Source organism: Larimichthys crocea, chromosome XXI (assembly GCF_000972845.2).
Source record: "Larimichthys crocea isolate SSNF chromosome XXI, L_crocea_2.0, whole genome shotgun sequence".
NCBI classification, from domain to species: Eukaryota; Metazoa; Chordata; class Actinopteri; family Sciaenidae; genus Larimichthys; species Larimichthys crocea.
The window spans coordinates 17,667,589-17,811,767 of record NC_040031.1 but is presented as its reverse complement, the minus strand read 5'-3'; the positions used below and the strand labels follow the sequence as shown (position 1 = coordinate 17,811,767).

At 40.1% G+C, this 144,179-nt stretch overlaps 5 protein-coding genes across 9 annotated transcripts; 2 read left to right on the top strand and 3 right to left on the bottom strand.

Moving 5' to 3' along the window:
- The first annotated feature begins 41,936 nt into the window (after positions 1-41,936).
- rgma (repulsive guidance molecule BMP co-receptor a) lies at positions 41,937-54,124 on the top strand. 2 transcript variants are annotated; one of them, XM_010734307.3, is made up of 4 exons: positions 41,937-42,644; positions 47,753-47,868; positions 49,465-49,979; positions 51,994-54,124. In XM_010734307.3, exons 1-4 carry the CDS (start codon positions 42,631-42,633, stop codon positions 52,696-52,698), a joined length of 1,350 nt encoding a protein of 449 aa, XP_010732609.1. In that variant the 5' UTR covers positions 41,937-42,630; the 3' UTR covers positions 52,699-54,124. The 2 variants fall into 2 exon arrangements, with proteins under 2 accessions (XP_010732609.1, XP_027128785.1); XM_027272984.1 differs by lacking the exon at positions 41,937-42,644 and adding an exon at positions 47,310-47,539.
- A 2,871-nt stretch (positions 54,125-56,995) lies between these two features.
- On the bottom strand, positions 56,996-82,796 carry chd2 (chromodomain helicase DNA binding protein 2). Of its 4 annotated transcripts, none has more exons than XM_019253548.2 (42): positions 82,423-82,796; positions 80,944-81,009; positions 80,747-80,815; positions 78,178-78,234; positions 74,836-76,830; positions 70,758-70,992; positions 69,376-69,462; positions 69,100-69,161; positions 68,572-68,700; positions 68,145-68,324; positions 67,887-68,026; positions 67,576-67,801; positions 67,382-67,482; positions 67,262-67,303; positions 66,983-67,167; positions 66,763-66,887; positions 66,456-66,672; positions 66,266-66,355; positions 65,985-66,175; positions 65,699-65,887; positions 65,411-65,573; positions 64,796-64,948; positions 64,058-64,129; positions 63,592-63,741; positions 63,355-63,503; positions 63,160-63,256; positions 62,972-63,064; positions 62,700-62,873; positions 62,437-62,606; positions 62,309-62,350; positions 62,059-62,198; positions 61,843-61,981; positions 61,593-61,743; positions 61,360-61,482; positions 61,122-61,244; positions 60,691-60,831; positions 60,408-60,524; positions 60,141-60,319; positions 59,950-60,049; positions 59,663-59,852; positions 59,162-59,408; positions 56,996-59,070 (listed from the first exon to the last, which is right to left on the bottom strand). In XM_019253548.2, exons 5-42 carry the CDS (start codon positions 74,895-74,897, stop codon positions 58,782-58,784), a joined length of 5,463 nt encoding a protein of 1,820 aa, XP_019109093.2. In that variant the 5' UTR covers positions 74,898-76,830; positions 78,178-78,234; positions 80,747-80,815; positions 80,944-81,009; positions 82,423-82,796; the 3' UTR covers positions 56,996-58,781. The 4 variants fall into 4 exon arrangements, with proteins under 4 accessions (XP_019109093.2, XP_019109095.2, XP_019109096.2 ...); XM_010734308.3 differs by having other exon boundaries at positions 58,782-59,070; positions 66,989-67,167; positions 82,423-82,795; XM_019253550.2 differs by lacking the exon at positions 69,376-69,462.
- Positions 82,797-86,292: 3,496 nt separating this feature from the next.
- fam174b (family with sequence similarity 174 member B) lies at positions 86,293-91,100 on the top strand. Its single transcript, XM_010734310.3, has 3 exons — positions 86,293-86,947; positions 87,553-87,684; positions 88,376-91,100. The coding sequence occupies exons 1-3, from the start codon at positions 86,673-86,675 to the stop codon at positions 88,377-88,379; spliced, it is 411 nt and encodes a 136-aa protein (XP_010732612.3). The 5' UTR covers positions 86,293-86,672; the 3' UTR covers positions 88,380-91,100.
- A 1,335-nt stretch (positions 91,101-92,435) lies between these two features.
- Positions 92,436-103,747, bottom strand: st8sia2 (ST8 alpha-N-acetyl-neuraminide alpha-2,8-sialyltransferase 2). Its single transcript, XM_010734311.3, has 6 exons — positions 103,099-103,747; positions 101,683-101,739; positions 100,180-100,320; positions 99,831-100,088; positions 96,678-96,971; positions 92,436-93,975 (listed from the first exon to the last, which is right to left on the bottom strand). The coding sequence occupies exons 1-6, from the start codon at positions 103,194-103,196 to the stop codon at positions 93,663-93,665; spliced, it is 1,161 nt and encodes a 386-aa protein (XP_010732613.3). The 5' UTR covers positions 103,197-103,747; the 3' UTR covers positions 92,436-93,662.
- Positions 103,748-110,094: 6,347 nt separating this feature from the next.
- On the bottom strand, positions 110,095-143,158 carry slco3a1a (solute carrier organic anion transporter family member 3A1a). Its single transcript, XM_019253568.2, has 10 exons — positions 142,385-143,158; positions 136,741-137,188; positions 117,925-118,023; positions 117,579-117,845; positions 116,570-116,734; positions 116,289-116,487; positions 114,026-114,188; positions 113,383-113,555; positions 113,208-113,272; positions 110,095-111,845 (listed from the first exon to the last, which is right to left on the bottom strand). The coding sequence occupies exons 1-10, from the start codon at positions 142,541-142,543 to the stop codon at positions 111,496-111,498; spliced, it is 2,088 nt and encodes a 695-aa protein (XP_019109113.1). The 5' UTR covers positions 142,544-143,158; the 3' UTR covers positions 110,095-111,495.
- Positions 143,159-144,179: the final 1,021 nt, after the last annotated feature.

The following is a 144,179-nucleotide window of genomic DNA, read 5'->3' as shown; positions in this document are numbered from 1 at the left end:
AACGGTAACTGACTAGCCTACAAACAAGCATTTTCCCAAGTGTGTTTTAATAAGCTGCTTAAAGACTATACACCCTAATAATATAATAGAGTTAGGTAGAGTTATCTCTGTCAAATAAAGCTTGAAAAAGTGGAAATAATACTTTTAAAAGAAATTCTGATTTTAAAAATGTTTATTTCATTGCCGCCCTTAATAGAACAGTTTTGTTTCTGTGTCATGAAAGAGTTCCCTTCTCCTTTGTCACTCGCCTTTGCATATACACCAACTGGACACTTCATTATTTATCAACTCTGTCATAAATTCAACTTTTACGAAGTGTATCATTTTCAGAGAAGTAATAATTCTACTTATGGCAGAGTTGTTGTATTGGATCACATTCATTTGTACATGAGTGCATCTAATGAAATGGTCAGTCGGTGTTTACCTACATTGTACAAAATGATGCTTTAGACCTTGCAGTCCAAGGTGTAACTTTATATAAAGAAGTAGCAAAGGTGTTGGCATTCTTTCCTCAGCGTCTTTCAGTGAAATCATATAGTTCAACCTGCAAACAGCTCAACATCATGACAGCAGTCAAATTCCCCATCCAGCATGTGTAAGAAAGAATGAATGACACCTCAGTGTGATTATCTATTCCCGACACAGCTGCAGTATCTTATTCTGCTGTATTGTCACATGGTTAAAGTAAAGCTGTTTTCTTCTACAGCCACAATTGTTGGTGTGGATTCTTACTCCTGTTAAGCCATCATCATTTGGTGAATTAAATCAAACTCATAAAGGCAGTGCTGAAGCCACAAACACTGAAGAGGCTGAATTTATTAACATGGTTGAGCAGTGCAACACTAGTCTGGAAGGCTCTGCTCGCTGGTATTAATTAGGTCACAGCTAAGCTGACAAGCTCCACTGAAAGTGAGAGTTTATTTCTCACAATAATGATGTGAGGGCAGATGAGTTATGGTTCAGACTTAATTTTAATCCTCTGCTCTTTGATTGGATGCAGTTTGGATATGATGATACACTCATCAGTGCGTAATAAATTCAAATCCTGTTGTCTTTGTTGGTTAATTTCCAAGCTTCAGTTATAGACGCTCACTCAAACCTCTGTATGATCATCTGTCATCAGGTTGCCATAGAGGTTGCTATGGAGATGGCCACAGATTTGTCAATGTCACCGCACGTGAAGCGGCGAAACTATTTCAATTTATATTAAAAAACACATTTTGAACCTTGTCACTCAAAGTAGTTTTTAACCATATCACATTTCTTTAAATCGCGGCACTCTCGTGACATAAACCATGCCATTTCCAACAGGACAAACAGGTTGTGGATGTGTGGGAATATGCACCCGAAGCCCATGAAGTATTCATGTAACCCGTTTCCCTCTGTCAAATGTCTCACCAGAGACACAGTATCGGCCTCATTGCCTTCTCTGTGCCCGTCAATAGAGTGAAATTAATACCACTTTAAGTATCTTTAGGGCAATCTTTCTTTCTCAGACGCAATGAGATTACATGTATCTCTATTGACTTGGTGTTATACAGTATGTAAGCGATCTATTTTAATAGGATTAAGGCATGTTGTATGAGTAGCAGGACTCTTAATGTGTGAGCAGCAGTGCGTCCACTGAACCTTTGGCTCAAGAGCTAATGTTGTCTACTGGTGATTACCTGAGCTTCACAGCAGTGCCAGGCAGCCAATCGAATCATACCGCACTAATTAACTTTCAGGACTATGCAGTCGTTTCTATGAGGAGTTATTTCATTACAAAAGTTGTTTCCCTTCATCATATCTCTTCTGCTGTGTTTCAGCAATCAGTCTCCAGATTGAAAACTAAATTGAGTTTTGTATGTAATGCACTTCAGCCGTCAGCAAATGCTAATTTTGCTGTCAGGGAGTGAAACGACACCATGAGGCTGTGCAGCAGCGCTGATATGAATATCTTTTTCATGCAGAGGGCACCAACGCTGCAGATCAGATCACTGCTTTATTTATTAATTTTTTTTTTTATCTCTATAATCAACCCTGTCTGCTCAAAATTGAATTGATAGACACATTTGCAGCAAATGTGTTTAGCCCCGGGAGAAATGTACCCAATTTTGTTTTTCATCAACATATTTAACAAGTCTGGAAATGTTCATGCTGAAGTGTTTTCTCTAATATCCGCTCGGATCAACTACACACCGTGATTAATAATTTTTATGGCTTAGTTCAGACACTCACAGGACTTCAAGACAGGTTGAGGACAGGTAGTCAATCTGACTGAACCGACTGGCAACCTCTATGGCTGTGAAATGAAGCCGAAAAAACTGCAGTTCCTCAAACGTCCACTTGAGGCTGGCTACAGAACGAGTCAATCTCCATAAGCCCTCATGTTAAACATGTTTACAGCCTGGTTCACAAAACAGGCTACACTACAACTGTAGTGAGTCAGATTTTTTATTTAACTCACCTGTTCAAATTATATTAAGGCTTAAAGTTAAAGTAATGCAAAATTCAAAGCTTCTTCCAAGGCTTCTTAGATTGGCAAGTGGGTGCTGTTACAGGTGGCTTGTTTGAGCAACCAGCTTTCATTCAGGTCCACTGATGATCCACGTCTTAGCCAGGAGGTGGAAGAGGCAGCTCTACCAACATGGTGGCAGCCAGAGCCACTACACTCTGAGCTTCAAAACAGCTCTTACTACTGTCAATTAATTAAACACATGAGACAGGAAGCATTTAGTTTTCAAATATTATTTATATATATTTAATCGCTGTTCACTATTGTCAGCTGATGGTTTAAAAATAAACAGTGCTTCTATTTTTGTACTGGACTGCAAGTTACAGTATTGAGGACAGAATCAAACATTGCAGCAGTATGCAGGTGATATTCCTGCTCCATCTGAATGATGATGTGGTTACTTGGCTTAGCTTGGGGGGGAAAAAAATGAACTACCTTGTCAGTGACTATGAATCTTTTAAACAAGATGATTTAAATCAGCGGATTCGTAATTTACCCCTTGAGAAAAGTCATTGCCAGTGAACAAAACCCAGGCAGCGTCTTTTTAAAACTAATTTGTCCAGATAAATTAGTGTAATAGAAATGTCATTTCTAGGACACAGAAATCCAGTGTGCATTCATATACAGTAGAGACACAGAGCCTTGTGATCCTCTGCAGTAAACACTGGTTTTGTGTCCTGTTAAAGCTGCAGGACGGTGTGACTGAGCATCCTGACCGCTGGTCAAGTAGCTGAGTCTGATGACTTAATTAAGGTCACAGGCTGAGGGCACAGTTTGCCCATCCTGTGCCTCATTAACATATCTCTTTGTTCAATAGACGTGAGGCAATGACTCACAGCATCACACCTCTGATTAAACCAGAGTGTGTTGAAACAGGCTTTGGATATGTTTGGTTTACAATGTGACTTATTTGCCATCTATAACATTTTACCCAGACACTCTCACAATCAGCTTACACTCTCCATCGCCGCTGTGTTGAGCTCATTTACCCAGCACTGAGAGAAAGGTGATAGCTGACAGTGTGAAGTAATCTGCTCTATTGATCATGCTGTCAGAGAGTGACTTCAGTAACTGCAACAGCAAACACAGCGAACATTAACCCTTTACTGGGAGGCAGACAAACAAAGCAACAAGGTTATACTGATGATACCGAAACATGAAAGTGTTGTACGATTGGCTTTCATAACATAACACTTCCCCTCTCTCTCTTTTTCTCTCTGTGAAATTTTGGGCTGGTCCTGCAGCGTGCTTTTACCTGTAAGGAGAGGAGTGTGCTGCAGGGATCATTTACTGACACTGGCGTCTTCGGTTTTGGAGATCAGAGGGTGAATCCCGAGGGGGTGTTGATGCAGACTCGCGCTTTGGTTTGAGGATCTGTATTACGTTGCTCCGTCAAGCCGCTCTTCCATCAAGTTCAGGGAAACAGAGCCCGTTGTTACCCATAAGCCCATGTGTCATTGAATATTTATCATGTATCTGATTTGAGGGGGAGAGATTCCTGAGATGTGGCAGACCCCCCTGAGGCCTGCAACTCAACACCCTGTAATAGAAGCCTGAAAATGTGGCTGTCATTTTCTGCCTCTGGGACATGGTTAATTAATTACATGTTGGCCTCTACACTTAACTCTTTGAGCAAACCTCTCCACATTATTTCACAAGATTACCCCAACTCTGCCAGTGTGGTACTGTGGTATAATACTGTATGTTTTCATCCGAGAGAAGTTGAAACACTGCCCAAATCCTGAGAAAGACGCACAGCAGCCTGCAGATTTCCTTTGACTGTCAGCCAGCGTACAGTATCTCTCTCTGCGGCATTATTAATGTAAACAAATCTGTGAGATAACAGAGAATTCACAACGCAAACACAGTGAATTTGTTAATGGTGTTTGGAGTCAGTCGGATATTAATCAGCTCCACCATTGTAACTAAAGGCCTGTTTGTTTAACAGGTAAACACTGTTACATGGCAAAAAACGAATGCAATAGATGTGTATAGACAATCTAGCTCAAACTATTTTGCAGCCTCTGTCCCTCGCTAGGCTTTTAAATTCAGGAAATCATTAAACAAACAAATGGATAAATTTAGTATAACAAGACAAAGCCCAGCACAAAGCAGAAAATGACCAATAAAATAACTGGTCTAAAGCCAGAGGCACAATATAACGCACCTATGATTCATAAAGAAACTAAATACAGACTTACTTTGCACCCAGGAAGCAAAAGTGGAGTAGGACAAACCCTAAATGCATCTGTGCTGTGTATGTTAGAACATGCATGTGCTATAGATGGTTTAAATAAGGATAGACTATACAGTCGCTGTTTGAGGCTGTACAGCAGTGACTCAGCAGTGCTTTGAGCTAATGCTGATGACAATGACACATGTTTATAGACTTATAATCTAAGTACAGTGATGATTTACCATGTTAGCCATGTTAGTTTAACCTTTATATGCTAACATTTGCTTGTACAGCTGAGGCTGATGGGAATGTAATGGACAATTAAATGATAAATGTGACACGTTTCAGTCAAAATCAAAGAAGACAGTTACGAGACAATGAAAGCCGCCAGGGTTTAGTATCTGGGAATGCCTGCATAAAATGTGCTAATCCATCCACCAGATGTTGAGCTATTTGAATAGTTTGGACTGCTGCTGCTGCTGCTAGAAGAAAACTCAGAGGTCACCAAAGTCATCAGGTCCTCAGGAGACCATGACTGTTGAGACATGTTAGTCAAGACCAAAGTGGGCAACATGGCTAGATACAAAATGTGTCTGCTTATGTTTTCTATGCAATAACAGGTGCAACTGTGACTGTCTGTGTGTGTATGGATGTAAGGATATACAGTACAGTATGTAGCTGTACCAGTGGATCTGTTCAAACTTAATAAATATTAACATCGCAGTTCTTGAATCCACTGTTTGGATTATGTAAAACTAAAGCTGCTCCTCTACAATGACAGAAGTGTTTAACATACCAAAGATTCTTTGTTCAGTGTATTATTTTGAATTTTATACACCATGACTACCAAAAAGACACTAAATATTCAGTGTGTGCGGCGCGCATGTGTGTGTGTGTGTGTGTGTGTGTGTTAGTGTAGTTTAGGTTGCATGCTGACGTCGCACTGCATGTGTAGCACACTGTTAGCTCTGCATGTGTTTGATGCACTTTCACTCCTCGCTGCTCTGTGCGTTTCAGTTAGAGACGCTCTGATGTGGAGGAGATCGATTTTCTGCAACAGGAACATTAGTGATTCTCGAGCCAAGGGTATTAAACTCAAATCATTGTGTTCTATTGTTTGGCATGTCATATTGATTATCTCCTGGGTTTCACTGGCGAGAGTGAAATATTGTAGCCTCAACAGTCTTGCACACAAAGAATTGGATCCATTTGAAAACAAATAACTTGTGCAAAGTGATAACAAAATATCTGTTTAGATTTAATCTTTTCATTTGTTGGTGAATAAACAGAAAATGTAAGCGGCAGAACCTGAAACAGCATGTAATACCAGGTTTATAGGTGAGGCGGCTATCGACTGCATTGAATGGCAGTGTAGTCCTCCTCTGTGCTGCTGCTGCCCTGTGGTTAGGTTTACAGTGGAACAAACTGACAGCAGCATCACTACTACGTGTTAATACAGCAACGTTTTGCAGTCAGACTATGACAGAACAAAGGTGAAAAAAACTGTTCAATTATTGATCAGCTGGCTGAAATCCCTTATTATTTCATAGCACCTGTTAGAGACCGGTGGCGGCAGAGTTTTCATTCACAGTAGACTGGCTCACGCAGACGTGTCGTGCATGATAACAATGATGAAACCCCGTTCAGCTAAAATCAATATTCTGATCCATGAGTCACTTTTGCCATTCTCTTTCTTGAATTAGACACAGCAGGTGCAGAGAGAAAATGTCCTTTTTTTTCTCTGACGTGCAATCAGTCTCACTGAGAACAAAGATTTCTTTTTTTTCCAAATATCATGCCGTTGCATCATCTCGGTGAGTCTGATGTAATTGACTTTTGTCCTAAATACAAATTAGACGAAAACACACTTTACTATTTCAAATTGTCACCTCCTTAAAAATACTGTAATTTGTGTAGTTATCTTACATCTAATTATGCAGATTTTTTATTGCAGCAAACAGCAGTTTTGTCTATTGTTGCTGAACTCATCAGCAGTTAATTGTTTTTTAATGAATTTTAAATGCAGACCTGTCAATACTCTGTGAATCTTCTGGGAGAAAAGATAAGCACAAAAAGCTCGGTCCCTATTGTAGCACAAACAAAGCAAAAGAACCCATTATTTAACACAAAAGTTAGAAACAATAAACTTTATATGCAATGTACATTTTGGTGGGCTTTTTCTTGACTCTATTCACCTAATGTGCTTTGTTTTTCTATCAGTGTGACATTTACTGTACAGGCCTCATTGAATGTGTCACTCAGAGAGACATTGTCTCAGTGACTGATGAATTTCGAGTCAAGAACGAAGCGTGAATTCATTATAACGGAGCAAACTACACGCACATTTGACAGTCCACGCTGGATCTTCTTGGGTAGATCTGAGCCAGAGGGAGTGCGGTGCGGAAAATATGGTTATTTGCCCCTCAATACAAATGCATCACTAAGCCTTGTTTTGTTTATGCCCGTTAGATTCTGCATTGAATACTGAAACCTACCATTATCCTCTGTTTCCCCCGGCTGAGTTATTCATCTAGGTCTCCTGTTGTCTCCTAAATAAAAAGCCTGCAGCGCCTCACCAACCTCCCACTCTTCAAGCACCACAGGGTCTCTCACAAAGCTAATGGTCACACCGGGGCCTGTCAGCCCACTCCAAAGCCCATCCTTTGTATGCGCTCTGCTTCAGTCTCACCCCTGCTGCCCTGCACCTTACTACAAATGTCAACGAATATTGATTTGGCTTCAGAATGACAAAGTCTTTACTGAGATAGCTGCCTTTGTACTACTGCAATAAAGGAACAAGTCCTGACCTTCATACATGGTCCAGATAAACATTACCATTTCATCTTAAAGTGCAAATTTCACGTTGAATTTGTGTTTGTATTTTATGAATAATATCAAGAACGAAATCCAACTGCCAGCTGAAACGTCACGGTGGTGAAGTAATTGCTAAAACGCTGCCAGGTTTTGAGCAAGCCTCATAAATGTTGCTCCTCTGATGAACACGCTCGTCTCTCTTTTAGAAACAAGCTTCCGAAGCAGCGCAAGTATTCCTACGAGACGTTTAGTCTCTTAACCACGGCTGATGAAAACAGCAGTGGAAGATATTATTTAAATTTCTGACTGATATCAGCTTCAAACGGGCATCAGAGGAACCTGACAGATGTACAAAACAAAAGAAATCAAGAGGACAACAAGTGGGTGGGATTTGAAAATGCACACATGGACCGCGACTTTTATTTTCAGAAGACTTGTGACATATTTCAGCATCAAACCGGCGGGGGAAAAAAAAGCTATGATCTCATAAACAACATCTATTATTTGAACACCGCCGTGTCACAGATGCAAAAATGCGACATACTGTCAGATAAACTGTCTCATTATTTGCGTGAAAAAAAAGAATGACATTTATCAGAAATGTAATGACTACGGATTGTTGCACTGAATCAATGTGGCATGATGCCCAGTTTTTTTATGTCTTGCATGGCTGATGTCTAATTGTTTCTGCAGAAAACTCATTAGGAGTCAGTTGACTGGAAATTCTCGCAGGAGAATCACGGCAGTCATCTGATAACCTCCACGTTCCCTTTCAGAGGAGTTTATTTGAAATCCTCTTACAGAGACAGCGAGAACAAAAAGCCTCTGATTTCCCCGAGGTGTAATGATATTAGTACACCTGATTATTTTGTAGGAAGTCACATACAAAATACACTCTATGTACAGTAAGTACATGTATGTTCTGTGACATCTAGATGACTTTCCAGTGAGAGTAATGTAGTGCGAAGTAGTGCAAACAATGACTGATCCTTTACTAATTTACTCAGATAGATCATGTAGTAAGTGCGTGTGGAGAATTAAAAATCACATACATCTTCTCCGGACATGGTTTCGGTTGTCTCTGATGACTGTGAACGCCTAAATGCCTCATCAGGTTTTTCCTGCAGTCATCAGTCTGAGTTCAGGGGCAGTTTGCCCTCTGCCTGTACTTGTACATGTCCTAGTCCCTCTCCTCTTGCCCTGCTCGCTCAGGGGAGCACTTCTCTGTAACGCTAGATGCATCCGTTGCATCTTCATCCCTCATTATTTTACCCCTCAAAGACCTTTGCTGGAAACAGGAGATGCTGCAATCTGAAAGAACTTTTAACTCTTTGTTGTGTCACACTGTGAGCTGTGTTGTCTAATTTTCTGTCTAGACACGTCTTTGATAAACTCGCCCGATGCTCGACAAAGGAAATGCACTCAAAATCTTTAAATGGGGAAAACAGATGTTGTTGTTGCACAGGAAATGAAACACAAACCCTCTCTACAGCAGAGCTATTGAGATGCTCAGCGACACAGCAAATGAATTTCTTAATTTCTTCTCGTTAAAGCAGCTCTAATCAATATTTTCATATAAAAACAATGGATCACACGATTTGTATCACCCGGTTGCAGTTCTCCTCAGCTATATGGAGCGTGTTCAGTCATTGTTTTGGTTTCCGTCAACAACTTCATTGTTTCGGTTCACATTATTTCCAGATGCAGCGGCAGATGTTTTCAGCGAAAAAGCTCTGAGAACTTACTGCACACCTCTTTCCCAGCACCACACATAAGAAACAGACAGTGTTATCAACTAGCTAGATAGTTCCCTCAGCTGTCTGTAGAACCACCGTGGCTGTGAAGTGAAGTCAATGCAGAAAACTGCAGTTCCTCGAAATGGCCACTTGAGATTGGCTCCATAAGTTCCCATGTTAAAATGTCCAACAGAAATAATCATGTTTACACCCTGGTACAAAAATAGTTTTGGTCTCTTTACCACCACGCAGCTTTTCAGAAACCTACGGGTGACATAATGGATACACTGTTATTGGACTTAATTTACCCCAAAGCAGCCAAAAAATAACAGATTTAATATTGACAAAAGGATTTTTAACAAACACTGCAGTTCTTTCCAAATATCTGAACCAACAAGACAGACAGGATGCACTTTACTTTTTTATTAGCTCCCCTTGTGGCCCAATTTATACAATGTTTTTATCCACTCTGAATCATTTTTCACATATTTAATCAAAATATTGTTTGATGTTCCAGTTTTTGGTCTTCCTGTGAACATTTCCTTTCATTTATTCTCATTCTAAATACAAGATGTGACCACGGAGAGTTAAAAAAAAAGAACTCTTAAAGAAATCGATCGCAGATGCAGTAGAAGTTGCCTTGCTTACATCTGATTGAATAAATCCGTCTAAATGTACCACTAACAGCTAAAACCCAATTGCCCGGCCGATGGTTTCTCTCTGTACTTTGCTGCCTGATCTATTTCACTTTTCAAAGACTCGGCTTGCTTGTCCCCCAGAGGGTTTCACCCTGATGATTGATTGCCATTTCTATTTCATTTAGGCGTCAGGCCATACAGGTAAATGAATTGTGGGTGTGTGCATCTATTCTATGAGTGGGGTGTTGAATACTGTGTATAAATTATCACAGTATGAGTGACATTTAATACCCAGACATTATTTTACCTGACAGAGCAGAATTATTAATGTTCGCTCCTGAACAGTTCAGCTCAGTTTGATTCTGACACATATGACAGAAATAGATATCTAAATTCCTTAAAAATAATAATTTATGTCATTTTTCATGTATTTTTTCTATTTCAGGGGCGAAGGCCTAGGATTTCTTTCAAGGGAATGAAACATCAACAATCAAGCAGCGATCTGCATAATATACAAGAGAAGGTGAAGAGCGGTTTACCTCTGTTTGCTTCGACTGTGGTGTTGCAAGATTACAGGTCACACCTGGTCACCGCAACCGAATGACCTGAAATCCATCAAACAATTATGGTGTGAGGGGAAAAATCAATGGTGTGTTAAATAAATGATGTTGTTAAATCAAAGGTGCATTAAATAAATGATGTTGTTAAATCAAAGGTGCATTAAATAAATGTTGAAATTAGTTCTAATCTGAATCGACAAGGTGCCACTGTTGCTGCCGGCGTTGCTCTAAACTGATTCTGAGCCAAGCTTTGAGTTTTTATTTGCGGCTGAATGTCGGAAACGCATATTTCATGTTAAAAACACAAAACATTCAATCATTCATGAGGTTTTTTTTGTGTAATTAAATACAAAATAAAGTGCTTGAACATGCTGATGAGACAGGAGCACAGATTATCGACCAACTGAAATAAATTTAAATGTATTAAACCTCAGTCAAGTGGTAAAAATCTCCTGTGAAGTTGCAGGTTGGTGACTCTCTTGTGTGTAGAAAGGAGATGTGCCGTCTGTAGGAGGAAGTCAGCGAGGAAATAAAAACTGCAGTCATTATTAATTGTCAGAGTCCGTTGCACTGAGTGATCAGTCTGTTGTTGAAGTTGGATCGGTGGGAGGTTGGTAATGGACTTGGCCATTCTGAGTTTTAGACTGACTCTCTGCAGCCTGACTCACATATTAATGGGCAACAGACCGTAGAGTAACTTTACTCACTGCAGATTGAAGGATTATTCTGGTTTATTACAACTTTGTGCTCACAGATTGGATTATTATCTGCATCTATACTGTATATGTTTTATATACAGTTTTATATGTATTTGTAGCTGTATGTTTTTGTTGAAAGCTACAGAGAAAAGGGGTAAAATTACATGTATACACATTGATATTTATGGTGAGTATAAATAATACATCTAATAGCAATGAAGGTCAAACAGTGTACCCGTTTTGTACCTGTAGATACAAGGAATCAGGTTATATCAAGGAATAAGAGGGTAACAGTCTGGGGACTAATTGTTCCTGTTGATATTTTACACCCAGTTTTCAATTTTTTAACACAACTGCTGCATTTGTCAATGTGTCCTAGAATATGGAAAGTAAACCTTTTTTTTTCAGAGACAGATTTAATAAATGCTGAAACAGGATAGACTGAATGTGAAGTCATGACTTTAGTGCTCTATTCTATATCTTTGTTATTATTATTATTATTATCAGCACACCTTAAAATACCAAAAGCAACTCTGTGTCAGTGCATCTCTCATTACAGAAGACAGATGTTTTGTTTTTTTTATAGACATACTTGTTAGTGAAATAAATTCATTGTTGGTTTTGGTGTTTTTGTGTAAAAAGCATACTTTGAAACATGCTATAACATGTCTGTTATGTGAAACAAAAATGGATGCTGCAACACAACAGCATCCTCAATTTTGGACTCGCCAACCCTCTTCTTTTTTTTTTTTTTAAAGGTCAGCACTGTCAAGACAGTTCGCAGCTGGTTAACAGGACAAATTAGCATGTTAAAGTTCACCAAAGTTCAAATCTATAACAAAACCTCTGCACTGTCCATTGTATCACATCAAAAATGTACTAGTTTTGTTCTGAAATTCTGAATGAAAATGGCAATAAAGACAAAAACAACAAATATTTTTACGTTCATACACAAACAATCACACATGATCTTGATTTTGGATCGACATGGTGCAATCCACGTCACACATACATGAACTTACATTATGCAGGATGCTGATTATCTCGGTGTCAGGGGAATAAAGAAGCAGGAAACAGGTGGTTCTCCCTCTCCCTGACCAAATGAGAATACTTTGGTCGTCTGCCCTGGACCGAGCTAAAGTTGGCCTGCTCTGGTTGGCTTCTGGGCTTAGTTCCGCTAGGCGCTGTGTCAGCGTACCACAGTGCCATAATTACATTTGGCTCCCAGTCCCACAACAGGATTAGGTGATTTGTGGCCAAGAGTCCTTTATAATTGCCCCTGATTACCAGTTGCCAGTGCAGCATAGAGAAAGGTCAGTTGGTCTGCTGTTCAGACACCCTTTAGACCCATAATCCCTCACCACCCTGTGTCTGTGTCGTCCCCTCCCCCCTCTACACCTCTGAGCACTGAGTGCGATTTGGATCATCACTTTTGTCTGTTTTTTGTCTAAATCCTAATTGTTAATCTTTTGCCTTCATCGTTCAGTGGATAGAAAACGGAAAACTACCGCAGCTGATGTCTGAGCATTACCTCCATGTATGTGGTCTATGTTTCTATGTCTTTTAGAGAACAGAGCCATGAGTAGCTTATTATCTGTGGCTGAAAATATGTGACCTTGTTTCATACCACAAAAAAATAGACATAGCAGTGGTGCATTGTGTGAATGCCATTGTGTATTTCTAATTTTCGCCTCTCGTTAAGCTTCGTAAGGGCTTTGAAAAATTCCCTCAAGCCTCCTCTGTGTTTTTTCCCTCCGCAATGTAGGGATTCCTCTCCCTTTTTTAATCCCGGCTTTTGTTTGCTGCTGAAAAGGAGCCGCTTGTACAGAAATAATTAGCTGTATTATACGTGGAGATACAGGCATCTCCCTAGTGAGGTTAAAAATCTTCCTATTTATCTTACTTCATGAAAGTCCGATGTATCTCTATGCTTTAACATGCTCATCTGCACTGAAGGATTTATGACACAGAGGGTGAATTCAGTGAGAGTCAAAAATAATGTAATATTATTCCACTGGGTTTATTCAAGACATGTTGCAGATGTGCTATCTGCTGTATTTCTGCAAAATATCATGGAAGTATTGTGGAGCTGTGCAAAAGATCTTTGACAAAAAACTTGAAATGTGACCCTGTGTGTGTCTATTTTTCCTTTCCTTTCTTGTTATTTACCCATTAGAAATACTGTATGTGGCAGAGGGTATCACACAAAAGATTGTCATATTGGGTTTTTAACATGCTGTATCTCTACAAACCCTGTGATGAGCTGCCGTATTGTCCAGGATGTACCCAATTTTTGCCCAATGTCAGCTGGGATAGGCTCCAGCCCCCGACGACCCTGATAAAGATAAGTGGTTACGGATGGATGGATGTACTTCTACTTCTACTACACTCACCGGAGTCAGCTACAAAGACTGTGAATGAGCTGCCCAAAATGCGGTATCAGGTATCAGCGTTACCCTATCCTGTTCAGTGATCCAGTACCACGTAATTTATCAGTCCTGAAATGGGGTAGTGTCCCGTTCTGCTTTTTTTTTTCCCAGGATGGTAAAGTCATGACCCAACTTATCCCGAATCTAATTGGCTTACCCTCATATTCTCACCCTAACCATATGTAACCAACCCGATCTAAAGGCAATGACAGAGGCAGGGTCGTGTGCTGTGCTGCCACTGGGTGCTGGAAGCTACTGTTTAAGAGCGGCAAAGAAGACTTGACTTCTGGTTGTGATGTCTGACATTCATTGTCTGTATGCATTTGTTCATGTTTTAAATTTGGTTTAGCGTGAGCCAGGCCTACAACAACGTTAGCATTCATACAGAGTTAGTAGCATACAGCCAATAAAAATAATAAAATGTATTGGATTGATCCAGAAAGTTAGCTTTAATCAAGTCTTATTATCTAATTCAAGGATTTACACAAATTCATTGTCCGCCATGCAAGGTTCCAACTGCTCTTTTGGGAGCTAACCATTCTGGAGCAGTTTAGGGTTTAGTATCTTTAACATGCATCAGGTATCGGACTGAAATGTCTAAGAGATAGTATCACAGATATAATTACTTATTGTGGATTTGTTCAGAGACTATAATCACCGACCCAGGTGGGACTTGAACCCACAATCCCCAGAGGCTGATGCCTTATCCATTAGGCCACTGGGCCACAATAAGAATGCCAACTTGTCTATGTGTAACTCTAAGCCTTAATATGAATTTGAAAAAATGTAGCCCCCCCTTACAGTAAATTTAGCTATAGAGTCCAAAACTGTTGTCTGAACCAGTAAACATGTTTATTTCTGCTGTGGAACTCAAGTGGCCACTCGAGGTATTACAGGTTTTAGCACTTCTGCATTGGGTTCATTTCCCAGCAGCAGAGGTTGCCGCTTGGTCTTGTATGAATTCACGTGTAACGCAGTGAAATAGTACTCAACAATTCAATGAAGGCTAGCCCATCTATCGGAGGTGTAAGACAAAAAGGTACCTGAGCCGGTCTCATCTGGTTGTGGAGGTACGTTAGAAAAAAAAAGTTTTTTAAAGCACAGCCAAAGACGTTTGGAACGTGTCCTCTGCCGTCAATGAGGCAGCGCTAATATTTGCAGTCTGGACACAAAGCCTTTTGACTTGTCTTTGATGACGACTTTGTCCCCTGTAAAACCATTTTAGCTGCCTCTTGGATGGAGGGCTTAAAAAAAGATTTATGTGAGAAATACCACTTTAAAAAGTGTCAGCGAAGTATCACAACATGTGTGTTATTGTTCATTGTTGGGTGCAGGCAGCCCACCTCCTGAGGTCCGAGGCTTTTCAGATAAAGGATGATGTGAATGACCCAGTGTGACTGTTTGTTCTCCAATTTGTTCTGCAGTTTTTCTGGATCCTGAAAGGTGCCTTTGGCTTGAAGCTGTGCTGCCTCTGAGGGCGACTGAATTGCTTAACTGGGTGAGAAATGAAGATTTATCTGCACATCTGTGAGGCGCTCTGGGTTCTCAGTCACACGGTGTATCCGAACTTCTCACTCACTCACAGCAAATGAAGAGAAATTACATTTTCAGATTTTTGTTCAAGCATGAGTTAATTTCTATGAAGATGTTTTTATCCATAAATCCTCGTGGCTTTAAGTGTTATATATACTGGCAGTATAAAGTAGTGACTCAACTTATTCTGTGCTTATTTGGACTATTTTATTTATTCAGGCTCCAGCCCCACACTATCACCCAAACTGCCACTCCACCTTCATTTCCTGCCAGGCCCCAGAGCTGGCTCTCCCTCATCTGACCTCTCACACAGTGAACCCCATGAATGGACAATAGTGCCCTTCAGAGGGGCCCCATGACCATAGCAAAAGCCTGCAGCTGGAGCACATAGCAAGGCTGCCCTGGCCTGAGGGTATGCTAACAGCTGAGAAAGATCACTAAACTGCCAAGGGGATTTTTTTGGAAATGCTTGGGGAAATCACAGATGTGAAGGATGAAAAGTGGCCTTGACGGCATACAAGAGGATCAAGAGTTGGAGCTGTTTATTAGATGCAGTGGAGAAGTGGCCTTTAACAGGTGCTCAGGGGCTGGATGGTGGATCGGGAGTTGAACTGCACAAGGATGAACCTCTGGAAAGCCCCTAGGCCATTTTTCATCAAACAAAGGAAGCAGGCAATTGCTACAAAATCCATCGGATTTCTTTAAGATTCAAAAATAATAAAAGAATATTATGATTTTGGTCGAAACAATAAAAAACTAATTCAGTTTTTACCAGTCACATGACTTAATACAATCGTGGGAAGTACATTTACTCAAATACTGGTAGATTAAATGTGACGCTGCATTACACTACAAATTCACTTCATTTCACATTTGACAAGGTAATAATGGAGTTAGAGGGAGTAGCAAGCTTTATTTCGATATTTTAGTCCTGTCTTTACTAACATAACATGAAATATTCATGATAAAATAAGCAAAAAAACTGAGTTTAACACTGAGAAACTAAGCAAACATAAGCCCAACAACTGCCCTGAAATTTGTGGCACCTTTTTCCAACTTCAAACAGTAAGAAAAGCCAAATCACATGATTTCCAATGTGATTTTTCCAAATTTCCCCGGCTTTTAGGACATTTAAAAAAGTCATATACTGCCATCATGCCAGTTCTTTTTATTTTTTATGTTCCATGTGGTTCACAAAGAGCTGGTTGTGGGTTTAATGGTGTTATGGAGCTCACTGATGGAGTATTGACCTTTACATTTCTTGTGTAATGAACGATCAATGTCTCTTAGTGAACACGTGTCAGCGCAGCACAAGCTTCTTCTGACATCTTTGTATCGAAACTTACTGGCACCAAAGCAATCAGCTGCTTGGTGTGTTTAGGTTTAGGTGCCTCCTTCTTTCCCCTGAAGGGTTTCTAATTAGATGAGAAAATCAATTATGACTTTAAAAAAAAAAACACCAAACGCTTCTTATCTTCGCTTGCCAGTGAAGATTTAGGTAGTTTTCCGCCACCGGGCAAGTGCAGGCACAAAAATATATATGCTAATGAGAAGCAGAGAGGGGAAAAAGTCAGTGTGGGAACAAATCCATCACTGTAGTTTTTGGACAAGATAAACACGATTTAAATTCTGCCATCATCATCATCACAAGGCGTCCTTCTCTTCCAGTCATCTAATGATATTCTGTCCAAGAAGCCATTTACTCCAGCCAGCCGTGCTGCACAGTAAAGTCGTCCAAATACTTGCCAGCGCCCCCGCTCTGCCTCTCCAAATGAGTTTTCATTAGCATAATGGTGTGTGCTGCTGCTTGGTGATTTCTTTTAATCAACCCCGGAGTCACTGGTAATTAGTAACAGACGACTAATGGATTCTGATGGACACTCTTGGCATCCTTTCACTTATCGTCGGCTGATTTGATACTAAAAGGAATGTCACTGCCGGCTGTGACTGACAAATGTATTCATATCATGGGATTGTAGGCGAATTAAAATCATTTGACATTGATTTTAAAACAGCTGTCCCGTGGTGAATTCGTCACATTGTGATCTTACTCAGCACAGGACGTCTTCAACACATTTTAGCTCAGTGAATCGGAGATTTTACATCAATCTAATCTTCAGCTGCAGGGAAAAAAAAAAGCCTCCTCTGAGCCGACTGGAGGAAATTGACATTCCTTCCACCGTTTCCATCTTTGTCTGTGTCTCGCAGCTTTGTTTCTCCACAGGACATGTGGCGATTGGTGTCCTGAAAGGTAATAGGAGGAATAATATCTTGCAGTGCAGAGACACATGAGTGAAAGACTCAATGCTTCAGCACAGAGGAGGAGGGGAGGGAAAAAAAAGTTGTTAAAATTCATAGGACGAAAAAAAGGAATCAACTGCAGAATACATTACACAGCATCAACTGTTCCAAGGACAGGAAAGGTCAGACTGCTCGTCTGGCACGCTGTCTAGCAGTCAATGGGGCTGGTGGGACTACATTGTACAAGAAAAAATGGGGATTAAAGCTTCAGAATGGCAAGCTCCCGATCCATACGGGCCAATCTGTGGTGGCTTCTCTGCATCACTGTCCACATATAGTACATGTATCCCCTGACAGCATGTGTGGGCTTGTATTTGTGTCACAAGCGAGGCCATACACAGTAACCACTGACCCATCTCTTTTTTTCAATTTTACCAGCAACGCAATGCCCCGATGCTCGTCTCCACTCCTCTGCTCTGACCTTTGATAGAGAAGACTTAGAGACCCCGCAGACAGAGAGCTTGTCTCCAACCTAATCTGTCCTGAGGCTGAGATTGATGCCGTCCAGAGGCTTAGAGAAGTTCAATACAGGCATGTTCTTTCAACAGAAATTCACTAGGATGTGTTATAGCAGGATTGCAAATTACCAAAGTTGTTTAATCACGGATTGATAAGAACAATAGTTTCCCTGGAGACCAGACTACCACGCATTTAGCTCGCAGACATGCAACCTCTCAAACGTCATTCTTTGTCATTCTGTTTGCTTATGGCCCTACTGTTTCTTAAATATACACAGATCACTCACGCCTACACACATAGAAACACACATAGAAACGCGTTGTGTGTCCATACTTGAGTGAACATTTCAAAAACCTTCACTCTCTCTTCCTTTTCTCACAATTGTCCCTCCTATCGCCTAAACCTAATCCTCAGGTTCACACATAAACTCTTTTCTTCCTTCCTTGTTCAAAGTTATGGCAACGTGAGATTAAATTTACGCAGTAACCCCACCCAGCCCGCCTCTCCCTCCTTCCCAGAGATTCAGTATTTCAACACAGGCCGGGAGGCTGGGTGTATATATATATACGATTGTGAGCCACACCCCGCAGCTGTGCACCTGGAACTGCTCCCATTCCAGCATGGCAGTGAACCCACACACCTGTTCACACCTGAGGCCTGTGCCTCTGGACCGCCACCTCCTCGCCTGCCTTTGTTTCATCCATCAACTCATGTGACTGACACAAGCTGAGAGAGCAGACGGTTAACAAAAAAAAAAATAGTGTGAGGACAATCCGTTCTCATCACAGTAATGTCAGGTATGTAACAGTCAGAGTGCAGCCAACCAAACCATATACGAGACTGTTGATGTCGTGTTTGATTAGACATTATTTCACATCTCTGTGTAATCTCACCCAGCCAGTTCAACCAGCACCTAGCACGATACGTTAGCATGATGAATTCCAGGCAGATGGTTGACCCATTTTCTTACTCGGAGAGGAGATCAGCAACGAAGAGGCCGTGTTAGTGTCAATACCTTTAACAAGGAAAGCAACAGGTGCTGCGTGATCTTTTGCAGCTGTGTTATCACATCGCTGATCCATGCATGCATGCATGTACTATGCATCTGTGTGCTGTTTGTTATTTGCAAGAAAAGATCTGAGGTCGAGGCTGGAGTCGGGCCACGGGAACTGTGTCGACTTCAGAGGAGAAATGTTGAACTAGATTTCAGAATTTCCAGCATAATTTCCACCGATCATGAGCTCATCATCACTCATCATAGATTCCCAGAATAATGCCTCTTCTTCCAATCCTCATTATATTATAATGATTAGATAAAGCAGGCCATTGTAGTGAGCTGAACTGATCTATTTAGACATAAACCCTTCATAATGCTTGAAAAGTCTAAATTTATTTTTCATCTTAGGAACATTTTCTCAAGTCAAAGTTCACTTACTTTCAAGTCGATTAATTAAATTAGATTCAACTTTGTCATTGCACAAAGTACAAGCACTGAGACAACGAAATACAGTTTAGCATCTAACCAGAGGTGCAGTTAAGTGCAGAGTATGTACATATGTATAAGAATATATAAATAATACTGCAGATATAAATATGTATTATGTTAAAAGATATATAGTATTAACAGTATGGACAGATTGAAGTAAATACACTAAGATATTGCAGCTTGTATAGCAGCACAAATGCAGTATAAATGTAATTGTTGATGTAATTATACAGTACGAGTAAAATAAGCTGATATATACTGTTTCAGTATGAAATATAATATATATAAATATGTATATTTACAGTGTTACCAGTAAAAGTGCAGTTGTGAATTTAAGTGACGATCTTGCAGAGTTTGCTTCAGCTCAGGTGTCATCAGTCGAAAAGTAAAGAAAACTTTGAGTTGACAACATTGACCGCAGGTTTGTTTTCCTTCATGTAACATTTATAATAAATATGAGCAATAATTAGATTCAATTAATAAAGAAAACATAAGCTGTGTGTGTTAAAAACCCGGTTAATCGGCTTCATCAGGAGGACTGTGTGGGTGTGGTTTGATTAAATGTGACTGACAGCGTCTTCTCCCTGCCAACAAAAACAAACAGCCCAACAACTGTCATCGCATTATGATTTAGATTCTTGTTGCTTAAAAATACACCCAACACAGACGCACCTACTTTAAACAGGAGAGAGAGAGAGAGACTTGGTACAAATACAGACCTGCCTCGTTTGAAAATACGTTATCGTGCATCATTGACTGTTGGCCTGCGTTCCTAAAAATATAAATAATGTGTAAACTAATGTTCTCTGGAACAAAACAAACATTTAAAAAAAAAAGGTTAAATAACAGAGATTTTGTATCTGTTTGTTTTGAATCGTCCTTTTCGACCAGCTGTCAGTGTCCCACATGTGTGACTGTGTCACTTTGCAGAAATAGCACAAACACTCTTTGCTAATGACTTCACCACTCCAAACAAATGTGGGAGGTCTGAGCGCGCTCAGTTGCTCCACAGCAGGGCTCCCCCTGCTCTCCCTCATGCCTGCTGACAGGTATGGTATTAGACCATCTGTTGTGCTTTCTTACTGGGGTTTTACCTCCACAAAGTGAACGTATTCAAACAAGGGAATCATCATAAGCATCTTTGAAGGATGACCACCAGCCTACACTTAGAAAACAAACGGATTCAACTGTGGAAACTCACATGCCATCAACCTGTGTTGAAGGAAACGTTAACTCCTTTTCTGTTGAAACCAACGAGGCAGGTTGAAGGAAACAAAAAGCTTGTTTCCTTCAACCTCTCTCGTTGGTTTCAACAGAAAAGAGGAGTGAACGTTTCCTGTAAATCTGGGCTTATATGTCACGATTACCTTGAATACTGATATTGAATATTTTGTGTTGAGTTTCTCAAAAACTGCAGCGAGTGGTGGTTGTATATTTTTATTCCTTCACTATTAATCATTTATAATCAGATCTATGGTGGAAAAGTTAATTATCTATTCAAAAATATATTTTAGGTAATAACATTTGGTATTTGGTTATATGGTAATTAGGTGTGACTAACACAGTAATTATAATGATTTCATCGATAATGGTTAGGAAACTATTTCCACATGCAGCTGAGGTGGTAAGCCTCTCAGATCATGACCAAAGCAAAGACATGGATCATGGGCAGACATGAGGTGGGCTGAATGACGCCTGGGTGCTCAGACAAACCATCTATAACAACACCTACCTGTCAATCAAAGCGGCCACACTGTTAATTCTGCATAACTTTGAACCTTAATATAATTTTAATAACGGGTGAGTAAAAAAAAAAAAAAATTCAGACTCATTACAGTTGTAAGGAAAGGAGAAATTAGAGACCAAATATAATGAACAATATAAAGACCAAAACAGTTTTTTGTACCGGGCTGTAAACACAGACATTTTAACATGGGGGGCTTATGGAGACTGACTCGTTCTGTAACCAGCCTCAAGTGGTTGTTTGAGAAACTGCAGTTTTTGGCACTTCTACATTGGCTTCACTTCACAGACTCGTGGGTTTCCTCTTGATCCTGTCATATCTTGTCTTATGATAAAATAATTAGAAGATGATAGTCTTGCTATAACATATTATAGTCTCGATATTACATCCTTAGAAACAGTAAAATATTTTTATGATGTCAGCAAAGATTAATTCTGCAAACCCTGAATTTTACAAAGGTACATCATAATAACATGATTGACTGAATAATGAGGCCACATACTTGCGTTGTAGCGTTGTGTTTAATTCGGGCCGTACACTTTTATGAACATAATCTTCTTCCTGGTTATTCTTTTCTGTGAATCTCAATTGTAGCTGCCATCAGCAGTGACACACACACACAAACAATTACTGATCCAAGATCTGAAGGTACATCGTCAAAATCTGTTTTTATTTATTGTCTAATTTTCCAAGGACATATTGGTTTCATTATTATCTTGTTCTAAGTTTATTAGAGAACAAAGCAGCGTGCCTGAGAAAACAAAAAATGGCAACAGCACTGGAATGTCTTAACAATGAGCGCTGTTGTCACTTTGAATGTCAGCCATGCATCTCTGCTGGGAACGGATGTATCTTTCCAGTTTGGCACGAATCCTATTGAGGTACCTCCAGAAAGAGGCTACCTTTCATTCTCCTCAGTGTCTAAGAATAATAAACTTTCTCCCTCCTCTCTATTTGTATGTGACCAATGCTCAGTATTAGTCCAGGCTGTCACTGGTGAGAGCCCAATTAGAGGGCTAAGACCGCCCTGGGGGCTTATTTTCTGCTCTGTGTTTTGGGGACTCAGTTGCCAAGCACTGCCATGTGCACTGAAGTCATTAGCAGCTCTCTGGCACGTCACCCGGGGACTCTAAATACTTTAATTCTCTATGGTTGTCTCTGAATTGATTAATTGGTCGTCCACGAATAACACGGGCTTCGGCTATCGGAACAAGCATCCAGTGTGTTGATATCAAGCTCAGTTTTACTCTCATGTGAAAACTTCAGCTGCTCACATCTAATTGGAAAAAAAACATTATTTTTTATAAGTCATTTTATTTTTATTTGTCACTTTATAAGCTGCCATCAAAGAGAAAATGTAACCTTCATTTGCTTATACTGAATACAGAAACTTAACCAGATGTGGTTACAACTTGAAATGTTTATATTGTCATGCAATGTATTTAAGAATGACTTTCAAATCCACATTAGGTTCAGCTTCAACAAAGCTGCTAGTCATTGACAGAGGAGACATTTTGTTTTTGTTTGTTTCACACTTTTTCATTATCTGGCACAAATAACATCAACGTCTAGTAACACAGATTGTATAATAAATCAAGACACGTACAAAATAAGAGCAATAGAAACTACCAAAAAAATAAAATGCCAACTGGAGATGGCTACCTCAGTATATATTTAAGTCATCTAAAGACAGCTGGATGGTTCAAAACAGACAAAAACACTTGTGGTCTCCTGCAGCAAGTGTTAATGGTGCAAGACCACCCACATAGTCAACACACCTTTTTTATCATTTCACTTAGCCTAAAAAGTTACGAAATGCCATCTGAAGCCTTCATCTGCGACAAGATATATGAACATTTGCAACACAGTCTCAAGCCTGAATTGATTAGTGATTGGAATATTTTGGTTTCCGTGGTCAGAATTTATGATGAATGTTGACAGTATTATACTAACCCTAGCTAAAAAATAGGAATTCACAACAATATCACAGCTACTTGTAAAGTGAAGTTGCTATGGCCACAAAACTGTAATTATTGTAGCAGCAAAATTATATTCATACATACTTTTCAACACCACAACTTTATCCAAAATAACAATACGTGCAAGAGAGGATGCATTTCTGTTGAACTAAACTTTAGCTACAGCTACTTATTTACACTGGCTTCTGCTAGAGCTATTAGCTATATATTTGTACCTGTAGATTTGAAGCAAACTTCCTCACACTCACCTACAAGGTGTGCTGCACCTTATGGACTTGCATAAAAACCTGAAACATAAAGAGGACGTGGTATTAAACACTCCTTACATCATTTACATCTTACGTTAAAAGCTTATCTCTTTAGTCATGAGTTTTGTTGCATTATGCAGTTGCAAAAATGTTGCTGGTGACAATATTTACTCATGATGCCATGATGATGATAGTGGTTGTGAGTGATGAAGAGGTATTAGAGGAATTATTCATCCACTTCATGGTGCTACATCTCTTTTTTCATGCTAGACATTGTTTTAGCTGTCCAATGGACAATCCAATAATATATAATTAACATGTGAGGATGTGCAAATTCTATGTAAAATTGTATTATAGAAATACAATATTTATATGTGTGTTAATGGCATTTAACACATGAACAACATGGAGGTCTTCCAAGTGCAAATGTACCATATGGCCTGAGCAACAAAACCACACAGTCAGAGAGGAGGGGGGGCGGAAGAAAAGCCGTGACCTTTGGTTGTCTACAAAGCATTCCCCAGACTATGGACCCATTGAACTGAGGTTCTTCAGAGGTTTTATATAAAGAGCATCTCTAACGTGACCTCAATGCGCAACTCACCGCAAATACTAATATCACCCGAGAAACCAATTCTCTGTGCAACTGCCAATGAGCTGTCATTACTCTCCAACCAGAATACAGGATGAGCCTGCTGCATTCAGGGTCTTGTTGTTTAGGTGCTTTGTTCATATGTAAAACATGTTCTCTGCATTTTCTCTCCTTGTCTCACACACGCACACGAAAGTGTCATCAAATGTCCATCAGCATACTTTTTTAAATCCAGTTGGTATTCTTGGCTTACTTCGCTGGGGATAGCTGCCTTCAATTCAACATCTGTTTAGCAGTCCTGTCAGCTGGAACAGTGGATAATCTCTAATTCTTCCGAAACGTGGCACGAGTCCTGCATAATGCTGGCTTCCAGTCAGGGAATATAAGGATATAAATGCACATCCAAGCAGCTCTGCCAGGATATAGATTAAGCGCAACTGGCTCTCATTTATGCATTCGGTTGGTCCTACTAGAATTTTACAGGAGTCCAAAATATAAACTCATATAAAATGTATTTTTAGGTTAGGCTATACTTTTATTCTTCTATTCTTTTAAAGCCATTAGTTACTTCAGATGTTGTAGAAACGGCTGTTAGAAACGCTGAAAAACTCTTATCTTCTCATTGTGTTTGCTCAGCCTGTATACTCCATCTAACTTCTTGGATTTGGTTTGTGTTGTTTTTATGATGCTTATCGGGTGTGACAGCTCTTTGTCGTGACGATCTTCATGCTTCATAATGTCTTCAGAGTTATCTACCGCAGACCCCGTAAAAAAAAAAAAAGGAAAAAGAAAAAGACAAATAGATGAAAGGGAACATATCTGCGAAAATAAGCGGGAACACAGAATGATATGTCATCCATGCCTCTCGCTAACAGCTCGATTAAGATCTAGCAACAGCAGCGCATTTCCGCACTTTCAGCCAGGACTTATGTTGTTATTCCTTCGCTCCACTGGGAAGGCAGAGGAGGGCTTGGTGTAAACACCTACAGACGGGCTTTCACTCTCTTTCTGTGCAGGTGAGAAGCAGCGGCAGCGCAGGCTCCACAATGCCCCTCTGCAGTGTGAGCCCCCCGCACTGCAGCTATCTTTTCACCGGGTTCGGGGGGTCACTATTTTCCCACCAGGGAAACTTTTTTTTTTTTTTAAAAAAGCTCATATGCGATGGATGCATTATGGCCTCTGAATGAAAATCGTAGCTTTCAATGTGCATTCCTCTGGGTTTCTGTTCTTACAGAGGGCCAGAGTGAATAAGTAATCAGCATCTCTATAAAAACGCTCACAGTCACCCCCTCCCTCCCTCCTAACTCCATCTACCCCTGACTTCCCTCCCCCGCTGCCATTCTGTTGAAGTTAGGAATCCATAGGAGGTTTATTTGAGATGCAAGCACGAGTGTGAGAACACTGGGCTTGGGAAAAAACCCTTCCTTTGGCCTGAATGGGGGCGTTTGAAAAACCGGACGTTTTTTCAGGAACTCCTTCAGCAACAGGCTTCGTCCTCTGTCAGCTGAACAAAACACTGCTGCCATTCAGGAGAAGTAAAGCTTCATTACTTGCTTATTTGATTGAGCTTCATTTAAAGTATCCCCCCTCCCCACTCTCCTCTCCTCTGTTGTTTCTCTGTGTGTTATTATATCGAGATAATAATTGTAACAACCCCATCTAGTAGATATGTTAGAGGCCGGAGAAACGTTTTGAGGGCACGGATCAGATGCTTTATCCATAGCTGAGGCTCTGCTTAGCTACTGGTGTTCAGAAATGAAAAGAGAAATCAGTCACACAGTGATACCCAGCCGCTTCATTCAACCCTGCTCCCATTTACACTTTCTGAAAACATCAAAGTCGGTCGCTGTTGGAGTTGAATCACAGAAAGGGGGACACAGAAGAGAAGTCCCTTTAAACTCAACATCAAATTGGCTTTCATGAGGACCAGTTCAACTGTCACAGACATGAATAATGCATTGCATTCAGGGGTTATTGGGTTAATTTGTACCTCTAATTTAAAACACAAATCATTTATGGGTTTTTTTTTTCTTTTCCCGAACATACTTTATTCTATAAATCTCTAATGCAACCTCACATGCATCCTCTCTGCATCTGATTTGCACATATTTTCATAAACAATTGAACAACTGTACTGCTGGTATTGGTGCTCGTACTTCTCTTGCTAAAAAACCTGCACACATTCATCATAAAAGATAAAAAAATAAAGTATGTTCTGCTGACACCCCAGTTGTAGTTTCAGTATAGAATTAGCATGATAGGAAATGGATCAAAGGCATGATATTTGCAGAGGCATTGCCGGTGCAGCATAATGAAGTGAATCCAAGTACATCGTTGGAAAAACCATCCATAATGTCAACTAATGCAACGATACAGACGACTGTAGGAGGCTGGCTTTGAATACAAACTCAATCTTGGCTCTCTTGTCGCCTCATTCTCTGTTTCTTTTCCTTCCTCCTGCTGGCTTTTGCACGATTTTGTTCTGCATCCAAATTTAAAAAGACCTCTAATGGCACCATTCAGGCTTATTCTGTGATGGCAAAGAGGCTTTTAGTAACCCTGTTGCATAATCACCCACAGACTTTATTATTGTTGCTGAAAAAGAGTACTGCAGCTATTTTTATTCTCTGCAAAATAGTTTAATACTCTTTAATTTAAGAGGTATTTTGACAAATTCACCAGCACAAACATTTATTTTGCTGCCTGCCCAGACTTCGTGAGATTATGTTGAGTAGCAAAGTGATTTTGATCTACAAAAAAAACAAAAAAAGTGTTTGTGTTTATGTCCAAATGTGTCTCTAGTGCCTGGATGGATTGGATCAATTCTTTGTAACTGACATTGTCTCATTGTGCCGAATATTACAGCTTTCTGGGAACAAAATTCCCTGGAGATGAAGTTGACACAAATCCAATCGTGCAGGGATGCTGCACATTTGTGTTTCATTCAGTCTGCTATGGTTGATTTGTGTCTGTACGACTGGAGCTTCAACATGTTGGACAAATGTCATGTGAGCTCTGAAGGGAAAGCGTGTGAAAGGAAGTCCTTACTCTGTCCAAAATTTTTTTTCAAAGTTTGATTATTTCCAATATCAGTTAATCAGGTGATTATCTCCAAGGTGGCCAAAGTGACATGTTTAAAGCACTGACATCTTGGCAGTCCTACGCTGTTTGGTGTTTGAGCTTGATAAACGGTTGAAATGAAAAATTATAAAACTATTTTCAGTTTGTTGTTTTTTTTAGCTCTAAAATCTTTTCACACATATCTCAACAACTGAGTTAACTTCAATGCATTGCTGTCTACTGAGGACACACTGTCTGATGTCATTAAAAGTCAACTGGAGGCCCATAAACACATCACATCAGACAATATATAATAGTATCTGGTCCTCATACTTTGCTGTAATAGGTTTGGCCTAAAAAAAAACACAGAGCTGTTGGAGTAAACAGCTTTTTGGGAGGTCTATCACTTTAATTAACGCTGAGGGTGAGCCCGACAGCTGTGATGGCAATAGGCGAGCCAATCGCAGGTGCTGTGTGGGGCACAGGGAGGAATGTGAGGGAGTGTTTGACAGAAGAGGCCATGTGCAGAAATAAGATGACAGGTGGTTGGGCTGATCCAACGCCAGGCTGCCAAAATGAGTTTGCCTTTGGGAGCTCCGGAGAAACATGACAGTGTTAATGAAAATGGCAGCGTCTAAATGTGTTACGCGCCACAACAGCACATCTCAAGGTTAGAATAGTTCTTTCACATTCCCTAAAATAGAAAATCATGAATGACATGAATAGAAGGTTTTTCCAGTTGACTTGTGGACTGAGTTGAACTTTTTCTTCATACAATTTTTAGTTAACGTCTCTAACGTCTACAGTTTTGTCTGTGATCTATTTCTGAGCACGATGTCAAATAATGTCACACGCTGAGAATGATTAAACTGAATCTAAGGTCAGGACAGGAGACGTACATGTTAGATTCACTTTGATGTTTGGAGATGAACAAAATCTGAATTTTCTCAGTGTTGCTCTGTCGCTGAAAATTAAACATTCAAGTTTACTCTGAGTATTTAGGTAACACATTGTTATAAGCGTACCAATCATACCTAGTATATATGAGTAAGTTAATTCATTAAGGTGGATGTATCATAAATTCCTGTTGCTCACCATCAATAAAGGAATAATTAAGAATGTTCATTTACACAATACATTAATTGATATGTGCCAAATTAGCTAGATTCCAGCTACATAAACATTTATTTATATTTATTATGTAAATTATATACATTTAAATTATGTTAAGATTAGAAGTAATAGCTCTCTATTAATAAAAGAAAAGGCATTGTTCTGATCTTAGAGAGCCTGTGTGTATAGTGTGTAGTGTATGTGGGTTTGTTTTGTTGTAACTGTAATCCAGCTAATTTTGTGATTTGATCAATTATTATTGGTTCAAGAATTCATGATACATCCTACAATAAATCATCACGAGTCATGCATTAGTTAAGCATATAAGTATATAATTGGAACCCTTACAATAGGGTATAAGTGTTACTGGTTTTTGATACCTGGCGTCCTCTGTATGTTTTTGGGTCTCTGTGGGAACTGCTCTAAATACTTCATAGTTTCCAGGAAGTAAAAGCAAACACCCTGAGGTGTAGTAGAAGACTGACACACATGCGAGCTGAATTGTAAAAATGCAATGCAATGTTTTTCTTTTAAAGGAAAGGCTTTTTCGTAGGTGTCTGCAAGTGTGGAACCATTTGTCACTCAGCATACTACAGTATATTGTATTAGTCTTTTACCCAACAAAATGCTCCCTACAACGGAGTGGTGAAAGAAGTAGTCATCTTTACTTAAATACAAAGTAAATAAACATAAACAACATTTTTCTTTTACAATCTTTATTCATAAATGTAGAAAAATTGATATGTTACTAAGTATTACATTATTAGATTGTTCATATTGATGCATCAGGGCATAAACACCGGGGGTCAGGAGATGGTTAATGATGAAAGAAAACTCAATACATTTGATTTTTTTTTCCAGTTCTCTTTCTATCTGACAGATATTATAACGTTTGGCCTCAGACAGTCTGTTTAAATGAAACTGAGGTTTCTCTTTTGATGGAAACATGACTACACAATGTTTTTTGATGAGGGGTCTCAAGTAATTTTCTAATGTCAAAACTTATTCTGAGAAGCAGCCATAGTCTGATAAATGTGGTTAAGCCGCTGTAGGAAATAATACAAATGGAAATACCGAAATACAAATACCCATGTAGGATTTAGTGGCATCTAGCAGTGTAGTTGCTGATTGTTATCCCTGTCACGGTCACCTCATCCTCTCCTTGTATGAATGAAACACCAAATCCACAGAAAATCTAAATACATAGAGCCGGTGTTTGTTAGTTTGTCCGTTCTGGGCTGCAGTAGTAACTTGGCGGTCCAACATGGGACGAGTCTTATAAGGTAACAAAAACATCACAATTGATTAAAACTCTGATGATACATACATAGTTTAAAACATAGTTTAAAACATTGTATTCTGTAAATTGAGCCCCCTAAATCTTGGATCTTTAAATGTAATTAGTTACTGGGTTGGCAGTGTTAAGTACATTGTGACTTGGCTTGGGTCCATCTCCCCACCATCTCTCCACATTTCCATGTGTGTGAGCCGTGTGTGATTGTATGTAGGGTAAATATATATATGTATGTGGGGAAAGAAATATATGATAAAGTCAATCTACACCAGCCAAACTTGTTTTTTTCTTTGCTGTACTCGACCAACCCAGACACATTCCAAGCTCCGTGTCTGTGCTGAATTTGGTCAGCATTTTGTGATCGCGGATCAAATTATGCCAGCAGATACCTGCAGGATAGTGCTGGATGAGAAAACTGCTAGGCATGTACACAAAAATATTCACAGCCTTAAGCAGACAGTATGTATTTGTCTTGCGGGTCTATTCTTTTGTGTACATATGGATGTGTCCTCATCCCTGCCAGCGTTATTCCACCAAATCACGAGAGATGTTCTCAGTGTCAGCTAAGTTTCCACCGTGTTGCTGCTGCGCGAGGAGCCATGCATGCCGGGGCCTGTTTCTTAAGCCTGCCATTCTGACAAACACAAAGTGCTGCTCATCCAGGCTTTGTGTCGAAGATTAGGAGAGCAGATACGCTGCAGCCACAGAGAGACACATTCAAAATTGCTGCTTCCGTTTTCTCACATAACCCTCGCATTGAAACGGCTGGCAAATTCCTGAGAATACGACACAGGATTGTCCCAGCAGCAACAGGATGATGTCAGAGTGTAAAAAGTGAAATCTAAACGACAGTACGAGGAATTAGTGCGTCGCCATGAGGGAAAACGGTTAAACCGATAATCTGGAGTGTTATTAGCAAACAAAGTAGGCTGTCGTGAAATAATTTAACTAGCCTGACAAGTTAAGGGTTTTATCACTGAGCTCACAGCACAGTACAAAGGGCGTCCAGTTGTTTCTAAATGGTTTTCGACCAAAGAACAGCACAAGCCATCAAGTCCAATTAGTGTTGCACTCTTATGTCACAACCCAGAGGTTCAGAGCGCCGCACTGAGAGCAGCAGGAAAGGATTAATGGCCTCTGAAGCGTGTTGAGCTGGTTAGAAAAATACAGTAGAAATGGGTTAAATTGGGAGGCTCTTTATCCATGATCCAAACATCTTTTGGAGCTAAATGGTGTTTGCAATCTCGGTCGTTCTCAAAGCTTATATTTGCTCACTTAATAAACAGTTTGTAATTGTTCTCACAGTTTTCTGGACGACACATCACTCTCTCTGCTTGATCGTATGTCAATCTCTGATGTGTGGTTGCAAAAGAAGCTTGACAGAAAGAACTCGACGTTAAAAAATAAAAGAGTTTAAACATGGCATGAAAGCACTGATTAAGCAAGAAGAAAGGCTGATGTTGCCACTGCATGCATGGCTGTCAACATAATGGATGATTTTTAATGTCTACGCCAAATAAACCTTTCTCTCCAACATATTTGCTTTGCTTTCAGTTCGTGTTGATAAAAGCAAGAATCCAGCTGCATGGATGTCAGTCGGGTTGTAGATTGCTGTGAGGCCTGTCTATGCTCATCTCTGGATCCTCCAGCTCCCTTTTCATGCACCCTTCATGCTTTTTGTATCTGTCTAATGCACCTCTGTCTGGTTGTATTTGAGCCGTTTGACTGTGTGGTTCCAATTGGGTGTCTTAGAAGAGTTTTTTTTTGTGTGTTAAAACTATCCTGGCTGACAGTTGCTTCTGTGAAACCAAGGCTTCAGTTCTTTGTCAGCCAACTGCACTGTGACAGAAGTTTCACAGGTGCAAAAAGAAGTACTTGGTAAATGAGTAGAAAAATATTGTGGGAAAGGTTTGTGAGTGCATGGTAAGAGAAAGACAGATTGTCTGAGGCAGAGAGAGGAAGCAGGGGCAACTGAAATACCCAGCTTAGAGTAATATAGTCTTGTGGGTGTACATAAATGTATGCATGTTCTGTCTGTTTTGGTCATAGGTGAGGATTTTTAGAAATATGAGGGTATTTTATACAGATAAAAAGAGTCAACAATGACGGAGAGATCAGCGTCTTGAACAGCTCTCCTACCACTGCTTTAAATCTACTTGGAAAAGCAGTCGATACTGTCAATCAATACTCTTAAAATGCAACAGAGGACAAGTATGGGCAGATTCTCTGGGTTTTGCGCGGCAGAATTCTTGGCTGTAGGATCTGACAGAAAATTGAGTTTCTTATCTAAAATGGCAGAGTGATTTCAGATTTCCACTGCACAGGCTGCATTGACTTTGAGTTTTTTTCCAGTTCTCCACATACCAACGGTGAAGCCGATGTGTCAGAAAATCACCCTAAAGTAGACTATATTTAAAGATACTACAGGTAAGATCAAATAAAATCTATCCTTGCATTTTGTCTCATCTTGTCATGATTGTATATTTTGGATTCACTCACATCTATCTGCCCCCACACACTGTTTTATTCTCTCGTGTGTCTGGGGTGTGGTAGTGTTTTCCAAATGGGGTAAAGTTGGGTCAAGAGACGCTGAGCACTTCACTGCTGATACCCTGGAATTCGCTGCAAAGATACAGCTGGGATCACGAGTGCAGATCACCTTACTGTGAAAAAGAGACTGATAGCAGCTGGAAAGCAAATGAGCATGTGTCAGCCATCTGGAAAAGTCACCCAAAACACTATGCATCCTCTGTGCTGAGACAAAGGAGTCATTTTACTTTATGAAAAGACTTGTTCCCACTTTTTCCATTGCAGATGAAGCAGAAAACTGGTTCGTTTTTAGTCAAATACAACAAATCCAGGCTTTAGCGCTCCCTGAAGTCTCTTACAAATCACCTCTCACATTCGACAGAATTACAACATTCCCACATTTGATGTGTATAAGCTAAAAACCTTTCCTACAGACTATTTCACTGTGACTGCTCTGCAGTCTAAACCTGTTTTAAGTGAGCTGCACCTGCTGCTGTTAAGGTCAAAAGCTGTTAGCTAAATTTGGCAGGTGACAAGAACTAGCTAGTAGAAGTTGATGTGTGTTTGTCCAGGCCGAGCTCTTCCACAGGACCGACTGCTAGGCTCTGAGCACAACCACGAACAGCAAACCTTAAGATGTGGTTCTCAGTCTGCTGACATCTTAGTTTGAGTCATTAGACTCAAAGGACGAAGAGAAAATAGTTTGTATGAGGTGTCGTCTAAAGTGGCTTTTCTGAAAGGCTGTGCTCAAAGGTAAGGCGTGAGACGGCGTACATTTTCAGACAGTCTCTCGTCAGAGACAATCACTGTGTTGCACTTGTAATTGGGTAAAAAAAGAAAGCTTGAAGTAGAAGTTGAAACCATGCTTACTTTCTTATTTCCACACATCTGGCCAGTTGTAACATGAACTGGACATTGCTTGATGGATGATCGCTTTCAGAAAGTTACCAAAATTGTTGGATGCAGCCCTTCCTAATACGAAAAAGATGTGGACGGATAGAAAGTCTTTCACACACCGTCAGACCATCCAACAAGCACTTCAGTTGATACATTATTGTGAACAGCTAGCTAAATGCCTCACATCACCAACACCTGCTTATCAAAATGAGCATGTTTGATGTTTGTCCAGTACAGGCTGGTTTCGGCTTCAAACTCACCCCTGAATTGACCACTTGGTCATGACCACGACACGAATCTCCAGAGAGACCTAAACAACTTATTTCAATGAGCTTCTGCTGCATTCATAATATATATTTCAGATGAGCACAGAAATAAACCAAACCTCCCCCATTTAAGAAAGAAACTACTACAAGTGCCAACATATTCTCGCAACATGGCTGTAAAGTCTCCATCACTGACTCACAATCCAACACAACACAATTAATTGAGCTAATTTAAAAGGAGCTAAACATTGTTTGTTTGTATCTGGGTGCACTTGTTAAACAGTAACAGCAAAAGAAGCTAACACTAAAAAGCTGGTACTGGGGTGACCGTTTTGGAAGTCGGAATAAGGGGCGTTTTTGTCATGGTGCGAAACAAAACAGAGTGAAATGCAGAGGTGAAGTGAAGAAAAGTAATGACTAATGACTTACTGAAAACAAAAGCGGCTGGTGAGTCCAGGCAAAACAAACTAGGTCTATAAATCCAACAGAAGTCCAAAAAACAGATTCAGGAACACGAGGAACAGGAACATATGCAGGACGGGCAAAGAGACCTGGTATGATCTGACCAAGACACAACACACAACACAGGGACAAAATACACAAGGCAGGACAAGTTGACACAGGTGAAACTAACGAGGGAGAGGTGAACCCAATCAGGATGAAACAGAATCAAATCTGTCGGGAAAACACAACAAAGACAGGAAGTAAAGATACACAAGACACAGAGAGGGGAGGAAAAAAAACACAAATCAACAAACTCAAAACCATGACGGTTTTTCTGGTGTTCCCGTTCCACTGATGATTTATTTCAGTTATGAGGCGAAAGAGGTTGAACACTCACTTCCTCTGTGATGAGACGACTCAAGGTGCTGCATTGGTGTTGGCGTGTTGCTGCAGGGTACAGGCAGAAGCTGAAATCTGAACCCACAAGTCAAGATTAAAGGTCTTTCAAAAGACTGCAGAAGAGTTTATATCCTTTAGCAGCCAGCCTGTATAACTTGGGAAAGCTAATCATATCAGCTAAACTGTACCCCGCAATCATGATTTGATCAGTCAGTGAAGACCCTGCATTGTTCCACTAAACTCTTTAAGCTTCTTAGCTATGCCATGTTGGGTTCTGAACATGAACTCCCGTTGTGCCAAAGCAGTGGTCTCGTAAAACGAATGAGGAAGCCGACGTTTTTTCACCGCAGTGTTATTGTCAGAGTGAAAAGGGGCCCTGAGGCTGTGGAAAGCATCCAGCTTGGACTGGCCCTTGAGCTCATCCAGGTGCGGTTTGAAATTCAGAGGAAACAGGAAGGCCGTGTATTTTCCTCATTCGCAGGAATGTACTCTAATCTGTCACCAATTTAGGAACTTTAGGTCTCCTCACCTCTGCTTGTTTGTTCAATCTGTGCCAAGTGGAAACCCTCACCACGTGAGAGCACACAAACATTATCTCCTGCTCAACATAAAGCATTATTAATGTGATATCTCTTGCAACTGATTCATAGGGCAAAGATATTTTATCACATGAATCCAGGAAGTTTGGATCCATCCACAGAAAACAACTTGCTTGCTTTCGAATGTGCAGCTCAGAAGTACAAAGAGGCAATTTTCAGACTGTCCCTGGCTCCTCACACCTAAAGTAAAGCTAAAGTGGCAACTCCAGCTCCTATCTGGGTGCTGGACATAATAGCCATGTGCTAAGTGGACGGCTCGGTGCTTTCAGCTGACTAACAAGAGGCAGCAGCACAGCCTTGGGCTTTCCCACTAGCAAAGACCTGTTGACCGTGGCTTCAAGCAAAATTTTACTTCCTTCCTTGGGGTGGCGTTTAGTTGGTAGAGCATCCGCCCCATGTGCTGAAGGCTCAGTCCTTGCTGTGGAAGCCCAGGGTTCGAATCCGACCTGTGGCTCTTTGTCGCATGTCACTCCCCGTGTCTCTCTTCCCGAATTCCTATCACTCTTCAGTTGTCTCTATCAAATAAAGCTTGAAAAGGCCAAAAAATAAATTACTTTTTAAAAAGCAATCATTTAATTCAATATATTTTTTCCTGCTAATGACACAAACACCATTTAATGTGGCCACGCTGCTTTTTTTTCAAGCAGTGTACCTTTAACCGACGTTGCAAGGCCTGTGATATCATAGTTTCCTGTCATGGATATTCTCAGTTACTGTACCTACATGCCTTTTTGGACTCTTCTTCTACCCTCAAAGTCTCAAATTTGGCAGCTCCACATCTCAGTGGTTGCACAGGTCAAAAACAGTGCATACTGTTTAAGATGTGCATGGGGCTTTTTGATAGTACATATCTATACAGGTGCTGCACAGTATATCACACGCTTCTAAAATATATATATATATATAGGTTTTAAAGTGCTTTCCATTGACAGTCTTCTTTCTTCTTTCTTTTTCGCAGTCAAAGGCTTAGGTGATTTACAAGCCCTGACAGTTACAGTAAATGTCTGTCAGGACACGTGATAGTTCTTCATAAAAGGTAACCTATTTTATCTAATATGTCATTTGTCATATCATTGAATTTTCATCAGCCAAAAGGTATGTTTCGTCCTTGGGTTTGCTTTGATTGGCACAAACGAGAGGAAATATAGACAATACATGGGCAAGTAGAGGCATACAGACCGATCCAGACTTTTCCTATATTAGTCATGAAAACCACCATTCACTTTTCACTACAAAATGCAACTTAACATCCACGTGACAAGGAGAGGCTGCAAATCATTTCCTAAAATGTTTTCAGTTGTATTACACAATGGTGGCACCTAAACTGAGTATAGTATTCAACACATAAATCAGTCACATTCATCTAAATCTTGACTAACACAATTTGAACAAACTGGGCTCAGATCACAAAGGAAATCCACGTCTTTTTACAGACATCTTACGATGAGGTTAAATATCTGGCGACTTCAACTCTATCTTTAATTAAAGTTACTGGTGAGAGGACCAGCCTGCGTGTTGAGACAGAGGAGATAAAGTCAACGTGGCCTCAAGGCAACTATGACTCACTGATGTTATTTTGGCTTTGGCATTGGGATTTTTTTTTTTTTTTTTCTGAGGGGGGCTCCAGTCTCCTCCTGTTTCACAACTTTTCAGGAGAGCCACGCTGTGTGAGGCGCTCGCCACGAAAAGAGCCGTCAGTAAGACATCAACAGCCTCCGTCGTCATTCAGCAAAACACCTGACCAAACACAAGACAGCAACATCGCTTCTCTGTTGTAGGAGCTATATGAGGGCTAGGCCAGATTGCGGAGCTCCAAAAACCCCTCAACTAACTGCTAATTAACCTCATTGCATATTAAGCACGAACCTCGGAGCTAAAGCTACATAACAAATCAAACCTTTATAGCTTGTTCAGCCCCAATGTTTTTCTTTTTTCCCCTTTGCAGGGTCTGATCCAATTAACCTGCTTCTATATTGCAACAGGCGAGACAGAGAAATTACAGTATCGTTTTACATATAACGATCAATAACAGCATCATTTAGCCCAGGGGAAACATCCACCGTCTCAGAGGGCTGGGGATATCTGTAAGTCTTTTTCCTGTAATTAGACGTCCGTGGTCTCTTCAATTAATCTGAACCCAGAGTGCTGACATTTCTACAGCTCATTAATGAACAACAGCACACTTCACGAAGATGGAGTGGACTACAAGGCTGCACGGGGGATATGAACACGGATGACATATAGTAGCGCTGTCCTTGCTTTCTTCAGTAACAATGCAAGAAGCATTTCAACATGTATGGAAGCATGTCATAGGAAATACCTCCTCTTTGGTCTATAAGGAGATAGCGTACATCTTAATGAGTTTCAAATTAATCTGTTCAGCCACCACTGAATTCCACTCTTCAACAGATTTAAGGAGACTATAAATATTTCAGCATGGAAATGATCTTTTTCTGCTGCCCTAGAATTGCAAATTCATTTCTCTCCGTTGGCTGAGGCTAAAATTACCGCTGTTGAACGGATTGCTCTAAAATGTTATCGAGCAACTGGCCCGCGATAATGGTTTAAAACTTAAATAGGATTGCCAATTTAGATTTTAAATGAAATGTACTTTACTGCACAGATATTGGAAGGAATGACTTCGAGACATCCAATAATGGTCATATTTGCTTGAAATAATGACAATTTGAATGGGATCAGGAGTACTAAAATGTGAAATGGAACGAGTTGTGGTGTTCGTATGAGCAGTTTTCCTATCCAGGGAACTTAAAAAGACAATGTGTGTGGTCAAAGTAATAACGAGAGAGGGCTAGAGGGTGAACAATAGTAAACTTGTGAGCCAACTGTGCCATAATTCTGAAGATTTATTGTCTCGATTGGTTAGGAATTAATTTAAGATTGAGTCTTATTGGATTTTGGTCTTGTGATGTTTTCTAAAAGCAAAAAAGTGTTTAGTTTGTAGGAGGCATCGGCAAGCACTACATGCATCAGATTCCCTGTGCAGCTTAAAAAATCAGCCTGATTCCTGTTTCTCACTATCGGCAGACCACGAAAGCTGCAAAGTGATTTTGGGGCGGTGAATAATTTGCTTGCACTTGAAAAAACTTGAGCTTTTTCACTGCAGCTATTGAGGAAAGATGGGACAAAAGGAAAGGCAGGATGTAGCCTCTGCAGCTGTGCATACAGGACAACATTGCAGAACACTCAAAGTTTAACAAGAGAGCAAAAAGAATCCAAGAAAAAAAAGAGCTGTGAAAAGTTCAGACTGGTTCCTTATTGTCCAACGCCTAGACATTGGCAGCGTTCACCTTGATAGAAGTAGACATTTTGCGTCGGCTGGTATTCCTATGAGTGTTACCTTCACTCTGCATTTACACAGGTCAAGGATGGATAACCAGAGCGTAGATGGAGGGAACATATCGCTTCTGATAAGAAGATATTCACAGTTGTCTTCTGTTGCGGCATACTAAACTGAGTGCTAGCTTGTGTTAGTTTAAATATTATTATATGAATCCATGCAGACAGAAGAATACATTTTATAGTTTGCTTAGAGTCAAAATGGATGAACATAATTCCACTGTTTGTGTAAAATGCAAAGCAAAAAAATGCATTGATTGTTTTTAGACAAATAAAGGCATAAAGCCAAAATCTCTTTTTCTCTGGCTGATTAGTCGTGAATTACTATAAATTAAATAGCTTTTCTCTGGCTGATTAGTCGTGAATTACTATAAATTAAATAGCTGGAAAGGCATTTCACACCGTGTGGAGAAAAGCCTTATCTAATTCTATATTCTTAAACTGAATATTTAGATAGTCCTTCAATTTTTGCCTCGGAATATCACAAGCAGGAAATTAAAAAAGGCAGCTGTTTTATTGAGATAAGCCTCAGTCTCCTTGCATGCATTTATAGCATCTCGCATGCTAATGGAGTCATGGCTGCCAACTGATGTGTGTGTGTGTGTGTGTTTTTTAAACCCCATCAGGTGCAAAATTATGATGATCGTTCATGGTCTAAAACAGTTATTCATTCACTAATGTTCCTCTGTAAAATCTGGCTCACTGTGTTGTGTCTTCCATTGAGATCAGTTCTGTTTAGCGGCGGAGCTAATTATTTGTCTTGCAGCTTGTACACACTCTGTCTAGTCCTGTCCATGTCTGGAATTAAACAGTGTGAATAATTCTTGCCATATGGCTTTAGAAACAAAGAAAAAGCAGAGGTGGGGGGAAAAAAGAAGAAGATGAAATTCACCTTCTCTGCTTAAAATAAGAAAGGAGGTTCTGTAATGAGGGTTTGTACATTCATGCCCATTCCTCTGTGTGCACGGACGCCCAATTTGCAAGCTTCCTGCATTCATATTGTTACTGACTGTGGCAGTAATTCCACACAGCGTCTGAACCCCACATATCATCTCTTAATAGAATTCTTTGAATTCATGCTCACACCTTATTACCAAAGACAGTGCTGCCGAATGAACCCTCTCTGTCTTTAAATGTCAATCATGCACAAGCAACATACATCTTAGTCTATTTGTGTGAATCACTGAATGCTAAGGTTGACTGTGGAACATTTTTCTCATTCAGTCGCCTTCCAGAGGAAGAGGTCATTTTTAAACACTTTAACACATATTTGATGCATTCAGTGACGTTTTTTTCAGTGTGCACCACAATAGCTGACATTGAGGAATATGAATATATTCAAGGATTTAAGGATTCAAGGATTCAAGGAGTTTTATTGTCATTGCAGCACATGTAAAACATGGGATGAATATATGGTATATCTGTGGCTTAGATGGATATACTTCACATTGAGTCTTACAATGGGTGGAGAATAAATCCATGGTCATTTCTCTGATAAATCATGCACACAGAAGTAGATAAGCTGCAGTATGATAAGGTAGAGTATATATGGTGGAGTATATATTGCATGGTGCATATCCTGTGTGGTAGAATTTGTAAAAAATCAAATCAAATCAAATCATGTTTATTAAAAAGCTTTATTAAATATCCTTTTAAAGCGGATTAACTTTTGTTCTATAAAGACATATATTTGAAGAAAATAACTTCAAATGTTGTCACCTGTTATTATTGCGGGGTATATCTGCATTTATCATTTATTATTGCTACATATTATTTCAATCAAACATCCAAAACCTAAAAATATTTAGGTTATTATCACCAAATGCAAAACAAAGCAGTCAATCCTCACAGCTGAGAAGAAGTAGTCAGGGAATGTTTGGTATTTTTGTTGAGTTCGACGATTAATTAAAAAACAATTGCCATAATTGATTATTCAGCTCTATTACAGGTTGAGCTCATGAATTTTTGATTAACTTCACATGACATGGGGTAATGTTATTGTGTTTAAGAAGCGTGCAATAAGCAGAACACATATTTCTTTCGGGCGATACAATGATCACCGGAGGATGAGTCTGCATGTATCAAAGAACTTCAACGCAGTGTGATAGCTCAGAAATACGATACACAACGCGCTGTGAAGAGCTAATTGCTATGGTGCACGAGTTCAAAAGGCAACTGGAAGGTCAGTGAGAGCAAACGGGCTGACTCAGAAACACTGCAACCACTGACGAGTGTTCCCGCTTGTCTTCTTATATCATCCACTCCCAACATGTGGAGAGACAACAACAACTGACCACATGAATGTAACTCAACCTCAATTACTCATAATCATGATTTTATCTGAAATAACAGACAGAGGGAGTTTGGATTGAGAAACAAAAGGGGTAGTGAAGCTGAGTCTGTCATCTGTAAACTGGATATATGATGAACTGAAGATTGGGATCTGAAATCATGACGGCCATTTAACCAGAAGACGTCAATAAACTTTTGACCCTACAGTAGGGAAGTGTAGCATGTGATGAGCTGAAGAAATCACCAGAAACATTTGAATGACCGTTCTTTACTTATTAAACTTACAGTACGTGGTTTCTGACTTATGGCGAAGATATGCCCTATAACTGCGTGTGTCAGGAAAGTCTGAGCGATCAGTCAGCTAGTTTATTTATTTTTTTGCAGGATATGTATTCTTTTCATATCGCAAGGTTTGAAAAATAAATGTTCCTCCCAGGACGGAGTAGCTTGTAATCTTTTTTGCATTGGTCTCGCAGGAATTTTCTTCTCTTTGGTAGGTTTTTCTTCAGCATCTCTCCAGCTACTGTTTTATTTGCTGAGGCAGGCTGAGCTTAACAGAATTTTTATAAAGGGACTAAATCACAGGCCACTAAAGTAAATCACAGAGACCGTTACTGAATGCTTTCTTTAATAGTTGCATGGCTGGCTGACACTGATTTGTCCTGTAAAATGCAACACGCACACACACACAGAGACACACACACACACACACACACAGTGTCTTATTAATCCAATGATATGTAAAGCAGATCTGTTGTGTTAACTCTCCATAATATCTCAGCAAGGCAGCGTGTACACCAGCTGTGTTTGAGATGGGGCCGGCATCCGGCACCTCTAAAACCATTCTTTTCACACCGGGGTGTCACTCTTTCATGTTCTTATGTTACATCAATGTAAAATATGCTGCCTCTCAGTGACCATCTGGAGAGGGCAGGTCTGGGCTGTGATAGTTAAACGAGTGGATTACCGAGGTCAGTTTCTTGCTGGATGCACAAAGGGATGATGTAATGTGTGACAGCTCTGTGTCCGGTAGCTGCATGCAAATAACATTTTCCCCGCAGTAGAAGGTGAACGTTCTAACTATCAGCTCAACATTTTTAGGCGAGTCAGTCATATAACCCTGAAGTGGTCATTGTGCTGCTTGAGTCATACCGTTAAGTCTCTGCACTCCCCTTGGTGTGGCGGATTTTCCTGATCAGAGGGGAAACTGGAGCAGAGAAAACCAGTTATGGTGTAAGGAGTGAAGGCTTGAAAAAAGCTTGAAGAGGAAAGGGGGGGGGGAGCTGGAGGAGGGAGAGGAGGGGGGTAGGATTGTGGTGGTATTTTCCCCCTGCATGCAGTCTGATCCTAAAACACAGGTGCAGCCTCTATGCAGTCCTCTTCTGCCTTTGAGCATAACCCCCAACCTCCCCCTCTCCTCCACCCGGGCTGCAAAGTGTTTGTCCATCTGATCCTCCATTAAATCCTGATTATTATGGATTTGTCTTTTTTTTTTTCCCAACCTGTGATTTGCAGAGATGAGGTACAGCTAAAGGTGATATGGTGAGGGTGCACGTCTAAACCTTGGGTGCATTTATTGGAAATCAGTTAATAAAACAATGTGTGCATGAAGTAAAAACTCTTTCTGGTGGTGGGCACATATCCTCACTGTCTATCATGAGAATGACATTTAACAATACATGCATATAGTTCCACTTGATTTGACACTGCACAACTAGATTTAAGAAGAAAAAAAGAAAAAAGGCTTGTTTTTTTTTTAATGCAGCTGCGAACTAATGTGAGGACTCCTGTCTCCTCTGAGTGGAAGGGGGTTCACACAGCACAGCTGAGATGTGGGGGGCTCCCAGCGGCGTCATGCAGAGGCGATCATTGTCTCTCTCACACTTTCTAACTAGCCATTTCACAACATCCAGACAGCGGATCGGGCCGTACGCAGCGGCAGCAGCAGCTTTGCCCTCAGGGCTTATTTTTTTCCCCCCCTCAACTACGCCGTCGACCATAACTAACAATCCGGATTCACCGCGCGGATGAGGGCAATTACTGGACTTGATCTATCATAATGTCTCCTTTCCGATCGACTTGATAATCAAATGAGTTAAGCAATGGCTGAAGAGATCTGAGTCCTCACTCCTCTCCTCCTCCTCCTCCTTCTTCTTCTCCTTCCCTTCGGCTGTTTAAATGAATCCAAACTTAAAAAAATAAAGGGCACTTTGATTTCACTCAGATCGGAGGACATCATGCACGCATCGGCGGATTTTACGCTCAGAAAGCGGCTGAGTGGGTTTGATTTGGGGATTACTGTGACAACACGGGACGAGTTGTTTTAAAGAAGAAGAAGAAGAGAAAGAAGAAGAAGAAGAAGAAGAAGAAGAAGGGGGGAGATATTTTTTAGGCTTCCCTCTTTGCTCCTGTTCGCTGTCCTCCTCCTCCTCCTCCTCCACCACCTCCTCCTCCGGGTTCCTGCAGAACTCCAGAGTCGCGGAGAGCTCGATGCAGTCGCCAAGGTCGGTTTGTGGAGACTTATTTTGAATTTTGTTTTTTTTTTTATGAACATTGTGTGAGTTTATTTCACGCAGGGCAGGGCGACTTGTCAGTTTCAGCTTTGCTTTGCTGGGTTTGTGTCTGTTTTCCAACCATCTATCACAAACATGATCCATTCCTTGCTGCTAAAAAAATTGAAGATTAGTGTGTGACATCCTGCAGCAGCGCTGTTTTTATTTCTCATAATTATCAGCGTTTATTAGGGCAGAGCTACTTCTATATGACATGGGATATAAAGGATGATCTTCTCCAGAGCGGTGCAACAGGACAAATGCGCCTGCTGGCTGCAGATTGTCACCTTTAAAAAAAAAAAAAAAGAAAAGAAAAATCCTAATTGCATGACAGCTGTAATTACACCAATAGCTGAGCTGTCCATAAAGCTCAGATGTAATGACAGGTTTGGTTGTCCTCGTAATGCCATGTGCGTTTGTGTGTCATGATTTGAGGTTTCATATCAGAGCTCATAACAAGCGCCATCTGTTGGATGAGAGGATCAGACCTCTCTCTATCTATCTATCTGTGAAGAAATGTAGGTTTACTACACATATTGTGACACTGCACAAAAGAGGTGTAATGATTACTGACTTTGTGGCATATTTAGGAGGTGAAAATGTCAAAACTGTGTCCGCCTGGATGGGATTTTTTATGACAGGTTGGACAGGTGATGCCAGAGGCTTAACACCCATAAAACATGATGGAATATAAGCTGGATTTATGGAGATGTTTTATTGTCATATTATGTCACCTTTACCTGTCACAGCACGTGGAGCACACGATCTGTCTGATGTCTCCATGTGGAGGTGTTTTCCTAATTTATAGATGCTTTGACATGTCTGCATGGAGATGTTAAACCTGTTAAACTCAATCCGCTGATTAATCACTAAAACTATTGAAAACACAGCCGATGGTCAAATGTAACCAATGGCGAACACTTGATGAGAGGTAGGACTGTTGAAGGGAGGCGGTTGTAATCTAATTTTGACTGGTGGCGCAGTCAGACTGATAAAAAACGAGCTTTTGTGATGACAATTAGAGCTGCAGCTCATGAATTTCACTCTGATTTAAGAGTCATGTCTTTAAAATGTCAGATAATTGTAACGAAAAATGGTGATTACAATTATTGATGTCTTCAGATTGCAACAAACAGCCCAAAGACTTTCATTTTGCAGTGATATAAGACAGTGAATCTTTAAATCCGAGAAGCTGCCACTGTTTAATAAGAGGCCAAACCATATTTTTCTCCGTTGACTGATCTATTAATTGACTAATCATTTCTACGCTAATTTGAATAATTCGATATTTCTGATTCAGAATGAGGAAACTCAACAGACGGATTGCCACGTAGCAGATGCACACAGTCACACACTATCTCTAAATATCTGTTATTAAAGACCAGATCTTTTAATGACTATTAGCATATTGTTCCTAAAAGGCAATTAAAAAATTATAATCAGATAAGGATTTCTCAGTCAGTCAAGACACTAATGAATAATTAATAGACTGATTATATGAGCAGGGGCAGACCGTGTCAAAACATAGCATATATTAACATGATAATAGATAATATGCAAACATGTTGCGCCCACCTTTGTCTGCAACAGGTGAACATTTTGAACGTGCACCATTATTTTTAATATGCGATGCACAGATGGAGTCGCACTTATATCGACAGTGTTATAGGGCAGTTTCATGCAGGGTGATTGCTTCTTCATCCACATTGTCACCGCTAAAAAAAAAATTCCACAATCTATCTAAACATATCACTTATACCTTTCATCTGCAGTCATTCATTTCAGGTGTGAATGCCTTGCTATATATATTTATAATAAGAGCTGGAAATCAGCCTGCGCAGGGCCACCCCTGTTGAAAACATGTGGAGGCTCAGACCTCATTGTACACGAACATATCCATCATCCGCAAGAGGGACAGCAATCACAAAGACGTTCACCACGCTATGGAAAAATACTGTACACAGCCAGCCACAACCTGAGCACCATCTGTCTGGTTGTATTTTGGTTTAAATGGCAGCAAAAGGTGGCGTTGAGCCTTTTTAGAGGAGGGTTTCGCTGCCTACTCCTCTTATGGGTTGTCCTGAAAATGGTAAAAGTCCTGCATTTATTTATAAGTAACTAAGTATTGTCCGTGATTCCCTCATGTACTGTACTTAAACCACAGGGAGACCTTGTGGTTTTAATGAGCTCATGCTTTGTTGTTTGCTGATCAATATTTCCATCCAGCGCAGTAGGTGTCAGCTCATGTTCTCTTCTGTGTTTCTTCTGGGAATTTTTGGTCAGTTAACAACCCAGAGGATGAGTTTATAATCATATAATTACAGGCATGTTGAACACCAAGTTGGTTATTCTAAATGTGCTTTCTTTGCTTGTATGTTTTGGATGTTAAATTACCAGTAAAATCCAGTTCTGCCTTCTTATATTACCGCTGTCGCTTAACAGAGTATGTCCCACAGGTGATTAATCAATTTGTCAATCAGTAGAAATAAAAACTGGCAACTATTTGAAGACATTTTTTGAGGGAAAACATGCCAAATAGTTGCGTGAAAACAAGGATTTGATACTTCTCTTCATCATATATGTCATCAAACTAAATATCTTTGGGTTTTGGACAGTTTGGATAGAAAAACATGCAAACTTTGGCTTTGGGAAACTGTATGTAAGTAATATAGAAAATAATTGATAGCCTTGTTTATATGCATGTTTTGTAACAGCTTGCCCTCATTTTAAGGTGTTTTTACTGCGTAACATATTCAAAGCCATGACTCAAATTTTCACGGCTGCACCATTGGATCAAATGGGAATCATCTTGATGTCATGTGCGTCAGTTTAGCCAACATTCAGTCTGATATATTTGGTATCTTTAGTATATCATAGTCATGCAGATTTGTTGTTGTTTGCACAGCAGTGGATCTGTGGAGCTTAACTTGGCCTGTAGCCACCATTTTACATATGATGCAGTATGGCAGTGAGTGGTGATATGAGCAGACTATTTACAACTCCCTAAGAATGAACCAGTTGTGTGTGTTTGGTTTTCCTCCTCTGTATTAATCTAATCTAATAAACTCAGCGGAGGTTTTTCTCTTCGGGTCCACAGTCAGGTTATTGGTGTGACCTTTCCTCTGTGGTGCTGTGAACAGCCACGCTTTGTGGGTCGTGAAGATGAAGAAGTCATTTGATGTTAAATTCCCTCATAACTCTTTAAAATCCAGTTCTGCCTTCTTATATTTCCAAGACAGTATATCCGAGAGGTGATTAATCAATAGCAAATAAATCTGCAACTATTCTAAGACATTTTTTGAGGCAAACATGCCATATAGTTGATAGCTGTACCTTGTGAAAAGCGATGAGTTTTAAACAGTTTGGATAAAACAAATGCACAAACCTTGGCTTTGGGAAACTGTAAATAAGTAATGAAGAAAATAATTGATAGTTGTAGCCTTGTTTATATGTATGTTATGTAACAGCTTGTCCTCATTTTAAGGCTTTAATGATGTTTTTATTGCGTGAAATATTCAAAGCCATGATTCATGTTTTTATGGCTGCACCATTGGATCAAATGGGAATCATCTTGATGTTGTTTGCATCAGTTCATCCAACATCAGTCTCAGAAATTTGGTATCTATAGTATAACATAGTCGTGCAGATTTGTTGTTGTTTGGCTGCATCTTAACTTGGCCCGTAGCCACCATTTTAGATGATGAAGCAGTATGGTAGTGAGTGGTGATATAGAGCTCATTTACAACAATAAACATTCATTTTTTGAGGAAAACATGCCATATAGTTCCCAGTTGCACCTTGTGAAAAGCGTGGATTTGATACATAGTTCCCAGTTGCACCTTGTGAAAAGCGTGGATTTGATACTTGGATGTTAAAATCCCCCATAATTCTTTAAAATACAGTTCTGCCTTCTTATACCCCCCCCCCCCCTCGCCTAACAGAGTATGTCCGACAGGTGATTAATCAATTTGTCAGTGAGTAGAAAATAAACTAGCAACTATTTGAAGACATTTTTTGAGGGAAAATGTGAAAGCAAGGATTTGATACTTCTCTTCATCATATATGACATCAAACTAAATACCTTTGGGTTTTGGACAGTTTGGATAAAGCAAACTTTGGCTTTGGGAAACTGTAAATAAGTAAAAGACAGTTGCAGCCTTGTTAATATGTATTTTCTGTAACAGCTTGTCCTAATTTTAAGGTGTTTATGGTGTTCATGTTTTTATGGCTGCACCGTTGGATCAAATGGGAATCATCTTGATGTCCTGTGCATCAGTTTATCCAACATTGAGTCTAATAAATATGATATCTTTATAGTCAGATGCAGATTTGTTGTTGTTTGGCTGCACAGCAGTGGGCCTGTGGGGCTTAACTTGGCCTGCAGCCACCATTTTAGGTGATGAACATATGACACAGTGTGGTAGTGAGTGGTGATATAGAGGTGAACCAGATCAAAACAGCTCCCTAAGAATGAACCAGTTGTTTGTGTTTGGTTTTCCTCCTGTGTACTAATCTACTCTAATAAACTCAGTGGAGGTTTTCCTCTTCAGGTCCACAGTGGGGTTATTGTTGTGACCTTTCCTCTGCGGTGCTGTGATCTACCACGCTTTGTGGGTTTGTGAAGACGAAGAAGAAGAAGTAGTAGTAGTCATCGCAGTCGAACAAGTCTCCACATTGAGGTGTAATCTGAAACTTTGAGAGGGGGGTTTAAGGGCAGCACAGGCGGCCGTGATTGGTTCAGTGTGTCCGCTGGCCCTCAAGAGGCTGCACCTTCTCGACACTCCCTAAAAGGAAGAGAGATTGCTCGGCTGCTTTCAGCCGATTGTCCCCGCACGGAGCGTCGGAAGGTCGGCTTACTAACTCAGTTTGAACCGTTGAGGTAGCTCTCGCACCGGAGAGGACAGAAAAACTAAAAACAATAAAAAAACGTCTTACCACGTAGTGATGAGAAGACGGGACAGACTTCAGACCTCTTTTATGGACTTTTGTGTGTTTTCCCAGCGAGGACTCGGCGGCTCTAACTCTTCTTCTCTATCCTTCCCTTAATCCGGTTTGACCAGGGAGAGGAGCGAAGTGCGACCCCGAGCTGGATGGATGGTTATGGGGAAAAGAGGAAGACCCTCGGCGCTTGATGTGTGCAGAGTCCTCGCCGTGTTTCTCTCACTCTTCCCCGCCGGTAAGTTTCAACTAACTTTTAAACTTATTTTAAAAAATGGTGTGTTTTACACGATATTAAACGATCTAACCATAGCATAACTCACTTTAACGTGTTTATAACTTTAACTTTTAACTTTGCATCACCTTGGGCAGCAAAGTTGTCTTATTTGGTCTGTGTAGATATATTGCTTTAGACCGAAAGTGACTCAAAAAACAAACAAATTTAAAAAAAAGTGCAATTTCTTGCAGAAATCTGCAAGTTGCTATTTAAAAATACCAAAATATTTGGCAGCAAATCGCCAGATTACGCACAAAAACCTGCCACATTAGAGAGATTTAAGGCGAAGTGCTCGTGTGCAGACGTCTGGAAAAGGTTGAAGGTTTGGAAAATATTACAACAGGCTTATAAAGTGACATGCCATGAAGTTACAGCGCAAAATTTGACTAGTTTTGTCTGTTTTTTTAATGTTACTTTATCAGAGAAATCCCAAACAAAGTGCTCTTTTCTTTTTTTTCTTCTTTTTTTTGTGGAGCTGCTGCAGCCCCCTCAACCCATGTTTTGTTTGGGGGATGGGGCATGCCTCAGTATTTCACATTAGCTCCTAATATTTTAGTTTGGTTGGAGTAAGCCCTTTTTTAATTTTGGTAGATATTATGGGAACTAATTTGAGTTTTTAGTTTGAAAGCGCCAGTAACAGTGTTCCCATTAAAAAGCCACTTTTTTTTTTTTTTTTGCATTTAAATAGTAATCTCACTTTAGGTCTGTTGCGGTGGGGACACCTCATTCAGCTCACCTTGCAGCTTATCCGTTTTCCTCTTAAGTCACTTACCATCCAACAACAAGGTGATAAAGCACTGATAGCTGAGATCAAGATTAGTTTATTGCCATCTTTCAGATGGGTGGTAAATGGAGAGGTGATGTGGGGGTTGGAGAGTGCTGCGGTGAAGCTTTCAGGAGTGACTTCAAAGTGTCGATATGCCGCCCTCACTCCACCACCACCGCCTCCTCCTGCTTTCTCGAGTCACTGGGTGAAACTTCTCACAGCCCATTCAAATAAATGCTTTATTAGTCAAAGGTAATACTAGTCAAACATGGTGTCGCAATGAGGCATCGCAAGAAATGTTTGAGGAACATTTGTGTAAAGACCATGCCGGATGTGGCAACAAAGCTAGAGACAAACAATCTAGGGCCAAGTGGTGTTTATTATCATCAAAGGTGTAGATTAACGTCCTGAATGGCATTTTTTAGTGTACATAAACCAAAAGCCACTGGGTGTGACATGGAAGTACACTTACAAAAATATCTTATATCCAGGCTGACCTGAGGGAGGTTCAGACCTGATTTTTTCCTTTCTCCTAATGAGGTTTTGTTCCCTATTTGCCCCCAAACACTATACAAATGCGTAGATTTGTGTAATATAGATGTTTGTTGGAGAAGTTCTTCTTTATTCTTGGTTTAGATTCAGTATTTTGTAAATCTGTGAAGAGCTGAAGTGTATTAATAGCGTTATCTGTGTCAGTTTCATGTTTCTAAATGACGTGGTGGCTTCTGGTTTGCTTCTTCTTTTTTTTCTTTTTTTTTTTTTTCAAACTGTATCTTGTTCCTCCCTGACAGTGAGTCTGCAGTGCAAGATCCTCAAGTGTAACTCAGAATTTTGGGCCTCCACTTCGAACTCTGGACCGGAGGAGGAGTTTTGCACGGCGCTGCGAGCGTACAACAGCTGTGTACGTCGGACAGCTCGTACCTGCAGGGGTGACTTGGCGTACCACTCCGCCCAGCATGGCATAGAGGATCTAATGAGCCAACACAACTGCTCCAAGGAGGGGCCGACATCCCAACCACGTGCCCGTACCCCTCTTCCTCCTCCACCACCACCACCTCCAGACAGCCAGGAGCGCTCCGATGGCCCAGAAGTGTGCCACTATGAGCGCAGTCTTCCACGCAACACGGCACCGCCGAACTACACCCACTGTGGCTTCTTTGGGGACCCGCACCTCCGAACCTTTGGTGACGATTTTCAGACGTGTAAAGTGGAAGGAGCCTGGCCACTCATCCACAACAAATACCTGTCTGTCCAGGTGACCAACACCCCTGTAGTGCCGGGTTCTTTGGCCACCGCCACAAGCAAGGTACGGACGCTTTCTGTATGCATGTTGATATGGCCTGCTAATAGTCAATCAACTAGAGCTACAATCACTTCCAAATTATTGATACATCTGTTGAATCATAATTTTCCCAGAGCCTAAATGACATATTCATGTCTTGTGTGGTCCAAGCAACAGTCCAAACCACAAAAATATCCACTTTACTATCCCATAAATCACAGAAAAGCAGTACATTCTCACACGTGAGAAGCTGGAACAAGAAAATTTGGCATTTCTGCCTGAAATATTTCTTAAACTATGCAGCAGCAATTGTCAATTAATCTCTGATCACAAAAACTATGAGAGATGAAACGGTTGTTTTTCAGTATTTCCTGACTGTTTTGAGGCTGAATGAATCATAAATGTCAGCGCTGCATCAGTACATGTTGCTGTTCTTATTTGTGTGCAAGTCTCTTCTCTTCATGTGGTTTGATTGTGAGAGCTGCTGTGGGGGCTGCTTTTCTGTCCAACTGTGGACTCTGGTTAGTGTTTGGATGTGCTCCATAAATACAGATAAAGAAGCCAAGCCCGGGCTCAATTGCAAAGATCTTGATAAGCTTTATAAATGATATGTTAGTATTATAACAGCAGCTCTGCGTCATATGTTAACATGAGGCTCCATTTTCACTTTTCAACAGTAGACGGCTCAGGCTGATTTTTGGCCCACTTGGAATGTAGTCCACGGCGAGCACATTAAAGCTTGTAGATATCGTCTCGACGTTATTAGATATTTTCTTTCATAGCTGTGTCAACAGTGCATTCCTCATTGTTGTTGTTTTGTTTAATGCTACATTGGTTAGTTTGGATGGCTTTGAGCAGAACTTGAGGTCAAAAACAAAGAAGTAGGAGTATTTGTACTTGGCAAATTCACCCAGAGTTGATCCAGATTTAGCAAAGTTTAGATGGCAGTGGCAGAGTATCATAACTGAAGTATAAGAGGACTTTGTCCTTAATCACATTTGTAGAAAGCATAATTTTCTGCAATCAAGCTTTCTTAATGATACTCTATTAAGCGTCCGTGGGTTTTCTTAGCTTTTAAAGTAATGACATTTTTATGTTGCTGTTCTTGGAAGCAAATGAGACAGCTTTTCTTTTTTTTTTTTTTTAAGATCTTGATTCTGGACAAAGGGAAAACAAGGCAGCAGCCAATGCCACCTGTGCAAACAAGGCCCCTCTGGTAAAATATCTGCATTAGCAGAGCTCTGTGTTTGGTACATTGCTCTCGCTAGAGCAAATACAACTGTCTGGTTATTTTCATCCTCATTCTGAGAGAGGGATAATAGCAGGCATTTTTTGTGTTTGTTTTCAAGCTCTAGACAAAAACAGAAGTTAATTTAGGTGGGAAACCATAGCCGAGGGGAGACAACACTGGTGCAACAGATGAACTGTCGAGCTAATAAGTATTCTTTAGACTCCCTCTGTCCCATGTGAGTAGACATCAGAGTCCCTAGGCTGTCCTGGTATTGCTGCTCTGACAATGGCTCATTGGTGTCCTGATGAAACCAAGCTTGCAGAGTCCTGACCAGCCTCACTTAATTAGCTGCAGAGTATATCGCTCTGTCCTGGCCCGACGCCACTCCCTGGAGCATAGTTCTGGGGTTCACAGGCAGGTTTTTCAGCGCTATGAATGGATCGTCTTTGTGTCTGCAAACTGAGGCCTGATTTTACATGGCCGAGACTCGTGTTTTTTGAGGGCGTTTACCTTGGCCTCCCCCATGTTGAGCCAGTGCTGAAATGTGACACTTAAGTGGGGTGGTGGGGTAGATGGCACATATTGCACCAACTTGTTCTTAATGCAAAAGCATAAGCACTTCCCCTTTAAAATAAAAATCTGGTGTTTACATTTACTGCAGTTTATATGGATTCTGTATGTGACCAGAAAAACACAGCAACTCACGAGTGTGCACTCGCATTTGGGAGAATCTTGAAGGCAAACACATATGATCATTCAGGCGTGACGTTAACGAGATTTCTCCCTTCTTTTTCTGTCCTCCCGCAGCTGACAATCATCTTTAAGAATTTCCAGGAATGCGTGGACCAGAAGATGTACCACGCAGAGACGGACGAGCTGCCAGCTGCATTCGCAGACGGCTCCAAGAATGGAGGGGATCGGCACGGAGCGAACACTCTGCGCGTGGTGGAGAAGGTTCCTGGGCAGCATGTGGAGATTCAGGCCAGGTACATTGGAACAACCATAGTGGTCCGGCAGGTGGGCCGCTACCTGACCTTTGCCGTGCGGATGCCGGAGGAAGTTGTGAACTCGGTGGAGGAAGGTGACAACCAGGACTTGTACCTGTGTCTTCACGGCTGTCCTGCCAACCAGCTCATCGACTTCAGGAACTTCAGGGCTCGAGCGGCTGAGGCCCAAACCGTAGGCAGGACCAGGAGCGGCACCGGGGCGCAAGAATTCACCTACCAGTCTGCCAAGGCCAAGTGTAAAGAGCGGCTCCCGGTGGAGGACCTGTACTTTCATTCCTGCGTGTTTGATCTCCTCTCCTCCGGAGATATAAACTTCACCATGGCAGCCTACTACGCCTTTGAGGATGTAAAAATGCTCCACTCAAACAGCAAGAGATACCACATCTTTGAAGAGGAAGCTTTTATGAGCAACGCAGCACAGAGGGGCAAAGATTTACTTTCACTCTTCTTCCTCAACCTCCTGGCTGTGTTATTGTGGATTGAGTGTTGCACAGTTCATCTATAGTCCTGTTACAAGAGTATCCTCATGTTGTATCTGTCAATGAGTGTTAGAGTACCATCGCTGTGTCGTACTTTGGCTGCTGTCTTCTGCTCTGGTTCTGTGATGTGACCGGTGGCTTGCCTGTTGGGTCATCCCAGCCTTGAGTCTCATTTTAGTTGTGTTGTCATTCAGTGTAATGACAAGGCAAGTATCACCATGCTCCCACCTCTCATCACGTGTATTTAGCTGGTTCATAGGACTGGTCTTTGAAGAGAGCAGCGGTGAGAGAGCCCAGCCACTCCAGAGGTCAGGATATCCACCTGGGATTAAATCCTGCATTCTCACCGGGGCTGCATGCCTATGGGAAGCCGGACAAGATGATCTTTTGCAGAAAGAGGAGTTTGCTGATCCTCCCTCCCCCTGATCCCCTCATTGGTGCCAAGCCAGTGAAGCTCTCTGTGGCTCATGTGGCGAAGCGAGAGGACCTGACAGGGGCTTTTGTTAACCTAAGGCCAGAAGCAGCTCTATGTTTGATTAGTTTCCAGCTTTGGAAAAGCTTGAGCCTTTTTGGAGGAAGCACTCAGCCAAAAGGATGTCAGAGCAGCGTCTCCAGTTGTCTGCTGTGGAGATTAATGGGTCATATTGTTAGGTTATGTATGTGTGTGTGTGTGCGTGTGTGCGTACATTAGTACAATATGTGTGCAGAATTCAGCGTCTGTGGTTAATTTCGTGTGTTTGTGGGTGCAGGAGTTCCCAGAAATGAGATAACAAGCCTCCAGTGGGAGAAATCCTTCCCATGTTTTTATGTTGCACCCAAAATTTCACAAACAGAAACGTCGATGTGCTCCACGGTCTGTTAAAACGGACTCTTTACAAGCCAAGTAGCAACTCCTGAAAGGGATTTGATAAAAATAAAATAATCTCTCTTCATCTGTACCTTATTTTCAGTGTCATCCAGCCTCCATTGTTGATCAGACAGTGTTTGTATTTTTTAAATCTGTAATGTGAATGTAGCTACCAGGAAAAGCAAAAGAACAACCTTTAGTTAAGGGCACTCAGAGTGTTTACAGAATATAGATCGATCCTCGACACCTCTTTGATGGCATTTTGTGAATTGAACCCTCCATTTCAAGTCTCAGTGGTGTAGTTACTGTTAGTACTAGCTGTAAAGACGTCACCTCTAGTCGGTTTAGCATTTTATAGACTACCAGTGTGCTGACCTGACTGTGGCTTAGCGCGTAAATGATAAGCATATGTCTGTAGACGTGATTTCATGGCTTAAGTCATTGCCAAAGAACAAGCCCTCGTGCCAACATTTCCCCAGCAACTGAAATTTTCATCTTTCAGTCTTGAACAGTTGACATTAGGGGGATTCTTAAATTGTATATAACTTGTGTTTGTGGGTGATTTTGCGGTTTGCAGATAAATTACAGCGACACACACACACACAAAAAAAAACAGCGTTTGTTTCTGTTTTTGCAGTCTCACCTTTTGCTTTTCTTGCATTTCACGATAGCACGCCTCGCTACGAGAGGTTTCCATTTGAACTTTGGCTCTCGGCTGCAGTATCTGGTAATGTGTAAGTCATCCCTGTAGATACTGTTACTACTCGGGCACAGTTTTGCGGTCATTTATCCTTTACACTGAAGTATTCGGCAGGCCTTACTACTGCTATTTGGAACATAACATTGGTGCAACGAAAATAATATCATACAAACAAATGATTGTAATGTCGAATCTTGTGTTAATAGATGTAATTTGTATTGTGAGTTTTTGCAGTATATGGTTCTACACGTTTAATGTGAGATTGTACATATGTTTTGTGAGTTGTTGAGTTTTAAATTTGTATATTACCAGTTGTGTTTTTTGAATTTATTACTCCAGTTTTTGTACAACATGTTTTGGTGAATGTGAATTTTTTTTTTTTAATTATTTGAAAAGGGATTCTTGCAAAAACATGAACACCACAGAACAAAACCTTTATGCTAAATACAACCTACTCACTCAGTCTTTTTTCGCTTACAAATCAAACATCATTAATTCAGCCCACCTTTATCTAGAAAGGGAATGTAGGAACATGTTGTGTGGTGTTCATGTTTTTGAGTTTAAAGCACTTTATGTTTTCTTTTTCATTTAGCTCTTACTTGGTTTGAAATTCTGTCAGACTTGTACTGGTTCAAAAGATTGAAAAAAATAAAAATAAAGATAATAACAGCTGAATGGGAAATGCCAGAAAGATCAAACTGTGTTTGTATGTAAAGCAAATGTTGTGCCACACGCCAGCTGTTTATAATGTAAATTATTTATTGAATAAAAGAAAATGTCTTGTTAATGATGTGCCCTTCTTGTCTCATTTGCTGTTGCTGCAGCAGGAGCTGTTTTTGAGAGTCGCCATGTGTTTTTTTTTTTTTTACTCGCAACAATTTACAGTGTTTGACTGCCCCCTGCTGTAAAGACGTAGTAGTGAACGTAAGCAGAAGTGTGTGTGTGTGTGTGTGTGTGTGTGTGCGTGTGTGTGTGTGTCTGTCTACACTTTGACTGCTCACGAAAAAGTACAACTTAAATGTTTTATATAAAATAACTTTGATATATTATGATCAAATTTAAGGACTACAGTCATGTCTACCCACCAGCACTGACCCAATACCAAATGTGTTGCATCATTACAGCTGCATGCTCACCATGTGATAATTAACACGTCCATCCATTTTCTGTAACTGCTTATCCTCATCAGGGTTGTAGGGGGGCTGGAGCCTATCCCAGCAGACAATGGACGAGAGGCTTTAATTCACATTAGTCACCAATAGACCCTTTTTCACATGTAATAGTAGATAAACACAGGTGTTACCAATGATACTAATTAAGGTGCTGTTCCATTCAGGTCAAACAGAGTCAGGGTGCTGCTGTGGTGTGTGTTGGAGAGGCTCAGCTGCACTAAATGGGACTGAACCTTTAATTAGTATCATTGGCAAACACCTGCATTGACCTCACTATGTCATGTCAAAATGGCCACTGTGACAAAAGGTCTATTAATGTCATGAGAGAACATGCAAACTCCACAGAAAGGGCCCCAAAGGGGTTTGAACCGTCTTGCTGTGAGGAGACAGTGCTGACCACTGCACCACCCTGATTAAGACGCTGTAGATTATGATAAAATTATTAATTTTTTTATTTAGAACATGGAAAAAGGCAAAAAAACAAAACAAAAAGTCAAACCTGCACACGCACAAACTCAATTGTTAATTTCCCTTAACCAGTGCGAATGAAATTAAATCGTACATGTTCAAAAAGGAGTAAGAAAGTAGATTATGCTCCATATACTTCAGTAAATTTTAACACATAAGAAGAAAGTTTGTATATATAAGATAATTCCGCTATAATTATGTTGACGAATTGTAAAACATGCTATTCCATCCATCCATTATCTGTAACCGCTTAACCTCATCAGTGTCACGGTGGGGCTGGAGCCTATCCCAGTTGATTTAGGACGAAAGGCAAGGTACACCCTGAGCAAGTCGCCAGTTCATCACAGGACACATAGAGACAAACATTTACACTCACATTCACACCTATGGCCAATTTAGAGTCACCTATTAACCTGTTAAGTGCATGTTTTTTGGACTGTGAAGCTGAAGTACCTGGAAAAAAACCCACACAGACGTGCGGAGAACATGCAAACTCCACTCGGAAAAGTAGCACGCAAAGAAGAAAGTTTATATATGAGATCATTCCTCTACAATTGTGTCAACCGGTTCATTACATGCTGTTTGAGACGTTACTCATAAACATCTTAAATTAGTTAAAAAATAATCTGTGAAGGATGTTTTTCCATACTTGAGAATTTAGGTCATTGGCAAGTTTATTTTTTAAAGAAATTACACATGAAACGTCTAAATTCAGACTCTTTAAATCTTTGTGAAAAAATGTGAATTACACTAACCTGAACATTTGATTGTATTCATGCTGAATCCAACACGTCATGAACTTTTTCATGTTGTATAGGAGCTGCTGCCTCTTCTGGTCACTCGGGAACATTCATGAACTCTTATTAAGTGTATGTATTCAAGCATTGTTATAATTCTGTAACATTAAAGACCAAAATTTCATACAAATCTATTGAAATGTCTTTTTCACAGCAGCTATTTTGACATGAAATAAGGTAGCAACCTGACTCTGTTTGACCTGAATGGAACTAGACCTTAATCAGTATCATTGGTAACGCCTGTGTTTTCCTACTTTATCATGTCAAAACGGTGCTGTGAAAAAAGGTCTACGATAATGATGAAATGCATTTATCAGGAAGGAAATGAAAAGAAGACTCTCATTGTGTAACAAAGTTTATTACATATGTCCAAACATATGTACAGCACAATTTCTCATGAAGAGTGGTTCTGTCACAAATATAAATTATTTAGACTTTCTTAAAGAACATATGATACAGGAACTGTAGCTTGCTTAAGTGGAAGAAAAGATGTGCTGGCTGTTCACTGTAACAGGTCAGTGCCCTGGACGACACACACACACTTGATTTCCCCGTATATTATTAATGTTTATATTTCCCCCTCCACCTCCTCTCAAATCTCAAAACCCCCTGTTGGAAATCACAGAAGTACATGATGATTAACCAGAATACATGGTCCCTTCACCTGTTCTGAGTCAGTCAGAGCAAGTTCCTTAAAATGTGGCTGTAATACTACACATCCTGCCTGTGTTAGACCTCGGTACTGTCCATGGACCAACATGCAGTATGATAATACACACATAAATAAGGCACAAATGGAGAAGCGTACAAAAACAAAATAAATGAGGGCCAGAGCAGGACTAGATTTGGCACAGGGGGGGAAAAACAAAAGTAATAAACACAATTAAAAGTCATCAGCGACTTCCTGATAACCCCCGAACAACCTACCAGCAACAGTACAACCCTCTGAATGAATCAGAGAGATTGCCAAACCACATATTAGGAAAGAAAATGTTTGTTATCACGTAATATTGTCAGACATGATTTAAGTACTTACATACAGTAGCAGGAAAGATGGGCGAATTACTCAAACTACACTGAAGTACCATTCCTAACCAGCTTAATACTGAAAGGCAAACATAAAGGATAAATTCTACGCCATAGTGTCAGTGTTATGAACCTTTGCACAAGCCGCTGCAATAAATACTGCTTACAAAGCCTCCATTTCATCGGGCCTACGAAGAGGAAAGTGGTTAAAGTGAACAAAGCGATGATTTTTTTTTTAATATAGCTACACAATTACAGAAATAATGATTATTTGTACACGTGAGAAATTTAAGTTTGCTAAAAACAGTTTGAGTGCTTAGAGGAAACATACTGGCTTCATTGATCATTCAAATTTCCAAAAAAAAAGAAGAAGAGAATTAGGCCGCCGTGTCTCGCCACCATTTTTTTTTTTTTAACCCACATGGTGATGATACTTGGTGATCCAGCTTGGCTACATGTTGAAAGATAAACATTTTGAAGGTGCAGATGACAATACGTTACACATTCTTTTGTACTGAAATCTTTGAAATGACATCATTTGCAAGACTTAAAGCTAAACACAAAAAAAAAATAAAAAAAATGAAGTGTCCATGTCATGCGTCCTCTGGGAATATTCCCATACACTTACCATTCAAAAAGGCCAAAAACCTTCAGGCACTTTTAGGATTGAGATCAGTCAGTCAGTTCACGTATCCTAAATTCTCCTTAGATAATAGTCCATGGGACTAAGCATCCATCAGCGTTCCACTCAAGTCTTAGTCATGGTTGACTGATTGAGTCAATTCTTTTAAATAAAGATGCTTGTTTTAGCTTTTTTTTTTCCTTTCCATCATGAAGATGACAGAAGGAAACAAACGTCTTCCTTCAGGGCACAAATCATTCACTGCCACAGTCACTTGGGGAAAAGAGCAAAACAGTTCTGCTGGTAAAGAGGGTACAAGTTGATTCCCTTTCCAACTGTGAGCTTATGATTGGCGAATCCAGACTTGTCTATCAGCAGCATGTGGCTTTGACCCTGGATTAAAAAAACAAAAAAAACACAAAAAAAACAAAAACAAAATACATCCAGATAAGTTTCTCAGCCAGCACTGGCATATTTTTATGTTTTCCTGTTGTTCCAGCTCGGATCTGCCGCGGGGTTCGGCTCTACGGGCCGCTCGGGTGGAGAGCGGGAGTCCTGTGGAGATTTCTGAGCCTGCGGGGAGCGAGGGTCCAGCAGCGGAAGAGGTTTGTCGGAGTGGAAGGGCCGGCCGTAGTGCTCCGACCCAGGTGGGCCAGGTGCTGGCCTGTGCTCCGGCATCCTCCGGAAGTCCTGGAGAGGGCCTTCCCTTCCCTGGTGGTAGTTGGGACGGAATTCATCACCACGTCTTCTTTTGGGGTCCGGATGCCTGAAATATGATTTATACCAGCATGTTTTAAACCAGTGGTGTGACATAATACTTCACTGATGCTTAAACAAAGGACTGATTTAACTCTTACCTGTCGTAATACGGTCTGTGACCTCTGTGGTCTCGGTCATTGCTGTACTGGTCGTACGGCCTTTTTCGAGGGGAGCTGTTGTTGCGGTAACTGCTCGAGCTGCGGTACGAGTCTCCGTGTGAACGCCGATCGCCGTAGTGGTCCTTGTAGCGATGCGGGTCGTAGGGATGATGTCGGTCTCCCTGCCATGACTGGTTGCTGTTACCTGGGTAGTTGTATTTACGGTCCCTTTGCCAGTCGCCCCTATCTGTGATGGAACGCGTAAACATGATATTAAAAGGAATCATTTTGGGACAAATTTATTCACTTTTCTGGTGGAAGTTAAATAAGAAGGTGAGTTGCCACTCTCATGTCTGCTTAGCTTAGCACAAAGACTGGAAACAGGGGATAACAGCTTGTCTGGCGGTAACAAAATCTGCCTACCAACCCCTCTTTAAAGCTCACTGATGCTCGCTCTGTTCAGTGTTTCTGGTGCCTAAAAACAATTCGATCCACACGTACCATCGTTGCCAAAGTGCCGCTTATTAGCGTTGTACGGTTCTCTGTGGTGTCCGTGGGAGCCTGGCTGAGCTGAGTGAGATCCAGCTTTGGAGGTCGGCTGAGTCCCCGTGGAGTCTCGACTGGAACCAGACGGTTCCGGTCTGAAGGTTTTGACCCTCCCCGCAGGATCCTCCTTCTTCTTCTGCTCCTTCTGGAAATGTCACAGCAAGTGATGTTTAAAACCTCACGTTCGCTTACCGACGCTTCATAAATCAGAATGTAAACAGCTAGAAACGGGAACAACTTGCCTCTTCCTCGTGTGATCGCTTCTTCTGTGCCATTTTGTAAAGCTTGTGAAGTTTTCTTGCTCCAAACTCTGTAAACTTAGACACAAATATCCAGAGGTTTCTGCCAAAGAAAGACACAGAACAACCATTAGCAGAGTTAAACAGGTGAGCGTGATGATTAATTTCACAAAGATAACATCTAGTTATCGTACCTTCGCCATATTTTGACGTGTTCGGGGTCACTGTAGGCTTTAAGGCACTCTGTGATTCGGTCACCAATCTTCAGTAGGCATGTGCGAGTGTGCTGGAGCTGCTCCTGGTCCGACAGACCCTCATCTGGTTTATCCAGCTGCTTCAAGGCCTTTTTCACCGGCCTCATGCGCTCCTTACACTGCACACATGCACAAATTCACATCAACTTTCCAACGTTACTTATCAAAACTTTACTGGCTTAATCTTTGCACGAGGAGGGAACTCACAATACTGAAAGTCTCCTGGTCCAGTTCATCATCCTCCTTTCCTTCAATGGGGACAGGATCGGACCCAGCTGTGATGTGGACTGGACCTTGGGTCTTCTTTCCTTTGGGTGCTTTAGCCTAAAAGACAAGAATACTAGAAATCAAGACATTTGACCCACATCTTCTTATATTTAAAAGAGTATTTCTGACGTTCTAGCTACGTTCTCTCAGCTGCATGCTGCATCTTTATGATATAATGAGAATTTTAAAAAAAGGACAAATCATAAAACGAGGCCATGAATACCTTTTCTTTTCTGGGCTTGGCACCCTTTTTTTCTTTGTCTCCATCCTTCTCCTTTTTGGGAGTTCCCTGTTTTTCTTTGTTCTCTTTGTTATCCTTTTTCTTTTGTCTTTTCTTGGCGGGAGACTTCTCTGTTCCATCGTCCTGAAAAACAAAAAAACAACGTACCGTACGTTAAACAAGACAACAGAAGGTTATACAAGCAAGCGAGGACAAGGGCTTATCTAAAAATAATGCTGAGTAACGCTTCTTTGTTCAGGTGTTGCAGTAGTTTTCCGACTTTGCCTGATTTATGGTTCAGTTTTATCATTTATACGTTGGCTGGTATAGCACCCCTGCAACACGAGATGGAAATGTGACACGTACAGGTGATGTCACCTGAAGTAACTGTGTCTCCTTACAGGTGATGCTGAGGTGGTGATCTTATGACTGACCTTGACCTCGCCCTCCTCTGACGGGTTGTCCGACAGGCGTGGGGAGGAGATGTCGTTGCCCTGCTCGTCTTTAAGAATCTTATTCTCCTTTTTCGCCCGAGGCTTCCTCTTCTTCACTTTGACCTTTAGAGGAAGAGAGATGTGGATGAGCTGTGTGGGTGGTGCAGATCAAAGGCAAACTCCATGTGGTGAAAAGAATAGCGTGGGTGATTTACTCAAGTGATTAATAGCAGCGTACCTCCTCCCCTGTTTTAGACAAGTCTGCGCTGTCTTGTTCCTTTTTCAGCAGCTTGAGGAGATACTCGGCTCTCGCCTGCAACTGCTTGCCCTGAGGCTTCTTGCTTGGATCATCTGGGAGAATCTGTGCAGAGGGATGTAAATGTTACCTCAAAGGTAGCTACAATATTTAAAACAGGGCCGTTTTGCTTCGAGTTCATACAATAAATGCCAAAGTAGAAATCAGTCACTTGCCTTATCTGCGAGTTTAAGGTCAGGATCCGTCTTGATCAGATCCCAGTTGCCAAAGCCGTGCTCGTAGATACCAAGCAAGAGCTGAATGTCGTCCTCCGGATCCCAGTCTATATCAAAGTGGGCTACCTTGACCCTGCAAGTCAGCTTGAACCTGCAAGGAAATGGAGAACTGTTAAACTTAATGCCCAACACATGCATCTTTCAAATCATCAAGCTTGTGCTCCTTCTTATATCTGCAGTTGTATCTTACTTATTTCTCTCAGCAGGGTTGGAGGGCACAACTTTGTGCAGAGGCTCGAACTCTTCCTCATGCTGGATGATGGACTTGGCGTTGACCTGCACTCCTGAGATCTTGATGTTAATTCCTCGACGTTTGCCAGGACCTTTGGCTGCAATAATAACGAGTCATTTTTGGGGCCTGGATAATAATTTCATTTCAAAGAACCTGAGTAAAAACCACCCGTACCTTCAACGGGGTTCTCTTTGAGGTGTTCCTCGTGCTCCTGCACTGCAGTCACACAGCTCGTATGAATCAGTTCACCGAGCCTCTTCAGGTCTGCGATGGATTTGTCAACCAGCTCAGAGTCTCGAGCGATGGCCTCCAACCTGGACACACAAATGAGCGCTTGACTGCATGGTTTGTTGGACAACTTCATTGTTCATACTCAACCAGTGAAATTATGTAGACATGTATTTATCTTTAATAATATCTTTACCTTTCAAGTGGAGCTCCAAATTTCTTGTACGCCTTGATGAACCTGTTGATTACATCATAATGAATACATTTTATTTATGTTCATGAAAAGCATAAAAATGGAAAATAAATGCTCACTTGATATTTTACCTTCGTATCTCTGCATCAGTGAAGCCCTCCACGTTGTTCTTGCGCGCTCTGGGCCGGCCTCTCTTCTTTGGCTTCTTTTCGTCATCACTGTCGTCGGTCTCGCTCTCGGAGCCCGAGGAGTGGGGCTTCAGCTTGGAGCCCACATCGCTGTCGCTATCATTGGCCTGAGCCTGAAAGAACCAGAGCAACAACAAATTACGTTATTCAGATGCTGAAGAGCTGCTGGAAGATGAACAGCAGTTCAGTGTGACTGGAAATGTTACCCTCTTGTTAGAGCTCCTGCTTCTGGGCAGCATGAAGATGTCTTCCATCTCCCGCTGCTTCTCCTCCTCCTCAATTTTACGCCGCTGCTCTTCGGGGATGATATCATCCCATTCTCGTATTGGCCTTCCCTCGAACTCTGCAGTGCTCTCTTCCATGCTGGAGAAATTGGCCACCTGCGGCGACAAACACAAAGAGAAGACAGAGTTGAAAGGGATGGATGCTTCACACTGACATACTGACATGAGGCAAAGCAGAAACAGCTTGCAGGTACCTTAAACTGTGATAGAAGTTCATCTGTAGCACTCGAGCCCTGATCGCTTTCTCTCGTTTCAGCCAACCTTAGGATCTCATCGATATCCATCTCCTACAGAGACAAAAAGGTATCCTGGTTTAAATTTTACAAACATGTAACACAAGTGTCTTTTTGAATGAACAGAAGATAAGTAGTCGTTGTAATACCTGTGGTTCAGACTCCTCTCCTTCTGCCTCCTTGAAGAGCTCCTCTGCACCAAACTTAAGGATGGCGGTCAGTTCTTCTTTATTAAACGGGTTTGAGCTGTCACAAAAAGAGCAGCAACGTTAGACTCACACAAAGTTTCAGGACATCTACATTAAACAAACTAAATTAGCCGTAGCTCATGAACGACTTCCTACTTTGTGTTTCCTGCGTTGCTGTCCAACACAGTCCGACCGGTGGTGTCCATTCTCTGAATGACCAGATGGTCCAAAACCATCTTCTTCTTTGCCCTCTCGATGATGTCCTCCTCCACTGTCCCTTTGGTGACCAGTCGGTAAATATTCACCTGCGAAGGGAAAGCGTAGTCTTCGTTAATACGCAATAATCTCACTGGTTCTGTATGAGCAAAAAGTGATCGGTTTAAGTCGTCGTGCCTGTTTCTTCTGTCCGATCCTGTGAGCCCTGGCTTGTGCCTGCAGGTCGTTTTGAGGGTTCCAGTCGGAGTCGAAGATGACTACAGTGTCTGCCGAGGCTAAGTTGATCCCTAGACCTCCGGCTCTGGTGGACAACAGGAAGCAGAAGTCCTAGAAAGCAGATGAACAACAAGTTGTAAATATGTTTTGCATTATGAATAATAACAAACCAAATCCGTAAATGAAACAAATTAAAAAACAAACTGACTTTTTTTGAGGTAAACATGTATAATTGCTCCTTTTTGCACCATTTATCAAATATATCTTCACCTGTTATGGCTGAAAATGTTCTGTATGTTTGTTTGAAGGAGTCATTACCCAAATATGTGTATCTGAATTAATTAGAAACCGAATGCCAAATCAGGCTTTCAGACTCAAGACTCACCCTGTCTATCAGTTAGTAGTGTTAAGTCTTTAGAGTACACACCTCTGAGCCTTCGGCATTGAAGTGGTCAAGTGCTTGCTTTCGGATTTCTCCCTTTATGGAGCCGTCCAGTCGCTGAAGAGGAGAGAGGAAAACAAGAGACAATTAACAACTGAAGATTTACCAGCCAGCTGTCTGTGTGCTATAACCTTGGCATGACTTTTACATGCCATAGTACCCCCCCAGTCTATACGCTCGGACTGATCACAACAGTCTACACCAGTCAAGTCAGCAAAAAACAACCCGAGTCGAGTGACTTGCAGGAGGTTCGGCTGGTCTTGAGCTGAAAATAGCTTGTTGATATAAATAACCACATGAACTGTGAGCCTGGCAGAGCATGTGTGCAACAACACGGACATCCGATCCTCATCGGAGTCTAACACACGTCTAATACAACCACCTCAAAGCCCCGTCTCTGTAAACACCAATAAAGCCGACAGACAAAAACTGATTTCATGGTCAAAAATAAATGTTTTGTACATAAAAACAAACACACTGTCCACTTTTTCTTCTGCTCCAACAAACACTTCTTTTTTTTAGCAGAAAGCAAAAAAGATGTTTGTCTCTTTGATCTACAAAGTCACCACAAACTCATATCAAGTTCCCTCTGTTGGTACAAAATACAGCATCCTTCAGAATAACTACAACACCATACAGAGCCCTGACACAGCAGATTGTTTTGTACATGAACTGTCATCCTGGGTCGTATGGAAATGCGGGACACGGCCCTGAAAATTGTACCTGGAATGGGTAGCGATGCTTGGCGAGGTATTCAGCGAGGATGTCCAACATCCTGACCATCTGGGAGAAGATCAGGACTCGGTTGCCTCTTTCTCGGAGTCTGGTCAGCAGCTTGTCGAGCAGCACTAACTTCCCGCTGCCCCTTACGAGAACCTGAAACGTCCGAGGTGTTAGGATGAGAAGTGGAACCATTATTCTATAACTCTTTATGACCTACCATAGAACAAGTCTGCCAGTGAATTTTACATTTTACATTTTTACACGATGTAGTGTCATTTTTTTGGAACATTTTAGTATGCTATACAAATGAGCTCCCGTCGGTCATAAAATGTTAAATAACTGTCAAACAAGGTCAGCTGACATTGCTGGAAGCTGCATCTTCTCTTACTCTGTGGTGTTCGTGACAGTAGTTTTACTCTTCTGTATGTGTTACATTAGCATTTTTTCCAGCATTACACATCAGTAAAAAAAAAACTGTTCAAAAACGCTGATACAATTAAGTCTGCCATAGGCTAATAGCAGTTTTCATCATCATGTTACAACTAGTTTCCTTTGCAGAGCGGAGATGTCCTGAGGTGCTGCTGGAAGCTGAAGAGGCTTTATGAGGAAACAGACCTGCATGTGTTCCTGTTGTGTTTCGTTTTCTCCCTCCTCAGGCTGTTTAATAAGGAAACTGTGGTTGCAGCACTTTTTGAGCTCCATAACGATGTTGAGGAAGCCGGAGGAGCTGCCTCGGGTGCCTTTGGAAAGAGCTTTGTAATTCCTTGTTAAAATCCACCTGGAAATATTCAGGAATAAATTTAATTAATTTAGAGGACAGACACAGCCTCTGTATAAGAGGTTTGTGTGGAAGACGCATGGAATAAAAAGCTGCAAAACGAAAGATAGATATTAAAACCATACTTGTAGAACTGTTTCTGCTGTGCTGTCATGTCTACGCGGAGGATCTGCTCCACCTTGGCAGGAAGAGACTTTTCCACGTCTTTCTTGACACGTCGCAGAAGGAACGGCTCGAGGACTTTGTGAAGACTCTGATAACCGTTATCCCTTCCTTTACCGTGCTCGTCCTCAAAATCCTCCCAGGAGTCAAACCTGTAGCACAACAACAGAGATACCAAATGTTAACCGGTGTCTGACGGACTTTAAATTTATTGTATCATTTTTAAACGTCTACACCAGGACGTCGTACTTGTCAGGCATGAGGAAGTGCAGCAGTGACCAGAGCTCTTTGAGGGAGTTCTGCAGAGGTGTGCCAGTAATGAGGAGTCTGTGGTTAGACCTGAACTCCATTAATGTTTTATACAGCAGAGAGTCATCATTCTTCAGCCTGTGAGCTTCATCCACACCCAAGAACGCCCAGTTGATGTTTCCAAGCACGCCCTGGAGACAAATGTTGGAAACCGGTGTTTGATTTTCTTCATGTGCAGACAAAACGCAGCCGTAAAACAGATACTTGATCACTGCACCTACCTTGTCTTTGAGTAGAATTTCATAAGTGGTTAATAGTGCATTGAAACGGATTCTTTTCGTTTGATGGTTCACCCACTCGTAGTCACGGATCTATACAAAACAGAGGAAACAACAGATGTTCTTGTAACCAACCCTGGAGATACCAAACAATTCCACAAATCTCCCCTGCAAGAATCGAGCTTCAACCTACTGTCTTCCTGCTCATGACGTCACCGAGGTAGATCACCACGTTCATGTCCGGGGCCCAGGTATCAAACTCCCTCTGCCAGGAGGTGAGCGTGGAGAGGGGCACCACCAGTAAGAAGGGTCCGTACAGCTGATGCTGGTGAAATAAGTAGGACAGGAAGGAGATGGTCTGGATGGTCTTTCCGAGTCCCATCTCATCAGCGAGGATAACACTGTTGCACCTAAAGACGAAGAAAAAAAAAGGAACAATTTTGCACATGTTCTTCAAATGAGGTCATCAAAACTAATGATTGCACATATTTAAACCGCACCTGCACCATGAGTGAGCCAACCAGTTCAAGCCATCCAGCTGATAATCTCTCAGCTGAAGGTTATCGTCTCCGATGTATGGCGGTTGTTTCTTCAGCGCAACAAACCTCGGCCTTTGCTTCAACACCTGAAATAATACGTACAAAATGTTTCATCAAACAGAGAAGCGATTCAAATATAAAACATGGAAGACGAGATCGTTTTGGGTCTTTTGGAACGCACTTTTACCTTGCAGTCTTTAGAGGGGACGGTTTTACAGGAGTTTCGGTTCATGAAGCTGTCGATGCAGGGCTGAAACTTCTTCTTAACCAAAGCTCCATCTTCCCAGCTGCACTCTGAATACGGCAAGCCCATCCACTTGCATAGATATTCTGGCTCATTGGAGGACGGTGTCTTGTGACTATGAGCTGTTTAAAAAAAAGCGGACAACCTTTTAGACAACTTGTGGATGGGGAGAAAGTACAGAAAGTAACAGCGACGGTGAAATCTTAAGAGACTTACAGGGGAAGTCGGAGGATCCTGGAGTCTTTCCTGTTTTTGTTGCTGTTAATAATAAAAATGAATTTAGTGCAACATGTTGAAACGAGTTATCAGCAGACAAAATCGGCGACCAGTTCTTACCGATCACACGCTCCACGAACTGAAACTGCTTGCTTAAGTCAGCAGTGAGCTCCTGTTGGCAGTTATGAAACTCGATATCCTCAGGCGACGCTTTCCTCAACCTACAAACAAAGGACAGAAAAAAAAAAACATGAACATGTCTGAAGGATGTACATCTGCAAAGAAAATGTTACTGCGAAGCCAAACATGTTCACCATGAAGTCAGCTCTTCGTGTTTCTTTTTGAAGTTGTCCAGTTTCTTCAGGCCTTTGACCTTCTGCTGCGTCAGAGAGTCTATGCTCTCCCACGTGTTGTGGATGTAGGACCAGCCCTTCCACTTGATGAGATACTGAGTTTCCCCTTCATCGTTCTCAAGGTCAAAGCCTTCACCCGGGTCCCCATTTTCCTCCAGAGAATACACAGTAGTGGACGCCCCGGTGGCTAAGAGAGAGAATAACACTTGAGTCAGTACAGATGTGGCAAAATGTTCTTTCAGACTAGTATATGTCAAGTGAAAATGCATCACCTCCTTTTTTGCCTGTCCGTGTGTCCAGAACCCTCTCGATGGTCTCGCTGTCATCGTCCTGCTGCTCCTCGCCTGCTTCTCCGGTCATTTCAATCAGGTCATCAGAGTCTGTTTCAAAGTCATGCTGGTCCTCTTTGTAACTGTAACAACAGAAGAAGGACGAAGTGGATAAAGGTGAGGACTGAAACTTTAGTCCGGAGTGTAATAATTCGACGTGAAGGGAAGCTGACAGTAAAATCTCCGAGTTCAGAAATGCACCTTTTGACTTTGGTCGCACCCCTTCTTCGAGTCTGTCTCTTTGGAGTGTCGTCCTCGTCGTCATCGTCATCATCGTCGTCGTCTTCTTCGTCATCGTCTTCAGCGGACGAGTCCTGTTTCCTGGACTTCCGTCCTTTCTGAGAGAGCTGCTTTTTGACTGCTGAAGATTTGGTTTGAGGTCTGTAAAATGCAGTTAAACACAGAAACATACAAACTGCTTAAGAGATACAGCTCTAACTTCCTGGATCTGTGTCACAGTGATTTCTCGAATTGGATTAAATTTAAAAATTATAAATGTATTCCAGACTGAACTTTACACCAAAGTAAAGAGAAAAAATGTAATCAAACAACTGCTCACAGAATATGAAATGATTTGGAGATGACCAGTGGGTAGCTGTCTGATGGCCAGGCTTCGCTACACTCTTACCTTCTAGCAGGAAGTCGTCTGGATCTAACTTTTTTCTCTTCCTGCTCACTGTCTGTAATGTCGGAAGCCTCCTCCTCCTCCTCCTCCTCCTCTTCATCATCATTTGAGTCATCATCTTTCCAGGTATTTCTTACAACAAAGAAATACCACAAGTTCACCCTCAAGGCCAACCACTGCTATAACCAATTTTAGATTTCATGAAATACTGGCCATAGGGTGTTTACCACAACCCAGTCTTATCAGGGATAAGCCGCTGATCCGACTAATCAAATTTGACGTGATCTGGCTGACTGAAACTAACTGAGCCCACTTGGAACAAACAGATACCCATTTATAAACAAGCTTTAAATGAAAAAGAACCACAGTATGAACACAGACTGGCACCACAATGACAAAAGGCGGACACAAACTACTGTATGGATCGAGTGTCAAATAGGAATCTTGCTAACAAACAAAGTTCGTTGAAAGAATACGGTGCTGTGCCATCAAATAAATAAGAAATTAATTGTTCAAAATCCCCATACTTACTCCTTTTTCTTAGCTCGTGACGTTTTCCTCTTGGGACTTTCACTCTCAGAGTCACTGCTGCCCTGTAAGTACAACCAGCACAGCAGATCCACATTTCAGCACGAGTGTCGTCTCAATGTGAAACGCAGCAGCACTTCTTCATAACATCCACTAGATGGCACAAGTGGCTTGCTTAGAAGAGCTTATAGCCAATAGAGATAATGGAGCAGAGCCAAGCTATGCTGCATGTTTGTACCGTTGGTCTTTGTTTTAAGCTTTCATTCACACGCTGCTTACCCCAGCTCCAATGTTTAAACGAGCCGGCTCCTGTCTACTGCGATTTGATCTCCTGACCCCGTACACATCTGGATGTTCGTCCCACATCTGAAAACAGAGACCACCAGAGACCACCTCTATCACTACACAAATATTACATCCCCATCTCTTTATACATAATTATTTAAGCATGCGCAAACCAGGCTGTGCCTAACAATCATTTTCATCATCGGTTAATCTGCCACTACTTTGACCGAACCGACAGACCCGAACAACAAAAGACATTCAGTCTAAACAAAACAGGGAAACGCTCCAAATATTCAATGTTGAGAAGCTATCATTTGCAATTTTGCTTGAAAAACAAATCTTAGATTTAGAATAATTAATAGTTTAACAAAAACTATTTCCGTCCACTAACCGACCACTCCACCGATTGCTTCAGTGACAGTTTTAGCTGTTAGTATAAAACATATTTTACAGTAAATTATGTAGTTCATGTTCTGGCTGTCAATCAAAACTACAACAAGGACAAAACATGTTTTTCATATTTTAGGTTTTCCTTCATGGTACCACCAACTGCAATTTACTGTGGTGCCCAACTTCCATATCATCAAATAACAACCCCAACTAAGTCGTTTATTTTAGGGATAGTTCAGATTATATGCGATGCAAGACAATAACAGTACAGAACAAATGAGAAAATCTATAATTAATCCAAATACCGAGCAGGAAATTTGTGTGAAACAAGCGATTTGGGTGAATTTGGAGCAGATTATTTCTCGTAATGAGTTCTCCTGTTGTATTTAGTATGTCTTGTTTGTATTACGCATTTTTAAAAATCTTAACAATCATGTATTAATACGTCTCTTTTTGATAAATTTAATGTTTTCTTCTCCCCGATGCTTGGCCCTTGCTCTATTAGCTCTTTGGTTGTTTTGATTACACTAAAGCAGGATGAGGCTGCTCAGCAGAGAGTGAAGGGTCTGCTCATACAGCCGTATTCAAGTTTATGTTTGAAACAATTATCTAAAATGAACAATTCAATTTGATTTACTTCACGGAAATTAATACAATGCTGAGATATAAGCTTACTGTTTATGTACATTTTTTAAAGGTTTCTTACACCCCCTAAAATCAACAAGAACGTGCCACCTTTCGTGAAGCATTGGAGGCTGGAAAGCACAGGTCTAACAGACAAAAAAAGACAAAACGGCTGACGTAAAAGTTGCTTAACTTTAGTAGCATCTACAACCGTCCGCATGCCAAACCTCCATAATCACATTAGGAATCCGATAACACAAATGAAGTTAACTCTGTCTCCATTATTGAGGACAGGAGCCTTAGTGTGCGGTTATCCAGCACAGAAGTCATAAGTGCCTCTCTACAAGCTCAGTGACCTTTACCTTCTTCACATCTGCCAGACGCTCCTTCTTTCTAACTGGCTTGTCTTTGACTTCTGCTGTGGTTTGCTGTGATTTGGACTCTGCAGACTCGCTCTCTGACTCTGAGTGACTCTCTGACTCTGAAGAGCTGTTTGACTCGGAGTTGTGGGATCTCCTCCTCTCACTGCCATGCTCGCTCTCTGACTGACTTCCCGACTCCGATGCAGAGCGGTTGGATTCTTCCGAAGCTGAATTGCTAAAGGAACAAGAACATGTTCAATCTTTTTTTGATTTTTGCAGTGCATATTTATTTGCTTACACAATTCTGTACACCCAACAACAACAACAACAACAAAGTGGACAGAATGTGAATATAGTTGATAGAAGCAGCAACTTAAAAATGTCTTAGAAGTCAAACTCATGGTGCACACACACTCACTAGGACGTAGAGAAACTGCAAGAGCTTGATGGCATGAGTAAGTGGAAACAGAAACCTCATTACGTCATGCAGCATGTTCCTTACTCAGCTAACAGACTTATAATAACCTCATTCTCTCTCTGGGCCACACAAATCCTCTTAACGGCATCTTGAAAAGCTGAAGATCTGCTTTCACCACTAAAGTTAAACTCGGCTAAACTGTATTTAATAAAGTATTGAAGGCTTTCCTTCCTGCTAACTTGCAATTACTTGTGATATACACTACAAGTATAGCAGTAATATCAGAAAATACAATGGCCATTAATACTTCTATGAAAAGAAAAATGAAATAAATAAAGTACTCTGACTTTTAAAAGCCTAACTCATATTCTCTTTAAACGTGTGTGTTGGGGGTAATACGTACATACGTAACACGTATATTACAAAAAAAGGGCCGTAAGAATGACGGGTATGTGTGTTTTAATATGTCAGGCTAAACTGGTGAATGATTTCAACATGGAACTTAAACAAAGAACAAATATAATTCAGTTCAAGAAGAAATATAGAAACAATATTTTCTTGAGGTATAAGAACGAGGAAGGACAGATGTGTAGTTTTGGTTTACAGACACAGTAGTGTATAGAATTAGGATGATTATAAATATGTACGGTGCATTTAGGTACATGCATATGTGCATGTGTGTAGATATGTATGCGATAATATGCAAATTTGTGTATATGTACATAGAAATGTACGCCCAGGGGACAGTCTATAAATAATAATAATAATAATAATAATAATAAGTGGAGGAGAAGGGGAATGAATAAATAGGTGTGTACTTCTTCCTACTCCTTTTAAACTGAAGCAGTGTCTACATGTGACCCATCATCACAGTTCTTTTAAACTGAAGCAGTGTCTACATGTGACCCATCATCACAGTTTATGGCCTCCTTGGACTGTTTCATTTGAAATTAATTCAATATTTCACAAGAAAGAAGAAGAAAATATTGGAGAAATATCAAATAAACATTTTGTGTAACAGAAATTGTTTCTTTACAAAAACAAAACAAAACTCTCAGGTAGCCTCAAATGTTTTGGGACCTAATGAAATTAAGATGGTGCATCTCAAGGGGCATTATACTGATGTAAATTAATGTCAGATTTGATACAAATATTGTTTTTGCATACAATAAAGCTCTGCGCATAAATATGATGATGGTTCCTCTGATGACCTCTCCTGTCTGGCTTCCTTTGCCTGTAATACCTCATGTGGTCACATGGAGGTGCTGCATGCATTCGAGGTAAATCTCCAGTAATCACTGCTTAATGTGGATCACATGGGTTTGTGTCTTAAATATCTTAAAATAAATATAAAGGCTCTATCATTATTATTCAGTATATTGGGTGTTTTCTTAACAGAAACACTCTTATTTTGATTTTTTTTTTCTAATGTTTTTTTTGATTTTCTAATGTTGTATTCTGCTTTTTACACATGTATGAGAATAAAACTTTAGGGGAACATGAATTTATTGATTTTAATGAATCAATCTCAGTGTAACCAGTGTTAAAGTGGCTGTAATGACTGTTACTGGATGTCACAGCCTGTCCCAATGACTTCACTCGGAAGTGCATGTCTCCTTCCGCTTTAAGAGAGGTCAAAAGTAGGTGGGACATAGAAACCAACGCGAATTATCATTGGCTGACGTGTTGCTAGGTGGAAGTCTAGCCTATGGCAGCGCAGCTTGCAGCCTGCTCATGGCCTAAACTCTTCCTGTTCCTCCTCCATGTAGTTCTGAGTTTTAATACAGATAAGTGAGCAAGCTGGGCACACAAAGCAAGGGCCATTTTGTGACTCAGGAGAGCATGTGTATGGCATATTTTAGCAATATGCAATGCAACATTTTTTAAAAAAATCACCAGATTTTTCTGCTGCTTATCCTGCTGCTCTTGCATGTCCACGGTGCTCGTGTTATCAGTGTGAAAAAGTTAGGCTGTCATCAGTAGCACAGATGTTTCACTCACAGCTGAAAATACTAAAATGGCTGCCACAAGATCACACAGAAGGAAATAAAAAAAAAAAAACTACAAGTGTGATGTAACCTGCTGCAGTGTACAGTCAGTAAAATGCTGAGGGGTGATTACCTGCACTTAGCATCCAAACTTCTCTGTGTCTTTATCTAAAAACACAACAGTCTATTGTAATCAGACTGCATTGTTTGTAGTCAAAACATGGCAGCAAATCTAACACTAATAACTCATGTTGAGCCATAGCATTTATGCAATAAAATACAAACAAAAAAATAAATAATGGCTAGCCACTTGTGTTGTTTCTGAATTTCTGCATTGTTCTGACACCATGCAAATGACGTGGTATTAGTTTTTTTTTAAAACCACCTTTATTGATAAATATATGGGGGTTTCCACTTGTTTTTTTTAATATTTAAAAAATAAAATAAAACCAGACAATACTGTATAAAATATCATATATTAATGTTGAAACTCAGGCCTCTGGAAGTAATACCTAACAAGTAATACACATAAAGCCAGATTTGATAAGAAAACAACATTAGTTTGATGTAACATTCACAATTAAATCAGACATATTCAAAACAGAAGCTGCAATTAAAACATCTATATTCGCATTAGTCGATATTAAATGATACAAAAAAAAAGGGCCATTTAAACTTTGTCGGATACCTAAAAATGACAATAAATGTATGTGATAGGTTACCAATAAATTAAATATCTTGCTTGAGAATAAGAATAAACAATCATTTGTTAAAAATAACATATGAATTGAACCTGTTCACTGCATGAGGCCCCAAAAAGAAAGTAAAAAAACAAAACAAAAACAACCTCTTCCTGATAAATGTAAAGATGAAAGTTACACAGGCAGGTGACATGTTTGAATAGTTATGAACACTGACATAATGTTATAGTAATTATAAAGTCGTTTGAAGTTTTACTAATTTATCTAAAAACAAGACAAAATCATTTACAATACATTCAAATATTTGAGATGAGCAGGAATAACTAAGAATTTTGTGAAAAAACAAACAAACTGTATAAGTTGGTTAAAACTAGAAAAGTACAGGTTTGGATAAAAGATTGCAGAATGATGTAAAAATTGAAATAAATGAAGCCACGTGCAGATTCAAGTCAAAGAAGTGACGTTATGTGATATATAAACCATCATTAAAAAATAAAATAAAAGACTGGTTATATATCACTGACCATAAGGAAGAGCAAAGCAATACATTGTTTCTGAAATAAAATAAAAACCAAAACACAACAAGGTTGATAAAAATGGTGCAATGCAGTACCAACTACTAAGACAAGGTCATATTACTTTAAAGCGATGGGACATGAAACATTTGGGAGAAATCATGTGCAACATAATACATGACTTTTCTTTCCCTTGTGGTCTAAACACATACATCTCGTGGGCAATGAGCTCTTATAACTCAGGCCTGAAAACCCACTCAGTATTGAGTGTAAGAAATGGTAGGAAAATCAGGGTGTGGCTATTAAACAATAGCAAGGTCATTCATGACAGTGGTGCACTTGAACAAAAAACCACGTCGCATATGTATACACAGGTGATCAACCATGCTTGACAAGGTAAACAATCAGGGCAGATATGGAAAAAAGGGTAAAAAAAAAAAAGTAGAAGGGTCATACCTTGATGCATTGCTTTGAGTCGATCCTTCATCCTCTTGTTTTTTACTTTTACTCTTCATCATGGTATTATCCTGACAATCTGTGGACAGGTTGGTGTTTTTGTCCTGGTATTTACTGTCAAAAAGTTAAGCATGAACTATCATACAAGTCCCACAAGACAGGCTGGCTTTTGCTCAGGTGGCAGTTAAAACCCAGTCGGTGCGACACGAGTTGAGAAAAAAGGCATTAAATCGACAGATCTGAGGATCATCACATGCATCGCTAATGTAAATATAGCGATGAAAAATGACAGGTGGTAACACAATAAGTTTAAATAGCCAACTTGTGTCTTTCTATATAGTCCACGGATCCGAGACGCATGCAATTAATTGTAACTGCGTCATCGGATAAAGGGTTAGAAAAATAAGACTTAAGGATGAGAAAATCAGTAAACTATGCACTACACAATGTAAACAGACCAATTCAATGTGAAGAAAGGTGGTAACCTATAAATGAACTATTAGATTCATCGTTCTCGGTCTATCACTAGTTTTTTTTCCTTCAGCCCGACTCGGATAAAATTAACAAGCTGTAAAATAAAAAACAACAACTTGATAAATTACAAAAAAAGAAGAGGCTTGTTTCAAAAAAAAGCTTGAAGGCCTTTACAGTCTTCATCTACTGTCAGACTCAAGAGCGACAGACGCGAGCAGCAGACTAAAAATGGAGGCGCGCCATGGCTGCCAGAGCCCAGTATGGAAAACAACGACAAGCACTCTCTTCCCCCAAGCACAGACGGCTCGCTCGGCTCGAAAAACCAGCACAAAAACCACACGAAACGCCTAAATTCACGCTAAAACACCGATCGTACGATTAAATCCCTCGTATTTCAGTCGAAATCGAGCGGTTTCGGTCGAAAAACAGGCGAGAGAAACGGTCTGACGAAAGCCTATGGCACCCTTCCCAAGGCTCAGCCGCCATCTAGAGCTCCTTCCTAGCTCTGAAAGCTTTGCCTTTGATTGACGTTATTTCCATTTACACCACACTCAGGTGATGTTTAAGTCCCACCCCTTTTATTATGTTTAAATTTGGCTTTTTCATTAAAAACTTACATACATTTTCAGCTCCAGAGCACACAAGCTTTGAGTTTGAAATCTTTCCTTTATACTTGATATATTAAAAAAAAGGGTAAGAATATTGAGAGGCTGTTTAAAAAGTGAGTAATTATTTTGCACCAAGTGCATCACTTCCTGTTCAGACAGGAAGAAGAACAACTGGGAGCCATTTTAGAGAGTCTTTGGAAAACATTATTGTCCAGACTAAAACCTTCTCAACTACTTTCAATGCAACTTATAGAAAATATAGGAGTATTCAGCTCCTTTGATTGATTTGATTAAGATTTATTTAAGCACAAGTTTGCATTTTTAAATCAAACATTTTCTCCTTAATTCACCATTTGAATTATTTACTTCGTATAGCTACACCCGAAACAGACCTAATACGAAGCTTTGCATTTGGCTAGTTTATAAAATAAATGGGAAAACCTTGATGATAAGTCGGTGCAAACCCAAGTTAATTTGTTGTATAGATTAGCGTAAATATTAAAACCAACAGCCGAGCCAATGGGACTTCAACGTTAGCTAAATATTACGCCAAACATCCTCTTGTGATTCTCTTGTTAATTAGCTAATGAAACAAAGCCAGGAAAAAAAAATACGAGGACATACACTTTATTTAAAAACAACATTTGAATATCAAATGTACAAATGCGGATTTTGTGTTTCCCAAAAAAAAAATTAACAATGTAATGTTTTTGACAAGTCCGCTGCACAGCCAGCAGCGGTGTTCCACAGTGTCCACGTTGACGTAAAAAAATAAAAAATAAAAAATCCAAACGTCAAAGTCCAGTCAGAAAACAGTTTCGTCTTGTCAAAATTTGGCTAACTGCCAAATCACTTGCAATCTTCACGTTAAACAACGCTGTCTCCACTTCAGCAATATCCAGTTGAATGGGGTCTTGATAGGATAAAAAAAGAAGGAAAAGTTGTAAGCCCACAGTGCAACTGAAATGAGTAACGATTCACTGTCCAGCAGCTAAAGACAGCATGCTAACCTAGACTTTAAATCAAGACAGTTTAGTCACATACATAGCTAGCCTTCAGTTGCGTTAGCTAGCATTGTGCATGTGTTAGTCTGAAGTACGAGTGTTTGTAACAATAGCTGCTGTGGAAACTGTAATTTAAAAGTCATATCGACATAATGTAAAGAACGCAGGCTACTGAATTGGGGGTGTTGTAATCCAGCGTCATAATTTATTCATTTTAGGGATCAATGTTATTTGAATATTATTCTATAGCCTGCGGTATAACATACCAATAAGACATTCAATACAACTTGTTTTGCATCTCTATATCACCCTATTTATGTGGCACTGTTTGGTATATAAGTTATCAGCGACATGAAGTCCATGTTGAATAAAGGCTCCAATAATTTGCAAATAAATTCATCCGCTGACCACCAGGGGTACGATGAGTCTAAAGTTAACTTACTTCGCCATGCGTTTTGCATAAAACTTTTTTTTTTTTACGCAGTTACGCAACAGTGATGTTCAAACAAATGACGATCAAAACAACCAAACGCTGGCATGTGAGCAAACAATGCTGTATGCAAATTAAGATCCTTTGACTGAATTGACTAATAATTACCAGAGTCAGCAAAGCAAAGGCATGACTGACCAACAGATTCTGGTAGCATCCAATAGGTATTAAAGCAACCCTACAAACAGTGAAAATTGTCATGCATCTATTGTTCAAAATCAGTAAAAAATGTTCCTCATAGCTAATAAAATATTGAAATACAGCAGTAAAATAAAACTAACTGTGACATGGTATTGGTCCTCTTTTCAGCTTTAAGGCCGAAAAGATTTTTAGCAAAAATGGAGAATAGAGAAGAGAAATGTGGAGAAATGTGGCCTTTTTTGTAATGTGCCAACAGATGGCAACACAGCCAATGTCCGCATACAGCCACGGGAAAGATAGTGTATATTATTAACAATAATCAAAGTAGCTACATGATAAAATTGATCTACCATGTTACATTTACAAACCTAGCCTTTGTTCATGCACTCTGCATGCAAACATCTAGGTCTAATGCTAGTCTTTCGAGCTAACAGTGAATATCAATAAATATTCCAGATGAATGCGGGGTAAGGTTTGCCTAAAATAGGTGTGCAGTATCCTCAACCTATCCAGATGGGATATAGAGGATGTAATCTCTTTTAAGTAAAATGTCTATTCATTAATTAGCTCATTAGGAATTTGAATAAATGTTTCAAATATATATATATTTTTAAAAATAACTTACAGAGTTGTCTTCTTTTTCTTCAAATTTCGAGAATCTTCACACCAGTGCAGGTCTCCGCTGTGGAAAAGAGAAGGAACAATGAATGATACACATATTACCACGCATCAGGTACACACACAAAAAGTAAACAAATGGACCAATCAATGTGGCTGTCTTTAACTAGGTGTGAAGTGTTTCTGATATTAATTGGTGACTGATTAAAAACTACTATAACAAGGACTCGTTAAGAATTTGATAAATTAGTTTTTCAGAGAAAAACGCAACTCTCCTGAAGTTTCATAGTAATAATTGTTTAATAGCTGATGTATTTCAAAAGGCCAATGTAAAGCCTCAGTCTAACTCTGTTAGTCTGCTATTCTACCTTGACAGAACCTTAATGCTTAAATAATATGCATCTTTTCATATTTGACTGAACATTAACTTAAGTTACAATGTATGGGATGCCAACTCCAGCACGTGTCTTATTAGGTTAACATCTCATCTTCAAGTCTTTTTTCAGGTAAGAAACAAATGATGACAGCGATTCATGGTCAGGGAAAACTATTTTTAACCTGAGGCAGAAATGAACCAACATACTGTGTTAGGTTGGCAGTTCTTGTGCTCAGGTACTCTTGAGAAACTGCTGCATCTCATCTCAGGGAACCTTACATTATTATTATCTACCAAATTCTGATGATCAGACCAACTGCCTGGTTTTGATTTGATGTTCTTTTTGAAGGGATATGGACTCCTGTTTGTTTCTACAGCTTCTTCTTTTACTTAGAAGAAATAACAAGTACAGAGGGGAAAATAATAGCATTGAAGGGGGCGTCAGGAATGTGCTTTTCTGTGTGACTTGTTTTATCAATTGTATTTGGTTGAGCAATGTCAAATTGCCAACGATCCATCTTTAGTAAACAATTTTAGATTTTCTCTCACTCATGAACCACAAACTGTGAATTAGTGTAAAGCAGTTTTGAAGATGTGAAACCGTCACATTATTAACTACAAGTATTGATCATAAGTATGTAGATATTGTTTACTGTTTTTGTTTGAGAAATTCCATGTTGGTGTACCCCTAATCTCAAGTTGTTGTTGTCATCATGTCTCAAGACATTTTTCATACTTAAAGATTGTCTTTTCTTATTTTGGTGTCATTTGCAGTGACATTCAAATGGCTGCAGATAATGTCATACTGGCACTAGACAGGCACTAGACTGACTTTATTTGATAAAGTGTTTTCAAGTTGTCATGAACCTAAAAGCTGTAGCATTTAGAAGTAATGAACAATGTAGATTAAATGTACCGCACACCACCTAATATTTAACTTATAGTGCAAACATGGATTAGTTAGTGAAATTTATTTGACTAGCATCCTGATGACCTCTACAGGCCACGACTAGAATTGCATTTTTTGTAAACGCAACTGTGTAGCCAAATTAGCCGATACTTTTTTAAAATTACCATAACTTTGCAAAATGGCACGAGTTTGCTGACTTGATTGAACTAATAAGTAAACATAAAATGTACAGCTCAAATGTGCTCAAGGCGGCCGAGGGTCTATACGTAAGCCTGATTACATTATCCACCCTGACTGAGTTGCGTTAGGTTTCTTCAAACAGCTCCTTCAAAGAGACACAACATCCAAGCCACGCATGTAATTACTTTAAGTCGAAATGAATAACAGTGTATAAAAGTGTGGTCACGGTCAGTCTCGTTCGAAGCATTATCTGACACATCTTTTGGTATCGCAAACCAACCAACTCACATTTTGCCTAGGAGCCACAGTTAATGTTGTGAAATGTCAGTGTTTTAAGTGTGACCTATATGAGTGCGTTGTGATGATTGTCAGTTGTTATGGGTTTTTATTGCACGTGACATCGGTATGATAAAAAAAGAAGACTTGCTTCACAGGTTAGCTAGCTTGTCAAAAGACCATCATCGACATACTAAGACTAGATGTTATTTTAAAATAACTCAACGTTTATCATAATAAGATCTATAAAAGAAATCGGTTTCCTAATTAAAAATTAATTTGTTGCGCCTAAAACACTAATTTCAACTCTTAACTATACAAGATCGTACAGAGAGGTCAACATTGAAAATGTTTGGGTCTATAATTTTTATTATGTTTCAGTAGTTTGCTTAACTGCCAAACTCTTTCAATGAAATGTCAGGATTACTAAACAGTCAAATCATCATTCAACTCATATACATAAAATGTATATGAGTTGAATTTATTTGAATAATTATTCAAAACTAATCACAAAATTTCCTTTCCAGATCAGACATTTGTTCACTTCTGCGTCTTTAATTAACACGTATATCGTCATCACACCATACACTAGATGGCGGAAATGTCCTATCGCCAGACATGATTATCATTGCTTGAAGTCAAACTGTGATAATGTATGCTATAATGTATGCTATAAGTAGCAGTAAGTACATATGAAACTACGTTTAGCAGCATTTCCTTGCAATGACGTTCACATAAAAAAGTTAAAAACAATATACCATTAACGCTACTTTTTATTCAGTTATGTTTGAGTGGTCACAGACAATTTTTATCCATTTTAAAATTTATACTTACAAATCCGCATTGCTGTGCAAATCGCGCGATTCTGCCAAGTCACGACTCCTCGTTGGCTACGTGGCAACCCTTTAAAATAGAAAAATAAAGGTTCAAACAGCACACCCTACTGGTTACATGTATGTAGCAGTAAAGACAAAGAAGCAGGTAAGACGCCAAAAAACATTTAAAAGCCTGTATTGAATAAAAGCACATACCATTTAGCATAGGTCAGGTGACCCGCTTCCGTCTTTGACGCAATTTGCGAACCATCAAGGGGATACCTGCAAAATACAAAACGCGATTTTGATCATTTTTGTCGTTAGTCGTAAATTAAAAAAAACGCAACTTACATAGGCAAAAACCTGACATAAATAGGCTATTTGTGTCTTAAGATGTATTAAAGATTATTTCCAAGATTATTTCAGAGATCATTAACATATGACGAAAATCATAAATAAGTTGTTGCGTTTAGTCGGGAATACGTTTCATCTTGGCGTGTGTTTGTGGCTCAAAATGCGACTAAATTTGTCTTCAACGGTAACATCCCACCAAGAATAGCTTGGAGAGGACATTTTGTTATGTGCTGGGTGGTACTAATCCTTTGGATTTAACAATATAGTTAAAGATACAAAAATAGCTATTATAAAAGATAGTATATCATCTGTTTTGTAATATGCAGTATTTGCCTTCATATGTGGATAAATCAATAACCATGTCCATGAGACGGTGATATTAAGCTGAATTTATTTCTTTATTTAATTTTAATGCAGTATTTTTTAAGTTTCCTTAAATTCACATACTTGTAGTTAAGCTTTCTGACATAAAAATCTTTCTTTACATGTCTTGCAGATGTAATGTAAGATGAAAAAAACAAAATTAATGTACATATTTAAATTACTTCTCCATTCAGTACCTGAAAGGGTTAAAAGCCAACACCCTATTTTGTATTTCGAAGTATATAAGCTTTTATGACATATAGAAGCTTTATTTGACCAACAAATCAAGTATAGTCTATGTATGGTATCTACAATGGAAGATTTGTTTCAAAATGTTACATTTAGAGCATTTTGACAATTTGTCACGTTTTATTTAAACTTATTTTTAAATATAAGTATTAAGCATCTCACACTTGGTGAAATCTTTCAATAAACTACATCTGTAAAGTCTGTGGTCAGTTATTGTGAAAAATGATCGATTTTTACGTTGTTTTTTTATTTATAATTCGGTGGAAAAAGCTCAAAAAAACAAGTATAGTGAAAAGAAACAAAAATCTACATAAGCTTGTTGAGTTGGTGTCAATCAGTCTCGATATGACGTTTAAAAAACGAAACATTTGCTTCATTTTGTCGTGTTTGTCGAACAAATTCACACAAGGGCATTTGCCCTTTCAAGGACAAAGCAAATTTTAAATGCGTAGGTTGAAATAACTCCAAACAGGTCGAGAACAAATGTACTTATCCAAATATTAACTAAGTTAACTCGAAGCAAGGTTAACAAACATGCAAATCCCATCAAATGAAACACAAATATATACATTTTACCCTCTCTGCATCGTTATCTTTATTCTTCGCTGACAACACACCATGGCCATTTTTACAACACTGCGTCTAACTGTCGTTCTTTCCACCATATTGCCTTGCACCCCTGATTCGTATTTTACAGCTATTAATGTTGGATTGCTCGTAAGATCTTACCCATTCTCCCCAGGCCGTGTCTATCCGCCGTCATCTGCCCGAGTCTGTGTCGCATTTTCGGGCGATTTTCGTCGTTTTGGTGGGTCTTTCGGCTGCATCGTACCGCCCTTCCTCCTCTCTCCGCTGTCGACGCCTCGCTCCTCTTGTTGTGTGTGTCCTCCTCTCTGCCTCCGCCTGAGCTGATATCCTTCAGCGGCTCTGCCCACTTCGCTCTCAACGTAAGCCAAACTCCACTTCCTCTCTCCAGCCCCATCTAAGTAGCTAGGCGTTAGCAGCAGTAGCCATAACTGAACCTGAAAACAACCGAAACGTTTTTGTTTTTAAACCTGAATCACAAAAAACAAAACAAAAAAACATGACAGTGTAAATTAAATGTTTTAATCTCGAGTTTTGTTTTGTTTTGTACACACGAAAGCAAATTAAGTCAACCCAGAATTGGACGTTAGAAAACGGTTAGAGACGTTAGCTGTGACCTACTTATATACATAACTGTGTGTATGTGTCATAGTGATGTACAACTGTAAATATGAAGTGTTTTTATGTTTTAGGGGGTTAGAAAACTATTTCTCTTCTCTGTTTACATGCCTCTCTGTAACATACAGGAACACTGTGCCCATACTTAAGTGAGTGTATTTGTTGTGGGTGTATTTTTTAACCATTTTTTGGTTGGATCCCCCATTTGCTTCCACACAAAAACTACTGGGGTCCACACAAAAACTACAACAATAATAAAACTTTTAAAAATTTAAATCACACCGTATCAAAAAAAGACAATAAATAAGTGAATTGACTCTCATATGAAGTAACAAAAGCCTAAAATAGAGATGAAAAGGAGAGTCACCAATCAAATAACTATATACCATGGAGGATGTGAAACAAGCAATAACAACATCTACTTGAGAGGCCAGGCTTTCTTTGAACCATTTCCTTCAGGGGAACCTTCAAAAGCTGTGTACTATGTGCACATGGGTGTTAATAAATGATGAATAACATGTTTATTCCCTGGTTTGTGTACAGTGGAGTTCAGACATCAGCTTTAGTGCCTGACTGCCACCATTTCAAGGCGATGGAGGGATTGAGGATGAAATCAAACCAAGGAATTTTTTGCTCTGAATGTGATTTGAAAGCGAATATTTTAACACAAATGCAAAGTCGGTCCTTGCCTATGGCAAAATGACTAAAATCACTTAGATGAAGCATATTTTTGTTATTGTCTTTTCTTTTAGCCCTTGAAAAAGTTAGATTTTTAGAAGTAAAATTAGAAGTCACAACCAAACTTGGCAAACTTTGTCTGCTCAGTCAGTGCAGTCCTTTATTGGACAGTCTGTGGAGGCCTGTGGTATGCACTCCACCCCCATCACTAACCAATGAGACGTTTGACACGACAGCGCATGCTCTTTGCAGTGGAAGATTTCTTTAAAAAGATCCCCAGCCTAGCAACAGGAGTGCCTTGCGAATGCATTACAAATCCAGACTCTACAAGTGATGTGAACACTGCCTTGTACTGATTGTCTGGTTTAATGGGTTTGAATAGGGCTTTCCCACCAAATCTGTTATGATCTCCTAAAAAATCTAAATCTTTTACCTATATCAGTATGTTTGGAAGTCACCTGAATGTTGCAATCCAAAACTGGAAATGTGCTCCAAATAATTGTGTTGTTTCAACACAAATATTAGTGAACATGCCTCTTTTAGAAGCAATAACTTTGTTTTACTTAAGGCAGGCTGTTAAATGTGCTGCAAGAGAAAAGTAAATAAATGCCTGTTATTGACCTGGATAGGTTAGACAAAACACTAGTGTTTGATACAATACAATCCTTACGTACTTTATTGCAAACAAAGAATTTAACATACAGGCAGCAGGGAGAGCTTTCATATTTACAATAGTGTCTATGAACTAACCTGCAGGAAGCATCAACATTTAGCGAGAAGTGTGAGTCAGAGTGGGAAGGCGGAAATACAGACATTTATTTAGTAAAAAAGTACACAACAACAGGGTGTGCCTCGCAGCACCAGGTGTGATATTTCAGATGTAAGCAAAGACATCAAATGTCATGCATAATAACCTTTCAGTGTTGACACAAGAACAAGTAGGCCGTGTTTGTTTGACAGTTTGCAAGAAACAACTGTGTGTGTAGTTCAGCAAACAAACGTAATGACTGAGTCTTTTGCTAACTAAACATGTGAGTTTAATATTAGCTGAGCTTAAAACTGAAGACAAACTGCGTCGTAATCTAGTTTAAAGCAGTCGTACTCTGAGCTGAGCTGTTTTCCCTGTGCAAAGTTCAGGCTGCCCCCTCCTTTCTTGTGGCAACCAAATCAGATGATCAAAACTAATTAAGCAATAAATCCCCATTGCAAAATGAATATATAGATGTTTTCTGTGTTAGTATGCAGTACATTCCTCACCTTAGAAGCTAATTTAACGGACCTGTTTTAATCTAAACAAATGGCAGCTACCGTATGTTTTTATTAACTGAGTAATGTTACAGATAAAACCCGTCTCTGAATTTCAAGCCATGCAATGAAGGAAAAATGCTGGCTCTGCTGTTATTTTGTGCTGCCATCTGGTGGGCTCTGCTCAAATCAAATCGCTCTTGTATCTGGGAGTGCAGCAAAGAGCCATCACTGCTGCTGCTGCACATGAAACCAGACAAAACTAAACAGGCTGTGAATTTGTTTTTAGATCTACAGTCTGTGAGTCTAAAGTACTTTTAATTGCAAGCCAATAGAGTTTTTCTTTTGTAGTTTTGTACTGTTGGCCTATTTTTCCAAGAGGACTGTGCAGATGGCATAGATTTACTGAACGATTATCCCCGTCACTGATCAATTGGCTGCTTATTATCGTCTTGTCTGGTTAAGATTTTCCCTGGATTCTGCAGTCGTGACCTGAAAGTCTGCTGCTGTCCTTGGAAAATTGTGTTTGCCATGTCCCTTTGGTAAACAGAGAAATGTTGCCTTCAGATGCTGTGGGAAATTTGCCAGTCAACCCCAAAATGTGGTAACAGAATGATCTGTGACGCACAAATGTTTGAGATGTGATGATGAGGGGTTAGCTGTGTCAAAATAGTAAAGGTAATGTAGGATTGCATTGTGTTGTGTCCAGTTATACTACAAAGCATCATGACGCACTATATTTAACATGTTATCATTAGAAATGTTTTAATCTAGTATAACACCTACAACATGTTTTCTCCTCTTGATTCTGCTACACATAATAATAAAATATTTAAAGAAAACACCAAACAGTCTTTTGCAGAACTAACTGGAGGAGGAATAATATAGTAATATGGATAACTATGTTTAAATTTGATCATCTTTAGATAAACATATAATTAATAATATCTACATACACCAACTTCACTAGCTACACTTGTGTTTATTATTTACATTGTAGTTTTCAGTAGTGTTAAACTGGACTGCATTGTATTGAAAGGTGTTACTAATATTAAGGCCCTTTCATGTATGTAAACACCTTTCAATATAATGCACTCCTGCACAACAACAGCACCCACTAGGACCTCAGTAATAAACATAAAGTATAACGGAAACATATTCTTTATACTGTCATTGGTTAGTTCACATTGGATTGTACAAGTGTACCTAATGAAGTGGACGCTCAGTGTAAACACACATACATAAATAAATTAATAACATAGAGAGAGAAAAGTACAAAAATCATGCATTAATCCTTAAGAAAAATCCTATGAGGACCCGAGAAGACAGATAGATATTTTACCAAACACAAGCCACTAAAACATCTTCACAAATTTTTTAGCTGAAGCTGCCAACATCCTTTCCATCCTTTTCCAGCAGCTCTGTGGGTGTTAGGAAGTACGAGGGCGCCGTGAAGGCAGCACAAGCCCACATAGTGCTCTTCTTCAGCACTAGGAGCAGCGGGCCAGCCTGCAGAGCTCTTCCGGAGGCGGATAATCCTCCATCTCTACACGAAGTCCTAATGCAATCAGGAAGGAATTGCTTGAAGTCACCTCAAGAGAAAGCCGTTTTGGGAAACAACCTGCAAGTTACGAGCCAGGAGTCCAATATTAGGAGAGAAAAAAAAAAGCTTGGACGAGCACAGGGATGGATATTTGCGTGTCACATTTTCTTTCTTGTGTAAATAGCAGAATCTGATGAACCGATCCTCTATAATGTGACAGCTGCTGTCGCGTTTCATCTCATTTTTTGTGTGTGTGTGGAGAAACTACTGAAAGAACATTCGCATTTTTTTTTCCTCTTCGTCCAGCACCATGGTGACATACAATCTGGTTTTAACTTTTCTTATTGCGGCTCTTTGGCGGGTTAGTGGCGTACCACAAACTCCTTCAGCCGCGACGCACTTAAATACAACATCATCATCATCCATCAACGGCGAAAATGAGATGACACACAATGTGACGGATGCCACCGTGGGATCCAGGATTTCACCCTTAATGACGCATCTCCCAACTCTGAAAAACATTGTCATTTTCATCTGCGTGTTAACAGCTGCTCTCATTACATGCCTGGTCATCAAAGTGGTCAGGTAAGCAGGTTGATGTAACTGTCTCTCTTTATAGCTGTGAGACCTCTAATAAACCAGCCATACGATGATTTATTCCTGCTATGATAGATTTAAATGTCAGTAGGTGGATAAATCGAACAGCAGCATGTGTCTGTGTTTATCTCGATGTGAAGCCTGGAGGAAAGGTCTGGGCCTGGTGATAATGTCCCTACAGGGGACTATAGTGTGGTGGCACTTGATATGCAATCTGATTCATGTAGTCTATCATGTGTGACCTTTTTAAATCAGTGATAATGTTCTGTGAAGTACTTTTTTTTAACACTTCTGATCATCACCAGCATCTTTTGCATTCATTATTTGGGTTTATTGTTGTCATATTTCACAGTAGGACTGCATTTAACAGTAATCTTAGTGCTGATTCATGTGTTGTCATTTATTTGCAATTTTTGGTCAGTCAATCATTTCATAAAAACACCAAGCTGTTAGGACTATAACAGAAATTTGATTTTAACCCTCTCCATCTGAAAAATGTGTTCACAGCATAAGTGGTTTGATTATTTATATATCTATATATTGTTTCTTGTGCTCGTGTCTCATGTTTTTGGCACTCTTTCTCCTCCCCACAGATCTGGGAGACGAATCAGAAAAACACGAAAATACGACATCATAACGACACCTGCAGAGCGTGTAGAGATGGCCCCTCTTAATGAGGAGAACGACGATGAGGATGACTCGACTCTCTTTGATGTCAAATACAGGTTTGTCCTGTTTTTGTTGTTGTTGTTTTTTACATTTATGTTCATTTAAAACCCAAGTAAAGAAAATCCCACACATATCAGACTATGATTTCCTGCATAGACGCAGCAGAGACACTGTAAAGCTTTTATTTCTACAGACATGTATCTGAAAAATATGCCTGAAGAAATACTTTAGAAGGGTTTGACTGAATGCCTCTACTTATCTCATTCGTTACCATTGTAGTCATAAAATGTCTTATCCCTTATCCCTCTCTAAGTAAAGCGCCTTGTGACTCTTGTTTTGACTATCCAACTTTGAAGGGTGGCGCCACAGTTTGGGCTAAGCTTGTGCTACTAAAGCAGGAGTCAAGCAGTAAAGTAGGAGTCTCTCACTGCTTTTAGTAGTACTTGAAGCAATATGACGCAGTACAAACTGTCCATACATACAGTGTAACTGTAGAAGAAACGCTGTTTTTAAAGAAACTCTGTTTTAGTTCATGCCATGTTGACATTAGGTTTCACCCTTCCGTCTTTTCTATTGTTCTTTAACACACAACCACTTCCTCAAGGGAAGATATGGTGTCCTGTTTACCTGACATTCTTGACTTCCAAGTCAGACAGGACTTAGGCCAACATATTTCCTCCTCACCATGTCAGCACTAACATCAGATCAAATGTGTAAATGTGTGTCTTTTTACTGTGTTTTTTGCAGGTGAATCTCAGCACGGACAACAATATTTGATAACTCCTCTTTTGCCCAAGACAACTCAAGTGATTTTTTTCTGTATTTTGTGTTACCAAATCAGTGACTTCATATGCTGCTTGTGCATGGCTGTTATCTGTGTTTAAAGGACTGGACCCGCATAGATATCACTGTTTGCTACTTTACTGATGTGGCTCAAATAATCAATCAGACTGTTGAGTTGATTTATTTTGTTTGTTTTCTGACAGTTGTTGCATTTACATTTAAATTTGTACACTTGAGGTAAAGTATGCTGGGCTGAGGAGTTTATGATAAGGAACCGATGCCTGCGTTGAAGCTACTCATAATAAAATGTAGGATTAATCACACTTTGTGATATGAGTGAACATGTAATCTTTAAATACTTGGTGGCTACTAAAGACCATCATAAAATGTTAACAAACAATGTGCAGAGAATACTTTATTGCACACTCTGACGAGTGATATACAGTAATTGATATTTTTAACAGAAATTTCATACCAAATATATTTCTATCTACTAACCACTTTATTGTGCGTATATACTGAAGGTTTTCTGTCCTTATGTATGGAGCAAGCGTATATTTTTTTACCGTGTGTTGTCTTAGACATTCCTATTTTGCTGCTATCTCAGCTCAAGTTTTAAGTTTTCAAAGGTTTAAATTTGATTAAAAGCTCAAAGAATATTGTCAGGATATATCTGTGAAGTGGTTGTGGAACATTTGCTGACATTTGTATGTGAATGCTGTAATGCTGTTGTAATCAATCGTGACGATTGTGTTTAATGAAGAAAACGCAGTTTACAACAGGTTTAAAGATAGCAGTGATGTAGTTAAAGTATTTGACATGTTTGACACGCACCCAGTGTCTTATTTTCTTAATCAAAAACCATGTTATATCCTCATATAACGTCTGAGATCGTAGGTGGACAGATAGTTCAGTGTTAAGTCTCCTGCAATACTTTCCATTAATAGCTCACTGGCTCTTTTAATAAGTAACTTTAAAGGAGACAGGGTTTTTTTGGGCTAAGTTGAGACTCTGCTCACCCGTACAGCTTCTGATTAAAAAATATCTTTTCAATTTGATGTAGTATTTTGGTAAAACTGAGCAATGTTTCATAAATCGGTTACATCTTGTCAGACATTTTCCTCAAATGTGATTTTCCCAGGCTCTCGGTGTATTAAATTTACTATTTTAGATGCAGCAGCACTGTTATACCAAACTATGGCCCAGTGTTTTTCCTTGAGTAAAGGCAACACTAACTTTGACCTAGTTTTACTTGAAACTGACAACGTCCTGACATGATTCGAACCTTTAAATAAGCATTAAATGAAATTGTATTATGTTATATCTTTAATTTGAATGCCAGATTTTTAATAATGAACCAAAAGTCGGATTTAAAGTAAATAGAAGAAGGAGCAGAGGGGTTTACATACCTTACTTCTGTCTGCACTCTAAGTGTGATTAACAATAATACAGAGTCCACCTAGATCAGGTTGCAGAAGATGTGAGTGTGGTGGGTGTCGTAGGTGACCTTCTGTTTTAATCCAACCTGTCATTTGATAGTGCACCATGGCCTACAGGTGCAGCTGTTTCCAAATGACCTCCATCCTCACTTAAAGCTGCAGTCTTTGACAACATTTTCTTTCCAGGAGAAAGACATTCGCAGAAGACTGGATACATTTATTGTCAGTGTTTGATACAAGCGTTATGCAGCAGCTGTTGAATGTCTAACAAGGTTTTTGAATCATGTGTGAATCAAACATATTTTTGATATGCTTTAATGTGTTTAATGTTTTCCATCAGACTATATGACCGCTGTCCATGTCAGTATTGTGTCATGTTTAATTTTAGTCTTTCACTGTATGTGCAGAAAACTGCAGATCCATTTAAGTTTGTCTCAGGCGAGTGTGTCACCTTCGTACAGTTCTCCTCCTCCTCCAGCAGTTGTGTGTGTGTGTATGTGAAGTTGTGGAAAAATCCTGCTCATTTAAAAGATGCTAATTCTGGACTTTTATTATTATCTGCCACAGAAAAGTTCCTCTTGTAAAATGAATCAAAGTCATCGTGGTAGCTATTCGAGAACTTGTTAATCTACCGAATCCCTCCTTTTTAAACCAAAAGAAAGTTTAATTGTTCAAACTGTATTTGTTTTATTGAAAACACTTCCCTGCTCGGTTTGTCACACAGACGTGGATGTTATGTGTACCCACGGCTCTTCCCTCAGTTTCCATTTATTTGAAAACACTACTGAAATAAAATGGCTTCCTTTGAAGTGTTGAATCATTTTAAGGGAGAGGCTTGAAGTGTTGTTGTTGTTTTTTTCCCATTCTGATGTTTTTGTGTATTTTCTGCCACAGAAAAGTACATTCACTTTGTCATAATCGCACAATGTAAGCGCCCTAGAGTCATACTGAATATTTTAAATACAAAAAAATTGTATGTATCAAGACAAGACAAACATGCAAAAGCTAACATCTGTTTGCTGGAATATAGTCATGAAACAGATGTTAACATACAGTATACATGATTAAAAAAAGTATAGCACAATCACCACTGTTTCACAGCAGATACTACATGTCTGTAGAAGGTTTTTTTCAACTGTGGCAAATTCCACATTCTGGGTTAATAAACTTAATTGTGTCGGTCACAGACTGTTGCTATTTTTTGCCCGAGCTCTGACAAGCTTTCACAAATAAACCTTTCATTGCTTCAGGCTGCTGACGTCTCTGGTACAACTTTCATGTTCAGCTCTTAATTTAACTGGCAGCGTACAGTAGGACAACATGCGAGTCAACAGACGCATCCTGTCAAAACAACACTTTTATAGACAAATCACATGACTGGAGGCGCATGAGAAGCGACTTGTTTAGCTGCAGAGCTCTTCGAATATTTTAAATACTTCTGTCAATTCTTATTAAAAGGCGGATTTCTTTTGGTTAGAGAAAAATAGCCCAAGCGTTTTGGCGAGAAGCCAACACAACTCCTAAAAAGACTCGAAAAACTCAACAACATACTTTTACTGATATAATCCAAATCGAACTGATACATTGGATTGGTATTTGCCTTAAATAAGTACATTTTGCACATTTGTTTCATTTTTTAAAAAAGTATTTATTCTTAAAGGTCCAGTGTGTACAATATTATGGCATTTAGAGTGAAGTTAGAGATTCCAACCAACTGAATACTCCCTACCTCGCCCTTATTCAAGCATGTAGGTCACCGTTTCTCAAATTATGAGTACCATTCGTGGTGGTACTTGGAGGAATCTGTGAAATGTTTTTTTCAAACATGAAATAAATTAATTTAAAAAACACATTACACTACAAAAAATACTACAAAGATTTTAAGAAAAACAAACTATGGGATAGCTGGAATATAATTTAAAAAAAGTTTAGCATTTCCTAAAATATTTGGTTTTAATATCAGCCTGCTATGCAGTCACATTCTTGCCCGTTGCACACACACATGAGTTCAGATGTGACAAAAAAGGAAGCAAGTAGAGATGAAAATAACTTCAGAAGTACTGCTTTCCAACAAATGAGCTCTGGTTCTTGAACTTATTTCATTCAGGATTCAACAGTTAACAATAAATAATCAGGTTTATTATACATAATGATAATTATTAATAAGATTAATAATAAACCTGTCTGCGGCTGAAAAGGGTCAGCCTACATGACTGTATTTTAACACCAGTCACAATGGTGGTACTTTGAAATATTTTCTGAGGTGGTACACGTTTGAGAAACACTGATGTAGATGAAACTTGTGAATGAGCGGTGTTTGATTTGTGTATTGTGCGTGATGTAAAATCGTGGTCAAACATGGCGGACTCTGCAAAACAGGATCCATGACATCTATAGGTGAAAGTGCTCATTCCACAGTAACAAAAATATGATTCTTACTTATTTTCAGGTAATTGTACATGAATGAAAGATCCCCCTAAATCTTATACACTGGACCTTTAAACAATCGTGTAGCTCTTCATTTTTCCCACCCTGTTAAGAATAACTTGGATAAACCTTGAACATTTTTTATTTCTGGGCATGTGTTTACCCATTTTTAAATGGTCAAATTTATTGATTATAGGCACAAAATACTGGCAGCTTCCATCTAATGTACAAATCAACCTATACTGGTTGAACACCAATCCAAACACACTGTACGAGTACATTATTTCAAATGACTAAAAGGCATTCAAGTTGTCAGTTCCAGTGTTACTGCATTGAAACTTTTGCTACCGGTGACTAGGAATTCATTTAAAGCACATTATGAGGCTTATGTCTTACAGCGTTTGTAAGAATATCACCAATACATTCATTTAAAATAAAAAGCTAAAGCTCTTCTTACTTCCTAACACTACACACACACACATATACTACAGTCTGAGCTCACCGAGTACATTTCCAGCGCAGAAACAGGGCTGTGGTGAGAAACAAAGTGAGTTTACCCTCTGCAAAGTTTGTGCAAACATTCTTATGTGAACAGTCGGTACACTCCTTTATCCTCACAGTAACTGCATGTTACCACCCGTTCACTTGTCTCTCAAGGCAACCTAACCTTATCAGGTGGCAGTTCTGGTTGACTGGACTGCTTATGAATTACCTGTTTTACTGGGAAACACCAGTTGAAGGTGCTTTATAAGAAGCTACAAAAATGTTCTCTATCAGAGGAAAACGTGTTATCAAAAGTGGAGCTTTTAAAACATTCTAATCAAAAAGGGTTTATCTTATCAAAAAACAATGTTTCAAACAGTTTACCAACCTTTTTTCAACAGCCTCCCTGATTATTAAGTGCTTCCATCTTGTGGCCCAACGAGTGCCTCACAACTGCCATTAATCTAACAGCTCCTCATGCTGCCAACATGCTGGGTAAATTATTATAATACATTATTAATAGAGCCCTATCGTACCATAAATTGGGGATATTAATTCATGGCACCTCATGATTCATTTAGAAAACACAAATATGTGTTCTGAATCCTGAAACTTATAGTGAAAATATGTGAGTGCTTCAAATCGTCTAAAATCAACATTCAAAAGAAAACAGATGGACTCGACAGGATCTCCATGAACAAAAGAAAAAAAGGGTCTCGTTATTTTTAAGGTTGCCATAGAAATCTCATTAAAAAGTAAAACACAGCAGTCAAACAAGTCACAAAAAAAGAGCCCGAAATAGAAAAAAAGTTCATTCCAGTTGACGAAAATAAGTTAAGTCAAGTTTCATAAAAGTACGGCAACAGTCAAAAGAGTGGTTTCCATGGAGATCTCCCTTTAAGCTATTTGCTCTGGAGCGACTTCTGTGGTCTCTTCTCCACATCACAGCTCCCGGTGTGGAGCTGCAGCGCCCCCTGTCTGTGCAATGCGCTCAGGGTCCTGAACTCCAAAGGCATGGTGTGAGGACTCGAGCTGGAGGTGTACTCGTACTTAAGAGTATCGTAGTAGTGGTATTTGACCGGTTTTCCCTGCGGGTCGAGCGGAAAGGGCCAGAAGCCGTAAAGATGGATTTCCTCACAGAAGCGAGTTGCCATCGTGTACATGAGGAGCCCGGTGGTCGGACGCTTGATGTGCACATTGTTGGTCAGCCAATACCTGTTGACAAAGACATGCAGAGTGTGATTAGCTGCTTCGAATTATTCCATAACGGTCTCCTAATCTAGAAATGCAGCAAGTGGAAGAATATGTTGAAAGTCTGCAGCCTTATCGCCTTCAGTAAGACCTTTCTCCCTCTGGGTTTTGATATCAAATTGATATACAGTATGCTGGAGCACACAGAGTGGAGCTGAATCCTAAAAAGGCACACAAGTCAAAATGTAAAGCTTGCCAGATATGTTTACTCTGGCCCCTAAACTGCCCCTTCGAGACCTCGCTGCTCACAAATAATCAATGAGTGACCTTTTGTTTTTCTCTTCCACTTGCTACTTCAAAAATTCACCCTCTTTACAAACCATTCAGTCTAATAGACCAAAAATCCTTTTTTACCTTATGCCGAACCTTCCAGTCGATTCATTGATAGTTAATTTTGATCATTTCTCAAGCAAACACGTGAAACATTCTCTGGTTTTAGCTATTGACTGGACAGAATAATCAATCTGAAGAAGTGATTTTTGTCTTTTTTTACTATTTTTGTGACATTTTGTTCTTGCAGTTCATTTCTAATTCAATTCAAACTGGCTCGAAACTCGTGAAACCAGTGTCGTTTTCTTTCAACAAATAATGTCTATTTGTCTAGTCTCAAGATGCTGAAATAATGGAAACTAAACTGTGAAAAACGGATTGGCAGAGCATTTGCTCCTTATCTTTTCCTACCTCTCGAAGGAATGTTAGAATAAATTACTTGTTTGCTGAGCATATATGCTCTTTTACTCCAGCAGACTAAACAAAACACTCTACACAATTGCATTCCCCTTCTTATAGGGTGACCTAGGAGCTCCTATTAACAGTGAGATGCCTCGTGCCGCCCCATGGGAGCAGCTTCGGGGAGAGGGGAAGGTGGTCTCGGTCATTCACTCGTCCCAACTTGATTTTCCTTTCCAGGCACAAGCTCATTTCTCCAGCCTCGAGGCTATTGCTGCCTGCTCCCGCTGTGCGCTCTGTGGTTAGTGTGGAAGGTCGAGTTGAGATGCAGAGGTTGTACTATTTAAAGCACTTCATGCGCCATGAAGGGCAAACAGTGGGCAGGTTTACAGTCCAATCAACCACTACAGCAGGTGATTAACAAGCAGAGATGGTGCTCTAATTATCAGTGAATTGGTCTGGTGTGGCATTTGGCTGGAGTGAATACAAGCAGATCTTTTGTCCTCTGCTGAGATCAGGGGGGATCATTCATCAGACACCACCATAAAAAACGACAAAGGTGGGCGTCTCGTCTCCAAGATTTCAGGCTAATTATTTTCTCTTGTAAAACACTGATCTTACAGACTGTTAACCACATGGCCCAGTGCTACTCCTCTGCAATACTGAGTGTTAGCTGGGGCATACGAAATGCCATAATTTGGTCACTGACCAGTGGTGACTGGTTGTGATAAAAGAGAGGCAAGGACAGCAAAAAAGAACAACAAACTGTATAGAGGGATTTTTTTTTTTTAAAGCCTGAAGGCAGCAGGGGTATTTGGCAAACAGCAGCATTCCTCAAAAAAAGATCCTTGACCAGCAGTGAAATAAATCAACACAAAAAGTGAGGATTAACTAAATATAGAGACCTGCTACACCACAGCTTAACAGCATCGCTTATTATCTGGGCTATTACTGAGCTGCTGCACCAGCCTGTCAACAACAGCATCTTAATAACATCATTTCAATCTAACAAATTAGAAATATTTCGCACACAACTGAATCATACAATTGATCTCCTCATAAATGGAGTTCAACATTTGGCGAAATGCCCTTCTTTGCTTTCTCGTAGTGGATCGATACTATGAATGACGCTTTATCCATCTGCTCAGCGGATGATACGTCTCTGCTGGTTGCCTGGCAACCGCACACTGATGACAAGACTCCAGGAGGTCATTGCACCCGACTCTTGATCACCACAAAACAAGTCAAAGCACGCCAACTCCTCCTGTTAAGCATTTTGAGCCTGATAGCATGATAGGAGCATCGAGAAGGAAAAGTCTGTAGGTCCAACAACTATTTGATGAGACTTTCTCTGTCACCATCATGAGGTTGTTGAATGAAATGTCTCGACAACTACCGTCACTCATTCTTCACGCTGTCATTGGCTGTGCCTCAGTACAGCCTCACAGTGCTGCTACCATGGTTGTAGACTCTTAGTCTTGATACATTTCTGCTTGATTGGATGAAAACAAGGATTCAGTATGATAATTCATGATCTTTAGTGGTGTTGGTGGGCACATTTTTGAACTTTTTTCTCCAGTTTGCAGTCTATAAGCTACGCTAATAGCCTCCTGGCTCCCGCTTCTTACTTGACGTGAGAATAGTATCGATCCTCTCATCTAACCCTCCACAAGAAAGTCTAGAATGTTACCCTATTTGTTCAAGAGACACAGAGACATCAACAATTGATCCTAGCACACAAATCACACATAAAATGGATAAAAGAGACAGAATCAAACACACAAAGACAAATGTTATACTTGATCAGGACAGATTTGGTGAAACAACTCAAGGTGCATGGAGTGATTAGAGATCGGAGTAGCGTTCTAGTGATCAGCTTTAATGCCGTTTAAAAATAGCCGCCTGGGCTGCAGATTAAAGTTTGCAAACCCCTTGATTATGCTGCTCACAGGTGTTCTTGTGAGACGCAGCGCGTCAGTATCTGAGCCACATCTTACCCTCTGACAGCGTGGAGGAGGCGCAGCGAGGGGAAGGCGGTGCGTACATCCACAGTGTGCAGCAGGATGAGACGAAGGGCCCACTCCACTCGTTCCTCTCCGCCCTTGGCCATGAAGGCTGGGATCCACAGCACGCTGCCGCTGAGGCTTTGAAGGCGCTTCAAAAAGCGATCCCTCCACTCTTCGCTCACCAGGTCCTGGAAGGCTCGCTGCACCACTGATGGGTTCATGGTCACCAAGTTGGTCCGCCAACCCACGTCCCGATAGTATTCCTCCACCGGTGCCAGGTTACACCTAAAGACAACAGGCACGGGCTGCTCAGAAATATAATTTAATTATCTGATTTTTCTGTCTTTTATTCTGTATTAACATAAAGCAAACTTTAAGTTCCTCACTGAGTGTGACGAGCAGCCAGCGCAGCTTGAAACCAGCTCATAAATTTACAAGAACAAGGAAGTCCTCTGGAGGGGACAGACCCATCACACACTTAACATCCCTACTGTAATTCTCTCACAAGTTTAGATCTAGCGACTGATAAAGCTGACATCCCACTTCTCCCCTCACATTTTTCTTTTTATTAACACTCTCATGCTGAGGAAGGCACAGCCGATAATACCTCTGCATGTAGTGGACTATTGTTAATGATTTAATTAAAACATTGTTTGACTGGTGGCACTGAGCACTGAGGTACTAATGAGAGACAAATTCAAGGGATAACATGAATAAATCAGCAGAGAAACAGGACATGGGAATCATTTGCAGTCTTCTCAGTCTCACGAGTGAGCTTGGAAAAAAGCTAATGCAATGATACCAATCATGCATGTCCTTAAAGTCAGCCTGAGTTACATGCATTACCTTGAAGTGAAATTTTGGGGGCTGGCACGGACTATATATCGAGCATCACTGAAGCGGTTCTGGCAGCTCACAGTGGCCATGGTGACACTTTACATAGACACCTTTATTTTGCTTCTTTCCTTAAATTTATCACCCATCCGTCTACGTCCTCAAGCTTGACAAACCATTTTTTACGCGCAGCACTTTCTACCAGGAGGGAAATAGAGTGGAAAAGCAGAGGACGGCGTTTTGTTAATTGATGTTAGCCACCAACCTCTAAATAAATGCCAGAAAACACAAAAGCTGGTAATTATCTTCATAGTGAAGCATATCTATTCACTAAAAAGTTTGGCAGGAAAACTCACACAGGGTGCTTGATTGCACACTAATCTAGAATGTATCCCAGAAACTTCACTGATAATTGACTTTTCAGATAATACGTTACGATACGTAAATTGCAGTAGTAATTGTAATAAAGTTGTAGATACATTTTCATTGGACACTGACTTTGTGTCTCACTAGTTTGGCATTTTAATATGGGGACTTATGGAGATTGACCTGTTCTGTTGCCAGCCTTACACAGCCACAGAGGTTATCTTCAATACATCACTGACAATTGACTTTTCAGATAGTACGTATATTTTAAGTTTATTTACTGTAAATTCGTTTATTGAGATTTGTCCAAAGTTGCAGATGCATGGTTTTCACTGGACATTGACTCTGTGTCCGTTTACAGTTCAATAGTTGCTGTCAATATACTATGACAGCTAACGTATCTGCTCTAGCAAACAACTGCAAAGATTACATGCACAAGGAAACCAAATGTGCACCTTCCTCTGACTAAACCACATCATTCAATGATTAGTTTATGTCATAACCACTGACAGTATAAAGAAAATCTGTGATGCCACACAGGTTTCTGAGTGTGGTGGCTCTGGCCTTCGCCATGTTGGTAGTCAGACATTTTAATATAGGGACTTATGGAAATTCACTCGTTCTGTTCTTTTAAGTTTATTTACTGAAAAAGAAAAAAATAAAAAATTTAATTCTTCAAAAATTATGAATCATCCAAATTTTAGATTTGATTTTGGGCTGCATGGACATTGACTTTGTGCAGCTCAATATACTACAACAGTTTTAGGAAACGGGTTCAAAGATTACACGCAAATTGAAAATAAACGTGCACCTCCCTCTGACTACACCAAATACAGGTGATATTATTATAGCACTGAGCTGTAACTAGCACATTACCAAACACCGTCAACCTACTTTATGGAAACCAAGTGTAGGGCAGAGATCTATATATAGCTGAGACATTATCTCCCTCCCATCATCTGATATGTGAATGCCAGAACAAATTCCTCAGCCTCTCAAAATGCCACATTCCCTGTTGTCTAGCTTCAGCCAACCATTACCGCCATGCCCTGGCATTATTATCATGCTGCTGGAGTCTTGAAAGAATGACCTCTTCCTCATCAGCACAACATTGCAACACTTAGAGAAGACATGACGTGCAGACAACAGAATCAACTGCAGAATAAAAAAAGAAAAAAAAACAGAGACATTTAAGGATTTTTAGACCCATTCAAGCTTTCGATCAATCAGCTGAATGAGATGCTACCACAGACAGCTACTTCCTGTGCCATTTATACAAACAACATTGAAGTCATTGATTTATGTGAGGACGTTTCTCACAGAAGATACCTCCACATTCAGAGCTTGTTTTGTTAGATTGTTCCCAGCAGAATCCCAACCACAATACTCTGTTTTTTCTATCCCATTATAAAAAAAACAAACCCAGACCAATTTATTTTCTGCCAATGACAAGTATGAATAGTGATGAATAACCCACTCAGTGAGTGCTTTGCTTGTACCCAAACACGAGACGGAGACGGCTGAATTCTTCGTTAAATGAAAGCAGGAGACCCCCAAGAGAGAGTCTGTGTTTCTCTGACAGACACAATGTGTTTCCGTTAGCTGCAAAAGCTTTTCAAAATGTCAGTTTAATGTATAATCATGCATTTAATTGCTCTCAGTCTGGCAGTTTGTTTCCAACTTTAAATCATTTAAAAAAAGCTTTGACAGTTTTGCTAGTGCAATTAATATATTTCCAGCTGTGTGAGCACCGGCTCTAAACCTGAATTAAAACCGAGACGAGAGAAAGGAAATGAATTATACTCTCAGTAAAGTGAGATAAACCTAAAATTTAAACTAATGTGTGAGTATATTTCAATTACAATCCACTTTAACTTGCATGTTTTTATGATTTATTTTGAAGTGGAAGGCTTCCAGCACTGAAATCATTTACCCCGTTTTTACCTGATAACAAAGTCGTGAGAGTCAATCTCGGATCCACAGCTGCTGTTCAGCAGGATCCCAGAGTTTCCCACGATGGCGCAGCGCCTGTGATGCTGGTTCTTCATGGGGGATACAGTTGGCAGAAGACGGTAGAGATTTTGTGAGATGTTTGTGGTGCTGTGGCGATCAAAAACATAGTGGATGATATCTCCTGGCTTCAGCGTGCCCTTCAGAATAGAGATGTCTCGCTCCGGATCAAGAAATCTCAAAATATTCTTCCTGTGAAGAAAAAGAGAAAATGCACACCACTATGAAAGTCTCTGCTTGCCTTGAGTGGAAATGTTGAGATATTGTGGAGAGTGATGAGTGCCTGATGAGGTTGGAGAGGGTCTTGTTGAACGTCCAGCTGTTGGAGTAGAGCTTGGCAGTGTTATTGTAGCTCGGGCCAAGATGATTTGCATCTTTGCTCAGTCTTGTCAAAGCAGTCGGGTCCACGTGTTCTGCAGCCTTTCTAAATGGGAATGGAAAGTCACGTTACTGACACACACATTCATCTTTACCATTCTGATCAATAACAAACTAAATCTTTATTTGGTCTGTGTATTGTGTGAGTTAAAATCTTTTTATTGATTTTCTAAGAATAGAGGGTCTCAGACTGAGAAGTCCTCTCACATTTGTGATTTGTGGTTATATAAAAAGTGGGGGACTGTAATCATACACGTTTACTTGTTCTTAAGTAGCCAAACATTTACTATTGTTAAGCTGCTTTTACTCTAATTATCTTGTGTAGCACAGTATTAATTAAGTTGTTTTAATTAGTTCCACCTCTCAAACACCGTCACATCAACACCAGCAAGATGAAGGAGATGGTGACTTCAGGAGGAACAACATGAACAGAGACTGGATACTGAGATGGGTATTGGCTACCTGTAACAGCCCGTGTTAAATTCAAATCAAAGTAGTCTCCGGTTCTGCGCCCACCTACTTTTGATGCCCTCAAACAGGCATATGTTACCTCACGTCTGTTGTGTTCCTCAAATGAACAATGCCTTGCTCTGCCACCTGTTAGCTCAAGGCAATCCAGACTCTTCTCGTCTGTTGTTCCCGTTGTTGTAAGATCCTACCAGTTCCTACCAGAGCCAGGCGTTCCTCTCTACATTCAAGAAACTCCTGAAGACCCAGCTCTTTAACGCCAGCATGTCTTCATGACTTTTTTATATATATTTCTTATTTATGAGTAATTTCTTATCTACTTTATGTATACGAGCTGCTGTGACAAACGTGGGATCATTAAAGTCTATCATATCCTAACAGTAATCATGATTTGATAACCAAACACATGCCACTGAGAAAATTTTCCACAGCGATACTGTGTATGCAGCATTTTAGCCTAATTATGCAGGCTCTTTTACATAGAAATATTGCTAATTTGACTAAAATAAAACATCTGAACTTCCCTCGTCACCGTGTATGTTAACAAAACTTCTCTCGACTGGGCTTAAAACGCACCTCAGAATGATTTAAATGCGCTAGAAGTGATTAGTTATTAGAAATACAGCATTAGTTATAGGTTTAATTCAGCTTTACTGTCATGGCAGATGTTTTTTGTTGTGACATGGATGCCACCAGATTGATGGGTATTTATAGCAGCAGCTGCCTTCTCGCTGTAAAAAGTAATGAGACACTCGCAACGAATGACTCACTGAGTTATCAAAGCTGCAAAGGAATCAAATGACCGATGCCAACTGAAATTTATATATTAAGACTCGTGAGCTTCCCACGGGTAGTCTACACCTATATGTACATGCATATATATATAGATAGATATACATGTGTGTGAGTGAGTGTGTGAGGAGATAATTGGATTTCAGACCTGTGCAGTTTAGGGAGGATCCGGTGCAAGTTGGTCTTCTTTGAATGTCCATTGTTTCTAGACAAAAAAAAAACAAAAAACGTTTAGATTAAATTATGATTCACACTCTGCAGCCCGAAGTCTCGGCTGATAATGGACGGATGCTTCGAATCCTTCCTATAATGGTATCATGTAACAATAATGTCTTCAATGCGAGGCTTACTTTACAGTGCATATCTCTTTTAAGACAGAATGAAGGTGAAAAGCACATCAAGGTGTTTTTAGAGCGATCCACTGTGGGCCCATTTGCTGATGTAATGAGGAGAAATGTGACCTTAATGGAGCCCCATTATGCTGAAAGGAGGTTTTCTTTCCACACGGGCTGTTGAATACGCCAGCCAAGATGCATTTACAGTAAACACAATGTACGTGTGTACAGATTTTTAAGCATGAGTCTAGTTTGCATTCATGACCTTGGTCAGATCTGATCAAATCGTGAGAGCAGCAGTGTGGAAATGAAGGTAGCTGCTGCTCTGACAGACGGGCGCACGCGTTTGGTGGCTTTAAATATATAATTACATTAAGCTACATTTATGCACACTTGGAATTGGTTCTGGTTCTTTTCCCAGGGCGTATCACAAACCAATATGACCTCATTACGATGTGAGCCACAGCCGGGTAATTGCATTCAAAACAAAATGTTCTCGCTGAAAGGGGGGAAAAGCGAGAAAGCGAGACAGAAAGTAATTTTTAAGCAATTCAGGTGATCTTTGTGGCTGAAGATGATGATGAGGAGAGGAGAGAAGAGGAGGACGCCGCACTGTTCGAAGTGACAGAAGTATTAGGATGCTGATTTAATGATTTACTTATATTTGTGCAGGTCAAATGCAAGTGGGGCATGTGTGTGTGTGTGTGTGTGTTAGAAGATTTCTGCTGCACTGCTCAACATTTCAAAGTGTGAAAATGAAAAAGAAAAAAGAGGAAAGCCTCTTTTGTTTCCAATCTGGTGCCCCCCTCTCCTCCTCCTCCTCTCTCTCTATATCACACACACACACACACACACTTAGAGTGTAAACGTATCCTATCCCGCATGCAGGCTGCTGCAAGACAAATAGCCTAATCCTTGGAGACCCAGGCAGGCTACTGTCGAACAGCTGCTACTGCTGCACCCAAGTGTTACAGATCGCAGAAACAAACCACACACCCAACTCGAAAACTTCCATTGAAATTCAAATAAACTCATTAATTTCCACTCATTTTTTTTTCTTTCTTTCACCACTTCACGCGTAAAGAGAGGAGAGAGGAGAAGCCTGGAGGAAATAAACCTGCTGGACAAGAAAACAATGGACCACACACATACACACACACACAATAAACACACACACATGCATGCATGCATACACACACTGCATGGATGAATTAAGGTGATCCACTTACGCAGTTTCTTCCTCCACTTCTGCGATATCATCTATGATCAAAACCACAACCAGCAGCGTTACAAAGCCGAACAACAGCGTGCGGAAGACCAGCGGCATGGCTGAGGGGGGCGGGTGGTGTTGGAGGTGGTATTAGTGGTGGAGGTGGTGTTGGTGGTGGAGGTGGTGGTGGGGGGTCTGCAGGCTGGAGTCGCTCCTTTCACCAAACACTGTGTTACATTCACCTTCCTGTGCTTTTCATTTAGAGAATCCGCTCAGTCATCTCTCGCATTGTTCTTATCGCCGGTGTCGGACTCGAGCAGCGGTCCTCTTTTTTTTTTCTCTCCCCCTTTCACCCCCTTCTCCTCTCCTCCCTTTAGATGATGAGGACTGCCTTGTGTCTGTTGTTGTTTCTTCTTCTTCTTGTTCTTCTTCCTCCTCCTCCTCCACCACCTCCTCCACCTCGCCCCCGATGGAGCGATGCTGCTGCCGTCTCCACTGTTACCTCTATTCCCCAGTCAAACTTTGAAAGCGTGCACCTCCGGAGCCTGCCATGGGAGCAGTGAGATGTGGACCACATGCAGCCTTAAAGGCGCAGGCAGAGAGCAACGCTCCATCTCTAACAGCCACTCACTCTCCAGGTGATTGTTGGGAGGTGGAGGACCACCACGGGCAGACAGACAGGTACACAGAGACAGTTTAGAGAGAAAGCATGTGTTGGTTTCATAACCTACATTTCAAAAAATAGAGGTCATGTGACCACCACCAAACACTGCCCCACTGCAGGTAATGGGGACATCTTTTTATAGCTAGGTAACAATAAAGGTCCAGCATGTGAGATTTGGGACTATTTCTTTGCAGGAAATTGAATATAATATTCATCAGTATGTTTAATAACCTTGAAGATATGACGAGCTTTAGCTTTATTGTCCCTCCAGGGGAAATTTGGATTTGCAGTGGCAATGCATCTTACACAAAAAAAAAGCAATAAATAGACAAACAGTGACATAGAACAATGTCGCAGAGTACAGCACAACCAAACTTGATTTAAACAATCCTAAAAGAAGTAAGAATATAGGTGTCAGAGAGTAAAAAGTGTATAAAAGATAAAAGATGCCACAAGAACAGTGCATTTAAGGATTGTGCAAATGTGGAACAAAGGAAAATTTATACCTATTTGTCTAGGTAGCATATATCTTTGTCCAGACGACAGAGGTATGAATGGATGGTTGTGTTTTATATCTACAGTTAGAGCGGGTCCTCTTTCATGAACTTCACTGCTATGATGATGATGCCACTAAATCCTACAGACTGGACCTTTAAATACAATTTTCAAGATACTACTTACATTTCCCGTGCTTCTTCTCCACCACATTTATCCGTACTCTTCAGATTAAGGTTTTACATAAAAACATAAAATAGCTGAATAGCTTATGCAATGTTCATGGTCAAAGCAACATTGTGTAACTTTTCTTTCATAAAATAATAGGTGAATAGTGTCTCTGTCATTATCTGTGCCTTGTGCATCTGTCCTCACACTCTGTACGTTTGTGCTCCGGGTATGATCACCCACAAGAAGCAAGTCATTTGAGTAATACACATGTACACGTGTCTATATTTTTGACACTGGTTATTTTACTCTGAAACACCCATTTCTATTCAGTGTTGCTTTAAACCTGTAGCTCTGAAATCTTTTTTTGGTTTGTTTTAGCTTGTGACCCAGCTAAAGACCCCTTGTCACATTATAGCAGCTCCACCAAAGACAGATTCAGCTTTAAACCAGACGGATTCCTTTAAAGAGGAGTTCAAGACCCAAAGAAGTATAATATTTCACTAAAGAGCCCTTAAAAAGTAATCTTTCCGACCCCATTAATTATCTCGACCCCTCACATCCTGTGTCCTTTTGTAAGAGGTCTGACCATGAGGTTTGAAGCAACAGGACTAAATTACCCAACTGTCTGTAAAGTAAGTACTAGCTCCGCATGACCAGTTACACCATTAAAAAGCACCGATTCATCAGTATTAATGGTTTAAAAATGACAGCTACTAATAACAGATATTTTTCAGCACTTACTGCAATAGTATAATTTGCAGAAGATGCTTTGGTACTTTGGTAGGCTTTTCAATGCAGGACTTGACCATTTCATATTTTTACTTTAAGTAAAAATATTTGACAGGTTGAAATGAAAGTAATTTGAGTTTCTTTCTTTTCATTTTGTGCCAAGATATTCCCTAAAAGTCATAAATAAATATTGGACACTGTTCTCATTTCCATAGAGTTTATGTTTCTCATTTCTTTTGCCTTGCTCAGGAAATTACAGTTTATTTTTCTTGTACAAAAATGGCAGGACTGCTGCTGATGTTGGAAAAATAAAAAGCATCAGACTATATTACTTTGTTGCTGCCAACCAAGAACTCTGCCGTGTCTTTGATAATATATTTTTTTTGAAAAGTTTTTCCTGAAAATGCTAGCGTCTTCATTTTCCTCCTAAAATGTTTGCAACACCTCTAGCACAAAAAATGTTAATGTCCCATTTCCAGCAAAGACTCATCTAATTTAGAGCAACAATTTAGAGCTCACAAATTGCTGCTTGATTATCTGGTAATTAAGCATTGAGTAAACACATGCTAACACTTTAATTATCTGTGAGTTACAAATGTTTATGCACAGTGCCCGTTTTAATTACAACAGCTACATTAACTGCACTGGATGCTATCAGTGTAATTTACTACACTATGTGAGAAGATTATAGCCACATCTTGATGGTTGATGTGTCACTTCATACATAACTAAAGTAAAAAAAAAAAGAATGCATATAAAGTAGGCCGGCCATAATTAAAGGGACTACATTATATTTTTCATCGTCATCCACTCGTGATCTACAAAGATGTCCAGTCTTGCTTGTTAAAGCAGTCTTAAATAAATAGTTTAACACTCACATCTCCATGATCTGATTTCTTTTTGAATGCTATTTAATCCATTATGAAAGACCTGGAGGCAGATTTGTCGGGGTGCTGTTGCTTAAACTGGTATTATTTGGCTCACAACTTGTACTCAAGCGGCAACCTTTGTGACTGTGAAGTGAAGCCAATGCCGAAGTGCCAAAAACTGCAGTTCCCTTAAGTGGCCACTTGAGGCTGGCTACAGAGCGAGTCAATCCCCATAAGCCCCCATGTTAAAATGTCCAACTTCACAATAGAAATAAACACGTTTACAGCCTGGTACAAAAAACACTCTATAGTTAATTTTCTAGGTCCATGACAACTGTACTGAGTCTGGATCTTTATTTAACACACCCATTCAAATGAAATTAAGTTATGCATAATAAACAGTGTGACAGGTGGGTGACGTTACAGATGGATTATTTGAACAAAAGAGGAAGAGGCAGGACTCCTAAAATGGCGGTGGCCACCACACCCTGAGCTTCAGAACGACTCTTTGGAAACATACGGGTAACATTATGGATACAACGTCCATTCTTTATACTGTCAGTGCTCCTTTCCTGGTTAATTAAAAGTTAAATAATATCATATCATAGTTTATTATCTATTTGCTGCCTATCACGGTAACATACATGTGTGACTGACCACATGGTTAGTTGATGTTTAATTGCAAATGTAGCATTAATTAGTCAAAGCCAATGTAAAGTGTAAGGTCTGTTTTCAGATTTCATGCATATATTATCTACACAACTGTATTTCATAGACATGGATATAAAGGGCTAATTTACATAAAGTGAAAAGTGCAGCTGCAGCCTTGAGAGAGTGCATAATGACAAGACTCATAATCATATTTACGCTGCTAATAATATCTAATAGGATGTAACGCTGCTTCGTGATTAAAACGGTACATTCTGCATTTAAATACACTCCAGTGATTGAACGTGTTGTAAAATCTCATGTGAATCTCATCTCATCTTCTACAGTTTATGATCTGATTGTTGAAAAAAAAAAAAGCGTATAAATCATAGATGCCAGCCGGCTGAACTCAAGTCACTCTGCTAGATGAATATTCACTGAAACTTACGCAACATATCCCTCAACACTATGAGAAACACATGAATCAAAGCTCTCTACTGAGGATTTACTGCTTTATTTTCCCAACTGGAGTTGTTGTGCAACATTTCGTCTTACAAAAGCACCCATTAAGCTAATTGACGCCTTTTGATTAAAGCACAAAAGTCTCGTCTGCAGACGTTTCTATTTTGAGGCTGGTTTTCTGTGTTTTGACTTTAAACGAGGACGCTTTCCCGGTGACTCGTAGCTGCATTTTGTGTGTGTTTGATGTTATGAGCATCAGGAGCGAGGTGTGTATCAGAGAGTGTTAACTGAGGCAGATGCTGCTCATACTGTTGCTGCTGTGTGTTATTGAAGAGTGCCATTGTGCTATTATTAGACTTTACAACCACCTGACAACCACACACACACTATACACTCGCTCATTTTCAAAATATATATTTACATTCACAAGAGGTTTGAAGTGATAGTATCTACTGCTAGTGCTGTTTTCATATTTCTGCTTCAGTAGAGCTAATCATTAATGTTTTGAATTACGTTATAATATATTATTTACTGTTTACATCGGATCAATTATTTATTTTTTCCCTTAGTAAGAACTGAAACTGTGTGATTCTTTACAGTTTCGTAGTCTATAAAGTCTTTTAAACACTAAAACACATATATCATATTTCATGGCAAAACCTTCATTTATTCTGTATTTTAACGGAATTTATACAGAATAAAGTAGTAACCATAAAAAACTTAAGTTTTTAAGTTTATGGTAAAAGGATATTAGTATTGTCGATTTCACGTTTAAGGTTGCCATTTTATTCCATATTTTACAGTGTAAATACAATTTTTACGTTTTTTTCTGCTGTTTTGCCTTATAATTAACATAAAAAAATGACATATTAATGCTGTAAATATTAGTGTTTTACTGTACAATTAACAGTCCTTAATATAAATTCTACTTCACTTTGTAAAATGTCGTATAAATAAAGGTTTTGTCATGAAATGTGACTGTGTTAAGATAACAAGGATATTTTGCCTTTGATAAATGTTGGTGCTCCTGTCGGGTGTGTTTTGCACACAAAAAGCTTAGTTTTGGTTCAGTTGTTTGGATCTGCAGGAGGACTGCAGTTTTGGTACATAGTCATTATTTTGATTTGTTCAAACATTTCAAGTTCAAGCTTCTTTGATCGGCTGAATTCACAACACAAAATATGCAGTGTGTAAAAGGAGCGTGCCGACACGCTGAACCAAACCGTGTTGACTCTGCTGCTGTGGCAGAGTCAGGTCAGACACTAATTTACTGTGTGCAGGTGTTAGTGTCTTTTTTGAAGCGTGGAGGGCGACCTTTGGAAATATTTTGGGACTGTGATTGTTGGCTACAAAGAAATGTCATTTCATGCCGTTCACGCTCATATACAGTATGCCCAAAATGTCACTATATGTCAACATAGTGGTTCATACTATAAGGTAGTGCATGCAACATGAAGCAAGAGACAAAAACAATCTGAAGAGTGCCCACACATTGAATGATGCTCCTACAAATGATGTTTTATTGAACACAATAACAATGTTTTGACATTTTCATTAGGTAATGGCGTAAAAATAAAACGCTTCTTATTTTTGCATCACACTTTTATTTACAGAATGCAAATGCATCCATCTATCCAGCTGAATATAAATGATCCAAAACACTTTAGTGATGTGCAGTGAGGATGAATTTCACATTAGGACAGATCAGCCAACTATCATCTTGAGAATATATCAAGTATGAAAGGATTTACATCCCTGCAGGATGGAGAGAATGCTGTCTGCGATTTTATCTTTAGAGCAGACTCGACTGCAGTCATGGTGTTTTCACAGTAAAAGGTCAATCAGTCACAACGATTAGTGGATCACATCAGTCCAGCTCTCTGATCTTTACACTGGCGTCCAGTGTGCCAAAGTATTAAGTTTAGTTTATAAAGCACTAAATGGTTTAAGGTGAAAATACATTTATGATCTGTTATTTCATCTCTGATGCAGAGCCCATACTAAACATGGAGGAGCAGCATTCAGTTTCTATGCTCCACATACGTGAAACAAACTCCCAGAAAAACTGACTTTTGAATTAGATTAAATTTGGTTTAACCATTCATAGTTGCACTGTACCATTTATTCTCTTATATACAGTACATATATTTTTCTTATTTTTGGATGATATTTTATTGTTTTAAGTCTATTAAGTGCTATTTTTATCTTGTCTCATTGCCTTGTTGATAAAAGGTGCTGTGCAAATAAACTTACCATGTCCTCATTTGTCCTCCTACCTACCCTTTAATGGTATGCGCTGTCTGAACCACATTAATTAATCAATATATATCAATATCAATTACCATCCTAATCTACCTTGGAAGCTGCTGAAGGTTCTGCAGCCTTTTGCTAAGACAATATAACACTGAGCGGTCTGAGACGGCATTACAAACTAGATTAGTGGATGACAGAAATCTTTATTTACCTGCTTAAGTTACTCATGAATATGTACAGTAAATTATGTCATATCTAGCATCGTATTTTATGGTCACTGTCTATGCTAAATGCTAAAAACTAAGAGCTAAACTAAAAGCTTTAAATCTGCTGTGCAAATCAAAATATCAGAACTCCATGAGTGCTCATGTGGTCCATTAATTTTCTCAGCTCGATACTTCATGTCTTACTGAGTGAGCACTTAGTACAATATTGAGAGTCTAAAAAATGAGCCGTGAATAGACTTACAGTTGGGAAAAAACAAAACAAAAACCCACGCTGTTTCCTTTATGGTTCAAGGCAAACGCGGTATTTAATAGAAAAAATATAAACTGTCAAATTATGTTGGACCCCAAAAAATTGGCACCAGCTAATATACAGTAATACATGATGTATTATATACACACATGGACAAAATTGTTGGTACCCTTCTGTTACATAAGAAAAAACAATGGTCACAGAAATAACTTGAAACTAAATGAACGAAATAATGCAAAAACACTCGTTTCTATTTTCTGAAAAATAATTTATTTCCAGAGTAAAATAAATGATATGTTGCCATACAAAAAGTGTAAGAAAAGGGACAAAAGTCAAAACTGTAATTGCAGAAAGAGAGCGAGAGAGATCAGTAGAGTTGAGTTGGGTTTAAGAGGTGTTCAAATACGTGTCCGGGAATAAATTCAGTGTGTTGTGCACACATAGTGTCCTGTAGCAGATATTTTTTACCCCAATAATATCAACAGCATTTCATCACTAGGAATTGTCCCAAATCTTCTGTGGCATCAAACATACACACATAATATAATTTACACTGTCCTTTTAAATACAGTCTAATAAAACATTCTGGGCCTAATGAAACAAATATATTACTCAATATATCTTTTACTTGAATGTTCAAACACAAGAAATATTCTTCTTTGACTCTTCCACTAGGTGCAAGAGTCCAAAGAAAACATAATTAACATTCTTATCGAATAATCCCTTATTAAGACATATTAGGCTGAATAAACTCTGCAGATAACATGGAAATGAAACAAACAGCTGGCATGAAAAACAAACCTGCAGTCTGACACCAAACTAGTTAACAAACACGGACGTATCAGATATGAATTGCACATTTGCACCTATGAGACAAGACTTCACAGTCTAGTCTAAACAAGTATGAGAAACAGTGCCCGTGATCCAGCAAGAGGACGAGAAACTGAACAGTGCATGATGACGTGAAAACACTAACCTTTGTTTAAAAGTTATTAGACTTGATTTTCTGACACTTAAAACGTCTAATAGGCCACTATAATAACCCAGTCAGCATGTTCCTGTTCTTGTTTGACGAAGAAACCTTCCGCATTGACGTAAAACGCATTAACCGATGAACTATTAGTTTGTAAACACTTGGCAACTTTTAAATACGAATAACTAAAGAACCACCCAAACTGTTTTAATCATAAAATCTTATTATCGAGTGACAGACAGGACACACAGTGCACTGACTGAAAGGAAACTGTCATTTTTCACACAGATAACTGGAATCATGACAGGCCTAAAACAAATATGGCAACTATAGTTGTAGTAGCATCATGTCCACTGTCTCACTAATAATCAACTAGGACTGAGCCCGACAGTACTGTAGTCGTCTTCTACCACCAAAGTCAACACAGGAATTCACCGGCAACACTGGACAACACCTCGCGGATACGTAAACGACTAAAATGGACCCTTTCGAAAGTTGACTGAGGACGTGGAGCGAAGTGGGGACTCATTTCTCCTGGGACCTGAACGGGCCATTAATTAATTAACTAGATTGCCTTTATCAAAACGAAAAAAACATTTTATCCTTTCAAGAAAAGAAGAATAAAATAGTCCTTTGAGTTGAATATGAATGTCCACCATTTTTTTGCGTAACAAATTATAAAACTGACTCCATATTTTCACAAAACTCATGGTCCTCTAAGTTATATATAAACTTTGTCCTGTCAGTTTTGGGGCCTTCTGTTAGAGAAGGGTAAAACTCAGCTGCCGTCATGTGGCCCTCGTGACCTTTTATATACTTCTTGTAGTTCCTGCGTAAGCAATACCATGTAGTGGTGTAGAGGAGGAAGGCGACGCCCTTGAGGATGATGGCAAGGCTCACATAAAGATGCCTGTAAGCGACGTTGTCGTACAGCAGGCAAGCACCCTTATCACCGCAGTCCGAACTCCAGAAAAGGCAAGTCGAGTCAATCCCAGCACCGAATATCAGAGGAGGGGGGATAAATCCTGTAAAACAGAAACACTGACTGAGCACACAAACTTTTAACTTAACTTCAAAGATAAGAAAAAAAAACTACTTTATGTGCACTCTGGGTCAATATCTTGCTCTTTTACTGATTTTTCTCTCTCCCTTCTTTACATGATGCAAGTATACTGTACTCCAGCACGAACTGCCTAAGGAAATCATCTTTATTTAGCAGATCTCAGTACCCCTTTGGGTAAACACTGATCTCAGCGTGCATTCAGACAGAATCAGGCGTAGCAGGGCTGTGCAGTGGTGTGGGGCTGAGGTGGGTTGCTGGACGTGAGTCTGTATGTGCTGAATTTAACGGCTGTGAAACAATCGGGAAATAACTTTTTATTTCTGATGATTAACCGGCTTTATCAAGGTCGGCGCTCTCTCACTCTCATTAACTATCTATGTTTCTTTGTTATGTCTGTACATACACTGTGTGAGTTTTGTTATGATCTTTGTATAAATAACTGTTTGGTTGGCTCTCTGCTATATTTAGGTCTCTCTTGCAAAAGAGATCTTGATCTCAAGCACACTACCCGCTTCAATGAAGCTCATGTTACTGCTCTACAATCACTGAAACTCTGCCTTTTCATTATATATTTTAAATAAATACTCTGACATTTTTGACATTTCTGGCAGAGTAAGCACAGATAAAATCACTCTGATAAATATGCAGTTACCTTCAGCAGGTGACTAACTTAGCTCAGCATAAAGACTGTAAACTGAGAAACGGCTGACTCGCTCTTTCTGAATGTAAATAAATCTTCTTATATAACTTGTGGCAAGACAGTAAATAAGTGTATATTCCCAAATCTTGAGCTATAACACAAAAATAGTGTGGAATAGTGGAAGATTCAGTCCCCAAATCAACACTTAACATGATAAAGTGAATTAAATAAATGATTTAGTCTGAATATACAGCAATCATTTAAGAGTTCAATATAAAAATCTATCCCTGATGGCATCTCACATTGGACATTGTCATGAATATTAAATAAAATACAAATTTTTCAGTTATTTGAGACACAGGAATCATTCAACATAACAACATTACGTCCTTGTCCTTATGTGTAGTTTACCTGCATGCTTCATGATACCCATTTAGACTTAATACCATTATTCCTCCCACACCTTCATTTGTTTTTCCAGTGTCATCAACAGTAATGCTGCGTGGTTGGACATGATTAGTTTGTTCCACATTTTGTAATAAATAAAATGAAAAAAGCGTCTGAGATTGATAAGGTCGTGTATGATGAGTTGTGAGTTCATCTGAGCTCATCTGGGTGAGCTCTGGTAAACCTCCAGACACTTGTAGTGTGGATATTAATGTGGTATCTCATAAAAGTTCTTACCGAGGAGTCTTAGCAGAAGGAACAACACTCCAAGGGCATATGATTTCAGTTCAGGGCTCACAGTCCTTTAAGAGAAAAAGATATAATAAATTATTATGTTTTTCTTACAGAGATGAACACACACATATTCACAAACACTGCACACACACACACACACACACACACACACACACACCTGATGAGGATGATAACGGAGGGAGTCTGGGCCATGGCTCCAACCAGGCTGCATGCACAGATTACACACAGGAAAATGAGGAAAGCCTCCTGGCAGCCCGGCATCGGACATTTCCCAGGAACTGCTGTGGCCAATTTACTGTCAGTGGATACACAACCACAGCCAGTCAGGTTCTGTAAAGACACAAAGATAATTCAAGAACGAGGGTCAGGGTTAGTGAGAGAGAGAGCAAAGCTTGCTATCAGCACAGTCAAACTAAAAGATATGTGCTTTATATTTGCAAATAAAATTACTGCAATTACTGCAGAAGTCATGGTTAAATTTTGTACTGCTGAGCTGAGACAAATTCTCTTTGCGTGTGATTTGAATATAGACGACACTAATCTGCAGTAAAACTTGTTTGCCCAGCGTGTGATAGCTGACGACAGGACTTTGAAATACTGGGACTATTTTACTTAGAATTTTAATAACAGCTCTATCTATCTATCTATCTATCTATCTATCTATCTATCTATCTATGTATGTATATATATATATGACATTTTAATGAGTTTGCATCATGTGCAGTTCATCTGGTAGTTTTACTCCTGCAGTGATGTGACTCTGTTTTTCTTGTACTGTTACTGATCAGACAGGTAAAGACCTGAGAGATGCCAGATGTGGTCCTTCCTGTTTGGGAGCAGCCGGCGAAGCAGGCAGACAGGTAGGTGACACCGTTGGAGCCGCACACGGGGCTGATGGAGGAGGTGAAGCAGTTGCAGTGACTGATGCACTGAGCTTCTGGTTTCTCGCCCACCCGCAGAGTCCTGAACAGAGACATGGAGAGAATCCTTTACCACTGTAACTATCAACTATATGTGTATGAGGCACATTTTTCTTCACACAGTAACACATATTGCACATTTCTCCTTTCTTACTTTGCACTGAATACTGCCAATTTACTGTATATACCTTTGTACAATATATTTTGTTTACTATTGCTATTTAGATATTTTATTATGTATAGTTTGTTCTTTGTATTTTTTATTCTTAAGTTGTTGTCTATCGTCAATGTGTGTGAAGCTGCTGCTACACTGCAATTTCCCAGCTTGGGAGAAATAGAGTATATCTATTTATCTATCTAAACAAAGAGGAAGAAGCTCTTTCAGTGCTTTATCTGTGATACTATGGCCCAATTTAGTTCTGGAGCAGACTGGGTTCAGGATAATAAATCAAAACGTAGTAAAGACCTGAAGCCTGTATTTATACCGTACCATCGTGAAGACAAAAATACACACGAAATAAAGGCCGGATGTCACACCTTAAAGGTACAATATGTAAGATATTTACATCCGTATATTTCTTATTTTGAAATTCGCCTTGACGAACCGGGCCGTCTGTTTGTGTTTTGATCCGGTCTGCTACCGACATGGCTCATGCCGAAGGTATGAACGTACTACAGCCGTGGAAGCAAACAAAGTAGATCCAAGGAGTGAACGTTACATTCTGCCTGACCTAAAAAGCTCCATGGGCAGACACGTGATAAAACACCGTAAATATTTGAGAAATATTGACGTTTTGGTTTTTCTTTCAGTGGTTTTCCACCTGATTTCCTGAATCAAAAAATATCTCCACCATCACCATCTCTCTCTTTTTTAATCTCATGGACATGTTCATATTCTTAAGGGCAAACTTAAGACTTATCCTTTTAATTTGCTTTTTACTTGAACTATTTATTATATTTTCTGTTACACCATTTTAATTTTTTAATTCGTCGATTTATATATGTATTTATATATATTTTATTATGCTTTAAGACTCAGCCTTTTGTACGTGGGCACCCCATTCATGAGTATTTCTCTTATCCACCTTGTTTATTTTGAGCTGTTAATTTCCTCTGTGTCAGATCAATAAAGTCTTAAATGCTGTCATAGAAGAGTAAAACAGCCAAAGTTTATATTTAAGCTGGTGAATTTCTGCAATTCTTGTTTGGAAAATTAAAACAAAACAATGAATCCATTACAAAATGAAATGTTCGAATCATTCAATGAACTCATCTCTGCAGCTCTAGTTTGTGTCGTCAAGTTGTCGAAGCTAATACAGCATGTAAGGTTTGGTTATACACAAACAGCAGTTCTAAAAAAGTAGCCACAGTTGAGCAGCAGATTGATATAATATATTTATATAGTTATGATATAAAAGTGAATTAAATGTCCTCGTGAATAATAAGTTTGCTCTAAATCTCAAAGGACTGATCCAGTGAAGTCTGCTGCATTCGTATTCAGTCTGTGTGTCCCTGAGCAAGAGGAGGTCACTTTCTGAATAGAAAATCTTTTTATAGACTCGATGTGATGACACATAGTTGGCCGAATAAAAAGTAAACCTGCTGTGCCCCATTGACCAGCAGTGATAAGAATTTTTATTTACACATTCAGACCCTCTGCAGATCACCTCCAATAAAAGTCTTCCAACCTTGGTGGCAGCTTTTCAGCTCAGATTTATTTATTAGAAGAACTGAGTCCTTATAACAAGACATTTTTTAATCATCTAGTACATTAATACTCACTGCCAAGAGAATACAAGAATATATATATTTATATATAGCAGTCTTTAGGAAGTGGACGCTCAGAGTGGCCTCAGCGTGTCATCGAGCCACCCTTTAGGACCACCCAAAAAATTGACTGAAAACTGGTGAAAAAACTGTTTTAACCTTTAACTCCACAGTTCAGTAATGTATCGTTCAAAGGCTTTTTACATGTTTTCAGCAACTATTTTGCAACATATTTAATGCATTTTGAAAGAAATCTAGACTTAAATGCCTTTTTCCTGATCTCACAACCACATTTATCATAGCTGGCAGCTTCTACCTTAACCTGTGTTCAACTTTAAGTACAAAATGGCTGCCATATATTCAGGCTCTCTCTTACCGGTTGGTGTATGGCACCGTCACGCCTGCGACGGGACCGGTGTCGCAGCCCAGAAACAGGAAGGAGACGTAGCAGGCAGTGGAGATCAGGTTGACCAGCATGGCCATGCGGATGGCTCCCAACGCAGACAAGTTGAGCTTCTTCACCAGCAGGCCACCCATGAAGATCCCCAAACATGCACAAGGAATGGCTGTCATACCTTCAAATGGAAGACATGTTTAGTAAACTGGTATACAAATGTGTGTGTGACGGTCCATGTGTGTGCTCAGCTGAACACAGACCTAGCAGCTGGTTTGCTGAGGTGGTGGTGAGGTTGAACTGCTGCTCGAGGTACTTCCCCAGAAAGGCTGCAAAGCCGGCCACGACTGCAATCTCCATGCAGGCGGCCAGGATGATGCAGGTGAACACGGGGTTGGACAGGAGGTGCTTGGTCACCTTGGGAATCACTGGTAATAAAAAATAATAATATTAATATCAGAGCATGTTGGCCAGCAGCACAGACATGAGTCTCATGTCGTCTTTGTGTCTCCTTTGGTGCTTTATTACATTTAATAAGAAATTAATTAACATGAATAATAAAACAATGACTTCTCAAAAAAAAAAGAATAAAAACTACGATTCATGTTCATAAAGGAGCTAGTACAAATATTCTGGCCTCCACCAGATTCAACGTTAAAATGCAGCTCACTACTACTGCTGCTACAACTGCTACTACTACGGCTGCTGATACTGATACTACTGCTACTAATACTGTTACAAATATTACTATTGCTTGAACTACTGCTCCTACTACTAATAATAATAGTAGATTATACAGTGCTGACTGACAATCATATGTAGTTTTACTTTCAGGCAAGGATTTTTCATTGAGGTATTTGTTGGGGGAGATCTATTACTTGATGAAAGTGACAATACCAAAGTGTAGAAATACTCTTACTACTTCATTAAACTCGCATTAAAACAGTACTCTTGAATTCTTGATCTGAAAACAGCTCGATTCAAAATGATGAATGACTGATCGGCTGGTAATTTGAACTTCTTTGATTATATGTTGTATTAAGGTTCTTAATCTGCAAAGTAACGTGGCGCTAAACCTTTAAAATCAATGTAGTCAAGTAAAAAGTACGCTGAGTAGAACTACTTTTACTAAATTAAAAGAGGTGAACACTTTTCTGACTGTTTTAACTCATTTAACATTTTAATCCGTCATATATTTAAATGGCATCAACAGATGTATGTGTTTTACCCTCCATCACCACACTGCAGTACAACAGTCTCTTGCACACTCACCCCTGAGTTGCTGACAGCAGGTGGGGCTGTTGGCAGGCTCGTGGTTGTGTACAACCCCATTACTGGACTTTGGAGCCTCTGAATTCAGAGGAGGAGGAAGCATAACCTGCTCAGTGTCTGCCGCCTCCTCTCTCTCCTTGATGGGCAGCGACTGAGGGAAGCCGAACATGAGGACAGCCGAGCAGAAGAGTAAGGCACCGCACAGGAGGAAGCCCGCCCACCAGGCCCCGATCCACCGTGGGTCGTCTGGAGTGATGCCAAGCTTACCTATGGAGAGGCACAGCAGAATTAAATACAGCACATGCACAAAGAAACACATTAAACGGTGATGAAATATTAAACTTACTGGTGTCGATGAAGATGGCGTCCACGTAGAACTTAGTGCAAAGGGAGCCGAGGATGAAGCCACAGGCCGGCCCGAAGACCAGAGTAGAAAAGAGGATTCCTGCACAGAGACAAACATCAACTTTAATATCAAAACACTCAAAAAACAAGTCGGCTTATTTAATTACAACAGACATGAATATTATTTTGTACTGCCGGTCATCAACAAAATCATGGGATGCTTGGTATGACGCTCTAAACATCTTCTGGATGACACCATGAATACCTCGGGGTAAACAAACGGATCCTTTGTGCCATGTGTAATCGAAATCCTCGCGCTGGGCGTGTCGTATTTAGCTGATGATTTGTAATGCTTGTTTGCGTTTATTATGTGTACAGTGTGTCTATTATTTTTATTTTGTTTTAAAAACATATTAAAGCTTATTAAAGACACCTTAAGCCACACCGGTGAACATCCAGGGACTGAATGTCAAGATGGTAGGTGTGCACCTCAACAACAAAGACAAGAGTACAAGAAGGGTCAAAGTCATCTTCACTTAGTGAGGAGATTCAGGTTAAAAACTCTCTATGACAGCGGTCCCTAACCATCAGGCCGAAGAAAGAAAGAAAGAATAAATTAAAAAACCTAGCTATAATTGTAATGGATGCTGTAAGAGAGAGGAATAACGTTGTAAGAGAGACAAAAAGTCAGTAAAAAAGACCATAAATGTGTCTAGTAACACCTGAAAAATTCACAAGTTGACAAAGCTGGCAACACCTGTATTAAAACGTCCAACTTCACAGCAGGAATGAACATGTTTACTGCCTGGTTCAGACAGCAAGTTTGGTCTCTATAGCTAATTTCACCGTTCATGATAACTGTGAGGAGGCTGAATTTATTTTTTTTAACTCACCCGTTTAAATAATATTAAGTCTTAAAGTTGCGCTTAGTTAACAGCGCTGATGCTTTGATTGACTGGCAGGTGCCACTACAGATGGCTTATTCGATGGTGTCATTCAGCCCACCTCCACATCTTTGCCGACATTTAGGTTGGCCAGGAAGCAAATTTTCGGCTTCAAAACAGCACTCTTTCCATTCTTTATGCTCTTTATGTCATAGGTAGATATAAAAGGCTCATTCTAAGGTAATAAATGTCATAGGTAGATATAAAAGGCTCATTCTAAGGTAATAAAAACAAAATTATTCTTATTTTCATGTTAAAATATACACACGAAAACGCTAGTTATAAACATATGAACATTTCTGCTGACATATCTTGATAAATGTTACAAACCGGACCTTTAAATACATCTTAAATATACGTAAATATAAGTATCTGACACTTAAAGTCATAGTATTATCAGAAAAGGTTTATTTAATAGATAATTTAATAAGCTGTATCATCAAAAGCTTTATTTCAGCTCGACTTTCATATGTCCTTTTCCAGACGGTTCAGCGTGAAGCAAACAGTAAACAGAAACATGTCGGCTGTTAGGAAAGATCAAATCAGACCGTTAAAACCACGAGACGAGTGCAGCAATGGCGGCGAGAGTCTGATCACATGGCCTCCATCTTCTTTACACCTACACCTTTTTAGTGGACAGCCAGAGATAAAAATGAGAAGCTCAATAAGAGAAAATCCTCATTAAGAGCGCCATCAGCAAGGTGAGACTGTGACTTGGATAATGAAGAGCTCAATTTGTGAGACAAATTCCTCTCTGACTGTAAGTCCCATGATCTGTGATATTCAAACCAGATGCCTGACCCCCGCTACCGACAAGAACAGAGCTTCAAATTACTGTAAAATTAAAGATAAAATCATCTTTGCGCTCCTACTTCCTCCTGCGGCGTTACCAGCATCCCTTTTTAACCGGCTGTAGGTCGGCCTGCACATTGCTGCTATTGGCTCCTGTTGCTCGGAACGCCAGGAATGAGCATGGAAACTTCTAACGTCTCTGCTCTGCCTTGACCACCCACATAGGAAGGGAGTTGGTGTGATTGTAGTCTTGCTCACATCACAGTTTATTCTCCAAACATGATAGGAAGCGGGTCGCAGATTCGCAAAGACAAGGCGTGAACTTTACAAAGAAAACATCTTTGTGGTTAACACTAAGACCAGCACGGATATGAGTAAAGACACAGCTAGGTATCCGAGTGTGACAGGTTTGCGCCTCTTTCTTTTAGCTTTAGAGGTTTCATAACAAAAAAAGGCAGACAGGCAGGTTACGGCTAATTCCATCCTCAAATGGTGAATCCGAAATCAGTTGAGCTGCCTTTAAAAAGCTCTAACATGTACGGAGAGGTTCACGCAGACAGGAAAGAGCCGTCATGTCGTCACAGATGTGAAACTGTGCAGCTCTTTCTGTTTTCGTCTATGTGACGAGCAAAATTTGCCTGCGGTATTGCAAATGAGGCCCTCTGTGCTCGCTCTCTGTTTGGACGGTTTCCTTAGAAACTGACTGTTGTCTTCTCGTAGCAACAACATCACCAATTGCTTTCACCACGGGAAACCTCAAAGAGGAAATTCAGTTAGTGAAATCACCTTCCAGGAGATGACTGGGCTACGCTACGTCCGTAAAGACCGCTGAGAGGATAAATGTTTCCATCCTTTCCCGCTGATTATTTTTTAAGACAGGCTGTCGACGCGATAACATTGTGCCACAACGCGATCCTCACATGTGGGGTAGATCCCTAATCTATATGCCTCCTTATCAATGTGCTGCTGCTGAACGTCACATGAAAGCTGAACTCAAGTATTTGTGATCATTTCTTTGACAGTGTTGTAGTACTCGAGATCAGTCTTGGTCTCGGACAAACAGGACTTAGTTTGCTATATTAAAACATCGGCAAACTTTCAAATCCAACATTATTGCGTTACATGAAAACTTGAAATCTCAAAAAATGCTAAATTAGCTGTTGATTGTTAACTACTAGTGTTACATATTTAGAAGGACGTAAACCGAGGAAAATGACAAGTTAACAAAGTCTGGCGGGCAATAATATTATTTCTCAAAAGTTCAAACTAAATTATTAGTACTGCAGAGGAGACATGCCATGGACCATAAATCTGGATTCATGTGAAGTACTCCCTTCGGCACATACTTACAAGCCTGGTTACTGTTATTAGTCGTTCTTTCTCTCTAATCATATTTTAAATAACCGACCTTTGCTCTCAGGTCAAACATAAAAAGACAACTGTGCCTGCAGCACACGCCGTAAAGGGACATATTTCATGATTGAGTTAAGCTGAACTTAAGCATATTAAATCTCCTTGAAGGACAATATACGACCACAGGCCTGGGTAATCTTTGTTAAACACTACTTCTCCAAACTCCCTGTAAATCCGCCCTTTCCCTTCCAGCGGTCCTGTTACGAGATAAGTACAAAACAAACTAATTTGTTCATGTTGTAGTTCGCCAGAGCCTTTTAGTATCCTGTGAATTATATTCTCTGGGGAGCATGTCAGATGTAATTCAATAACAAAGCTCAGCTCTAGTGTTTTTGTCTGACTCTAATTTGTTTAGGGACCAATAAAAAAGACCAGGAACGCCACCGTACAGGAGGCTTGTCCTTTTCTGGATTTTAATTAACCCATGCACACATCCTACATGCAACATTTGGAGAGTTGACTTAAAATTAACACAGAGGTTTGGTTTCATTTCTGTGCAAACTGTACGTCACACTCAGTGTTTCCTGTGTAGTACTCACTGACGTCATGCTATGGGTCTAGGACAATTTTAACACAAGAACGTGACAAAGTACAAGCAGCTCCATCTTACACCTTCGTCATGGTTCAGCAAAAACCTTCTGCAGAGATTAAGTCGTAATAGAGAAGATAATAACTGTGGCAGGCTTCATAAAGTCACTCCTGAGATCACTGTGGAGCCAGGTGAGACCCAGTGAGAGGTCGATTTAATGCTATTCGACACAGATACACGGTCCTCCACAAAGATAATTGGCATTTAAAAATCTGCACTTTAGTTTCTTTAGACCATCTAAGCCAACACAGCTTGAGGTTAAACAGAAAAGCTCACGGTAATGGAAATGTCAGATGCATAACGCCTGCACCGTCCTTAGTTTATTTCCTGCTCTCACTGTACAAAAGGAATTCCTTCTCCTCCATTAATCCTGCTCAAGTTGGCTCAGTAATCCCCTGAGCTAAATAAGAGCACGGGGACAGTGCGATGTGGGAGGCCCAACAACAGCTTGTGCCACTTTCACAAACTGAGACTGCAGAGAAAACCAAGTGGCCTAAACTTAAGTTTAAAGTCAACTGAGAGAGTCTTGGGACCGAGGAACTACATAAAGCAGACACAAGATTTGAAGGTTACATTTACAAAGACTGTAAAGTTTAAAGACTCATGACATTCTCTGCACAAGTGTAAAGACGAGACTTTGGAGAAACACTCAAAACAGGCCGGAGATGTCGAACCGAGCATGGGACATTTTTTTTCTACGTGTCCACTGAAAGATCACTCACTTACAGTTACACAACAGAGTCAGATTACAACATCCTCACTCACACTCCATACCTAACAACTATCCCTCTGCTTTCTGGCAACATTTCCTCTCTCATCAACTGCAGAGAAAGAGCATGAATAACTGCAAAATGTTAGATGGTTTGTGAAAGAACTGAGTTTAATATGTTAATGGCATTTTTATTGAGAAAAAGCACATGCTTCACAGGTTTTAAAGCCATTTGGTCAGTAAACTGATATCAATATTAAAAATCAGCTCTGACAATTTAAATCAACATTTAATGATTCAGTTCATAGAATCCAGTTTTATTTGGTTGTTAGTTGATTACAGTTAGCCGCTACCATATGCGAAGGCTCAGTCCTTGCTGCAGAAGCCCAGGGTTCAAATCAGACCTGTGGCTCTTTCCCGCATGTCATTCCCCGTCTCTCTCTCTCCCCACATTCTTGTAAAAAATTATAATCTATAAAAAAAAATAAAAATAAAACATCCAAGATTTACAATTTCCACAATCAATCAGGGTGATCATCAACTTGTCAATCAGAGGAAAGCTGTAAAAAAAAAGAAAAGAAAAAAAAGACCCATATGAACTTTGCCTGAGCGTGTGCAACAGTGGGCTGTTTCAATTTCAACCACATTTTTTTCAGAGATATCTCATACCATGTCGGTTTGTGGGTTTAGTTTAACGCGGCAATACTTTCCACCAATCACCAGGACAGGAACTACACCCAAGACAAGACATCAGCATGAGTCTTCACAACCTGCTGCGAAATGTAAATTTAGACTCAAGCCTTCAACGTCCTAAATATGAGAGTACTGACATGATCTGTAGTTCCTAGATTACTGCCCATCTGCTAAACACCTACTCACACTGAACGCGCATGAAGTTATCATAGTGATCAATTTATCTGTAAACATTTGCAGACAATAACAGACACACATTAAACCTGAACCGGTTGTTTATGTACAGTTTTGTCTCTTCCCATTTATCTATTTATTTCGCTGTCACATCTGATCTTAATCTCAAAGTAATTTGTCTTCAAGCGCTACAAGGGGAACTGATGAAACTCTTATCTCACATTTCTCAAAGAAAATCTAACTGAGGCACCACTTCCTCTTCTATTTTTGGACAGTACGGCGACTAAAACTCAAATCCTGCCGACTGTCTCTGTGAGACTGAAATTTGATGTGAATCCGTGAAGAACAAAAACAAACTTGCTGATAGGAAATGAGACCATGTGAATGAGTAAATCCTCTTATTGAATACAATTAACCTTAAATTCTGTGAAAATGTAGTAAAACAAATGTCAAAAACAAAATCCAAAGTTAACAAACCAGCAAGCATCATTAGCTAACTTTGACAAAAATCACCAACAGTGTCACCAACAAAGCACTGCCACACCATCACACCCTTTCCTCCATGCTTCACGGTGGGAACCACACATGTAGATATCATCAGGACTCCTTCTCTGATCTAATGTCCATTTTCTTAGTTCTCTAATTCTTGTTGGTCTCCCTCAGTCGTGGTTCCTTTGCAGCAAATCGACCATGAAAGTCTGATTCACTCTCTGAACAGTTGATGATGAGATGTGTCTGCTACTTGAACTTTATGAAGTATTTATGTGGGCTGTAATCTGTTATAATTGTTGATTTTTGAGACTGGTAACTAAATTAAACGTGTCCTCTGCAGCAGAGGTAACTCTTGACAGTTTCATCGTATCATTTAATGGTTCTTGTGTCTGCACTTGAAGATACATTCAAGGTTCTTGATATTTTCTAATTGACTGACCTCTACATCTTAAAGTAATGATGCACTGTTGATTCTCTTTACTTAGTTGAGCTGACCTTGCTTCATAATGTGAATTATTTCAGTAATTGAACAGACATTTTTACTGTACTGTAGCTGTTATGTAAACCCGGGCCTGCTCATGTCGACAGGATAATGAACAAACAGATAAAAGTTATGCAAAAGCCGCCTCTGAGTCTATTTTCATGAGGCACAGAGGATATTCAAGGCGACCAAATCTTCAGTGACCCATAAGTAAGCACTAAACAGCATTAGACAGCAGCTTTCTCCGCAGGAAGTGAAAAGCCTTAGCTGACCTGAGTGGCTTTTAGCATCAACATCAACATTGGTTGTCAAGGAAAACATTATTCATACTGAAAGCAGGACTGGGTATTTTAGAAATATCTGAATCTATGAGCAACATTTATCTTCAAGACCACAACACCTTCACTCACACTCCACATATACTAAAATAAAAACTTCACTTCATCTTTTTTCTGTAATATGCAAGAACATTTTAAAAAATGTTTGGCAGCTAGTTAGTTGTTAGCTATTGGTGACTCAGTATTGTTATCATATATTGTATATATAACATTGTCACAGAAGCTGGAAACAACAATTTGACAATTAACAAAATAATCTCTCTATTGACACACTAATTATTTATTAAGTCGTTCCAGCTCTAAATGTATGAGAAAAAAATAAAAACGGAGACGTTTCATTGGTCAGCTGTACCCTACAGTAACCATGTACAGCCGTGACCTAAATAACAAGCCAAAGCTTAAAGTAGTGCGTCTCAATTCACATTCAAATGCCATTACATCAGGATCATCCTGCTTTAACTTCAGCTTATGTAATAAAATCATCTAAAATTTGAAAACACAAAAAACATTTACACACTTCGGGCTGCGATCTGACATGAAAAAACAGCATCTTAAGTTAACGTCTAATGTGCACGGGAGCAGACGAGCGTTAGGACAGTTTCACTGAGGCCATATGGTCGGCGTATAAAAAGTGCAGCTTAAGGACATGTTTAAAACTATTAGCATGTTAACCCTCAGTATGAGTGGTGGTGTTACTGCGGAGCATTGTCCGGTTGCTGTAGCTGCCCAACACACCAGCTTCTCACCCTGTCACGTTAAGCCGAGCTCTGGCTCAATCTAAGCCTCTGAGAGGTCGCAGCCTGAAATGGGAGGTCGATGGCAGGCCTCTTTGAAGGCTTCCCTACCTCGTATCAGACTCCTGATATGAGTCTAGACTGGTGATAAGGTTATTTTTATGCATTTATACACTGTACATATAGTTTTTTCTGTGGGTTAACACTCAAACATTGCTTTAGCATACAACCAGACAGGCTCAGGCGCTGTAAAACATTTTGAAATTAAAGCTGCAAGCAGCAATGGTCAGGCCCTCGCACATGTGCGCATGTCAAAATGTGTGCATGTCGAAATGTGCATATATCGGTCTTAATAACCAAAAGAGGTTTCAGACAGCTCTGAGAAAGTAAATGAAAGCACAACACGTGAATGTCTGAAAATCACAAGCAATCAGCAGGCGATTCCTGGAGATTTCTTCTTTTAATTTGTTTTATGGATCGCCACGCCCACACCGTTTCCTCAAAATTCCTCATTTTGATAACTTTTACTCAGGAAGTCTATTTGAACACACCTACCAAGTTTGAAGTCAATTCGATAAAATCCCTAGGAGTTTGTTCAAACATGACCCCTTCTCAACCAGCCCGAAACACCAAGAATTTCAGTTATTTAAGTTATTTTCATTCTTAAATATCTCGCTTCCTGTTCATCGTAGGCCATTGCTACAAGAGACTTTTTTGTAGGTCTTGCCATGTTCTACATTGGGCTGGTTTCATAACTCTGTGTCCGAAACTGTGGCGGGGCTGCCTCAAAGAAAAGTTCAAGGGGGCGCTATGGAGCGTTTTTGCCATGCCCACCAAATAATATTATGCAGCCGAATTGTGCATAATATTGGTCTTAACAACCACGTGAAGTTTCAGACAGCTCAGAGGAAGTATATGATAGCCCAACACTTTTGTCCGAAAATCAGCCCAAAAGTAAATGGAGTCCAAAATGCGTAATTTTACGCCCGACATTGGGGGGGTAGGCGAATTTTCATGAGTTTTCGAGGGGATGGTGGATGTTATTGACGTGACCTGTGGTGAAACTACAAAGTTCAGAAGATGGAGTACAAAACGCACATCTAAAAAAGATACTTCTTTCTGTGCGCTCTTGCAAGCACCTGGCCGTGCAGTCTCCATTTGCAAACATTTGTGATGCAAAATGGGTCGCTCTGAAGAGCTCAGTAACTTCAAGCGTGGTACTGTGATAGGATGCCACCTCCGCAATAAGACGGTTTCTGAAGTTTTATCCCTGCTGGACTTTCCACAACTTCCAGCTTTAAGTGATATTATTAGAAAGTGGAAGTGTTAAGGAACAACAGAAACTCCGACCACAAAGCGGAAGACCATGTAAAATCACAGAGCGGGAGTCCATAGCTGAAGAGTTTCGAACTTCCACTGGTATTAACATGGCGGCTACGTTAACGTTTCCTGAGTGAAATAAACTATGCGACCGGACCCGTCCTCTCAGGTCTACGTGCTTGACTGACATCTCCATGACTCTCCTGTCAGTTTTGTTTTACCGTTTAGGTCAAAAGGGTTCATCTGCCTGAGGAGTACAGAGTCGGTAATACCTGTACCTTCAAACTAACAATTAAAATAACTGAGAACACCTGTGTGAGTGTGTGAGGCCTTTAATAAGTTACATAATATAGGGGCTTTAAATTCCTTTTGACTGAAGAGGTTTGAAACATGAGTATATGTTAGAAAAAGCTCTGATGGAACATTCCACATACATATTTAAAGATTGTTTTTTTGCTCCAGGTACAGTGACAAACAACTCTATTATGACAGATATTAAAATTCAGCAGCATTAGACGACCCTGATCAGCTACAGATAGGTCATAGTTTATATAGTTTATTGTTGACTGTTAGCAACTGTTAGAACAATTTCGTTTGGCTGATCGGCAATTTGCTTCCTAATATTTCCTATTTGGTGTCATGATTAGGGTTGCTAAGGGGTAGAAAATTTCCAGAAATTTTCAAATGGGAAGTTAAGCTGAGGAATTTAGGGAAATATTCCAAATTAGAGACTTTCCATGGGAATTATGAAAATTTATGGGAATTAACTGGAAATTGCGCGTAATTTAGTAATTGGGGATAAGCTAGCATCATGATAGGATGGTCAATTAAATTATGCTAGCTATAGTTTGTTTAGCATCTAACTTATCAGCTAGCTATCTACTATATAAATACAATTAAATACTAATTAAAATAAAATCGTACATAAATGTAATCATGGAGCTGTACAGTGTTGTTCAATATGAATATTTGTGCTGTTAACTCTGGTTTAAATGTTACTAAGTGGCATTTTTCAAATAATATTTACACTCACAACAATTTGACACTTGACAAGAAGTGTGAATGCTGGCGTCTGAAGTGTGTAAAGCCAAAACTTCACCGGGGAAGTCTCCGTCATGTCGCGGATGTGGCAATGTTTTAGTCTGTTTTTGACGTCACTTCGTTTCAGAAGCGTTTTGCCCGCTAGACTTTAACTTGCTCACATTTTGGCATTTTTCCTTTGTTTATGTGCTTAAAATGAAAATATGCTACGTAGTTACATTGTTGTTTGTTTTATTTTGAAAATTGACATGTTGTGCTCTGTCTGATCCTCTTTTACCTCATAGGTCATTGTGGCGGCATTAAGGCTACTTTAATCTGACATGCAGCAACTTAATCTTTCAGTCCAATTAACCTTGTGTCGTCGCTTGCCAACTATTCCAGGAAGCAGTAAAAGCCCTCATTAACCTAAATGGCATCAGTATTAGTTAGCTCTGACTGGAGGTCCATTTGTTTTTGTTTCACGTGCGTGCAGATTTAAACCCACGCTGCTAATTAATGAAATAATCTTCATTGTTAGGAATGAGACCCGCTGTTCCTGTGAGGCGGAAAAGCTGCCAGGTCTTTCCTGCGCAAGATTTTCACATATTACAGTAATCTGAGCTGTTAAAGTAATAATGATGATTTGCCATAAGATTACATAAACAGGCCGGGCATGTTTTCAAACAGGGCGCCAATGTGATGCTGGAGGCTCAGAGGACTTGGCCAGACTGCCAGCTCTGTGAACGCCAGGTCAGCGGAGGAGACAGAGGGTAGGAGTTAATGTAACAGAACAAAGACTTGTCATTCTGCCCGGCTACAGTGATCTGTTTGTAATCCTGCTTCAGATGTTTTCTTGGAGCCGTGACGGCGCGATCCACAGCCTCCATTGTTGGGCTGTTGGGTGGTAGGATGAAGGCACGGAGGAGAAAGGGCACAAGACCAGATATCGTACGTCGCCTCTCTGCTGGAGAGTCGCAGCTGCTCTATTGAAGACGATGAGCACCGAGAGGTTTGGGACTCTTTGACAGCAGCTGGTAACAGCTTCTTCAGCAGGTGGCTTGGCCTAATTATCTGGATAGAGATGCCAACAGCCTGTTTCTTCCTTTCTCCACGAACATGTGAGAAGAAGGCACATAATGTACGGACGATTTGACGACACTGGCTCTGCCACCAATTATAACAGTGCTGCAGGAAGAGAAGACTCGACAGGAGAGGGCCAGATGTAGGAGGTGATTTAAGTACGAAGAAATAAGACATAAAGAGCCATAATCATGTGAGGTAATGGTGTCACGTGAAACTGGATTAATGTTAATGAAGGGCAACATCAGTTTATCTCATATGAATCCAGAAACATTTTTTCACCAGGATTTTGTGGGCGGCCTAAAGGGTGGCTCGATGACACGCTGGGGCCACCCTGAGCATAGCCCTGCACCCCTAGCAGAGATTCGTTCATCTCTCTCAGTGTTTCGAAGTTAGTCATGTCATTTTCTGAACTCATCTAACAAGTTTCAGTCGCTTCAAAACGGCTGCTTGACTGCTCCCATGAGTGGGCGTGACTTCGGCACATTCAGCAGACACACCCCCACAGTCCTGGAGCTGAGATTTGGACACCTAATTTAATAAACTTGTCAAATTACACAAACCTTTAAAGATTCAATAAGAGATTTGTTGGCTTGAATTGAGGCTATAAACCAGATCCTAAACAACAAGAGCAGCCGCCTGGGGCCTATCCCAGCTGACACACAGAGAAAGGCCCCAGTCAGGGTTCGAACCTGGAACCTTTTTGTTGTAAGGCGACCACCAATTTTTGGGCACAATATCAAACAATCAGAATATCACAACATGAGTCCACTAATGAATAAAAGTAACTGATATATCATCGAATAATCGCCAAACCACAAAAAGACATCAATCAAAACCACACAAGAATAAAAGTAATCCGAGTAACAGTGTGATTTACAACTTGAGGTGTAAATCAAGCTGCATTGTGGATGTAAAAAAAAACCCCAAAAAACAACTCGACAGTTGTCTGGTTGAAACAGACTCACCTCTGTTTACACACCAAGCAAATAAAACTGACTGATTCAAACAGTTAATTATAATTACTGCCCATCCTATTGATCAGAGTCCATTTAATTAGGCACTGTTATCCCTCACCCTCCGCCATCAGTGATATGGGGATTAAGTGCTGAACATGCTTCTGAGTAATCCTAGGAGCCCGGAGAGCAACCACTCACACACCATTCAATCAATGAAGCTGCAGGATTTGTGGTAAAGCCATGAGCGCAGCGTGAATCTGTATTTCCTGAGCAAAGTCCTTTTCCAAGGTCAGGACTTGACGTAAACTGCTCATTTTTTCCGAATGTCCAAGATGAGAGCTGACCAACAGCCTGCGTGTCCATTTGTGTGTTTTTGTTGTTTAAACTTGGTGTGGTTTGAGGATTGGGCCGAACAGAGCGACAGCTGCATCCTCCACCATAGCAGCAGGAAGGACTGAGCATCTCAATCCAATAGTAACAACAACGACAACAACAACAACAAAACAACAGCCTAACAACTGGTCGTTTCTGTGGCAACGGCTTGCTGATGCTGCTGTGGTTATGATCCTCCCACCTCTTATCCACCATGCTCCTCCCCCAGTGGATGACAAAAAAAATCCCCTTTTTAATCAGCAGTGACAGAGCCTGACCCAGATTGCCTTGAGAAGGCTGCATGGTGAGGTCAGATTCATGACGAAGAGGGGGAAAAAAAAAAAAGGTGCCACAAGCATTTACAAGCCACATGGAGCACCTTTCAGCCTCATCGCCACTGTTGCAGATGGTGATCTGGTTAACATGCTCATGGCAATAGCAAGAGGCTTCAACATACGGCTCTGCGGGGTCTGGTGAGAGGGCCTGAGGGGTGTCGTATCTTTTATCCAACACTGATCCACTTCCTACAGAGGTCTGACCTATTTACCGGCTTCCAAACTCACACTTCTTCAGTTCCCTCATGGTCCAGCTGAAGGATGAAAGGTTCATCCGGCCAAAAAAAAAAAAAAAAGAAACGTCCATCAGTGAAACTACAAAATGACCTACGATAGAAAAAGTCCACCAGAGCATATCTTTACATTTTCACATGCTGTAGTGTCATTTTTGGAGCATTTTAATATGCTATACATCAATACAACCCTTGCAACCAACATTTTAATAATATGTATGGACTTATGTGCATACTAATGAAATAAATTGCTAAAAAGTGCAATAAACCACACATATCCCGGCCGGTCAAACTCTTTAAGGTGTGCAGACTGATATTAAGCATCAGACCAGTCTAAGTGTGGAGGATTTAGTGAAACTGTTGGATGTTTACATCTGATCTGACTAAACATACAGGACTGTGCAGACTGTAGCAAAACATACACTGGCATAATCAACAGTGTTGCTGCAATACTATCCAACAAAAACAGCAGATTGGACTGGAGGAGGTGATTCACTCCAGACGAGCAGCCAGATGACGAGTGTCCTTATGAGGCTACTACTACTACTACTACAACACGGCTACTACACAGCCGAGATCTGAGAATATAAAAATGAAACCTTGCGCCACACCGTTCTGAGGCTCATTTAACACCATCAGATATCTTTGCATACCCGCCCTGTTCGATTCATATCAGCAGCACATGTAAACAAACAAGCTCTTGTCATCTGCGGACAGAAGGCGACTGAAACGTCTAAAATTATTCACAGCGGATGATGTCGCTCTGCTGGTTTTGCCTCGTCACCAGGAAGTGATGACTGATCGATCACAATCAATTTCCATTTTTTCTCAAAATGAAAGTACTGTAAAGCGTGAAGCTCTGCTCAACATCACGATAGTGCAGTTCCTCTCTGACTCCTTTACATGATACTCAGAGCATTTGGAGATAATTAGTGATTAGCTTCGAGACAGCAACAACAACATGTTGACCAGTTGGATACAAGATAATCTTGTATTCGTTGCCCTCTAGATCTAGTCCGAGGTTGGGAGCGGCTGCATGATATACAGTCGTTCAACTCGTAGGGCAGCACACTGTTGAGCGTCCTGTCACACACAGCTCATTACAGTGATGCAGACTGGCTGATGAACGTTTGCCGCGACGCCGTTTATCACCTTGAGATAAAACAAACTGGTGTTGCTAGGCAAACTCAGCGTGCAGCTTATGGCAGGGAGGGAAAAACCCATTTAGAATCTAATCCTTCAAGATGACATTAACATGCGCCGAGTTTAAGTAGCTTATATAAACGCCCTACTGCAGCAACTGTTTGGAGTCGCAGCATTTTAGCAGGAATGTTGACAAGTCTCTTGAGGATCTCTCCGAGGCCTTTGTCACTGCTACTACTGCAAGTGGTTTTCCTGAGAAACCTGAAGCTAAATTTATCCCTGCAGAGCCGAAGTGAAGACCAAAATGGTGAAATACATCATTAGAAAATTGCCATGAAAGAAAGACAGAGCTATGGCTTGGAAATAAAATACAAACCAGTGGCTGTCAGCGAAAATACAGAGAGATATGAAAGCATTCACTCTCTGGGTAGAGGCAGTTATCACGTCTCAGGCCACTATCAGAGTTTCCCCACAGCTAGTCTGTCATTCCTAGTTTGGTAGTTTGGCTGTGAGTGAACATACCTGATGAAGGCTTATGTTCGGCAATAAAACTAAGAGACACTTCAAACTCTCGGCTGTCGCACTGCTGCATGCTGCGACTGCTGTCTGTCACAATTAGTCACCTCTTTTATTTACTAATAAAATATTAGTACTGAAATGGACAAAAGGGGGTTTGGGGGATATCAAAAAAGCTCCTTTAGCATTCAGTCCTCTGAGCTCATGTGCTGGTGTACACACTTGAATGACAGTTAAGCCGACAAGACACGAGACACGATGTAAACAAACTGTAGTTTGCAACTCGTACACAGACTTCATCAGCAGTGACCATAACATTCAGCATCTAAACTAACCAATGTTGACATCAGCAGGTGTGTTTTCAAGTTGTTCAACCGGACCACAAGGTAGCCAAACTGACTTTGGATGCTTGTTTGGTAGCTTAGCATTCAAGCTAAAGCGCGACACGAGACCAAGTCTTTGAAAAAAATAAGGAGACGTTAGCTAAGAAGCTCATGTGGATTGTTTAGTGGCTCTTGTGTTGTGCTGCTGTTTGTCAGTCGGTTAGTCAATGACAGGAAAGTGACGTTACCGCTTTATGACACTGACAATATAATTACTGAACAGAGCTTCGGCATCAGGCTGCAAAAAAATAAAGTCAGATTGCATCGAGCTTCTCACTTGATTTATTATCTCGGTGAACAGTTTCATAATGAGTGAGAACAGACGTCAATTTATCTCATGACACTTTCCATATAGAGCAGGACTGGATCGTAGTCTTGATAACGTTTATTTACAGAGACCCAACAGTTCCCACCACGAGCAAGCACTTGGCGACGTGGGCATGGAAAAAACTTCCTTTTAACCTCGACCAGCTCATGGGGGGGGCGTCCATCAGCTGCGACCGGTTGAGTTAAAGAAAGAGAGGGGATTTTATTATAAAACCAATAAAGGTAAAATTCCCCTTTCTGTGCTGATTTTTTTTTATCTTAGCCATGTTAGTTGAGCCACTGGCACAGTGTAGAGAGTACAGGACACACATGTATCTTAAATTGCTATAGTAACAGATACAGTATAAAGAGATTAGCAGAAAAAAAAAATGCAATTTAGAGTTGAAACTTCCGTCTGGCAAACTGTTACCAATAAAAAAAAGCTGCACTTAAATTAGATCATACATTTCTTATATTTATTATGCAACAAGCAACGCCCACATGTCCAAATCAGTGGATTTTACATAAAAAGGCTTGAAAAGTGATGAATTAATTAATGTCATCCGTTCAGTCTCCCCCATATATCTACCGTACTATAGGCACATACATACATTATAGTTTAATGAAGATACCCAGGCTGTTTAAAAGGTTCATCAGGGTGGAGTTTGTGCCGTACGACACACAACGTCAGGCCTAAACTCTTCTCTGTGTGTCCTATACAGTGTATTTATGCAGTCAGGGGTCCTGTGGGAAGAGCCAGAATTAGCAGTGGATAGTGAAAGGTCATAGAGCAGTGGGAATTGAGATCCTGTTGACGCAATCTGTCCAATCATATTTATTTCCTTTGGCTAGAGATGAGTGCCTACGTCTGGGGGAAACAAACCAAAACAACACCATAAAATGCATGTTTATGTTTGACTCTGATTTTTAAGCTTGACGGTGGTGCAGATAACATTCAAACTGGTTTCTTGAGAACACTAAAGTACTTCCCTTTAAGAAAAAACATGCACCACTTAGCATTACGGTCAAAAATCCTAACAATGACCGTAAACATGCAGTATTTTAACCAGACAGAGTCACAGTTGACTTTGCTTGAGTGTGTTTTACAGCTGTTAAAACAGCAGTAAGCCTTGTCTGCTGCAGCGTGCACAGTAAAAACAGGCAGTCGGAGCCTCTAGAGGAGTTGTTTTTCACAGGCCTGTGTGGTATGCATGTGCGCCCCGGCCCACTCAGACCCACCTCATGGCTGGCTGGTTGGCATTCCTGCCTCACTCTGTAATTATGGCTCTTCTCCAGGCCTCTCGGCTCTGCTCTGCACTGCCATACTCGTAAAGGGCGGGACTTGACTCTACCGAAGGCACACACTTTTCACCTGGCCATTTCGCTCAGGCTCTAATTTTAACAATTGCACATCAGCGGGCGAAAATGTGCACTGACAACAGCGGCAGGCAACAGTTGGGGGGGAGAAAAAAAAAAGCAGCATCAGTTACAGTTGGTGTCATTAATCAGGGTTAATCATGGTGTCTCAGTGTCCCATTTGAGTGTGTGAAAAAAGTTTAAAGATTTGAAGCTGTGAACGAGTCTACATGCCAAACAGCACGTATATACGGGGTTACAGTTAACTGGAGGTGTTGAAACTGCAGTACAGTAGGAGCAGAGGAAGTTTTACGTGGTCTGTCTGTAGCTGTCTGTGGCAGAACAACACGTGTCAAGTTTCTGCTCTCAGATTCAACATGTTTTCCACTCTAATTTCTCTCCTCAAACCACCATAAATTCACCTTCGAACTTTCTGCATCACCGGCCGTCAGAGACAAAACAACACGAGCGAGATGATGCATTGATCCACGGTCAGGTTTGTGCAAATCTCACAATAAAGCTACATTTATCTCATCTCACTTTAAATTAGATCTCTTGATGTTGTGGGACTTATACCCAAGGTGTGTTTACAGTAAACCAAAAATGAAATCAGCTGCAGAACTTGTGCAAAAAGGAAACAATATTTGGCATACGACACTTGGGCAATAACTGTTTTGAAACAAAACTTTGTTTCGCTGTTGTGTAAATGTGAACTTGCTGACGTAAACTGATGAATAATCCAAATGCATTATCATTGTGAAAGGAAATCTCAGAGAATTTCAGACAATCTCCCCCATTCATGCAGCTGGGGGGCACATGACATGCCTGCAGCAGAAGGATTAGGACGATCAGCTGAGCGACTCAATACCACATTGTTCCTCGCTGCTCACCGCTTGTTTTTCCTCCAACTCTCCTTGCAGCTTATCGGAGGAGGACAGAACCAAATCCACCCTCCCTCCCTCCAAACTTCAAATCACTCACAGTCCACTTGCCACTGTAAACTACTAACAGGCCACTACAGCGGTGCCAAAGAGTCAAAGCTTTTTGTACTTTTTTTTCCCCAAACAAAGCTAGAAGTGCTTTCTGTGAGAAAAAAAAATAGCCACTCATGTTCAGGACCAATAAACACAACAAACGACAATTAAGAAAATCAGCTCCCTGGCTCGAGATTACAGAGCACACTGCGGCCTTTGTTCGCAGGTCACATCTGGATTTGAGTGACAAAAGGCAACCACACAGCAGCATACTGTGTGAATGCATCAGGAAAGGGTGTGTGCCAGCCTGAACTCATCTTCCATTCAGGCTGTCATTGTCTCTGCTCCACGCTGATAACAAACAGCAAACACTATGCAAACACATCTCATCTAGTCCATCAAAGGCTGATGTGGCAGTCTGGACTAACCAAACGGGCAGGTCGCCGTCAAAACAAGGAAACATACTATTAAATGGATTTGTGGTTGTGGATTGCGGGTTACTCCTCTGCTCTTATAGCCAACAAAATAAAAGCAAAAAAGTTTCACCGCGCAGGAACACTAGTTTAGCATAAAGACTCCTCGAGCCAGGAAATAGTCCAGCACATAAAACTTTAGAAATGCTGATAGATTATTTTAGCATAGCAGGTGAACTGTTGCTGTCAGTATTTGTATAGACTAAACAAACAAGATATAACCTGGTAATTAGTGTGTTTTAAAGGTGCTGTTAGGCAAATGTTGTCACCAGCTGTTTCCAGTCTTTGTGTTGTCTTTGTTTACCTTACAAACATGCGAGTGGTATCGATCTTCTAATCTAACACTCTGCAAGAAAGCAAATACGCGGGATCCACAAAATGGCAAACTTTCAATGATATCTGTTAGAAAATGTCTGACAGAAACCAAACCCACTGCATGGCTTAATGAGCCAAGTATCGAAGCTCCCTTCTGTATACCAACGCAGCAAAATACACATATTGCAGCAAATACATATCCCCAAACAGCCATTGTGTATTCAGAACTTTGCACAGAAAGCACTTTGAGTGCACCTCTAAACCTTGAAGAGCAGCATCAGCAGCATCTCGCCTTTGAGAAAGGATTGAGCAAAGCAGAGACATTTAACCTGTATCTGGCCTCGCCACAGAAACCTCTGTAATGGAGATTAAAAAACGCTCTGAGATCTGCTCACCTGGCACTCACGTGTAAGCCTGAACAAAGGTAAATGATGTGCAGCGGAAGAGCGCACATAACATACTGTGTTGATTCAGACTATGTAAACACTGTACCTGAAGGCGATGAACAAACATGTTCATGGTTGACTTTTTGCTTTACCGGTTTTAGTTGCCTTGGGAAATCAGTGTGCTGCAGCAAATGGATTTTTAATTTACTGCATGATAATCATCAGTCATAATTCCTTGAAGTTATTTCAGCAGCAGCAACCTCTGTCTTAAACATAATATGGCTCACCTATATAGAGTGATGAGTCTTTCTTCTTTACGTGATCATCAATATAGGACACCCCCAGAGGCTGCACGGGTGTGGCTCCGATCCCCAACAGGACCTGGGCTCCGATCAGCAGCAGGTACATCATATTAGTGTTGGCCCTGTTGGAGCACACTTTGTCCTCAGCCTCAGTGTTGCTGGCGTTGGAGCAAACATCGCGACCCGCGTCAGTCCTCCACATTTCCCCGATCTCATACTGATTAGTTAGAAACTCAGGCAGAGCTGAGAGTAAAGCGCCAAGGGCCATGACGATCCCCCCGCAGCCGATCAGACGAGGTCGATGCGCTTTGGCCCCAAAGTAGCTGACAAACAGGATCAGTGCCAGGTTGCCTATCTCGAAGCTGCTGGCTATCACTCCTACGTCAGCACTTTGCAAGTTGAACCGCCGCTCCAGTGTAGTCAGCACACTCACCTGCAAAACAAGAGTGGGACACAAAAATCAAACGTGGGTCATGGGAATGATGCTGAATGAAGCAAAAATGGTCGTATTAGTGCAATCACAGTAAGGACAGTAAGAGAGGATGAGACAAGGATGCCAAACAACCCCAGGTGTAAATGCAAAAGCCTGCGGATCAGATGTCTTTATCCAGATACTGTATCCAGATACAGACCACATATATTACCAGGTGTAAACACGGCCTATATTTGACTCTTTTGGATATGCTCTTGGAGAAACTGTGTGTGTTTTCACCATCAGTCCTTTCAAACCGTGCTTTTCCACTGGAATACTGTGAATAACAAGCTGTTCAGATGTTCCACACTGTGGCTCCTCCCTGGAAACATGCCTCTGTTTCTGATTAGCCCGGTGCTTTAGCATTTACTTCCATGGCTTCAGTGAGAACAGCCCATTACATTACGAGCTTCTATCTCTTTTCACCAGCTGCCGTGAACATGAGAGCGAGAGCCTACCGGTAACTTCCAGCTGAAGCAAACACAGTAAAGTGGTTGTTCAGCTTTGTGTGGTTTTGTTGGTTAACTGTGAGCACTCATAGAGTAAATGATGTCACAATAAGATCGAGTTTGCCTGTGATATGTGGGAACAGTCTCTCTGTGCCACAGTCTCACATTTAAACAGTTTTTAAGCTATTTTCAGATCAGTCCCAAACTGTCCTTGAAAGGGCATCACAGTTTTTCCATTGCCCTCATGGCTCCGTTAAAGAGTTTTGATTGCACTCTAAAAAAAGCATCCTGCCAACACAAACATCCCCTTCTTCAAAAAGAGTGACTTCATCCCAAAGACTGCTGCTGGAACATTTTCCATCAACAATTACGGCAATTTAATGTATACAGTCGATTTGGTTTGGAGCAAACTGTGGAAATTTAGGGTCAAATGTATCATAAACATTCAGTAGAGTACTTGAAATCTCATCAGTGACAGAGTTTGTTGTGTTCACAGTCCTCACTGCTCACGCTGTCGTCCTTTAAATCTACATGTGAAAGATCTTTATTGAGAACCACAATATAAAAAGATGGAAAAGGTGTTTTGTTTGTTGAATTCAGCATGTATGATCCCCTTTTTATTTTCTCTAATGTCTATTAAACTGTTATATACACTGTAATAATGCAGTAATGACCAGAAAAGTGATGTTTTACTGGGAAAACCCACCAGCATGTTGCTGCCGTGACGCTGTTTTGGTCCACACGACTTCAAACCCCACCAGGAACAGAGCTAAACAAGAGTTTTTAGCCTGCCAAGTTTTGGTAACTTGCTCAGGTATGGTTATTTTAAATGGTATGGTAAATACCAAATTTTTATATTTTGAAAATCGACCTGAATCTCTACGCCTTTCTGTGTCTCACTTCTGGCCTCCAGCTCTCGGACGGCTCACAGCGTCCTTCAGCTGGGACGCTTCTGAAACGGGCCGCTGCGCTTCTGCTGGAATCACGAGCATCATCGAGAAAGACCGCGATCAGCTCCAGGTGGACACGGAACATGTCGCATCCGTGCCAAGTAGAATTTGGCCTTTAGAGTTTAGAGACTTTATTCTATGATATTACAATCTGTCATGAAGCAGAGAAGAAACCCTTCAGTCTCTACTGACACCTGTTATTAAAATGTGATCCGTTTCTAAAAATGAGGCATTTATCCACCTTGCTTGTTTTTATCGCCACTTTCTCTATATCCTCTTCTGTTCTCTACGCTCCCCTCTGAGACCAGATTTAATGTGCAACAGGCCTGTAAATGAGGAAATGTCACTGTCAATAAAACTAAACACTCAACAGCCTGCTTGCTTTGTCATAAGAGTTGAAAATAACTTGTCCTCTATGACTTTTAAGAAGCAGGTCATTGTTGCAGCTGCTCTGAAGACAGCACGGTGACTCCTTCACTACAGATCAAAGCAGCGGAGAGGATGATTTTTGGGAGAGCCTTTGGTAAAGTTAACTGGATAGAAAACTTCACGATGAGTCATGACATCTTTGCCCCTTGAGTGACTCTTCCTCACAAATGCAAACACACTGGATGGGCTGGATTTACGCCTGGCTGGCTCCGCCCGGCCGGGGTCTGAGCGCAATGTTGTCTCATCCAGTTCTTCGAGACGATACCAAGCCCCAACAACCTGCTGACACTAACGCTTTAGCTCTAGACAGACAGCAACACTGCAACAAAGTGTAGCAGAGACATCATCATCTAATCACATCCCATCCTGTCATTATGGGAGGCGTGTGACTGACGACTTCAGCTCTAAGCACAGCAGTGGAAACAGTCTGGATGAGTTAAGCCAGTTTCAACATGTCCGTCTACTCCGAATTAAACAGGAAGCCTTCCAGGACGACTGAAACCCAGAATAAATTATAAAAGGAAAAATCGAGTGCACCCTGGTCAGTGGCCACAGCCACTTTTCTCAAACTGTGGAAATGTTTAATCTGTTGCATGGCAACAAAACAAATCACCTAACAGTCCTGTCTGAACACAGGGAACCTTGCCTGCACTGATGAGGTCTGTATTATCAGCCAGCCAGAAAAGAAAAAAAAAAAAAACAGCAGCTCAATGCTGACGTTCACTTCAGCACATTAAAGTTCAGCTCTTTGTAAAGGCACAGCAGCTGTTAATAAGTGAAGCCTCGGCTATTTAGACACATTTCTACTCAGCTTTATGAGGTGTGACCGACTGAAGGTTGACAAAAGGTTAGCTAAAGGTACTTTAACTGCTCCAAATACGCTATTTAAAAGAGTTGTTTTATTGGTTTCTAAAAGAATTTACATCTGTAGCATTAAACTATATTAGATTTTAAATAAACTGCCTAATTATTGATCCTTAATATCTGTGTATATGTCTTTAAAAGCACTTGTTGTCAATAGTGATATTCAATCTGGGCTTTCCCCTCCTTTTAACACTCAGCTGATTCAGTGCAACTTCAGTTTGACAGGTTTGCTCAGCTGAGACGAGCACAGTTCAGGTTCAGGTGTTAGTTGCACTTTGTAGCTCGAGCTCTGAAGTGTCAGATTTGGTTCTTATCAGGATGCTTTTACTATAACCAGCAGAGCTTAGGACGCCTCAGGTGCTGCAGAAGTCACAAATAGATTTATAGTATCAATTCCTTCGATTACTGTAAAAACTGATGCAATTACTGCAGAAAAGCAGAGTCATGCAACACCGATGATGGATGTAAATAGCTTTATTATTGAACATGACCTAATCACCTAATTAGTCAAATGATGGCTCTGGCTCTGAAATAAAGTTCAAGTACTTAATGTCAAAAAACAGAGAAACTAATCAGCTTTGAGTCGTTACGACTATTTAAGTATGTAGTTTCATATAAACACTATAAAATCATTTCAATAAACAAGGGAATAAATTAATGTCTTGTGTTATACTCTCTGTTACTATGGTGCAAAATCTATGCACATTAGAGCTTTAATGATTAGTTGATTCAATATTTTTAAAATCAATTAATCATTTCAGCCATCAATCAAGTAAACGTAGAGAAAGAAAATACAATTCAGTTTCTCAGAGTTCAGCTTTTCAAATGATCTAATCTATCACGGTGCGCTGAATAACTTTGGGTTTTAGAATTTTGGACATATAAAGGCGTCACCTCAGGCTCTGGGAAGCAGCGAAAGGCCTTTTTCACTATTTTTTATGGCATTTCATTAATCGAGTCATCAAAGTAATCATCTGATTAATCAGTAATGAAAATATAGTCGTAGTTGCAGCAGCTCTAATCTTCATTAGACCAAGTCGTCAACGGCTGAAATTAATCGTCCATGAAATTATTTACTTCTGATGTTGATTTTTTCTCAAAGGCTGTCAATTTATCGCTTCATCTCAAGACTGAAATTAACAATACTCAAATCTCACGTTGACTGTCTGTTCACCTGCAGTCAGGCTGCTAAATCAGGACACTCCGCATGCCGTTAAGCGTCCTAAACTGTAAGCAGCTCACAGAAAGCAAACTGGACCACGATAGTTGACTTCTGTCCCTTTGCTGCCAGCACAACACTCTTAAGTCTCATCATCCAATCAGACAAAGAGTACTTAAGGCCACTGAACCAGGCACCTGGTGTCCTGCCGATGTAAATTAAGCTCCATGTAAATTAGCTTTGTTGTGTTGAACACAAACCAGGGCACCTCATTGATAGGTAAATGACCTCACCTGAAGCTCCAGGTTTATTGTTCTGTGTGAACAGGTGTCCAAAAACCAACAAACCATAAAAAGCAGAACAAATGTGCAACATGTTTTATTTTTAAATCAGGAATAGACGATAAAGAGGAAGGATAACTTCCACACTCCATAACTGACTCTTTTAAACCACAGTGCTCTGTCACTGTGGGCTGCTTGACGCTCAGCAGGTCCACTAACAGAGAAGATAAGATGTTCCACTCCTAATATGGCCAAGGCATTCAGGAGGTTTAGTCTATTAATTGCGAGGGGGGATTTTTCAAGAATAAACATTGCTAATATTGAAACAAAATGTTAACAGTGGTTGCCTGAGGCCGTGGAGTTCCCCTGAGACACTTTAGAGGAATATTCTGGAGCACTTCTGGGAGCTTTGTCCCACAAAATCTATATTAGACCCTCTGAATGAGATCTGATTTTGATGTTTTCATCGCAACTGCATCCTAAAAACTGCAACACATTGAGGTTTTATGAGAAAAGAGGACATTTGTGTACACTGAGCTCAAGTTATTAGTATAAATAATAGTGAAAGTGAGTAAAACTAAAACTAAACAGGAAATGAGAGGGATGGGAGGGGGAGTCCTTGACCTTCAATGACATTTTGGGTAGAAATCAGCCAATTACATCCTTCTTAAGACTATTATTATTAATGCTGAGAGTTTTAAGGTCAATATTTGCTGCACGGTTGATGGTTTAAGTCTGAATTAAAGATACATTAAAGATGAATTAATACACCATAGCAGGCATGCAACACAACTACAACAAACAGCTGAGCAGTATGAAATGTGTCCTGCAGGCTGCACTTCACAGGAGAGACGTTTACGTGTCCTGTCATTGCTCTGCTGCATGCTGCAGCTGAACTTCCACATGCAAAAAAATAATAAATAAAAAAGCACATTATATGACATTATAAGGTCCTGCCTGCATGCATGCATACATGCATACAGCTCTTTCTATGTGTGTGTGTATATGTGTGTGTGTGCACTCACCAGGTATGCTCCGACGGTTCCTTGTGCCAACATGAGAGCGCATTCCGATATCAAGAATATCTTGATATTTGAGAAGCATGAGGAGTTTTTACGGAGGCCGTCACCTTCCAGCATGTTCCCGCCGCTTCTGTCCGAGTCCCGGTGCTTCTTCACCTGCATCCTCCCTTACTTTTTTTTTAAATTATTATTATTATTATATACCCACACGGGATTGCGAGAAACCGAAACACACACTCGCACACACGGGAGCGGGATGACCACTGGAAGACACTGGCTGGTACAGTGTTTTCGCTTGTTTCCCCTCCTGTGTACGGCTACATTCGCGGTGCTCCTTGTCGCTCGCTTACTTACAAATTGTCTTGTTGCATGAGAAAAGCTGTGGAAACACACATCCAAACTCCGCGGGGCTCTGCCGGTCGTCTGCGTCTAAACATTGCGTGCCCGTCGACGCGCAGGAACGTGTGAACTCCCTGAAGGTGTTTGCGAAGGCACAAGTGAACCACGGGCGCGTAAATCTCTGTCACATCGCATGTTTCTGTCCCGGTGTCTCATCTGCAGGTGAATAGATCTGGTTACATGTTTCTTCTTGTCTTTTTCTAACTCCTGCCGCTCCGCACTGTCATAGTCCGTCACGCACAATGACTGCTCTCTGCCTCTGAGCTCCCACCTCTCTCCACACTACTCTCCTCCTCTGTAAGCACATGTCATACACAGCCCTAGAGGCGCTGTGTAGCAGTTTCACTACTCTGCTCAACTTGTCTCAGTCTCGAGAAATCACTACAATGGTGATTATAACCCCCTGTGAGTGTGTGTGTGAGTTTAAAGTGCCATTTTCTGATGCGTCATTTCCCCACAGCAAATCTACAGGGATTATTTAGACTGTGTGGAGTCTCAGGGCTGCAATAAGGATTGTTTCAAAGCTGAGGCTAGTCCATACACTGATAAATCAATCAACAAAATAAATCTTGCAGCTCTTCTGAGAAAGATTAATGCATTCTTTAATCAATTAATTCAGTTTGTCAAATGTAGGGCAGAAATAGACCAAAATAATCAACTGAAATTAAGAATCTTTATGTTTTTATTACTTCAGAATGAGACTTTAATATCTGTCACTGCCCAAATTTACTCAAAAAGAAAAGTTAAGATTAAACAAACAAGATAAAAACATGTTTAGAGCTGCTGTAAGGCTGCTGGGCAGAGGCTAACTGTTTCCCCCTGTTTCCAGTCTTTATGCTAAGCTAAGCTAACTGGCTGCTCTGCTGGCTGTGGTTTTATATTTTTTGTACAAATAGAAGAGTTCAATCATCTAATACAGCAGGAAATCGAACGAGCGTATTCGCAAAGAAATCCCTTTAAATGGTCAATCAAAATTTTTAATCGACTAAAAAGTTGTACTTCTTGCTCTTTAATGCTTCGCTGACGTTGTAACAAGGGCTGTGATGTTTGCACATTATGTTTCCAACGTTTATTATTGGATTATCGTGTTGTCAGCATGTCTGGGATGAGGTATTGCGGTGGCTATGATGTAATGTGACCACATAATGTGATGATGATGGGGTGGAACTGGACAGGATGATTAACAAATGTTGTGTAAAGGTTTCGCGGGTTTTTGTGCAGCAGCAACAGTGTGAGGACATGCAGAGGTCAGGAAGATAAGCTGGTAATTTGATGAACTTTGAAATATTCTTTTGAATCAAACTGATCAAAGTGCAGTACAGTGTACAGCTTTTTTCTGGATCTTGCCTTTTCATTTGGACTTTATGACCCCTATACAGCACCTTGTAAGTCTTCTGGA

Bases quoted from the DNA above. Each gene is read 5' to 3' on its own strand.
- rgma (XM_010734307.3), top strand. The intron at 47,869-49,464 runs GTAAGTTTCAAC...CCTCCCTGACAG, and splicing joins TCTCTCACTCTTCCCCGCCG to TGAGTCTGCAGTGCAAGATC. The intron at 49,980-51,993 runs GTACGGACGCTT...GTCCTCCCGCAG, and splicing joins TGGCCACCGCCACAAGCAAG to CTGACAATCATCTTTAAGAA.
- chd2 (XM_019253548.2), bottom strand. From the start codon at position 74,897: ATGATGAAGAGTAAAAGTAAAAAACAAGAGGATGAAGGATCGACTCAA. The intron at 66,356-66,455 runs GTAGGTTGAAGC...TGTTTTGTATAG, and splicing joins ACGTCATGAGCAGGAAGACA to ATCCGTGACTACGAGTGGGT. The intron at 63,504-63,591 runs GCACGACGACTT...TTCCCTTCGCAG, and splicing joins GGATCGGACAGAAGAAACAG to GTGAATATTTACCGACTGGT.
- fam174b (XM_010734310.3), top strand. From the start codon at position 86,673: ATGGTGACATACAATCTGGTTTTAACTTTTCTTATTGCGGCTCTTTGG. The intron at 86,948-87,552 runs GTAAGCAGGTTG...TCCTCCCCACAG, and splicing joins CTGGTCATCAAAGTGGTCAG to ATCTGGGAGACGAATCAGAA.
- st8sia2 (XM_010734311.3), bottom strand. From the start codon at position 103,196: ATGCCGCTGGTCTTCCGCACGCTGTTGTTCGGCTTTGTAACGCTGCTG. The intron at 100,089-100,179 runs GCACTCATCACT...TTTTCTTCACAG, and splicing joins ACCCTCTCCAACCTCATCAG to GAAGAATATTTTGAGATTTC. The intron at 96,972-99,830 runs GTAAAAACGGGG...TGTTGTCTTTAG, and splicing joins TCTCACGACTTTGTTATCAG to GTGTAACCTGGCACCGGTGG.
- slco3a1a (XM_019253568.2), bottom strand. From the start codon at position 142,543: ATGCAGGTGAAGAAGCACCGGGACTCGGACAGAAGCGGCGGGAACATG. The intron at 118,024-136,740 runs GTGAGCCATATT...GTCTCTGTGCAG, and splicing joins AGACTCATCACTCTATATAG to GAATCCTCTTTTCTACTCTG. The intron at 113,273-113,382 runs GTGTGTGTGTGT...TTTCTCTTAAAG, and splicing joins TCCGTTATCATCCTCATCAG to GACTGTGAGCCCTGAACTGA.